The 142053-nt window shown below is 39.8% G+C and overlaps 10 protein-coding genes and 1 long non-coding RNA gene across 21 annotated transcripts; 7 read left to right on the forward strand and 4 right to left on the reverse strand.

Moving 5' to 3' along the window:
• Window positions 1-2443: 2443 nt before the first annotated feature.
• LOC120458220 (tubulin-specific chaperone E) lies at window positions 2444-4592 on the reverse strand. The gene is made up of 5 exons (XM_039645800.1): window positions 4248-4592; window positions 3711-4183; window positions 3232-3655; window positions 2890-3172; window positions 2444-2836 (listed from the first exon to the last, which is right to left on the reverse strand). The coding sequence occupies exons 1-5, from the start codon at window positions 4341-4343 to the stop codon at window positions 2541-2543; spliced, it is 1572 nt and encodes a 523-aa protein (XP_039501734.1). The 5' UTR covers window positions 4344-4592; the 3' UTR covers window positions 2444-2540.
• Window positions 4593-6240: 1648 nt separating this feature from the next.
• LOC120458732 (transmembrane protein 164) lies at window positions 6241-10379 on the forward strand. 3 transcript variants are annotated; one of them, XM_039646520.2, is made up of 5 exons: window positions 6241-6498; window positions 8548-8922; window positions 8983-9175; window positions 9231-9331; window positions 9676-10379. In XM_039646520.2, exons 2-5 carry the CDS (start codon window positions 8593-8595, stop codon window positions 10048-10050), a joined length of 999 nt encoding a protein of 332 aa, XP_039502454.1. In that variant the 5' UTR covers window positions 6241-6498; window positions 8548-8592; the 3' UTR covers window positions 10051-10379. The 3 variants fall into 3 exon arrangements, with proteins under 3 accessions (XP_039502454.1, XP_039502439.1, XP_039502444.1); XM_039646505.2 differs by having other exon boundaries at window positions 6242-6349; XM_039646510.2 differs by having other exon boundaries at window positions 6252-6349; window positions 8551-8922.
• A 280-nt stretch (window positions 10380-10659) lies between these two features.
• On the forward strand, window positions 10660-24095 carry LOC120458730 (sterol regulatory element-binding protein cleavage-activating protein). Its single transcript, XM_039646483.2, has 7 exons — window positions 10660-11782; window positions 17162-17539; window positions 17603-17786; window positions 20495-22763; window positions 22826-23022; window positions 23079-23433; window positions 23500-24095. Exons 1-7 carry the CDS (start codon window positions 11517-11519, stop codon window positions 23676-23678), a joined length of 3828 nt encoding a protein of 1275 aa, XP_039502417.1. The 5' UTR covers window positions 10660-11516; the 3' UTR covers window positions 23679-24095.
• Window positions 24096-29832: 5737 nt separating this feature from the next.
• On the forward strand, window positions 29833-32267 carry LOC120458363 (putative protein TPRXL). Of its 2 annotated transcripts, XM_039645976.1 has the most exons (3): window positions 29834-31056; window positions 31111-31522; window positions 31588-32267. In XM_039645976.1, exons 1-3 carry the CDS (start codon window positions 29955-29957, stop codon window positions 31652-31654), a joined length of 1581 nt encoding a protein of 526 aa, XP_039501910.1. In that variant the 5' UTR covers window positions 29834-29954; the 3' UTR covers window positions 31655-32267. The 2 variants fall into 2 exon arrangements, with proteins under 2 accessions (XP_039501911.1, XP_039501910.1); XM_039645977.1 differs by lacking the exon at window positions 31588-32267 and having other exon boundaries at window positions 29833-31056; window positions 31122-31252.
• A 3497-nt stretch (window positions 32268-35764) lies between these two features.
• LOC120456827 (peptide-N(4)-(N-acetyl-beta-glucosaminyl)asparagine amidase) lies at window positions 35765-38488 on the reverse strand. 2 transcript variants are annotated; one of them, XM_039643887.2, is made up of 6 exons: window positions 37782-38488; window positions 37628-37719; window positions 36737-37548; window positions 36597-36681; window positions 36446-36542; window positions 35765-36389 (listed from the first exon to the last, which is right to left on the reverse strand). In XM_039643887.2, the coding sequence occupies exons 1-6, from the start codon at window positions 38155-38157 to the stop codon at window positions 35980-35982; spliced, it is 1872 nt and encodes a 623-aa protein (XP_039499821.1). In that variant the 5' UTR covers window positions 38158-38488; the 3' UTR covers window positions 35765-35979. The 2 variants fall into 2 exon arrangements, with proteins under 2 accessions (XP_039499821.1, XP_039499812.1); XM_039643878.2 differs by having other exon boundaries at window positions 36737-37572; window positions 37782-38481.
• A 4231-nt stretch (window positions 38489-42719) lies between these two features.
• LOC120444059 (actin-42A) lies at window positions 42720-44509 on the forward strand. The gene is made up of 2 exons (XM_039623569.2): window positions 42720-42878; window positions 42998-44509. Exon 2 carries the CDS (start codon window positions 43020-43022, stop codon window positions 44148-44150), a length of 1131 nt encoding a protein of 376 aa, XP_039479503.1. The 5' UTR covers window positions 42720-42878; window positions 42998-43019; the 3' UTR covers window positions 44151-44509.
• Window positions 44510-46898: 2389 nt separating this feature from the next.
• Window positions 46899-80965, reverse strand: LOC120458600 (tyrosine-protein kinase Src42A). Of its 4 annotated transcripts, none has more exons than XM_039646303.1 (10): window positions 80136-80965; window positions 75137-75231; window positions 49893-50014; window positions 49721-49805; window positions 49582-49660; window positions 48472-48640; window positions 48250-48408; window positions 47919-48087; window positions 47691-47857; window positions 46899-47623 (listed from the first exon to the last, which is right to left on the reverse strand). In XM_039646303.1, the coding sequence occupies exons 1-10, from the start codon at window positions 80424-80426 to the stop codon at window positions 47415-47417; spliced, it is 1545 nt and encodes a 514-aa protein (XP_039502237.1). In that variant the 5' UTR covers window positions 80427-80965; the 3' UTR covers window positions 46899-47414. The 4 variants fall into 4 exon arrangements, with proteins under 4 accessions (XP_039502237.1, XP_039502236.1, XP_039502235.1 ...); XM_039646302.1 differs by having other exon boundaries at window positions 47919-48096; XM_039646301.1 differs by lacking the exons at window positions 75137-75231; window positions 80136-80965 and adding exons at window positions 57382-60993; window positions 66890-67271.
• Window positions 80966-81953: 988 nt separating this feature from the next.
• Window positions 81954-88065, forward strand: LOC120458601 (dosage compensation regulator). Of its 2 annotated transcripts, XM_039646305.1 has the most exons (5): window positions 81954-82113; window positions 82175-82691; window positions 83111-83429; window positions 84508-85198; window positions 85691-88065. In XM_039646305.1, the coding sequence occupies exons 1-5, from the start codon at window positions 82038-82040 to the stop codon at window positions 87937-87939; spliced, it is 3852 nt and encodes a 1283-aa protein (XP_039502239.1). In that variant the 5' UTR covers window positions 81954-82037; the 3' UTR covers window positions 87940-88065. The 2 variants fall into 2 exon arrangements, with proteins under 2 accessions (XP_039502239.1, XP_039502240.1); XM_039646306.2 differs by lacking the exons at window positions 81954-82113; window positions 82175-82691 and adding an exon at window positions 82799-83046.
• A 5591-nt stretch (window positions 88066-93656) lies between these two features.
• On the forward strand, window positions 93657-99851 carry LOC120452080. The gene is made up of 5 exons (XM_039636147.2): window positions 93657-94069; window positions 94125-94520; window positions 94805-97771; window positions 98983-99230; window positions 99291-99851. The coding sequence occupies exons 1-5, from the start codon at window positions 93743-93745 to the stop codon at window positions 99736-99738; spliced, it is 4386 nt and encodes a 1461-aa protein (XP_039492081.1). The 5' UTR covers window positions 93657-93742; the 3' UTR covers window positions 99739-99851.
• A 129-nt stretch (window positions 99852-99980) lies between these two features.
• On the reverse strand, window positions 99981-101219 carry LOC120455333. 2 transcript variants are annotated; one of them, XR_005616739.1, is made up of 3 exons: window positions 100518-100687; window positions 100257-100424; window positions 99981-100192 (listed from the first exon to the last, which is right to left on the reverse strand). It is a non-coding gene; the product is annotated as an uncharacterized LOC120455333 (long non-coding RNA). The 2 variants fall into 2 exon arrangements; XR_005616737.2 differs by having other exon boundaries at window positions 99981-100424; window positions 100518-101219.
• A 3910-nt stretch (window positions 101220-105129) lies between these two features.
• LOC120453841 (putative inorganic phosphate cotransporter) lies at window positions 105130-116280 on the forward strand. 2 transcript variants are annotated; one of them, XM_039638748.1, is made up of 5 exons: window positions 105130-105220; window positions 105278-105316; window positions 113692-113828; window positions 113887-114960; window positions 115937-116280. In XM_039638748.1, the coding sequence occupies exons 3-5, from the start codon at window positions 113715-113717 to the stop codon at window positions 116153-116155; spliced, it is 1407 nt and encodes a 468-aa protein (XP_039494682.1). In that variant the 5' UTR covers window positions 105130-105220; window positions 105278-105316; window positions 113692-113714; the 3' UTR covers window positions 116156-116280. The 2 variants fall into 2 exon arrangements, with proteins under 2 accessions (XP_039494682.1, XP_039494673.1); XM_039638739.2 differs by having other exon boundaries at window positions 105155-105316.
• The last annotated feature ends 25773 nt before the right edge of the window (window positions 116281-142053 follow it).

Below are 142053 nucleotides of genomic sequence, written 5' to 3' on the forward strand. Positions count from 1 at the left end.
TGCTTGATAATCGATTGGCTTTCAAAATTCGGGAGTGGCAATTTTAGCGGTTCGTGGGCATTAGAGTGGGTAAGACAACAATAGGGACCAAACTGGCGTTGCGTTAATGTCTCTGGAATCTGCATGCTTACTCTTAACTTTTTAGCTTTTATAGTTCCTTATATCGAGACATTCATACGGGCGGACAACAATACATATACTTTTCAGCGAATCTAGTTCAGCCTTTTAGTCTGAAGGTAACGGGTATAATTTATGTAGAGTTTATTCCGTGCCTAATGACAATGTTTATTAAGCTGAAGCTGTACACAAATAAGACCAGTGCTCTCAGTCCCTTCAGATCCGTTCTTGAATTCGAGACGAAAGGGATCTCAATTTCTTTTTTTTTTTTTTTGAATTAGGACGCCATACTCGTAGATTTGTTGAAAAATATGTAACAGGCAGAAGGAATGAAGGAAGGAAGCTTTTCCAACCATATAAAGAATATATATTCTTGTCCGTATGAATGGAACTATACACGCTACAAGGTTGAGATTAAGCATAAAGATTCTCGAGAATCTAGACACAATGCAATTTTTTTGACCCGTGTTATCACCCCAACTCAAACGCCCACAAATTTCCCAAAAACTGCCACGCCCACACTTTTAAAAAAATTTTCAATATTTTGCCAAGCCCACTCCAACGCCCACAAAGAAGCGCCGTACAGAGCACTACTCCTCGTCCGGGCAGATATTCAACGCAACCCACGCGCCGACAAACTCATTAATAATGTATAGTCTGCAAGTCCTAAACATGACTGATTTTTTCGTGGGGGCAATTCCCTCTGTTTTAGAGCAACTTTAGCTTTGTCGCCAGGCGACAGACGAATTATGCAAATTTTCACGATTTAATACATTGCGGCAAATATTTTAGAAACAGTTAATCGATTATAAACTTTTGCTCTTCACAAATCATTATAGATAATAGAATCTAGAGTAAAGTAATAAACACGCCTTAGTGTGTGTAATCTAAAACAACAGAGAATGAGCTGCCCTTACTCGTTAAGGCGATATACGATTTTTTAGCATTCATTTGATTAAAAAGAAAAAGCCAAACATTTTTAAAAATTGACGGCGTGATAGTTTTTGTCGATTTCTTGGTGTAAGAGTTGACTTTGCCAATACAAATAATAAAATGATATGGGCGTCACAGTTTTGGGCGTGGCAATCTTCGAATACAACCCTACGCTTCCCTAGAATCGGCTTGCACTATCTTAACCCTCTACCTTTCAGCGAATCTAGTATACCTTTAACTACAGGAGAAACGGAAATACCGGGATGCTGAGGCCGCTAAAGAAATATGTTTCACATTCTTAGCATGGCTTCCTATATCGTAAAAAACGTTTATAAGCCATTATATGTTCTTGACAAGAATTAGCGTCGGCAGATCCATCCAAACGTCTATGCTATCTTATAAATATTTTAAATACACATTTAGTTAACTAATAATTTAGCTAATATCGTTTTGTTCCGCAATATATGCAAAAAAAGTAATTTAATTCTGCGGTTTAGTAACGTGTTTTCTTTTTTGAAAAGCAAAACAAAATATCATTTATTAGTACCTTAACATAACATTTGCAATTTAAACAAGAGAGAACGCTATAGTCGAGTTCCCCGACTATCTGATACCCGTTACTCAAGTAGTGGAAGTGCGAAGGAGAGTCTTCAACACTGACAGTTTTTGGCGGTTTGTGGGCGTTAGAGTGGGCGTGACAAAAAGTTTTTTTGGGAAATTGATAGAATTTACAAGACTAATACAAAAATGAAAAAATATCAAAACATTTTTCAAAAGTGTGGGCGTGTCAGCTTTGGGCGGTTTGAGGGCGTTAGAGTGGGCGTGGCAACATGAATCGACAAACTTGCGCTGCTTCTATGTCTCTGTATGCTTAATCTCAACTTTCTAGCTTTTGTAGTTCCTGGCATAATGCTTTCAAATAGGGGAAAAAAAACAGAATTAAATGAAAAAATAAATAAAAAATGTTTCAAACGTGTGTTCGTGGTTTTGGGCGTCTTGTGGGCATGGGAAAAATTTTTTTGGCATATCGATATAAATTTACAAGACAAACAAACAAATGAAAAAGTATCAACGAAAAATTTTAAAAAAGTACGAGCGTGGCAGTTTTTGGTGGGTTGCGCTGCATCTATGTCTCTGGAAACTGTATGCCCTTTCTTAATGTTTCTTTTAATCATTCTTGCTTTATATTTCTGAGATCGAGGCGTTCATACGGATAGACGGACATGGCCTGATCAAACTCGTCTATTGAAACTGATTAAATAAATATACTTTAAAGGGTCGGAAACGCTTCCTTCTACATGTTACATATTACTTACATACATACTTTTCAACGAATCTAGTACACCTTTTTACTCTACTAATAACGGATATAATTAAACAGAGGGGGCAGAAGTAAAATCAAACAAGAATTTATGATTTTTAATTGTCTAAAACTGTAATACATCTAAAATACGGAGAATCATGTAAATTCCATGTTATTTTACTGGCCGCTATTGAACCAAAACTGTATCATGCTCCTGTACAGAATAGAAGTCCAGTGTCTTAGCATTGTTATCCAGTGGTACCACCAGATCCGGATGCAACGCATCAACATAGCATAGCTGCGGAACATCACCGCTCAACCGGAATCGCTTCATAACCAGTCCCTGCAGAGTCTGCACAGTAATCATTCGCGGGACTTTTTTTTCCCAAGTCTCACCCGTCAGCTGATACCTTATGGAAACCTTAATTAAGTTCGACTGCTTTGCTTGACTGCGTGGTACAAAGTCTGCCGGGGAACCATACTCTGTGAAAAGATTTAAAATAATTTTTGAAAACCCTATGCAGAAAGTTGCTTACTTTTAACCAGCAGTGAATATGTGCGATGTCTTCGGCAAAACTCTCGTATGGAATCCGGCCCTTCTTCCGTCGCCTGCATCCACTCTAGAGCGTACTTTTTCCAAATATCGTACTCGGCACCACGTCTCTGCTCCGCTGTCACCTCGGCTTTGTTAATGAACTGCAGGCTGGCTATGCTAGCTACAGCCTTGGAGAACATTTCATCAAAGTTTGACTTTAAGTGCGGAGTCTTACTCAGGCGTTTCAACTGCGGTAGCTTGTCCAGCTCGTTAAACGTATCAGCCTGCGCAGATTACATTACTAAAGTAAAATTTGTAGTACCGAAATATTACGATGCCCTACCTCATTCCAAATGGGATTGTGAAGAAGGTTTAGCTGCTCCAACGAGACAAACATATTAAGCTTTTCCTTTGAATCACAGTCGGGAAGTTTTATCTCCTCGATACCATTTTCCATGATATTCAATAAGCGCAATGTTGTGAGATTGCCTAACTTTGCCACTTGGTCAAAATCCATAATGTTCGTTCGGTGTAAGTCGAGTTCATGTAGCTGCTTAAATATTTTTTTTCGATCGACTTCTGCTAGCTGGCCGAACGAATTCTCCTGTAAGCCCAGTGACAAAATATTTGGCCAAAGAAGCGCTGTATGCATCACGTCCTTCCAGTCAGAAAAGCCACAGCAGCGAAGGTTTATGCGTTTGAGTTGCCGGAATGAGGGCTCAAGCTCCGTGATTTGGGATGACGCGGGCAGGACTAAACGGTTGGAGCTGAAATGATTGGCAAATTTAAGACGCACCCATCAGGGCATGGCCTTTCACTTACCTCAGGTTCAGGTTGGTTAGGCAGGGCAGTTGTTGAGCAATGCTGGCCACGATCTCCCAATTCCAGATTAAGGTATGGCTTACGTTCAACGTGGTAAGGTGTGTCAACTCCTTCAGGTATCCGGCAGCATTTACCGGCGTCTGGTCTACACTCACCTCCGCCAGCTGCTCGAACTTGCTCTGCTTACGAGCGATCTTGTCCATGCCCACGACTTCAAAAAGCGACGCCTGCAGACTTGCCTGAGCTTCCCGGATGAGAGACTCATTAACGTTGCTCGAGTGGTAGTTTAGGTACCGTTCCCGGGCCGCGTCCTCCAGGGTGGCACACGGCCCAACCTTTCCCGGTCGAATGAAGCTGCCTCCCGTGGGTGTCTGCGTCTGAAAGTAGCGCTTGCCGTCCATGATGCCGTTGTGCTTGCCCCGCAGTCCGTCGTCCCATTCGACGCCCAACCAGGTACCCATATGGCCGTTCACCTGAAATAGGAATCGCAACTTGGGATTAAGCATTATGAAAGCGGAAACACATCAAACGGCTCACCTCTCCTACATAACGCACTGTGCCGTAGTTGTCTCCTATTTTGATGCGTGTTCCTAGGGGATAAAAAAGCTGGACTTCATCGATAATTCCCACCATCGTTGTGGCTGTTGTTTATGTGGTTTCCTCGGCGCACACACAAGTATATATATATTTGTCGTCTGTTGATTCGCAGCTGTTCCCAGAATGTGTTCGGTTAGAGCTACACAAGATTTCTCCGGGGTTTAAATCAACATTTCAGCTTATATGAAGTGAAAATTAAGCTCTGCGTAGATCCTGCAGCCTAAATTCTGAGTCACAAACTATTATTTATATTTAGTGTTTAGTCAAATGTGGGTGTAAGCGGATGCCAACGAAATACCTATTAATTACGGGGGCTGGTCACACTTTGAAAGGCGTAAAATGTTAGATACGTAAGAATCCGTAACGTAACTACGATTGTTAATGATTGTCTTCATTATTTTGAGCCGTAATTCGATAATAACAAATTTTATGAAAAGACAGAATATAATAAAGTAATTGAAAAATCAGTTCCCCCTTCGAAGGTCGGGTGTTTAAATTCCCTGTATTTAAAAAACTTTGCAATTAAGTATTTTTTAACTAATAGTACACTAAATTGTGATCAACCATTTTCGAGGATATTGCATTTTTATACCCGTTACTCGTAGACTAGATTCGATGAAGTAAGTAACAGGAAGAAGAAAGCGTTTCCGACCATTTGAAGTACATATAATATATACAAATATGTATACATATACATACATATATGTATACATGTATTCATATATGTATACATGTATTCATATATTCTTGATCAGGATCAGGAAATGTTAATGTGTAAATTAATGCTTTTTAAGATACATTTTATTTAATCAACGTCGTTAATTTTTCGCAATTATACGTAAAATTGCTTTTGAAAAATTCCAAGTAATTCCTAATTAGAATCTAAATATGTAATTCTATTCGGTATACAACAGTTTTTGTACTCGTTATTCGTGGCCGGTTTGTGGGCGTCAGAGTGGACGTTCGAAAAAGTTTTTCTGCAAATCGAGAGAAATGTACATAACTAGAAAAAAAAAGAAAAAATATTAAAACATTTTTCAAAAGTGTGGGCGTGACAGTTTTGGGCGGTTTGTGGCGTTAGAGTGGGCGTGGGCGTAGATCAACAAACTAGCGCTGCGTCTATGTTTCTAGAATCTGTATGCCTAATCTCAACCTTCTAGCTTTTATAGTTCCTGAGATCTCGACGTCCATACGGACATACGGACGGACAGACGGACAGGGCCAGATCGACTCGGCTATTGATCATGATCAAGAATATTCCTTCTGCCTTTACATACTTTTCAACGAATCTAGTATACCCTTTTACTCTTCGAGTAATGGGTATAAAAGTTTAGTAAAATAAAGTTTGAAAGCTCAGGGCCATTTTTATTAAGCGTTTTAAATCACTGATATAGTCTGTTTATTATTGTCCAAATCAACTTTAATTGACTATGTTTTGTCTTCCCTCTGAATGTCTGCACGAATTATTACAATTATCATTGGACTATATTGAAAAAGGGTAAATTAAAATACTAACTAAAAAACAAAAGATTACGTTTTGAAACAACGCAAGACATAATCAGATAGCCGAGTGTTTCTGTCATAAATATGTATATATGTAAGCATTACAAGTATACTTTCTTGCCGGCACCGCATTATCATCTTTTCTGGGTCAGTCGCCCCCTTAACCGTCGCTCATTGGTAATCCAATTTGCGATTGACGACGTGCGGTCGCATTGGAAATCCACATCCGCATCAGATGTACAAATTTGCATATACATAAGAGGGCCTCGTGTATGGATATCATACATTGCCTCCCTCGACCCAATGCAGCCGTTAAAATAATTTTTGGCGCCCAATTTAGCAGAGAGCAAAAGACTTGAGCATGCTTGCGCGTGCGCTGAGAGGAAGAAAGTGAAAGCTCGACCAAGGACAATGTGAGGCAACCGCGCTAAGTCCCAGTCCATTGCAGACAGTCGTTCAGTAAAAACGTCGCGTTTTTCGCCACACTTTTTATTTTCGCCCAACGAATTGCATGCTTAATGCAGATATGCAGCCGCAATGTAATTAAAAATAAAGAAGGAACACGGAATGTGCGATATCCGCGGGTTTTACTTAATAGCGTAAAAAATCAATTGGTGATTATAGGGTTATCTCAACGAGCTTCGGTTCGGACCAGAACACGTGGTAGTTTCAGTCGGAAGACTTATAGGTAACGGATGGAAAAATCGAAAATCGTGTCAGCAAACGGGGTTATTTCTTTTGATTTATCCAAGAATGCCTGTCACCATATGGATTCGAATGAATATAATCTGGTTTTAATAATACCGGTACTTTAGTCGGTGTTTTCCCCCAAAAGCTTTCGTGTTCCGAACAATGAAAATCACAATGACTGCTGCTGAGGGTCCGACCTCTGCTAGGTTTCCGTTTATTGGCTTGTAGCTGAACCGTATTGGTTAAATTTGTGGCCTGATCTGGGATTATTCATAGCCACCTTGCGGAAACACGCCCAAAAGTGCACTTCGAATACGTCGCTGGGTTACATTGCAGTAGGCCCGCACATTGGCCTTCGGCTTTCCGCTTTTTATACCCGCTACTCGAAGAGTAAAAGGGTATACTAGATTCGTTGACAAGTATGTAACAGGCAGAAGGAAGCGTTTTCGACCATATAAAGTATATATATTCCTGATCAATATTAATAGACTAGTCGATCCGGCCATATCCGTCCGTATGGACGTCGAGATCTCAGGAACTATAAAAGCTAGAAAGTTCAGATTCACCATGTAGCCTCCAGTGACATAGGCGCAGTGCAATTTTGTCGATTCATGTTGTCACACCCACAAACTGCTATAAACTGCCACGCCGACACTTTTGGAACATATTTTGAAATTTTTTTCATTTTTTTATTAGTCTTGTTAATTTCTACCGATAGGTCAAAAATCTTTTTGGCACGCCGACTCTAACGCCCATAGGCCGCAAAAAACTGTCAATGTGGACATTTCTCCTTCGCTCTTCCACTATCAGATAGTCAGAAACTCGACTATAGCATGCTCTCTTGTTGATTTTGGCCTTGGCAAGTGGCCAATGGACAGCTGCGACAAATGTCAACGCTGACATGATTTAATTTTTTTTGAGATCTATGCCGGCATGCCGTGTAAATGTCGTTTGTTTTTAAATTTAGCTGCTGATATTACACACGCTGCAATGCGGCAATCTCCTGGTAACCATTGTTTTGAAAACAACATCCCTGTTATTGTATTTAGAGTAGAGTCTAGTTCGAAGAGCACTCGCCCACCAAGTAACTCCATTCTCGCAGACAAAAAGGGTGGAAAAGTATACCTGTTACAGGTAGAAAAAATCGATTCCGGCCCTATGTCCGTCCATATGAACGTCGAGATCTGTTGAAATATATCATCTAGAAACTTTCTAGTAAAAAGTTAAGATTAAAAAAGCAATTGTAGATACGCCATGTTTGTTTAGAAGATTGTCACTCCCCCTCTAAAGACCACAAGCCGCAAACACTGTGAAGCCCAAGCTTTATAAATGGCATTTTTCATTTTATAATTTTTGGTTGCCAATTTTCTTCGATATACCAAAGATAATTTGACAACGCCCAATATAACGTTGACACCCCTATACAAAAGTATCAACCCCTTATTTTTGAAAGATGTTTTGATTCTGCTATTTTTCTTACCAATTTATTTTAGTATGCAACAAAAATGTTGTATCTTCTGCTTGGCACTCCCACTAACTGAGTAACAAATATTTGAAAGTCGAGGATCTGAAATATAGCGTTCTCTGTTTGTGTAGATATAACCAAATCATAGTAGGGTCAATTTAATCAACCGTTTAAACTTTTAGTATATTCTTATTCCGGATCACTAACCGAGGCGATAGTCCGATATCGCCCGTCCGTATACACGCTGTCTTTAGAATGCAATTGTAATTTAAATTTTTTTTCGATTCTTATCGTTAAATTAAATAGACTCTTTATTTCAAAAGATATTTAAATGTTTTAAATGTACAGCGTCCCATATATTTACATATATAAGTTGGTAATGCAATACACCTACTGTGTGTAATTTAATTTATAAACAGATGCGCTTCATCTTCGAAAGAAGTGTAATTTATTTTTAAGAGATACACGCTATCTGATAAATATTTTAAATAAAACTTTAGAATAGGGGTCGCCCTAGATTAATACGTTACTTGATTCCAAACATTGCATGGCTCAAAATACTAACAACGGTTTTTTTTTCAGAAGTGGTTATTGTACTACCGTGGACGCCGCGCACACAGCCTTAAAATGGGATGGGACTGGGCAGTCGGAGGTATATCCGATGAGATTCCGAGGACGACGGGGCCAGAATGCATCAACTACATGACAGATCGACGTCGGTGGGTAGAGACGGTACTGCTGTCCGCCCTCTTTATATTTATAATGCACCGCTCTTGGCAACGCCTAGCGCCGATTAAACTTCCACTGCCCCACGAGATACAGAAGCCACTCAGTCCCACGCGACTGTTTCTTCTTATATCCTTGTCAATGATTTTTGGCATTGAGATGGGCTTCAAACTCTCCGGGCAGTCAATGATTTTCGCCTTGAATCCATGTCATGTACAGTCCTGTCTGCAGGTTAACAATTTGTGATGTGGTATGTCGTAGAACAAATAAAAATACCCAGGACACTTTCAGATCTATCTTCTGGCCGCCAAGCCGACGAAGACGACAACAGCGCTCTTTCGTATACAGATGAGCAATCTCAACGGTCCTTTTCTGGCCTTTCTTTTCCCAGAGGTGGAGGGCCGCACATATCCCTTCGAGCAGGCCACCTATTGGATCCAGCATGCACTGCTATATATAATACCTATTTACATTATTCGAAGCGGTAATTATAGGGCGCCATCTATTTGGTCAGAATATACCCTTGTTTTCTCTTTCAGGAGCGTACACTGTCGAGGACCTCAGTGAATTCCACTGGTCTCATATAGGTACCGCCTTCATGCTGTTTTATCACTTCGTCCTGCTCTCCCCGCTTTCAATTGTAAGTTTTTATTTTAACAAATTTGAATACATGTAGATACATGTACACTCAGGCAGCCTTAAAAAGAAAGAAATTATTAATACTATTGTATTGGACATAAAGTGAACGATTTTTAATTGTTTTCAAGGATACATATTTAATATGTATGTATTGTCAATTGTGAGTGGACTATATTTCGAATCCGAAAGTACCATTAAATTAAAGGCTACGTTCTATTACATCACTGTCTAAACATCACATTAAACTGAAGACTTATTGGGTCAGAGTTTTCGAGGCCTAAAATTGTCCAAAACCGTCCATATTCAAACTTTGGGTGTTTCCCTAATACCTCCCCTTCGTTGCAGTTCACTGGTATCAATCTGGACCACATGCTCTGTGCGGCGATGTCAGATCCGTTCCAGGGCCCGAATTACCGAATATTTGCTTGTTGCCACCAAGCACTGCTTTGCCCTCTGCTGAGTAAGGGCACGGTGGTGCTGTTCGGTCGACGGAGTTGGAGCAATAGCGGCCTTAACGTATCGGGAAGTATGCCGGAGACAAAGAGCGAGGTCGTCCAGTATCACAAAATAACTCCGGCTGACTATGCCATGCAGGAGGAGACGATCTTGCGGCACAGATTTAGCAACCAGGAGGCGGTGGACGATGGACATCTGCATGACACGGTTGAAATGGCGTCCCTTACATCGGAGTATACCATGCCTACAACCAAGATCGACTAGTACATACTACGTCTATTATGCCTGTCAATTTACGAGTCACTAAGGCTGCGATCAATGTGTTGCAGATAGCCGTTTATACTTAAATAGAAAGGATTTGTGTGAGATCTAAGAAAGCAGAATGTATTTAACAAAGATGTGTAGATAAAAACAAATAAGGCTAATTTTCATGCTCATTGAGGTTATACTTCGAAACAAAACAAATAATTCTTACTTTGAAGAAAAATCAAAAGTTACACCACTTCAAAGAATAATAATAGTGTACGTGTCTTAAATTGTAAGCCGATAGCGAGAAACAGATAAATTTAAAAATTAAATTGAGCGCCAAGGAACGGGAAACTCTAAAGGTATGTGTTCGGTCTGGCAGCACTGTCCAACTAAACTGGAACCCGTTTACCAGCAGCTGTTGCCGAATCTAAAATAAATAATAAATAGTCGAAACGGTTGAGGCCTGGTTTGGTTGTACTTTCATGGGAATTGGGGCAGTTTCCTGTCCCACGCCGAACAGGTGCTTTATTTTGTGCGATCTGCCCGCAGCGCTGACTCAGCTGTTCAATGTTTTGGTTCAGCCGCGAACTAGTTCGCCTTCACTGACTCACGGGGAGCTAGCATTTTGTTCTAACGTGAGTGGTGACGCGGGGCGCATCCAATTCTGCTGTTCGGTATAGAAAAACGTGCTTAACGAAAAGCCACATATTAAACTTATTGCCGGATTCCTCTGATTTATCATATCTTGTACCTGCGTTGCGGCTGAGCCATCGGCAACACCTCCTTCAACTTGTTTCTGGCCAGCGGTTAGGTACGGCACGTTCGAGCAGAAAAGTGAAATACACCTTAATTTGATAACAATAAGCTTAATCCGCGGCGCTGCTTTAATTTCAATTAAGTTCAAAAAACCCGGTGGGAGCGACGTTTACGTAGCAGATTCTTATAAGAAAAACCCGTATGTTTGTGCGCGAGTGTGTGTAAAAGAGCGCCGACGATGCGCAAAAACGTCAATTAATTACAGCAGCAACAACAATCGCACGGCGTAAATAACGTGGGGCCAAAAGGTGCGAATGAAGCGCAAGAAAAAGAAAAATCAATAGAAATAGAATGCAAATCGCCGGTGAGCATTATCGATATACGGCCCATGCCCAAGCCCAGATCCAAGTTAAGTCCAAAGACAGCAGGAGCCAGCGAATCGGCGCTATTAATAAAAAATAATAATAACACAATATCGGGGCGGACCCTGCTTCGCCTACGCAAATGATGCGTTGCAAACTTGAGGTTGCGTAATTGCCGCAGTCGAGTGTGCAAATCTGAATCCGCGCAAAAACCGCGAATACCGAACTCGTACTTTGCCGCTAAAGCGTTAGAACAAAGTTCTTGGTCAGATTCTCCTCTCTAGGGTGTCTGTGTGTAAGTCGTCGCCGTGCGCCTGTGTGTGCTCACCTCGCTATAAGTGTAAGTTCTGTGCCAACAACAACATGGCCGCCGCAACAGATGTTTCTGCCAGGGCGGCCGCTGCAGCGTCGTCAACATCGCCGCGAACATCAACATCCAACAACAGCGGCCTGGCCGGCAAGCCCTTTGGTCCCGCCTCTTCGTCCGCGGGAATAGCAGGCACTGCGGCAGCCTCCTCCACCGGACTACCCGCCTCCGTCTCGCACTTCTACTACAAGCACGGCCTCTTCTTGTCCAGCTACCCGACGTGTGCCTCCAGCATCGCATTAATGGCGATTCTGCTTTCGTGGTCAGTTCCAAATATGTGCAGAAACAGCACTTTATGTATACATATGCACATACATGGAAAATTGTTTGGAACGTTCATTAGAGTTAACATTGATTTAAATTTTACGATCTTTTCAACTTTCCTGAAAGTCTGTTTAATCAAATCGTGCCGCATGTCAAAACAGTAAACTAAATGCAATTAAAGATTTTAGTTTGATGCAGGTCAAGCAAAGGCACCGCGTAACTTAGTGAGATAAGAGTGACGATGGCACTTTCAACTCCAAAAATTGACTACATTTTGTGTCGATTTATAGTTACATTATAACAAATTACAAATAATTTCACTAACTTCGACTTCGGCCCAAAGCTAAGAACACCTTTTAAATTTCTTACTCTTAATAGCTGGGTAACGGTTATCAGATCGTCGAGGAAATCGACTATGGCGTACTTTTCTTTGACTGAGGGCGTAATCTAAAACTTTAAGAAAAAAGGAAATTAACAAAATAATTTTAAAGCAGGATTTTTTGTTAATGTTGATAAATATGCTTCATTAACTTGATGTATTTTTTTATTTATAAATAAATATTTAAATTAAAACAAAAAATTAACACAAAAATAGGCTTATTTCAACCCGAGACAACCGGGTTTGCAGTTTCAATGAACCGTTATTTTGACAAATAACGACGATCATTCACGCAGGAAAATTGGATGAATGTTTACTCTGAGTGATTCTACTGTCCAAACGATTATTGTACGAGAGAATAGGATCCACGATAAGAGAAGATTGGTTGATGTTATGTGGCCGAGGGAAAATAAGCCCTAAATGTGGGACTTTGAAAAGGACCATAAACCAAAAAACATCTAGACTGGTAAAGGCTTGGTTTACTGTGAACAGGTGAAAGTTATGAGCTGGCTAAGCCAATCTATCGATCTAAATCTGATCGGGTTGGTTCAGTTATAAAAACCCGATGATTTGTGTTAATTTATAAAGAAAAACCTATGTATCTCTAGTAGGTTAAAAATAATTATTGACCAAAATCCCTAGCTCAGTTAATATAGGCCGTCCGTATGAAGGCTGAGATTTGGGAAACAAAGATTAGGCGTGCAGATTGTAGACGCAGCGCAAGTTTGCTTCAGAAGATTTCCCTACCTACTCTAACGCCCACAAACCGCTAAAAAATGTTATGCTAGCACTTTTGAAGAATGTTTTAATTTTGTTCGGGTTAACAATTGTCTAGCTTATATTGATATTTTTGATAAAAAAACAAGAGAGAACGCTATAGTCGAGTTCCCCGACTATCTGATACCCGTTACTCAGCTAGTGGATGTGCGAAGAAGAAATTTCAACACTGACAGTTTTTGGCGGTTTGTGGGCGTTAGAGTGGGCGTGGCAAAAAGTTTTTTTTTGCAAATTGATAGAAATTTACAAGCCTAATACAAAAAGGAAAAAATATTAAAACATTTTTCAAAAGTGTGGGCGTGGCAGCTTTGGGCGGTTTGTGGGCGTTAGAGTGGGCGTGGCAAAAAGTTTTTTAGCAAATCGATAAAAATTTACAAGACTAATACAAATGAATCGACAAACTTGCGCTGCTTCTATGTCTCTGGAGTCTGTATGCTTAATCTCAACTTTCTAGCTTTTGTAGTTCCTGAGATCTCGACGTTCATACGGACGGACAGACGGACATGGCCAGATCGACTCGGCTATTGATCCTGATCAAAAATATATATACTTTATATGGTCGGAAACGCTTCCTTCTGCCTGTTACATACTTTTCAACAAATCTAGTATACCCTTTTACTCTACGAGTAACGGGTATAAATATGGCCTTTTCCGTTCTAACGACAACCAAATGCTGGCCCGTGCAGAGCGGGTATTGGTTTGAGTTATTAGTTTATTTTTAATCAGTATCAAAAGTTGGTATATAAATATATATCTAAAGCTGTCTGCATAAAATTTCCCAAATGCATTCTGAGCACCGACACTGTAAAGTTTACAGTGTAAACCAGGGATGCCTTAGTATATTATAGTAAAAAGGTATAATATATTCGTTGAAAAGTATGTTAAATGTAGAATAAAGCGTTTACGAGCATATATACTTTAATATATTCTTGATCAGGATCAATAGCCGAGTCGATCTGGCCATGTCCGTCTGTCCGTCCGTATGAGTAAGTATTAAAGCTAAAAAGTTGTAGATTCCAGACACATAGACGCAGCGCAAGTTTGTTCCCTGATGCTGTCACGCCCATTCTAACGATCCCAAGCCGCCCAAAATGGCCATGCTCACACTTTTAATAAATTATTTGATATTTTTTAAATTTTTATTCGTCTTGTTAATTTCTATTGATTTGCCAAATATTTTTTTGCCACGCCCACATTAACGCTATAGCGTTCTCTCTTGTTTTGTTTCTGTAATTGCTCTTGTTATAGAAAAATCTTTCCCTATATATGTACATACATACATACATATGTACATGTCCATGTTTTGAAGGTCTAAAAATGTACAATGATGGAAATTAGGTGTACTTTTCGTTGCTTTCACAATACTTGACATAGCAGAGGCAAATTAATTTTTTTGGGAAAAAGCCTCAGTGTTTTATTTGCTTCGTCATATTGTAACTGATACAAAAGAGGAAACAGTTGTTCTTGGGCGGATTTCTTTTTTTTAGAGGTTTGTGCCTCTTATGTCTAAGGTTGATAGACCTGCCAGAGCACTATTACTTTCTTCCTAAAAGTGTGTTTTTGTTTAAAACTTCTATCGATATGCCAAAACATTTTCTCCACGCCCACGGGTCCTCCTTATACACGTTACTCAGCTAGTGGAAGGTTGAAGGAGAGTCTTAAAAACTGACAGTTTTTCGCGGTTTGCGGGCGTTAGAGTGGGCGTGGCAAAATGTTTTTTGGCAAATCGATAGATATTTACAAGACTAATACAAAAATGAAAAATTTTCAGAACATTTTTCAAATGTGTGGGCGGTTTGTAGGCGTTAGAGTGGGCGTCGCAATACGCTGCGTCTATGTCTCTGGAGTCTGTATGCTTAATCTCTACTTTCTAGCTTTTGTAGTTTCTGAGATCTCGACGTTCATACGGACAGACAGACGGACGGACAGACGGACATGGCCAAATCGACTCGGCTATTGATCCTGATCAAGAATACAAATACTTTATATGGTCCGGAAACGCTTCCTTCTGCCTGTTACATACGTACTTTTCAACGAATCTAGTATACCCTTTTACTCTTGGAGTAACAGGTATAATTACCAAGACAATAAAAGTATCGTTCTCTCTTTTCTTGTACCTCGTTAAGAGGTGTTTTTGTTTGTTTTATTATACACTTCAGAACTTATTGCAATAGAGCTTAATTTATTTATAAATTTATAAATACACAAACCATTAGGCAGCTTTAAGCGGGATTAATAGAACCGGTGTTTGCCTTATCAAACGCGTTATATGTATGCTATGGTAACTGCACGCACGGTGATTTCCCGCCTATCGGCGCGCTTATCACTGGAGAACGACGTGCTCAGTGCCGTTTACCGGCTAGTCGTTGAGAGCAGTCTGTTGTCTTGGGCCAGGGAAACGGCCCGCTGACCTTGAATACTTTAAACGAGAATAGCTGATAGTACGAAGAATAAATAGTTAAATAAAATACTTTATTTTGGTTGGTCATGGATTGCTTTTAATACATATGGAACTGAGGCTTATCAATTAAATTTAAATTTTCGTTAGGTACGCTTTTTATAGATACTAGAAAAGGAACTGATTATCTTGTGAACATGCATTTTAGTTGAAAGTATTTATTTAAGAGAGCTGTAGGCCGTGGATGGTGACGCCCATTCTTGTTAGTTTGCTTATAGATTGTAATATTAAATAAATACTTACTTTACTTAAATAAATAAATATAAATATATGAAATAACATAATTTACATACTTTGATTATTTTTTACAGCGTAAAAATAATACAAATGAATACATTATTATACCCGTTATTCGTAGAGTAAAAGGGTATACTATGCGTTGAAAAGTTAGTATGTAAACAGGTAGAAGGAAGCGTTTCCGATCATATAAAGTATATATATTATTCATCAGGAGCAACAGCCTCACCCTAACGCTGAAAAACCACCCAGCCCACTATTTAACATGAGAGAATGCTATAGTCGAGTTCCCCGACTACCTGATACCCATTACTCAGCTAGTTGCAGTGTGATGGGAAAGTTTCAACACTTTTTTTTTTGCGATTCGTGTGCGTTAGAGTGGGCGTGGCAACATAGGTCAACAAACCTGGTCTGCGCTTATGTCTCCGGAGTCTGCATGCTGGATCTCAACTTTCTAGCTCTTATAGTTCCTGAGATCTCGACGTTCATACGGACAGACGGACATGGTCAGATCCTTTTGCCACCCCCACTCTAACGCTTATAAGCCGTCAAAAACTATCACGACCACACTTTTGAAAAGATGTTAAATTATTAATTCATTATACCCGTTACTCGTAGAGTAAAAGGGTATACTAGATTCGTTGAAAAGTATGTAACAGGCAGAAGGAAGCGTTTCCGACCATATAAAGTATATATATTCTTGATCAGGATCAATAGCCGAGTCGATTTGACCATGTCCGTCTGTCCGTCCGTCCGTCTGTCCGTCTGTCTGTCCGTATGAACGTCGAGATCTCAGGAACTACAAAAGCTAGAAAGTTGAGACTAAGCATACAGACTCCAGGGACATAGACGCAGCGCAAGTTTGTCGAATCATGCTGCCACGCCCACTCTAACGCCCACAAACCGCACAAAACTGCCACGCCCACACTTTTGAAAAATGTTTAAATATTTTTTCATTTCTGTATTGGTCTTGTAAATTTCTATCGATTTGTTAAAAAACTTTTTGCCACGCCCACTCTAACGCCCACAAACCGCCCAAAGCTGCCACGCCCACAGTTTTGAAAAATGTTTTGATATTTTTTCATTTTTGTATCAGTTTTGTAAATTTCTATCGACTTGCAAAAAAACTTTTTGCCACGCCCACAAACCGCCAAAAACTGTCAGTGTTGAAGACTCTCCTTCGCACTTTCACTAGCTGAGTAACGGGTATCAGATAGTCGAGGAACTCGACTATAGCGTTCTTTCTTGTTTTATTATTTTTTTTTTTCAGTTTCTACCGATATTCCATAAAACGTTTAAATTTCGTGTCCTCACTTTCACTTGCTGAGTAACGAGTATCTGATAGTCATGAAACTGGACTATAGCATTATCTCTTGTTATGTACATCAGAAAATTGAATTAAGGTAGACCCTTTATATCTTTCCATAAATCCGCTGGGAAAACACAAGCGCTAGTCCTAAGGAAGCCAATCAAACAAATTAGCTGTATACTCTTATCAATTTAGACTTCCATCTCTTTCCTCGCAGTTATCCGTTAATCAACATACCGTTGCCCGGGACCATACCCACCAAGATTGTATTACCCTACGAGGCTGGGTCCGGATCACAATCAGGGCACAATCTTAATACATCCTCGATTACACCGCAGAAACCGCACCCTTCCGTCGAACCCTGGTCTGCCGAACGCGCACAGGTACTCAATAGCAGCACCACGGACCGGAGCCCGCCTCCCCTTCTGCCCTGGGCGCAAAGCAGCCCCACCTTTTTCTACGTCCAGCAGATTACTCTGCGAGCTAGTGTTCTCCCGTGGACGGAAGGTATGCAGCTTATGGATGCGTTTCGGGCGCCGCTCTACGAAGTTTTTAAACTGCTTGAAATTGTGCGAAATCACCAGAGCAGTGAAAAGTGAGTATATTAAAGGGGTCCTCCACTCTCAAAAACGCAAATTGACTCAATATTCTGCCACAGCAAGCGTACCCTGGAGCACAACTGCCTACATGTAGAGAACGTAAAACGCGGATCACACGGGCAGCTGGACCAGATTTTTCCGGAGTATGGCTGCCTGCTGCTCTCGCCTGCCAACCTGTGGACTCAGAACTCTCAGAACTTTACTCGGGACACAAACATTCTGAACACAATATTTCAGTACCATGTAGGTATAGACCAATATATATATTATAAATATAACAATATTGGTAACTTAACTACAAGACTAAAAAAAATGTGAAAAAATATCAAAACATTTTTTAAAAGTGTGAGTGTGGCAGTTTTGGGCAATTAGAGGGCTTTAGGGTGGACGTGGCAACGTAAATCGACAAACTTGCGCTGCGTCTATGTTTTTGGATTCTGCATGCTTAGTATCAACTTTCTAGCTTTTATAGTTCCTGAGGTTCATACGGACAGACAGACGGACGGACAGGCGAACATGGCCAGATCGACTCGGCAAATAATCCTGATCAAGAATAAATATACTTTATATGGTCGGAAACGCTTCCTTCTGTCGGTTACATACTTTTCAACGAATCTAGTAAACCCTTTTACATTACGAGTAACGGGTATAAAAAAGGATATTTTGATTATACCTTAGAAGAATTTACAATTGTTAAAATTGTAGTATACATTTAAAGTTTAAACATCCATAGACTCATATAAAAGGGTTTCTCTCATAGACGCATAACTAAAGTGTTATCCAAACAGGAACGCTCGAACTTTAAAAGCTCATTGCGGCCTTGTTGTTTGAGTGACAGATGTCAAATACAGTGTATTATATGTTGAGCAGCACGTGCAAATCATAAAATTTTTTTATGAAAATGTGTCTTCAGTTCGAGCAACGTTCTGCGCACTTCGCCAGTATTACGGTCGCGATGATTGTCCTGCCGAGTCGACTGGCAGTCAACCGGGTCAGTAAATAACAAGCCGGTACCCGTGCATCAACGTAACGCGAAATCTGACTTGAAAACCCGCGGCAGTCGATTCCGCGTCGCGCACAGAAACCCAGCCTTTCGCAGACGACTTTTGTATCGGGACTTGGGCCTGCACCCGTTCACGATCCAGGTGACCCAGGAGGTTATGGTTAATGACCATAGACAGTGCCGTGTGTTCGTTGACTGGGCATTTCAGCAGTTGGAAGTTGCCGTATTTGCCGTATTTACACACGAGCTTTAGCAAGTGGCAAAGCATCCGCAGAAAGTGACTGTTTGGTGAGGATATTTGACCGGAGGCGTGATTGGTCCCGTACTTTTTCGCAAAACAATAATGGTTTGGCCGTCACCGTCAATGGTGAGCGATACCGGTTGATGATAACCAACTTCTTTTGGCCTGAATTCGAAAATATGGATCTGGACAACATGTGGTTTAAACAGGACGGCGCTACGTGCCCTTACAGCACACGCTACGATGGATGTTCGGCACGAGCAATTTCCGGACTGGCCACCGAGATCGTGCGATTTGATACCGCTGGAGGTGTTTTGTGGTGATTTCTTAAGTCACAGGTCTATGCCAACAAGACGCATACCACCGATGCCCTCAAAGTCAACATACGCCCCGCCATCGATCAAATACACGATTTATGCGCCAGAGTTATCGAAAATTTGACCTTTCGTGTGCGCGCCACCAACCGAAGCAGTGCCGGTCAATTAAATGATGTCATATTTCATATACCTTTCAAATAAAAAAAAATGTTTGCAAATATCTTTTTTACCTATTGAGTCGATCGGCCCATCTGTCTGTCCGTCAGTATAAAAGTCAAGATCTCAGGAACTATAAGATCTAGAAAGTTGACAACATGTAGACTCCAGAGACATAGACGCAGCTCAAGTTTATTGATCCATGTTGCCACGCTCGCTCTAACGCCCAAAAATCGCTTAAAGCTGCCACACACACACTTTTGAAAAATGTTTTGATATTTTTTTCCTTTTTTTTTGTTGGTCGTGTAAATTTATATCGATTTCCAAAAAACTTTTTGCCACGACCACCTTAACGCCCACAAATCGCTCAAAACTGCCACGTCCATACTTTTGAAAAATTAAAAATGTTTCGATATTTTTTCAAATTTTTGTTAGTTTCAACAGGTGAATTGATTTGAAAAGTATGATATTAAAGTTCAAGAAAATTTGGCTTCATTGAGTCAGGGAAACATCAAACAAAAAATATAGGTATATACAATTTGTTTATTAGCTTGAGAAGTACTGATATATTAAAAGATTGACAAATCACGTCATTGGTAGCAAATACTCAGCATTCCGCTAATAAATAGATTTTCATGAAAATCAGAAATCTGATCCCTATACCCCTTCAGAAGGTATATTGATTACAGTAAGCGGAGATATTTGTCTCCGTCCGTCCGTTCCTATTCAAACTGGGAGACTTCAAAGCTTAAAACAGGTCGGTTCAGAACATAATATTATAATAAAAATAATAATAAAAATAAAAAAGATGAAAATCGGAAAATAAGGAGATATTTAATGGATAAATCAAAGATTCGTTGCTGTTTACACATTGAAAGCAGTTTACACATTTACGAACGAATAATTACTGAAACTGTATACATATAAGCTTGCCGAAGCTAGCTTCCTATGTTTTTAGACAACATTTTGTCCCTACAATCCTAAAGTGCCCCAACTTTTAATATTTTCACTTTTACACACTTTTTCTCCTAAACCAAAATTTTTTTAAAGGGTTAACATAGTAGTAGTTTTTAAACACACTTCTGGTACGCTTCGTCACTACATGTACTGCCGTTCACAGTGACATTTGGTTAGATTGAAGGAAACACCATTAGGAAAAAAAAGTGCCAATTACCAAACATTCCTTCTAAATTGTCTATTCAATCCTAAATGCGCAAGTTTTGCCTAATTCCAGAACCTGCAGAAATCAAAAGTTTCCGCGGCGGAAATGCTGTTCGGTTTGCCTATGCAGGACACTGGATTTAAGCGTTACCCGCTGCGCGCTCGATCGCGTATCATACAGTATGCCTTGACATTGGTCCTTAAGCACAATGATATGGAGTACCTGAACACACTGAAGGCAAAGCTGCAGGGACAATACCCGCCACTCCCGTTGGATAGTGCGTCGGCGGAGGAGCCGACGACCATAACTTACATATTTTACCCGGGAGAGTACAGGATGTGGGAACTGGTGCCCTACACAGTGGCCTTTATGTTGGTGTTTGCGTACGTCTACTTCTCTGTTCGTAAAATCGATGTGTTTCGTTCCCGCTTTTTGCTGGCCCTATGTAGCGTAATCACCACAGTCGGAAGTTTGGCCATGTCCCTTGGCTTGTGTTTCTTCTTTGGCCTGACAATCTCGTTGCAGTCAAAGGACATATTTCCCTATCTTGTAATCCTTGTAGGATTGGAAAATAGTTTGGTGATCACGAAGAGCGTTGTCTCAATGGACGAGACATTCGACGTGAAGATCCGCGTGGCGCAGGCCCTTAGCAAGGAGGGTTGGCATATATCCAAGACTCTTCTGACGGAAATAACAATTTTGACAATTGGCCTTGCCACGTTCGTCCCCGTCATACAGGAGTTTTGTATCTTTGCCATAGTCGGCTTGCTTTCCGATTTTATGCTACAGATGCTGCTCTTTTCAACAATATTGGCCATGAACATTAAGCGGACCGAGTATACGGCGGAGGCCAAGCACCTTCCCAAGATGTTGCTGAGCTGCACCCAAGGGACTGGACGACAGGATTTTCGATTTTTTGGGGCCGCCCCAGCATTGCCCCCGTTTGTCCCTGGCACATTTCAACGTTCTCAGTCGCATCCAAAACTCTGTTTTGCTGATGCCGCATCTGTTACCGATCGAACAAGCTTGGTTAATGGACACTTATCGGCGGAGCAGCGAATACCTAAACGCATCAAGATAGTAAACTTCTGGGCGCGCACGCGCTTTTTTCAGCGTGCATTCATGATCTGGATGATTGTGTGGATCTGCTCTATTGTATATAATTCGGGATATTTGGAGCAGTTGTTTAGCATGGAGAACAACGGTACAATGACGGCAACTCTTGAACTTCAACGGCGCCTACAGGCAGGTCGGGGAGCAGTCAGCAGTTTCTTCGAGGGATGGCAAAAGGACGGGCAGCATGCCACAAGCGCGCCGAGCGACAGCGGCTTTTCTTCGTCCATAAAAGCTCCGCTAGCGATCGACATAAACGAGACGGCCGAGGATATGTTGCGACTGCGATATCCAAGCTTTGACTTAAACTATTTTCTTTCAAACTTTCACTGGTCCACGATTATGAAACAGTACAACATCTCACTAAGTGGGCACTACGTTACCCTGCTGCCGACCATTCGCCTTAGTCATGCCATCGCTCCAGAGCTAGCCACTCTATTGCGAAATCCGCAGGAGCAGCTGCAACAAAATTTTCAATGGAAGGCCCTAGCGGCTGCACTTGATCCGCTGGACTTTAATGACGACGACGTGCGCCGCGAGTCTCCGATGGTTATGGCAGAGGGGTTGCCTTTGGTACCCAAAAGCCCTATGGAAATATTTTTTGCCATCCTCTTGTGCTGCATTAGCATCTTCGTGCTTTGCTACACTATGGTGGTTTTTTATCGCTGCATCTGTACCAGGAACTACGCCGAGTGGCGCTCTAGTTGGCACGAATCCGAGGCGCCGTACAAGCAGACTGAACAAATCCTGGAGGGAGTTCCAACGCAAATCGCCGGACACAAGCATCGCATTGAGTGTCTGATATCTGACGGCGCCAGCATCATAAGCTGCTGCCTTAAAGGTCAAATCCGAGTGTGGGATGCACGCAGTGGCGAGCAGCTAACCAGCATCTCCCGATCGGATATTCAGATCTCTCAGCAGCGACCGGATGGGCAGACGCTGGTACGAAAGCTAACCGTGTCACCGGTGTGGTGTCTGGACTACTTCGACAATCTTATCGCAGTAGGCTGCGCCAACGGACGCGTAGAATTGTGGGAATCCCCTGCGGGATTGCTTAAATGTGCATACCAAGAAGACGCGAAGAGAAACCAGGGTATAACCCACATTCACCTCAACGGCGATCGGGTGATCGTGGCGCGTCTTAACGGCCGACTAGATGTCTACCGCTTGGAGACGTACTACAAGGGGAAGCAAATCGACTGGGGTTTTACCTCGGCTTACAGGCGCAGTATGTCTTCCCTTTTAATATCCTTTTAAAAGAGTCCCAAAAGTAAAGACATCATCTTTTAGCTCATGTGCGAACTGGATCCACTGGAAGCCTGGGATTAATAATGCAACGCTGTCAGCAAGAAGCATCTCAGAAGACCACCAAGGAGGAAATGAAAATCACATTGGAGGGTGTAAGACTAGCGCATCAGCAGCCAATCACCTGCATGCAGGTCGTTAACGACATGGTGTTCACTGGCAGCCAGGATCACACCCTCAAAGTGCGTATAAAACATTTTATTAAATCAACTTTCCTAACTATAAATGTTCTCCACAGGTGTATTGTCTTAACAAGTCCGATGTTGAGTATACGCTCCATGGTCACTGTGGGCCCGTAACCTGTCTTTTTGTGGATCGCTGGCAACCGGGCACGGGGGGGTCTGGGTCGCAGGACGGTCTGCTCTGCGTATGGGATCTGTTCACAGGCGCCTGCATGTATAATATCCAAGCTCACGACGGTGCCGTCAGCTGTCTGGCCTGTGCACCCAGTTACGTAATCTCGCTAGGAACGGACGAGAGGATCTGCGTGTGGGAACGCTTTCAGGGAAACCTGTTAACTACCATCAACATCTCAAACGCGTACTCGAGTCTACTAATGTTAACACCGTCACTATTGGTTACGAGCAAAATGGGTAAGGCCTACTCATTGATTGCCGATTCAAAGGGTGTAGTAAATAATACATTTAACTGCATTACAGGATCTCTTATTGTGTGGGATGTGCGCACTGGGCAGCCGGCTCGCGAGGTCAAACTGGACTTTGCAAACCTGCAGCTATGTCCCAAAATAATGATGCTTGCCTGCGACTCGGTAGTTTGCGACTACGGAAATGAGATCCGCGTTGTCCGTTTTCCCATTGTGGCTGACAAATGCCACTAAAGCGCAAAAGTTTAATTTTACATGGCTCGCTAGTACCTAGGAATAAGTTGACTTAAGGCTATCAGACGCCTCGAAGCCATTGACGCATTCACTATTTTATTTATATATATATTTGTTTAGGGTCTGCAGCAAATTAAAATTTTAACACAAGCTATACGTATCTCTTGGTTAGAATTTAGTAATAATATTTGGACACTAAGTGTAACAGCTTCAGAAACTAAACTAAAAGAATCAGAAATATACCCATATATTTTTGTGTAATTATATTAACTACATAGTGTCTTAAAGCGCCTCAGCCTAAAAACAAATGATTAGATATTAAATTAAATACATTATTCATTAGAATCACCTACGCTTAATTTTCAAAATGAAAAGAAAAACTTAAAAAAAAATAAATAATTGTGTTTCCAAATTTAATCATCTCCATGTCCTTTATATCGAATTTTGATTTCACTGCTGCGCAGCGGATAGGGTATATTCATTAAACAACCACTTTAAATATTTAAACAAACTTTTAAGGTAATGTGATCCCATATCCGGCAACATAATGTATATGTGACGTGGTCACTAAGCTAATTTTAAAAAGGCGTAAGACATCAAAAACGGTTATTTTAAGATTCTAAGGCGAGCCTTGGTTGATGTCAGTCTCGTAAGCAGTCTAACTTGCGACTAACATTATTCCTTTTTCTTTTCTTCCTTTAGCTGAGTAATTGGTATTTGATGCTATAGGGGTATAGGTTAGGTTAGAACCTAAAAGACAGTTAATTATAATTCAATGCTTATGGGAGTTGTTGCAAAATGGGCAAATGTTGAGGTGTCTACACTTTCTCCCCACCCGACCGAGGTACGCTGCGGTGTATCGTACGGCTCAAGAAAAGATAATGGAATAAAGTCTATTACAGTTATTATATATTTTAATATTATAGCAACTCATAGTAGATCTCAATGATTTAATATTAGAGGTACGTAATGTCTAGTGGATCTGCTTGGAACAGAACAGTTTAGCCGACTTACCAAATTGGGACTATTAACTTCACCACGAATAAATAAAAACTGTTCCAAGCTTCGTTCTACGGTTATCTAGGCATGGTAAATTAATTAACATTAAGATGTAATATAAGGTTTGCATTCCAAATTAGGCGCCTTACAGCAAACTTAAAGTAAGAAGTTTTTTGAACCGATTCAATGCAGTCCGAGTAAACTTCGTATTGTGGACTCCCAGCAGGTTATCCATACTCAAGAATCGGACGGATTCATTTTACTAGAATAATGTTTTGGTCATAAATGTATCATCAAATCCTTTTGACCAGCTTTTTATAAAACCAAGTACACCCCTGGCTTTATTGACAATAGTTTAGGGTCCAGAAGAACACCAAGATCATTAACCCGTGTTATTCTGTCCAAAAATCGCGCGTCTTGGGTTAACACGACAGAAGGTCATAACTTTACACCTCAAGTCATTTAAGTCTAGTACGTTATCACGGTACCATTTTTAAAAGCTATCTAGGTCGGATTGTAAGTCCAAATGACACTAAATTAACATCGTCTGCGTACATAAGTCTACGCAAATATTTTATTACTAAGGGAAGGTCGTTTATAAATACGGTAAAAAGGAGCGGACCAAGGTGACTTCCATGTGGGATGCCGGATGTGACTCGGAGAATACAAGAAAAAAAATTTCTATTTGCGTACTGCCGTTCAGATAACTTTAAATCCAAATCCTAATCAAAAGTGAATGATTATCAGAGCCAAATGCTTTACTAAAGACAGTGTAGATGACATCTGCTTGAAAATTATTTTTGAAGCCATGTATTACGAAGGAAGTTAGCTCAAAAAAAAAGTTGTAGTTGGTCTGCGTTTCATAAAACAGTTTTTGCATGGTGATATAATTGAACGAAAGAGTAAGGCTGTTCGGAATGAGGTAACGTAGAATATGTTCTTTAAAAAAACGGCAAATTGATCGGCTATTGCCTCCGATGTATTTCCAAAAAATAGCGATGAAGGAGCTCAATGAAGCTGGGTTCAGTAAAATCGAATTTTTAAAAACTGAAAACTGGCCCATGTTTGGCCACCAATTAGTTTTTTTTACCCACGTCCAGGTTTGAAGATTTGGAATTGTGAAAATATTCGACAATTTATTTTTTGTATTTTTTTTTTAATCGCAATGACATCGTTTGCCCACCCTTTAGATTAAAAAAATAAAGTTTTAGTTTGGAAAATATAACCCATTAAAAATTAAGGGTTTCCCATGGGTTTCTCAAAACTAAATATTTTCAATAAGAAACGTTTGCCCACCTTATAAAAATAGCATTTATCGCACACCCTTAAAAAAAAGGTTTTCGTTTGCCCACCTCTTAAAACGAAATATTTAAAAAAAAAACGTTTGCCCACCCTTTAAATATAGTTTTTATCGTTTGCCCACCCTTAAAAATAAATGTTTTCAATTAAAAACATTTACAAGTCGGCATAAATATTTTGACAAAATTGTCAGGTTTTTTTTAAACCTAGCTTGTGCTTGATACCGTTAACTAACGGTGCGAAGATGATGAGCAAAGCCACGAATAAATATTCAGCACACAGAATGCCAATTTTTAAGATATTAGAATTCACGCAGACAAATAATTTTTGTTCGGCACAAGTATTTTGACAAACTCATTTAGTAAATGAATAAATCAACAATTGTTTAAATTGAACTTTTTTGGATATTAAACGGTAATAAATAAAACAACAAATTAATTAATTAGACTATCAATGGTAGCACCATTTAACGGTGGAATTAAAGTTAAAAACATTGCAATTGAATTTATTGTGTCGCGACAAACTGTGTATTATCAAATTAAAAAGTTTAAGAAACATAATGACTTAAAAAACCTAAAAAGAACAGAGAGAACGCTATATTCGAGTTCCACGGCTATCTGATACCCGTTACTCAGCTAGTGGAAGTGCGAAGGAGAGTCTTCAACAGTGACAGATTTTGGAGGTTTGTGGGCGTTAGAGTGGGAGTGGCAAAAAGTTTTTTTGCAGATCGATAGAAATTTACAAAACTAATACAAAACTGAAAAAATATCAAAACATTTTTCAAAAGTTTGTGCGTGGCAGTTGTGGGCGTTAGAGTGGGGGTGGCAACATGAATCAACAAACTTGCGCTTATGTCTCTGGAGTCTGTATGCTTAATCTGAACTTTCAGCTTTTTTAGTTCCTGAGATCTCGACGTTCATACGGACGGACAGACGGACATGCCTGTTACATACTTTTCAACGAATCTAGTATACCCTTTTACTCTACGAGTAACGGGTATAAAAATCCTCTTGCGAAGCAAGTCCTTGCAACGCAGTGGAATCTGACCGCCAGCCTTCCGAAAAGTGAACGGAAGGCAATCAGTTAGCAGACAGTTCGTCGACGTTTAAAGGAACAGGATTTCAAGACATACATATATTGCTAGGGAGGTGCCCTATCTTTCAAAAGTTAACAAGCTTAAAAGGCTGCAATTTGCAAAGAAACATCTATAGACGGCGAAGTTGTGTTTTACGTACGGATGAAAGCTCTTTCTATTATAACTCGTCAAAACAAAAAATGTTTGTAAGAACATCTGGTCTCTTTTGAAATGCAAAAGAATAGTATCGTTACATAAAACTCGAGAGGAGACGATTTCGGAGCTCACTTTTCTTTGGAAAGAGATAACTCCAGGGATCCAGGGAGTAGAGTACTATACGAAGACTTACATTCAATGCTTCTAGCAAGCTTCTATATTGTTGGAAAAATAAATTATTGTTGTTTTGGGGAAAAAAAAGCACTCTATAATAATTATTTTCCTCGACAAGTTCTCGAAGTTCCGACGGCGAAATCTCGCAATATGCCGCCAAGAGAATATATCTAGGTATACCCCCGAACACACATTTACTCATGCTCATATCCAAAAACCTTTTATTGCCTTTATGGATCTTTCCTGTTATAAACAAACCGAACGAGTTGTTTAGTCCACAACACCTATGCGAGTATTGTTCGCTCTTACTCTCTCTTTTGTTCTGAAATATTTCTTTCATATGTAGATATCTGCATATGTATGCGAAAACAAACAAGTTATCATTTTAAATATTATTTATTCTGCATTTATGTCTTGTCAAGTATAAAACTAACTGCTATGTAAAAAGTATATCAATTATTAATAATTTTATATCATCGCTGGTTTTAACAAGTAACAATTCCAAGAATCAATCGAACACACACAATGACCATATCCAGTTTCCAAAACAAAGCAAAAACCGTTCTCTTACGTACATATGTACACACGTTCATACCTATGTATGAGTGAGTTACTCAGTCGGAAGTTCGAGAACGTGTCAAGAAAAAAAATAAGTATTATAGAACGCTTCTTTTTCACAGAGCAACGAAACAATTTCTTTTTTCCACAAAATATAAGCTTGTTAGAAGCATTGAAAGAAGTCTTCGTATAGGATCATTTTGATGTAGATCCATTTAGATCTACTCTTTTGGATATGTTAAGGAAAATTAAAAAAAAAACGAGGTTTGCCGATTGCTAATAATTTTTCAATTGTGCATATTAGTGGGGTACTGCAGAAATTCTAGTATCCTTTTAATTTTATTTTGATTTTACAATGACCTCTTATTATACCCGTTACTCGTAGAGTAAAAGGGTATACTAGATTCGTTGAAAAGTATGTAACAGGCAGAAGGAAGCGTTTCCGACCATATAAAGTATATATATTCTTGATCAGGATCAATAGTCGAGTCGATCTGGCCATGTCCGTCTGTCCGTCCGTCTGTCTGTCCGTCTGTCCGTCTGTCCGTCTGTCTGTCTGTCCGTCCGTATGAACGCTGAGATCTCAGGAACTACAAAAGCTAGAAAGTTTAGATTGGGCATACAGACTCCAGAGACATAGACGCAGCGCAAGTTTGTCGATTCATGTTGCCACGCCCACTCTAACGCCCACAAACCGCCCAATACTGCCACGCCCACACTTTTGAAAAATGTTTTGATATTTTTTCATTTTTGTATTGGTCTTGTAAATTTCTATAAATTTGCCAAAAACCGTTTTGCCACGCCCACTCTAACGCCCACAAACCGCCCAAAGCTGCCACGCCCACACTTTTGAAAAATGTTTAGATATTTTTCCATTTTTGTATTAGTCGTCTAAATTTCTATCGATTTGCCAAAAAACTTTTTGCCACGCCCACTCTAACGCCCACAAACCTGCACTTCTACTAGCTGAGTAACGGGTATCAGATAGTCGGGGAACTCGACTATAGCGTTCTCTCTTGTTTTAATTGTGAATATTAACCAAATTATATTATGTATAAATTTTTAATAATATAAATATTATATAATAATAACATAAAAAATGTAAACAAATCAAAACCATTAATGTAAATTGGGCATATGAAATATTTTATTTAAAAGTATTAACGTTAATGTTTTCTTACATGGCTTGATACGATAATTTCGATCGCCATTATAAGAAAAAGAAGTACTTACGAAAAGCTAATGACGAAAACCATAAAAGCAGATAGCGCGAAGCATTTTTGTTGGTTTATTACGTTTCCGTTTAGTTGCTCTTTCAATTTCGAATCATTAAGATCGTCAGTATTTTTAGAAATTTGCCAAGATAAATCAACAATACTACTGAAACAGAACAGTGACAGGGACAGGGTTATAATATTTCGATAATTCATTAAGTCGAACCATTATCCATAAACAATCCCTAGTAACTTTTAAAAAAGTATTGTAATATAAATATTTTGGAATTCTTTTTTGAAAAAACATCTAGAGGCTTTCATGGAATGCATCTAAAACCATTTCAGGGAATGCTTACAGAAGCTTTTCACGGAGTCATTACAGATGTGTTGCCCAGGAAGTATAAGAGAGGGTCTAACGCCCGGAAAATGGATAAGTAATTTTCCTACTTGTGGAACACCTTCCACTCGAAAAAGGTGTATGAAAGAACGTTTTCCGATATAATTCCACTTTCGGCTGGGCTGGTTATCAGTAGCGTCGGAGAGCAGATAACGCACACCACTGAGCGCAATTAGTACAGAGGCGTAATGGTGTGGTGTCGTATAAAATCAGAAATGAGCGGCGGTGGGCTTTCGATGAATAAGCCTTCTTATCTCGGGAGCGCTCTTTACTCGGATTTCTTTTCGACTCTTTCAGTATTGGGGGAACCGTCATCTGAAACACAAGTGCGTCACTGCAACTGCCGCCAAGGCGAGAAAGCCAGTTTAAGATAGAAAGCTCAACACACGCAAACCGGAGTGATAATGGGTTGGTGGAGCAAGAAAAGCGAGACAGATCGCAGCCAACCCAGCCAGGCACTAGTGGTGCAGGACCCGCGCACAAGCGTCAAAACCACGAGTGCAGCCACGGAGACAACCAACACTGCCGTGCAGAACTCGACCATAACGGACACCAACAAGCAGACGGTTACCTTTCTTACCACCCGTCAGACAGTGACGCACACGCAGCGGGCGCTGATCACGGAAACGACAACGCGACGTACGCCCAGTCAGGCCGAGTTAGAGGCTCTCTTCGCACAGATGAGAATGGGCGGCGAGGGACCCATTGGCTCCACCACCACGACAACCAGCTCCTCGCGCTCCCGACCGCCCAGTTTGAACGGCGTCTCCTTTCGCTCCACACAGCCCTTCAAGGCCACGGCAAGCAGTGCCAACAAACGATCAAGCACCTTAGTCAATACCGAGCAGACGACAGTGACCAAAAAAAAAGGACACACGGTCACCCAGCACCTGGAGACTCATCGAGTGGACCTAAAGGAAAGTCGCCCTAGGACCAACTGGCCGCCATTTGCGTCCGCTGCAAACAGCTCGGCCTCCACCTACGTCTCACCTTATGCTCAGAATCCAAGCCTGGCCATAACTTACACATCTCCATATGCCAAGACCTCAAAAACCACTAGCTCCAATCCCAGTTCCAGCTACGTTCCGAGTATTTCCAGTAGTGCCAATCCATCATCATCTGTCTCCTCCATTTCGAGCTTTTTCAAGCCCGCCCCTAAGGATGTTAAAACACCGCACACCTCTACTGCAACTCCCAAACCCTACATTAGTCTGGGATTATCAGGAGGCACCAAGCCAAAGGTCACTGCCGTCGCACAATCCCTAGATGCCCAGGGCACGAGTTCAACGAGCCTGGGTACCTCGAAGTCGAGCCTGACCAAGAGTAAATTAAAGCCCGCCCGGGTGTATATCTTCAACCACGAGCGGTTTGATAACAAGAACGAATTCAGAAAGGGCAGTGTCCAGGATGTGAAGGTCTTGCGCGCCACATTTGAGCAGCTGAAGTGCAAAGTGGAGGTCATTACAGACGCAACCCTGGCCACCATTAAAAAAACAGTGCGAATGTGTAAGTAGACAAGAGTAGTTTTTTTTGGGTTGATCATAGTCCTACATTTCGCAGTGGAAACCAAGGATTTTGAGGACAAAAGCGCTCTCGTCCTCGTAATGCTCAGTCATGGGACCCGCCACGACCGACTTGCAGCAAAGGATAACGACTACTCCTTAGACTATGACGTTGTTTTTCCCATACTGCGCAATCGTACGCTTAAAGACAAGCCCAAGCTACTTTTCGTTCAGGCTTGCAAGGGCGCTAACGAACTAGGGGGATTTATGACCGATGCCGCCCAGCCCAATGGGTCTCCAAATGAGATCCTCAAGTGCTATAGCACATACGAGGGATATGTATCTTACCGCACGGAGGACGGAACTCCTTTTATTCAGACACTGTGTGAGGCTCTCAATCGATCGGGGAAGACTTCAGACATCGACACCATAATGACGACTGTGCGACGAGTGGTTAAAATGCAAACCAAGTAAGGACTCATATATTAAACATATAAAAATCATTCAATTAAATTATTATTAATTATTATTTTAGAGACGGCCAAATTCCATCTGTTACTAGCACCCTTACCTCTAAGTACGTTTTTGGCGATTACATCTGATCATATATCACATTTACAAAAATTAAATTTTTGTATTCCAAACGAATGCAATATTTGTAAAAATTCGTTAACATTTTTAAATATATTTTAAATCTACATATGTACATATATGTAAGTTATCCAAGCCGCAAACATAGCACTCTATCACAGTTTATAAACAAATTTCAAATTTCAATCTCGGCGGCATTTCCTTTGTCTTTGTTTTTGTCATTGCCTAAACTTAGCTACCCGCTGAGATAAATAACCAAACTTTAAGAAACCCAGCTTCCGCTTGAAGACCAAACCATGGTTAACTTATTGCGCTTCAATCCAACTGCATCGGTCAGCATAATTGAATTTTACAATGCAGTGAAAAATTTTCGGCATCAAGCTTTTATTTTAAACATTATTGAAAGCTCAAGAAGTTTCCAAAGAAAAGCTGTTAACCGAGGTTGATTGGATCAGGATTGAGAATTATGAGAGGAGTCAGTCGGTTTCGTGAACGGATCGTGAACGGTCTCAGATAAAATCAAAAGTAGATATTAGTGTATTGTAATATTGTTTCAGTGAAAAAGTTTATCACCAATAAATTTACTAAAATATTCAAATAAAAAAAATTATTTTTAAAAATTTACCAACCACGATTTTAATTTGTAGATTAATTATAATAATAATCATTAAACATTAATAAATTATTTTGAGGAGTCTTGTATTGCAGAAATGATGTGCGTTTGCATGTTTGTTATCTAAATGACCAAAAATGAGAGCACTTAACAGTCAAGTGCATCGACTATTAGATAAAGGATTACATTTATGGCTTAAGAAGAAAAGTCTCTACCATATTTACAGAGTTAAGTCAAAGACATTATTCTAATGTCTTTGGTTAATTTAAGCGTTTTTTGTTTTTGTTTTTTTGGGCTAATAGTTCCCGCAATTTTCACAAGACAACATACAAGCCGACAACATAATGAGCTATTTTCGACCATATGTTCTGGTGATTTTTGGCCGGATAGCACGGTGGTTAAAGAGATCGATGCTAAGATTAAAACAAGAGAGAACGCTATAGTCGAGTTCCCCGACTATCTGATACCCGTTACTCAGCTAGTGGAAGTGCGAAGGAGAGTCTTCAACACTGACAGTTTTTGGCGGTTTGTAGGCGTTAGAGTGGTCGTGGCAATATGATGTATGCTTAATCTCAACTTTCTAGCTTTTGTAGTTCCTGAGATCTCGACGTTCATACGGACAGACGGACATGGCCAGATCGGCTATTGATCCTGATCAAGAATATATATACTTTATATGGTCGAAAACGCTTCCTTCTGCCTGTTACATACTTTTTAACGAATCTAGTATACCCTTATATACCCGCTACATAATGGCCGATGCCATAAATATTTTTTATACTGCAATTAAATAATTTTTTAACTCTTGTGTTCCGATGTAGTATCCGTCTATCTCTAACAAACCTTCTGGGTTTAAGAGTTGACACTTCTAAGAAATGACTTCCAGACTTTATACAAAATTTTAAAATACAGGTTCTCAGTCTATATTTTCTAAATATGTAAGTGCTCGGTTAAATTATAAGACTTATTTAAGCCGTTGTAAGTTCCAGTTCGCACAGGATCCAAAGCAGTTTTATAATTTCGTTAACACTTAGCGCCAAGTTGTTTCTAACCACATGTTCTACGTTACCTAATTCCGAACAGCCCTACTTTTACGCGGTATAAAAGTCGAATTGAATATTTTGTCCCACTCGAAATCTTCAGCGTGTTAAGCCTGTTTATTCACCAGGTCCCGACGGAATTCCTGGCTGTGTGCTTAGATTCTGTGCGGAAACCTTGTGCAAGCCTCTACTGTAACTGTTTAACTTATCTCTGGAATCCTCAGTTCCCTCATATATGGAAGGAGACCTTTGTGATCCCTCTCCATAAAAAAGATAGCAAATCAGATGCAAGCAATTACAGAGGAATCTCCAAATTGTCTGCTATTCCTAAGCTTTTTGAAAACGTTATCACTCCTCATTTGCAGCACCTTTGTAGGTCAATTATATCACCATGTCAGCATGGGTTCATGAAACGCAGATCAACAACTAATAACCTTCTGGAGCTAACCTCCTTCGTAGTACAGGGCTTTAAAAATAATCTTCAAACAGATGTCATTTATACAGATTTTAGTAAAGCATTCGACTCTGTTAATCATTCACTTTTAATAAAAAAAACTTGATTTATTAGGTTTCCCTGTTGATCTCCTAAACTGGATTCTAAGTTATTTGAATGGCAGGACGCAACGGGTCCTCTTTAAAAATTATCTTTCTTGTATTCTCCGAGTCACATCCGGTGTCCAACAAGGGAGCCACCTAGGTCCGCTCCTTTTTACCTTATTTATTAACGACCTTCCCTTAATAATAAAGCATTCGCGTGTACTTATGTACGCTGACGATGTAAAATTATGCCTGCAGTATACGGACATTTCTCGCCATTTGGATTTACAATCCGATCTAGATTGCTTTGAAACTTGATGCCGTGATAACGTGTTAAACTTAAATGGCTCCAAGTGAAAAGTTATGACCTTTTGTCGTGCCAACTCAATACACGCGACTTACACTCTAAGTGAGTGGTCTTTGGATAGAATAACACATGTTGATGATCTTATTGTTCTTCTGGACCCTAAACCTAAATTTTCAGACCATATTTCGTCTATTGTCAATAAGGCCAGGGGTGTGCTTGGTTTTATAAAACGGTGGTCAAAGGAATTTGATGATCCTTAGATAACCAAAACCTTATTTATATCTTAAGTCCGTCATCTGATTGGAGTCCACAATACGAAGTTTACTCGGACCGCATTGAATCGGTTCAAAAGAACTTCTTACTTCTTCCCTTACGGCGCCTTAATAGGGATGCAAACCTTATTCCAGCAGACTAATGTTAATTAACTTACCCTCCCTAGCTAACCGTAGAACGATGCTTTGAACAGTCTTTATTTTCAATCTTATTCGTGGTGAAGCTGATAGTTCCGACTTGGTTAGTCGCCTAAACTTCTCTGTTCCAAGCAGCTTCACTAAAAATTACGGACCCCTAATTTTAAATCCGCATCTGGCCAATCACCAGATCGGTCGAAAAACTTACAACGATTACTGAAACTAATACGAGAAATTTAGCTCTCGTAGAAGCCCTAAGTTCCCGAGAGGAATAAATTCAAAACTCAATTTTAAATCAATGTAGATCTAACTATGAGTTGCACGATCCCTACAGATTATCTAAAAACCGTATATTTTTCATAAAATCTAGTATACTCTTTTAATCTAGCAATTAAAATTTCCACATTTTACATATAGCACATTCTACATATACAATTTTTTTTTACCACTCTGCTTCAACGGACTAGTATTTTTAGTTAATTAACGGAAAAGCATATTTATCGGTCAATTTAAATACAACGCATTAATGGGCGGGCAATTAAGTAATCAAATGACTTATTGGTGGTGGAATGCATATGTCTATGATGATAATGATTAAAGAAACCATTTTTTTAATGCCAAATAGCTCTATCACTACGCGGTTCTCTAAAATTTTTTTAATTACAACGAGCAATATTCCAATTCTAAATACTAACAGATTTATGTTTCTCGTAGAGTAAAAGAATATAAAGGCTCTAAAGTATATAGATGTTTTATCAGGACCACTAGCGGACTCTTTTTAATTTCATCTTGCCTATTTCTATCTATGTAAATTTGGAAAGATTAGCTGATTAACATGTATCTGATAGTCAAGAAACTAGAATATAGACTTCAATTTTAAAAACTAAAATAAAATAAGATGTGATGCCTCAACTTATTTTTACCACTCTTGATGTAGCAAATGAAAAATTACAATATAAAATTAATTATTAGTAATTAAATATTTAAAGTATTTCTGTCAGCTTCACTGTTTGGAAGTCGAATGAAATTTCATATTGCATTGCTCAAAAGTTCTTTTTTTTTAATGTTTGAACCTTTCCGTCGTATTGTATTGTATTTTAGGAATGCTTATAGGAAGCTTTCATATGAATTCTGATGAAATAAGTTTATTTAACATTTAAAACAAAATAAAAAGTGATGTGTACCTATAAAAGAAATAAAGTTCGTAACTTAAATCTAAGAACTTTTTATATTTACTGTTTACATTTCTGGTTAGGAGGCTCATAATAGTTAGTCTTCAAATCTTTAGGTATAATTACATATAGCGACACTATGTGCCATAATCTTATTTAAAATATAAATGTTTGATGATTATATTCAACATTTTCACCCAGACAGGAAATCGTTTATGATTATTTATAATTACATTTTGATTTGGAATATATTTTCTTTAATGTAGTTCCACTTGCAGTTCGAAGGGATAGTCCCTTGAACTAAGACTCTGCCTGAAGAGTTGTGTGTGTTGCCATGCCACATCGCCCTTACCACCAGTAAGCTTCGCCACTATCCTGAAGCCAGTGGCATTTTCAACCGCCGCGCTTCCGTCGGTGGCATCGACAGTCACGCTGATTTTACCGTCGCCAAAAGTTTTTGTCTCAAGAAGTAAGGTATACGACTTAACCTTCAAATTAGTCTTGCTGAAATCAAACTTCCAGACAATTTCCGCACAATCGGTATCCTCCAGCCTAGCCAAATATGTCATTTTCCAATCGCGCTCCACTTTCCGAAATATGTTCTTCGAAGAAAATTGCGCTTTTTGCCAAGACTTATAGGTATCCAAAATAGTTATGACCCCTTCGCCTGTGGACATAAAAATTAATAACATTCTTAGTGATATGAATAAATTCATGACTTACCTTTGACATATCGTTCGTATGTATCGGTGGCACAGCTGTACCGCAAATTAAGTTGCTTTTTTTCAAGCTCGACTTCATTCAGATTGAAAACGAATATCTGTAAATACATAAAAGGTCACAAACAGCCGGCAGCGCATCCCAGGTCACTCACATTGGTGAAAGTGTGCTCTCCACGTGACTGTCGCCAAGAAAGACTTCCCGAACTCCGGCCCTTCAGCTCGTTTTCTGTCGGCTTACTGAACAGGAAATGGAATAAACTATGATTACGAATTGGTTTATGTAAATACTTACCGCTCTAGCGTTAAGCCAATAACCTCGTACATATTCCGCTGACTGAGGAAAAACTTTCGATCGGCGGTGCAATTTCGTCGCCGCTTCGATCTAATCGCCTCCAGTGTAAGCACCATTTCATTTTCCCCGCACAGCTTTCGTAAGTGCAGAATCTTTTGGTGGTCATTCGTGTAGCGCCAAGTCACATCTTGGATGTCGTCCCTCGAGTAGGCAAGAATGTAGTCTATGTGACGTTTCCAGCCATGCTGATACATCAAAGGAGAATCTACCACGTTCTCGGAGGGGTCAACATGCAGCCAGCGCATCTGGGCTTCGGAATACACCTCGGTCCAGACGTGATCAAAATGGGAGTGCACAATGCGGGCGTCGTAGTCGAGCGCGCGACAAAGGAATGTGAAGCAATTGGCATATTCTCCGCAACGGCCTTTTCGGGAAACGAGGAGCTGGGAGATGTCGTTATAGCGGTAGAACTTGCTCTCCTGGCCGCAGCAGACGGTGACCTCCACCCTTATATCACCTTCCCGTTGGGTACGGCGCAGCTTGCTCTCTTCATTTCCACACACGCGGCAAGGTATATTGTTTACCCACTGGAAGAACTGCGTGTTGAACCAGTTTACGAGCTCTACAAGCAGCAAGTCGCGAACACATGGCTCCTTCTCCTGGCGCTGACCCGACGCTATTTGATCTTGGATGTCTATCAGTTTCTCACTTGCCGTTTCGGTAAGCTCTTCCACCGGAATCAGAGTGCGGCCAGTAGCCAGCAACAGCTCGTCCTCGTACTGCATGACTGCATCGGAATATAGTTCTAGCGACTGCAGAAAGTTATTATTGGTGCGCTGAAAATAATTCTCCACATAAGAATACAGCAGAAGTCTATCTTGGCTTGCTTACCAACACACGGGGGAAAGCGATTCTATGGCGATACTCCACCGAAGGCTTAATGAACAAAGGCGAGGGCGTGTTGGTGCTTTGTTGCGACGGACCTGTTAAAATCCCAGACTTGATGATTAGGATGCCAGTCTCTTTACCCCAAAGACAATCTTACTTTTCGACACTGTGCCGTCAAGCCAGGCAGTGCGTCTTTCGCTCAGCGCATCTCGGTACTTCTGCACCTGCCGCAAGGACACCTCAGTGGGCAAGGTAAAGGCGTTGGATCCCGTAACTCGTTGAAAACCAATGGCTTCTAGTAGCCTCTCGCAGCCTGGCAAGGAGAGAAGCTTTTCCTTAATAGCTTTGTTTTCCAGCCGTATGGTGCGGAACTTCAAGTTCTCCGGCTGCGCCAAGATGTTCTCCAGCAGCACTAACAGAATGCGCACCGCCTCCAGGTAGGCTTCCTTTAACCCTTGCTCCTGCTGCTGCTGACCAGAGGAACGGGTCTTCGGTTCGATCTGGTGCACGCACTCTAAGTTGATGTCCACCATCTTGATGACTAGCTACCACACTATCAGATTGGATTCGGCGGTTAGTAGGTGGTCGTGGGATGACATTCAGGCAGACACAAAGAGTTATGGTGTTGGATAACGCAATTTATTTAGCGGAGTGCAAGCGATAGCAGAATCGGTTATTTAAGGGTTTTTCTCGAAAAAAAAGCAACCAGATTCCACTAGCACACATTTTCTTGTTTCTTGTGTTGCAAAGATTTGATTGTCTGTATTGGTCCCTGTATTATTTTATTTAAGCACCATTAAGTACCATTTTACAAAAAAAAAAGTTAAATAAGTTAAAAAATATAATGATATATTTGTTTATTAATTTTATGTGCTTGATACGAAATCTATTTTGTGCTAACATTGGGAAATACACACAACATTTAACTAATATTTTCTTTGAGTCAAAATAGCGCCGACGAGTTTATGGCAATTGATGAACCTGGAACGCGGAACATTGTTTATTTATTCGTTATTTGGGCGCGTAGTTTAAAAATTTTGAAATGCAAAAATGTTAGGACAAGAAAGATCCACGTATCTATGTTTGACCTACATTTATAGGGACATACATTATGTAATAAACTAATTGGAAGAGTAAAGTAAGTAAAATAAAAAGAGATTCACTCTGTGGGATATACCACCACTTGCTAATTGTATTACAAAATGCGCCCCTTACGTCTTAAATTAAGTTTACATTGTCGTATATCACAGAGCATTAACCTAGAATGCCGTGTTTAATTGGTTATTTAGGCCTAACTTAGCAAGCATCCTGGAGATAAAGATTATGCTCAGATTTCCGAAAATTAGTCCAATAATAGGAACGTTCCGATTGATTTAAAAAAAAAAGCCAACTCTTGTTTTTGCTCTACAGGGAAATCCATGTCTTGAACCACCGTATAACTATAACATTTCAACGAAAACTTGCCAAATGCAAAACACCGTTTATAGACCTATTTCTAAGTGGCATTTTTATCACCGTTACTCGTAGAGTAAAAGGGCATGCTAGATTCGTTGAAAAGTATGTAACAGGTAAAAGAAAGCGTTTCTGACCCTGTAAATATATATTTATGTTCTTGATCAGGATCAATAGCCGTGTCCATGTAACCATGCCTTTCCGTATAAACGATGATCTCGTGGCCATGCCGATCATAGACGTAGCTCAAGTTTCTGAGCATTATCACGCCTTCTCTGATAAGCGCAAGTCGCCAAAAACAGCCACGTCCACACTCTTTTCAAATTTGTTATTATTTTTATTTAATTATGTCTTACCAACTGCCCTTTGATAAGCCAAAAATTTTTTTTGGAATATTTCTTTTGCATTTTTATTATCTGAATAACGGCAATTTGATAGTCGAGGAATATGTTGGTAATGTTAAGTATGTTCGACTTATAAAGAGGGGACCAAGTAATGGATATTCTCTTATTGCCAACAAAAAAAAACAAGAGAGAACGCTATAGTCGAGTTCCCCGACTATCTGATACCCGTTACTCAGCTAGTAGAAGTGCGAAGGAGAGTCTTCAACACTGACAGTTTTTGGCGGTTTGTGGGCTTTAGAGTGGGCGTGGCAAAAAGTTTTTTGGTAAATCGATAGAAATTTACAAGACTAATACAAAAATGAAAAAATATCAAAACATTTTTCAAAAGTGTGGGCTTGGCAGTTTTGGGCGGTTTGTCTGCGTTAGAGTGGGCGTGGCAGCATGATTCGATAAACTTGCGCTGCGTCTATGTCCCTGAAGTCTGTATGCTTAATCTCAACTTTCTAGCTTTTGTAGTTCCTGAGATCTCGACGTTCATACGGACAGACAGACGGACGGACAGACGGACGGACAGACGGACATGGCCAGATCGCCTCGGCTATTGATCCTGATCAAGAATATATATACTTTATATGGTCGGAAACGCTTCCTTCTGCCTGTTACATACTTTTCAACGAATCTAGTATACCCTTTTACTCTACGAGTAACGGGTATAAAAAAGAGAAAGAGAACGCTATAGTGGAGTTCCACGACTTTCTGATACCTCGCTAGTGGAAGAGCGAAGGAGAAAACCGACAGTTTTTAGCGGTTTGTGGTCGTTAGAGTGGGCGTGGCAAAAAGTTTTCGGAAAATCGAGGGAAATTTACAGGGCTAACCAAAATGCAAAAAACATATCAAATCACTTTTTAAAAGTGTGGGCGTGGCAGCTTTGGGCGATAAATCGATAAAAATTTACAAGTCGAATCAAAAAATTAAAATATTTGAAAACACTTTTTTAATAGTGTCAGCTTGGCAGTTTTGGGCAGTTTGTGGGCGTTAGAGTGGGCGTGGCAACATGAGTCAACAAACTTGCGCTGCTTCTATGTCTCTAGAGCCTGCATGCCTAATCTCAACTTTCTAGCTTTTGTAGTTCCTGAGATCTCGGCGTTCATGCGGACAGACGACATGGCCAGATCGATCTTGATCCTGATCAAGAATATATATACTTTATATGGTCGGAAACAGGGACGGCGACACAATTTCATTTAGGGTGAGGAATGAATTTGCTTGGACATTAGGATAAATACATTGCATAGACGCGACAGGGTAGTGCTTTCTAAAAAATATTTAAAAATATAATTCCTCTTTCCAGAGTTACAGAGTGTCGTAGGAAGTTCCTTGCCAACAATTGCGGGATAATGTTAATTAAAGAGTAGATTTACTTTCATTAGTCTAGATATCTCTGTAAAAATAGTAAAGCACCTAACAAAAAAGTCCGAAATATCATATGTTATCAACTAGAATAGGTAGGTGTTCATTTTATATGTGTTATGGGTATTTTTATCAATTATAAGAATAAAATATCCAGTCTTTTTGGAAGTAGGCTCACCCGAAAAATTGAATATTTTTCGAACTTTGTGGTTTCGGCAAGTGAATCTTACCCATCTAGAAAAGTCTTGTTTCTCTCTTATTAAATATATGTCAAATACAATACTGTCAGCAATTAGAATACATAAGCAAATAACTGTTCAATCCCTTTTTGCGCAAGAAAATGAAATCATATTAAATATGATTTTTAGTTTAGCTCTATTCAATATCTCCTTTAGTTTTAATGACTATAATAATAAAATAAAAAGGAGAACAAACTTCATTTTAAAATTTTGGGCATGTCAGCAAACAAACTTGCCCGACGTAGGCATTGCTGCATGATTCATTTTAACTTTCTAACTTTTATGTGTAGTTCCTGGGATCTCGACGTTCATACCGTCAGAAGGACATTGCCAGATCGCCTCGATAGATATGACCAAGAATATATCGGAAGAATATTCTAAGCTCATACATCAGCTCCATACATCATATAAAACGATGATGTCAAAGATGCATTTATTTAGGAACGCCAATTATTGTTGTAATTACCTGTTCGTAAGCTATATATTTGGTAAACATGATATCTAAACCGTAAGAAAACACAAGTGTTATGCATATTTACCTATTTTTATACCCGTTACTCGTAGAGTAAAAGGGTATACTAGATTCGTTGAAAAGTATGTAACAGGCGGAAGGAATCCTTTCCAACCATATATAGTATATATATTCTGGAACAGGATCAATAGACGAGTCGATCCGGCCATGTCCGTCTGTCCGTCCGTATGAACTTCGAAAAATCTGAAACTATAAAAGCTAGAAAGTTGAGATGCAGCATGCAGACATAGACGTAGCACAAGTTTGTTGATCTATGTTGCCACGCCCACTCTAACGACCACAAACCGCCCAAAACTGTCACGCGCACAAGCTGAGTAACGGGTATCAGATAGTCGGGGAACTCGTCTATAGCGTTCTCTTTTGTTTTATTTGTAAAAATCCTACTTTAGTCATATCCTGTTAATTTAAAATCATTCTGCAGCTTATCTACTAGACGCTCGGCACCACCCGCCGAGCTTTAGTTGATTGTCTTAAATGGATTCAATATTTTAAGATATATGTATAAAGGTTCCCAACACATATCATATTGTCCGATGAAACTTTATTCGGAAATATGTACTAAATTACAAGATTTTTCTTGCGTCGAATGTTAATTTTATACAGCTTTTAATGACACGGATTTTCCTGTGGTGGAAGTATTGGAGTTGGCGACATTTATAAATTTTCTAAAACATTTTTCTAGGGTCCTTGCTGTTCCACACGGAAACCTTTTAATTGCAAACGGCTTTTTTATAGGTTGGGCCACTGATACGTAATTTTTTCAAAATCTGTTAATTATTTATTTACGACATTTTCCTGAATTGAATGGCTTTTAAGCATGTCTAGCGTGCAATTTGGAACACCTTCTGCAAGTAGTGTTATTCCCCAAAGATGAGCGAGACTCTTATTTAAGGACATTTGTTATATACTTTTAACACAATAGTATACAACTATAAACATAATTTAATTTAGATTGTTAGATCTTTTTTTCCTAATATATTTTCATTTTTAATTTAGAATAGGAATGAATAAATATTTAAAAAAAGGACCCGTGTTTCATATCCATCGTTTCTTACTATGTTTCTAGCACTGTTTCGATGCACCTTTATTTGTGAATACTTAAATGAAGGGCGAAATAGTTCATAATTTCGCTGTAGTTTACGGTCACACTACTTTTCAACCACTTTACTATACTTTGAAAAAGTAGGCGTCGGTCAATTCAATCTTAAAGCGTCTGTCATCGTGCTAAGTGTGCGCAGCGGATAACTAGAAAATACTCCTACATATTTCCATAAGAGGTAAGGCTCTTGCCGAACTCCTTGGTCGTTTGTGCGGTCACTAGTCCTTTGCTGGAAGGGGGCAATCCCAACTGTGTCTTTGTTTCTAGTGTACACATCGTAATTTCTTTTCTTTGCAGATCCAAATAAAATTTCTGCAAAATGTGTGACGAAGATGTTGCAGCTTTAGTGGTCGACAACGGATCCGGCATGTGCAAAGCCGGCTTTGCCGGTGATGACGCACCGCGTGCCGTCTTTCCTTCCATTGTTGGCCGTCCACGTCACCAAGGAGTAATGGTTGGAATGGGCCAGAAGGACTCTTATGTCGGCGATGAGGCGCAGAGCAAACGAGGTATCCTTACTCTGAAGTACCCCATCGAGCACGGTATCGTGACCAACTGGGACGACATGGAGAAGATCTGGCATCACACCTTCTACAACGAGCTCCGCGTCGCCCCAGAGGAGCACCCCGTCTTGCTTACCGAAGCTCCTTTGAACCCCAAGGCCAACAGAGAGAAAATGACCCAGATTATGTTTGAAACCTTTAACACCCCGGCCATGTATGTTGCCATCCAGGCGGTGTTATCTTTGTACGCCTCCGGCCGCACCACCGGTATCGTGCTAGACTCAGGCGATGGTGTCTCCCACACTGTGCCCATTTATGAGGGATACGCCCTGCCGCACGCCATCCTCCGTTTGGATCTAGCCGGTCGCGATTTAACCGACTACCTGATGAAGATTCTCACTGAGCGCGGGTACAGCTTCACTACCACCGCTGAGCGTGAAATTGTGCGCGACATCAAGGAGAAGCTATGCTACGTGGCTTTGGATTTCGAGCAGGAAATGGCCACAGCCGCTTCCAGCTCGTCTCTGGAGAAGTCGTACGAGTTGCCCGACGGACAGGTCATCACCATAGGAAATGAGCGATTCCGCTGCCCCGAGTCGCTATTCCAGCCCTCGTTCCTCGGCATGGAGGCCTGTGGCATTCACGAGACCACCTACAACTCCATCATGAAGTGTGACGTTGACATCCGCAAGGATCTGTACGCCAACACTGTGCTGTCCGGCGGCACAACCATGTACCCGGGAATTGCTGACCGCATGCAGAAGGAAATCACTGCATTGGCTCCGTCCACCATGAAGATTAAGATTGTCGCCCCGCCAGAACGCAAGTACTCTGTTTGGATCGGCGGCTCCATCCTCGCTTCGCTTTCCACTTTCCAGCAGATGTGGATCTCGAAACAGGAGTACGACGAGTCTGGCCCCTCCATTGTTCACCGCAAGTGCTTCTAAGCAGGAGTCGGGCTGGGCGTGGTCGTTCCTCATCGAACACACCCATTGCAGACAACGAGTCAGAAGTATTGGGCATGAGTACATTAATACCGGGAGCAGGCGCACAACACTTCCACTCCTTTCGGAAGAATGCATTCCATTTACTTTTATACACAATTGCACACGACGCATAAGCAAACCATATTGTGTTCTATTCAAAATCCAAGTTCATATGCACATGAGCATTTATAAAACCGATTCATGTTTGGCATTTCCATTTATTCCATGCATTCCTACATATGTATTAAAAGCAAACTTACCATACCACTAAAATACTTGCAACCGCTTCTTAATAATAAAGCGAAGAAAAGAACTGAAAATTCCTTTTGTCTTAATTCCTTTTTTCAAAGAAGCTAACATGAGAAAGGGGCGATACGAGGCCGTGATATTCCTATGTGCTCATTCCAGTGGCATGCAATGGCAGGGGCGTCAGATAAAGCGGTAACCAATAAGGCATGCATTGTTTTTATGTCAGATGGGAGCAAGCATCAGTTTGCAGGAAGTGCCTTGATAACAAGCCAGCCAATTGCTTGGCATGCTATTTCCGTCGAATTGGATTTACATATGAGCACAGGGTGTGATTCAGTTTGGACTCGCTCCGCTTATCACCCGACCCCACCCAGGCTTAGCGGTATTTTTACGTTGATTGATTGCGAGTGAAGCAAGTGAGACCCCAAAAACAGCTCCATTGCCTTATAAGGAAATAGTGGATGAATACCGCACTGGCCTGGCCCCTGCAAATCGAGACAAAAACAAAGCCACATTGTTGACTCACTCACGAATGTTCGTAGTAGTTGTCGTTGTCATCAATTGGCATTGCTGCCCGGTTTTGTTGATAGGTGGGGTCCGGCGCCCCATACGATCATCACTTGGGGGTTAAAACGCAGAGAAATACTTTTTTTGGATCCCAGAAAAATCTGTTGGTGATCTGGACAAACACGTTGACCAAATTTAATTAACAGTAGCCAGAAAGTAGATAAGTGAGTAGAGCGCCTGCTTTGACCGTCGATGTTCATACATGGAGGTCGTCATAGACCGTCACTACTGCAAATGCCTCACTTTATTGCAGTAAACATTATATTCTAAACATATATACCCTGGCATTCTTTCGTGGGTTCTACGTTGGAAACTTGCTTTAAATAATAGAATTATAGCAAGACTATCCAATCTAATTTCTTTACTTTAAAAATATTAGTATTTTACATAAGTTTGTATCGAAATATATGTATATAAATTGTATATAAATTCAGGGCACCCCAAACGCAGTGTTTTAATTAAATTGGAAAAATTGCATTACGGGCTCTTTAAAAACTTACTTGGATAATTATACCCGTTACTCGTAGAGTAAAAGGGTATACTAGATTTGTTGAAAAGTATGTAACTGGCAGAAGGAAGCGTTTCCGAACATATAAAGTATATATATCCTTGATCAGGATCAAAAGCCGAGTCGATATTGCCATGTCCATCTGTCCGTATGAATGTCGAGATCTCAGAAACTACAAAAGCTAGAAAGTGAGATTAAGCATACAGACTCCAGAGACATAGACGCAGCGCATGTTTGTTGATTCATGCTGCCACGCCCACTCTAACGCCCACAAACCGCCCAAAACTGCCACGCCCACACTTTTGAACAAGAGAGAACGCTATAGTCGAGTTCCCCGACTATCTGAAGAGAGAAGGAGAGTCTTAAACACAGTTTTTGGCGGTTTGTAGGCGTTATAGTGGGCGTGGCAGAAAGTTTTTTGGCAAATCGATAGAAATTTACAAAACTAATACAAAAATGAAAAAATATCAACACATTTTTCAAAAGTGTGGGCGTAGCAGCTTTGGGCGGTTTGTGGGCGTTAGAGTGGGCGTGGCAAAAAGTTATTTGGTAAATCCATGGAAAATTACAAGACTAATACAAAAATGAAAATGGGCGGTTTGTGGGCGTTAGAGTGGGCGTGGCAACATAAATCAACAAACTTGCGCTGCGTCTATGTGTCTGGAGTCTGTATGCTTCATCTCACTTCTAGCTTTTATAGTTCCTGAGATCTCGACGTTCGTACGGACAGAAGGACAGACGGACATGGCCATATCTACTCGGCTATTGATCCTGATCAAGAATATACATATATACTTTATATGGTCGGAAACGCTTCCTTCTGCCTGTTATATAATTTTCAACGAATCTAGTATACCCTTTTACTTTACGAGTAACGGGTATAACTACAGTCTAGTAATATTCTCTTAACTGATTGCGTGTGAAACAAGACTTTTGCCAAAATAATAGTCAATTCTATAAATGTTTGGATAAAAGAGTAAGAACAAAGTCCATTTCGATCTTAAAGAATTTTATATTTATAAATTATAAAGAAATTTATTTTCTTGGTTCTAAATGTACATGTTTTCGTATATGTTTGTTTAAGAATAAGCTGCATATTATTTTAAGGTTACAAATTACAATTAAATTCTAAATATGTAATTATATGGATATTATCTATTGCGCACTACAAAGTAACCCAGTAGCTAGCATATATTTAATGATTGGCGTTTGTGTTGCTTTTTCTATTTGTGAAAGCATATAATGTCGTTGATAATGTTAAGTGAGAATTGAAGTAAGACACGTACGTAATGAATTAACAAAAACTGAACATTTTTGAATATTTGGGTTCTGCAAATATCGTTCTTCGGCTGGCCTATCAACTAAAGAATCATAGAGAAGTGAAATATGTTTTAGCATATTTTTTAATAATGAGGACCTTGGCATATGAAGGTGTGACTATACGGTTGTATGTATATTTATAAGTGAACATATATATATATATTTATGTGTAAACGCGTAAATATATGCTATATGCGTTTTATAAATAATAATACATTTGATATATTAATCGAAATATACGACAAGGATGTCAAAGCGTATGAATCCGACCAAGTGCCAATGTGTTTGTCATAATAAACAAGAAAACGAATGTTCCAATGGAACATCATTTGAAATTGCATTCCACCTCAGCAACTATTTACCTTAAATGCTAGTAACATGAATCGTATCGGTACCTAGACAACCACAGTCAAAGGCCTCAAAGGGAAGCCCATGGACAAGTTGTGTAGCAGTAGAAAATCTATGCAAAACAAAAGTAACTTAGTAAGAATTGTCCGTTCTGGGATGCCTGGCGATTATTTGCAGCTGTCTTAATTTTTGTCACGGCTGCTGGCCACGTCCGTGACTTCGAAAAGCATTTATCAGTAGGCCTGCGCCTCTTTGTAGTCGCTCTGATCAGATGTATAGAAATCTTCCAGCTTCCATTGCAGCGTCTCGAAAGTGGGTCTGCGCATGGGGTCCTTGTGCCAGCACTCCAGCATAATCTCGTACAGACGCGGCTCGCAGTTGGGAGGTTGCGGCATTCGATAGCCATGCTCCACTTGCGTTAGGACCTCGGCGTTGGTCATGCCTATTTAAAACGATAAACCGAATTATTGAATTGATCGAGTTTGAAGCTAGTTAATGGCGTGACTCACCTGGATATGGTATTCGTCCATAAGTGACCAGTTCTGTGAGTAGAATGCCAAAGCTCCAAACATCTGATTTGATTGAGAATTTGCTGTAGTTAGCAGCCTCTGGAGCGGTCCATTTTATGGGAAATCTGGCGCCTACCCGCGCCTCGTACTCGTCCTCCTTGATGAGCCTGCACAGCGAAGAATTATGTTATTGGCGGTAGTTATGGCTTAATTAAGCTTTGTCTTTACCTAGCCAAACCAAAGTCAGCGATTTTAACGATGTTTCCATCGCCTACCAGTACATTGCGCGCCGCTAAATCTCTGTGGATATAATTCTGGGACTCCAAGTAAGCCATGCCAGCTGCTATTTGCGCTGCCATATCAATCAGAGTTTGCATTTTGAGGCTACGACCCTTGCCTGCAATGGCTAAAAGATATTAAAAAGAAAAATAAGCAATTGCCATGACATGATAAGCGAGCGGTTTGTTGGTTAACGTTGCGTGGCATGAAAAAAGGTTTGGTTCAGTTGGTTTTTATGCAAGCGTCTAATTTTTCGCTGGTTTCCTTTTTAGAGGCATACCTTGGAGATATTCCAACAGTGAACCGTGCTTCATTAACTCGGTGATAATATAGATGGGCTCCTCTACAGTGCAGACCGCGTACAACTGTATAAGCTTTGTGTGGCGCAATTTCTTCATGATCTGGGCTTCCGCTAAGAAATCCTTGGGGTCCATTGTGCCTGAAATCCGAAGCAAAAAATATTTGGACCGATGTTCAGGCTTTATCTTGACTGCAGACTTACCAGACTTAAGAGTTTTAATAGCCACAGGTGTTGTGTTGTTCCACAGTCCCTCCCAGACATCGCCAAACTGTCCGGAGCCCAGTTTGCGCACGAATTTCAAAGATGTTCTGTCGATCTCCCACTGATCGCGAGTGCGGTGCGAAAGTCCCTCCGTGACAGGCTTCTCGATCTGCGTGACGATGGTTACATGGTGAACGAAAAAAACGGTAAGTAATTGCTTTGCACAATTTTAGGCGTAGTACTGCACAGTTTTGGAGAAATGGTTGTGCCAATTGAGGAATGATCGTGTAGCGTACATTTAGGCCTTATTTAAAAAATAAAAGTATGGACTTTATTAGCTGGGACGGATGTGAATAGATTGCAAGGCCTTAATTCAGGTTTATGTGCGAAACAGTCAGAGTTCAAAAGATTAAATCAGATTTCATCAGTATTAATCTCATTTAGCTAGTCATTAAAAAACATTTAAGAAGGGCAAACAAACACATGCCTTTATTTCCCAAAATTGCGCCTTGATATATAATATATTGTCAATTTCAGTACTCGTGTGTGACAAATAATGTTGTGACAGGGATGGTGGTATTGACTAAAATTTGAAATCTGACTGAGTACACTTGTGGGTAACCTAAACTCGGCATTAAATCGATTGTACTGTGAAAGAACATAAAAGGTTAATTTATTTGTTGTGAGGGTATTGTTTGGCAGTGATAGAATAACTCTTGGTTTTAGTATTATTGTGTTGGTGGGTAAAAAACAATCGCACATCTTAACGTCTTAGATAGAAATCCTACCTCAAAGACACCCGAAAAAGAATTTGTCTTTTTGTTTTGATTATATTCAAGACGATTAGTTATCGTTTTGTATGGTTATTAGTTTATACACATAATTTATTGTTAATTAAAGAAAAATGAAAGAAATACAAGGAAAATTTAAAACAGTTTTTAGTATACACGTGTTGGGCATGTCGAAATGAATAAACCAAGGCATAACAATGTCAAATGCAAATGTTGTCATCTCCCGCATCCAAACATTTGGCGGCAAGTCGGATGTATAATGCGCGATTAAATCAAAGCAAACAATGGCTTCAAAACTAACATTTCCCTGTCGGCTTACCTGGACACACGGCTTGCAGAGGTTGACGCACAGGCCATCCGAGTCCTTCGAATAGTGTTCCACCAGCTCCTGAAGGGTTCTGTTTTCGGGTGGATATAGTGTTACTAAGGTTCTAGAACCGGAAGCCTAATAAACTCACCTGAATGTCGTGCGTCTGGCAATGAAAAAGCCGCCTTCGTCCAATTGTCTGATGCGATAATGCTTAACCGTATCTCCATCGCGCACTGCAAAAACAATCGTACAACGCAATATTAATTTTATGTAATTGTTACGCACATTAATGCTAATTGAATGCCTTTTTGGGCACGCACCTGATAGCGAGTAGTCATTGTGACGGCTTTCGGAATCTCGAATTAAAAATGCACCGTGCTCATTCTCTGGCAGTAGAAGTTTTTTCTCAGCCTCAATGCGTTTGATTTTGCGGAAGTACCAACTGCAAATAAAGCGAAAAACCGGGAGAAGGGAAATATTAGAATGCCAGCAAGTGTAACATAGGAAAAAAAACATTGATTTTTTTAATCATATATCAAATTATTTGGTTCAGGAAACCGCTCTATCAAAGCTGTTAAATTGTAGTCTCTCATTCAGTCTCTGTCGCCACAAGGGTTCGATTAGGAGGTCGCGTGGGAGGTAAATTACGAATATATGTATTATTTAATGTGTTGCTCATTTTTATACCAGTTACCCTTCGAGTAATTGAGCAGACTAGATCTCAGAGTTCGAACAATATCACAACTATGAAAAAGAACTATACAATTAGAAAATATTTTATTATTTATTATAAGAAACCATAAAAAGCATGAATGCACATTTAAATATAGCAAGAAGAATATAAATTAAGCCTTAGATTGGGCGTGGCAAAAAGATTTTTGGCAAATCGATAGAAACTTACAAAACTACTAAAAAAAATGCATATATCTCAAACTTTTTTAAAAAAGTGGTCGTGGCAGTTTTGGGTCTGTTGTGGGAGTTAGAATGGGCCGGGCAACATTTGCAAACAAACTTGAGTATATATATTGTTCAAGAATAAATATACTTTGTATTGTCGGAAACGCTTCCTTCTGTTTGATAGAAATGGAAAAAACAATAATGAAATGGAAAAATTTCAAAAAATATTTTTTTGAATGTGGGCGTCTATGTCTTTGGAATCTTTGGAATCATGTCTAGTCTCAGCTTTCTAGCTTTTATAGTTCCTGAGATCTCGTCGGTCATACGGACGGACATGGCCAGATCAGCTACTGATCCTGATCAAGATAGGCTTCATTTTATCTGTTACATAATTTTTATCGAATTTAGTATACACTTTTACTTTACGAGTATCGAGTATAAAAACTTGTTTGTGGTTTTGTGCATTGCTCTTTAACTATTCTTCTTTTTTCTCGTTACTGCGACTGGAGGTGGCCAATTAAAAGATGAGTGTGACAGGTATTTTGTGACGAACTGGAGATAACGGATGATGTCTAAAGAGTTGCTAAATCTGTGTAACCAATTTGAAGGGAAGGGAATTTGAAGGGAGATTGTGCAAACCGATTTAAGGGTATTCTTAACAAAACTTAATCGTCGAAGTCAAAGTCCTGGAATGAACGTACAATTTTAATTTTATGTTAGAATCTTAAGGAACGTAGTTGTCTCACAATATGACAACACACTGCCTCGATCGTGAAGGCCCATGAATTAAGGGTATGTTTGCATACGTTTTGACTGATAGATCGTGGTGAGACGCGAGTGGGATGACGAAGAGTCATCATCAAGTATCTATTAAGCCAATGAGTGTTTACTAGATGTCAATAAATGGTATGCGACAGTGCTTAACAGCAAAAAGCCGTTTGAGGGTTTTCATAGAGACTCATCTGGTATGGTTGACTGTGCTCGATGTGCTTTGACCATTTAAGTGCATGCAAGACTTTTATAAATGTGCAACACAATTTAATTACTGACAAGACAAGATGTCGATGGGAATGGGATCCTGCCAAAACGGTTAGGAGCAGCTAATGCCGCTGGCAAGCCGATCCAGGCGGATGCAGAGCACAGACATCACAAAATTCCCTTGATCGACTATTTGTCCTAACGAATACAGGTTGCCCTTTTAAGTATGCGAAAACCGATATGAGTATATACAATATGTATGAATGTGATTTGGTATTCACAGTAAATTTTTATTTGATCAGTGAACATGGACATTTGCATCGTATGTTCTAGAACACGGTTTCACTTATATGTATATATACAGGCTGCAAACGCCAAATGTATAGAAACCATAGCAAACACGCCTTAGCTTTGGCATGCGAAAACTAAATGTCCGAGCCAAGTGAATGCGCAGCTTTCATAAGAGCTATGGTCTGTGGCTCGTCTTACAGCAACTTGAAGCTATTTTTAAACACAGCTTCGCATTTTTATTCAAATTTTTGTCTAAAAATATGTGCATCAACTCACGAGGCGTGGGGCTTTTTACTACAATTTTTCTACGCCCCAATATGGCTTTAGGCATTTTGGCCATGGGCAATGGAACAGCAATGGTAAGATGCAGTACGATCTTTGTCATAACAAGTTTGGTTACTTTTAGACGGTAACAGTAATTCCACTTGGGCACATGCACTTTGCAGTTAAATTTAGATTAACTGGCGAATCGATCCACTATGTGCAAGTCCAGAGGCCTCTGGCCCACAGTGAGTTACAAGAATAAAGATTCCAAATTGTCGGATGTATATATAGTCAGTCACATGACGAACGTGGTGCTTACTTGATTTTGATTTTAAGCCCTCTGCTGGGCCTCTTGGACATATTATCTTGTGGCAGTACATTCAAAGCATGCGCGCCAATCCGGCTCTAACTTTGTCAGCTTAATTGGAATAAACAACGGTTTGGCCTGGTCAACCGTTTTTTTTCGCTTTTGGTTGCTCTCTTTACTCGTACATTATTCTTGCGGTGATATTCATTAAAACAGGTCACCCGTATACGAGACATGGAAGTCTTCGATTCGATTACTAACGTCATGAATATGAGTGGAAGGTGATGGGAAATACCTATGAGCTCCATCTTCATCGGGTAACAATGGCATTTGCTAATTTGCTCTCCCTTATAAGCTCTTGGGTATTTCTGGTTATTTCCTGCATAGCTTAAGCCCCGTCTTCAGCATTTTAGCATTTTGAGTGCACTGTCCACTTTTCTATAATTGGCTGCCGACCACAGAAACGCAATATTTGCTGAATGGTTCCCATATTATCTCTCCGTCTAGATAATGCATTTATTATCACCCTAGGTGAAAATCTGCTTTGGTTGTCATAACGAGGTATGCACAAATCGAAAGGGAGCGTAAAAACTAATCGGTTGACACCTTATTTGTAAAATTCCTATGCTTCGTACAAAAGCTATTCCGAAAACATGATTTTATGTAATTTTGGTTGGTTTGTATAATAACTTAAGTTAATAACTATCTTTTTTTGAACAATGCATTTTTTATAAGCATATCCAAGTTAAGCAATACTTATTAATACTACAATACACTTACAATACTATTGAAAAAAAAACACTTTTCAATAATGTTAAAAACAAAAGAGAATGTCGAGTAGAGTGCCCCGTCGTAAAAAAATTGCACTTCTTTTTTGTAAATGTGGGATAGATAGACAGAAGGACATGGCCAGACTAGGTTATTGATATTGATTAAGAATGTATATACGTCATAGGTTCGGAAAAGCTTCCTTCTTACTGCTACATACTTTTCAACGTATTGTATTGTATTGTTTTTATACCGAATAACGGGTGTAAATACAACGGCAGGGAAATCTGCAGAAAGCTTTATAACTCAATTTATATTTATAACCAACAAGCAATACATTTAAATGAAAGCGAGTTGAGGACGGAATACTCCTGATATTGTTAACAAACATATCCAAATTTGATGACTGCAATTGCCGTGTTCGACAGCGGCTAAAAAGCGGGTTAACAAACAATTTATTAGTAATAAATATTGCCGCCTCTTGAATCTAAATAATAAAAATAAAAACCAAATTGTTTAGTCTCTAAGCAGAAGATATAAACAGAGATTTTTTTTATTTTATCAGTGTGTTTGAGCACAAATATAAAAGGATTGCCTATCTATTGCTTAAAAAATAATTTATTTCCGGCATAGCAGCCTTGGATACGCACTAGGGAATTGACAGTTGTGGACCACAAATTGCTGGCATGTGTCTATTTTTAAAACCAAACCAAGCCAAGCCAATCCATGTTAAGCGATTGGTGCCACACATAATTGTTGGACGGCGCCAATTGCAGTGAATTTCCAATGCAATTTCATTGCTGACGATGGAGCCAATCGGGACATGATGGTTAAATAAGCTCAAGCTGCAATGCATAGATCGAATAATAACAATGTGCCTGGTCAAATGCAGTTTTTCTTCTTGGCTGTGAAATGCAAGCTGCTGGACTGGATTTCATTTAATTGAGCCAGACTTCGGTACGCAGCACTTGCTGCGCAAACTCCAAATCAATGCAGACAACTAGCATCTGGAAACGCAACCAGTTCGGTGCATCTAAAAATAAATATGGCAAGGCTTGTCTTGCCTGGTGGCGTTTGGTTGGGCCGGAGCAGTAGATTTGGTATTTATGGGTAAATAATTTGGTAATGGTAGGTTTGACTTTCGAGGGGGGTTCCACAGTCGATAAGTGTTTTTCCAGAAACGTCTACGACGGCCATTGCCAATCCTTTTAATAATGCGTTGGAAAAGTTGAAATGATTGATTTCCGGTCACGCTTCTGCTTTTTTTTTTTATTAATATACGAAAGATTTTAGCACGCGAGAGTAATCGGAGAACGGTTATCAAATTTTCGAGTTGTACTGCGGAAAATTGATTGAAATCAGTCGTTTTAAATATATTCCCATTGAATGTAACTTTTATAGTCTATGGTACAGTCGCACACGATTTGAATGTTCGTTCGAGATTTTTCACTAAGCATGTGACAAACCAGAACGTATGGGTACACGTTGCATTAAGTGAGTTCCGGTTGTCATTTTACAGGTAAGTATTTAAAGAACGGAAGTGAACATAAAGCTCCCAGACACACCTAGTCTATTTTCTGTTGTTCTGAACACAGTTTAGGCAAAACACGATACAATATCATGTAAGGGCTTTAGTTAGTTTGGGCATTTGTCACTCACTGCATCGAAAGTGCATTTTATCAAGCAACCACCGACAGCGGTGTACTTCTAATGGTTTTTTAATTTGTGGTATATAACTCTTACCTAATTGTCGTGTTGTGCTGTGGATAATCAAATGAGTGACAATGCTATTGAAACGACTCACATTAGTTGGGCTGATGGGAGTATAGCTTTATGATGTCGCACTGTTATCATTTATATGTAAACAATTTCACGGTTATATAATATAAAACAAGAGAGAACGTAGTCGAGACTGTAGCCATCGTATACCCATTTATTGCTCACAACTCTTAACGTCATTGACCATAGTGCGACAAAAAATCATAGTTAATTCATTACTTGTAAGTAACGGGGTGATTAAAACAATTTTCGATGTATGGTTAGGTGTTGCTTGAATAAATATAAACTGCCACGAGTGTCTACCATGTCACACGGTTCATAATTTGTGGGTGTGACAGTTTTGGACATTTTGTGGGAGTGAAAATGATTTTACATTCCTTAAAAGAAAACAAGAGAGAACGAGTTCCCCGACTATCTGATACCAGTTGCTCAGCTAGTGGAAATGCGAAGGAGAGTCTTCAACAGTTTTTGGCGGTTTGTGGGCGTTAGAGTGGGAGTGGCAAAAAGTTTTTTGGCAAATCGATAGAAATTTACAAGACTAATACAAAAATGAAAAAATATCAAAACATTTTTCAAAAGTGTGGGCGTGGCAGCTTTGGGCGGTTTGTGGGCGTTAGAGTGGGCGTGGCAAAAAGTTTTTTTGCAAATCGATAGAAATTTACAAGACCAATACAAAAATTAAATAGTATCAAAACATTTTTTAAAAGTGTGGGCGTGGCAGCTTTGTGCGGTTTGTGGGCGTTAGAGTGGGCGTGGCAACATGAATTGACAAACTTGCGCTGCTTCTATGTCTCTGGAGTCTGTCTGCTTATTCTTAACTTTCTAGCTTTTGTAGTTCCTGAGATCTCAGCGGCCAAATCGACTCGGCTATTAATCCTGATCAAGAATATATATACTTTATATGAACGGAAACCCTTCCTTCTGCCTGTTACATACTTTTCAACGAATCTAGTATACCATTTTACTCTACGAGTAACGGGTATAATTATTAATTCTACTCGGTTTAGCGAAATAATAAATGTTCGGATAGGCATTGTGTTTTGTACCATTTCAACAATATTTAGTTCCTGACATTAGCGGTTCGGAAGTTTTGGGTTTTCCAAAGTCGTAGACTTGAATGTTTTTATATCTACATGTTAAACATAGATAAAATACATTAAAGAAATCAGAATCCAAAAAAAAAGCCAAATTTGCATTTAATATATCGATAAAATGCTTTCAACTTCTAAACGCAATGCCGTCATACTCGGCAGGGAACTGGACTATAGCAGGGCTGCGATGATAGTTGAAGTAATTATAAATTCAATTTAGCATTTTAAGAAAATTAGAATTAAAGTAAGAAAACAAGTCTAGTTTTTGAAGCCCTTGAGCTTGTTCCTTTTTTTAGGAAGTAATTATAAATTCTATTCAGCATTTTAAGAAAATTAAAAATGAAGTAGTTTTTGTAGACCTAGAGCTTATTACTTTTTTTTAGGAATTTAGCTAATGTTTAGGAATTTTGCAGCTGCTATAAAAGTATAGTTTTGATTAGCAATCTGTCCCTAACTAGACTGCTCATAAGTTGTATAGCCCATATCAGACAACTGGTATTCGTTCTGGGGAAAATCAATTAACAACAAAGGTGAGTAATGCCAATTGGAAAAAAACGATTTGCCGTTGAAATCGTATGAACGCAAAAATAGCTGTTATTATAAAAAATCTAAACAAAGGCGATCCAAAATCACTGGTGAGCAGTTTACTTCACCCAAAACGGGAATTTTGGATGTATAGAACCCTAGGTTTTGGTGTGGATGAAGTTTTTATGGCTGAATGGCCAGATGTGTTTGTCCTTCGCTTACCTCCCCTAGCCATTCACGTATGTCTATTTGTCACTCTGTTTGAGTGTTGTAACCACATGTGTGATTGCATGTGAGTCGAGAAACGTTCGAGCACGTCCCAACGCCAGCGGTTTAACCTGCTATATTTGGCTATCCAATGAACACCCAAACTTTTGAGAGGGCATTTACCGTTTTTTTTTTTGGCTAAAGTAGTTCATAAAACGTCGAAAGTGGTGGCAGTTTTGGCTTTTATTATGCGACGAACAAACATGGTTCAACACATTTTTGAATGAATACCCTCAATGGACCAAGTGGACAGGTGGGCGGAGGAGCCGGGATCATACAATGAGGACGGTGCCGAACATTTGACTTGACTTTTGCTATTGCCCTGTGCAAGTGCTTCAGTTAGCACAATTTAGTTCGTGAAGCACGTGTACTGGACATTATTTCTGCTTGCATTGATATGCAAATACCAAACTTTGAACCAATTTGAAACGTTTTGGCCTTGAAGTGCCTTTGTTTCACGAATTTTTGTTGTGGTGGAAAATTTTGGAATAAGCAATGTGGGCGGAATGAAATGGGAATGTACGCAAAGAATATTTATATCAGTTCTAATCTGATGATCTAATCAAAACATGATTATTTCAATCGGGGGACAGGATCAGATTAATAAGGGATATGTGGCTGTAGCCGCATAGTTAAACTTACGATTTTTCATTTAAAAATTCACCGCGCGTAAATTCTGAAAGACGACGCGATTTGCCTTTGTTGGCCGTCGGCAATGATGTTTTTCTGTAGGACTTAGTTATAGCTGGGCTTTGATCGATTATACTTAAGTGTGCACACGTATGAGAGCAGGAGGCGGAACAGGCGGTGGGAAGCGAGCGGGATTTCTCAATGGCGGTCAGCGGAAGTTCTTCGGTTGCAGGGTGGCAGGTGCACTTTAGAGGAGTCTGGTTAGACCAGCGTCGAAGCGGCTGGCGGCTTGTAGTCGGCGACACCATTTGGGGACAATTGTCCAGAGAGTGCTTTTTGGCAAGTGGCGTTTGCTGGCGTTGCTGGAGGCAGCGGTGTTGCTTAAGGCTACGACGTGGACGCGGAGGGGATGGCGAGGACACGGGCGAAATGGCTACCGAAAGTGAGATGGCATCTAGGGAGCTAGACTTGGTCAACGCGTTGCGAGTGCACAGCTGTTCCTCGCTGGCACACTTCGGTTTTGGGTCCTGACTGTGCTCCTTCTCGAGTCCCCGCTGCTGAGCTATAATGCGTGTGTAGAGCTCCTCAGAGTCCAGAGGCAACAACAAGTTCGTGACTCCGATCCGTCGCTTGGCCTGACTGCGTTTTGGTTTGGTCTCCTCCTTTCCAATCGTTTCCTGCTGATCCTCGCCAGGGTTACGACCGTAGCTTAGTATGTTAGATAAACGGCGCATTTTGTTTGGCTTGTTAGATTTTGGTACCCCTTGCTCCTTGACATTCTTTTCCGACAGATCCGTGGGCTGTATCTGGACCGGATCTACCACCTGACTGACCAAGAAACGCGTTGGCTTGGACAGTGGTGTCTTGGTGTCCGATTTACTTTTGGCATATGTTTTCACGCCCTGCAGGATATCATAAATCGTTCCATATTTGTGAGGATTGATCGTGGATACACTGGCTGGAGTCAGGAAACCCAGGTTGCGCTTCTCACGTTCCCGCCTCTGAACGATGTCATAGATGATGTCGCCCGAGGATCGCCCTCCCTCAATAATTGAGTTGAGGCTTTTACGTTGCCACGGGTCGCTGCTTTGCGAGGTTTTGCGGTGTAGGATTTCATATATGGTGCCATATGTCATATACTGGTCGTATTTTTGGTAGATGTCATTTTTGTGCTGGATGATATCGTAGATAGTGCCGTAGACCAGTTTGTCGTAGATTTTAAAATTGCGAATATAATCAGAACTTGAGTTGTCGCTGGTGTTACTTCTGTGAAGCGGAAGCTTGCCACAGACCGCCAGTGGTTGCCCCTGTGAAGGCTTTATCGGATCCCGAGCGCAGGTCTCATTGTCAGTCTTTTGTTCTTTAGTCAAGTGAAGGTGCGGCAAAAAGAAGCTGGTAAAGCTTTTACGCTGCCGCCAGTTTTGACGTTTTATCAACGCTTTTGCGGTTGAGGGTGTGACCGCAGCTGAGACGAGTGGCTGAGTGTTCGGGCATTCCAGCGGCTCAATTTCGTTAACTAGTCGCTTAAATTCTTCGTATGAAGTGCGACGCTTGTGCGCCTTGGCTCGCTCCTTGGCCGCAAATTGATGATCGAGAATCTGCGATAGAAAATCGGAATTCTTTCGCATTGCCTGTGTCGTGGAGCTGCTTACTAAAGTTTTTGCTGTTGCGCTTTTTTCTGTTGTAAAATCGACTTCGGCAGCAGCGCTTTTTTCACCATCGCTGTTACCGTCGCCCGTATCCATTTCATTTGTGCTGGAGGCAAACTCGTTTGCGCAATCCGGTTTGCCCCTTACACCCCTGCATATATTTTCTTGTTCTGAAATGGAGGAAAGTGGGATCACACTGCTGCTGGCTGATGTTGCGTCATCCGCTGGTGCTACCAACGGCGGTGGCACGGTAACTAATTTGGATGCTTCCGCGGCGGGTTCAGTAAACATTGCTTTAAATTCCTCGTAAGATTTTCGGCGATTTCGTGACTGCGTCAGACATTCCTTGTAGTTCCGTCGGTCAATTTTCTCGCCGAGTACCGACGATGTTGCTGCTTCGTCTAAAGATGCTGCCGCTTCGTCTATAGGTGTTGTTGATTCGCCTATAAGTGTTGCTGCTGCCGCTGCAGCCAAGGCATCCAATTTGATCTGCATTTCTATGAAACCTGAGTCCATGGAACTGAGGGTGCTGGTAGAATCAAAGCTGGTTTTGCGGCTGGAATTGTTGCTTCCGGGTATGTATGGCTTTGCCGGAGTGGCCGACGGAGACTCCATTAGTGTGTTTTCTTCATTTGGGGCACACAGAAGGTCCACTGCCGTTCCGGCCTGGTGGCTTGCATCCGCCACCTCAGCACCCTCCTGCGCTTGGTCGTCGTCGAAGCTGATCAGATCGCGACCATCTATAGGATGTGAAGCCGGCTCCTCAAGCACGACGGCCAGCATACCTGTGGCTGGGACCTCCTCAGTCCTTTTACTGCTTTCTAATTCACGATTTTTACTAACAACCGCGTAGAGAGGCAGAAATGTTACAGCGGGTTTCGCGAGTGCTGGTTGTGTCAACGATGTAGATCTAGCCGTTGTCGGTAACAAACTAAACGCTTCACTGCGGACGATAGGTCTATTCGCTGGGGTTGGTTTGAAATACGGATTCGAGCTCGCACTTGGAATCGGCAGCGGAATTGATGACACCTCTCGGCCTCCGCTCACAAGGCAGTCTGAGGGCCCACCAGCTATTGCTCCTGTTGCTGTAGTTGCTGGCATGTAAGTGCTACGATTATGAAAGATTTTAACACTGTGCATGGGTAATTTGTGATGGCGTTGGGTGCGATTACGTGCGATACCCATAGAAACGGTGCCATGCTGCCTCTGTCTCTGCTGTCGGCGGGCGTACTTGCTGGCAATGCTGCTGACAGGATCGAGTTGCAGCTGCCATGTAGCTGGATCGTTAACAGTCTCGAAGTCGCGGTTTTTGCCACTGGCGTTGCGACTTCCACTACTGCAGGTCCTTAAATAGCGCTGCAGGCGACGTCCAGCGCAAGTGAGTCCGGTCCGCTGTTCGTTAATGCACTTGGCGCAGCACAAAAATTCGTACAAAATTTCTTCTGCCGCCCCACCCTCAGCCAGTTCTACACTGATTTTAACATCTGGGCTGGCTTCAGGGGTGGACGAGTATTTGGGATCGAGCAAGAACTCCAGTTGGGCGGCGGCGGCTGCAGCCGCTTGTACTGACGAGTCAAGGCCTTCGTGTTCAACTCCTGCTTGCCTCGATCCCTCTGCCTTGCTGACGGGCATCAGGATATAGGTGTTCTTGGAACTTTTAGTTTGAGCCAATGTACCAGGTTCACTAGGACTATTCAAGGTTTTTGATTCCTGCTCTACTATCGAGCTTTCAATGCTAAGGCCAGTATCCAGCAGCGTAAAAGTGCCGTCGGAGGGTAGGATAAGGCGCCCTTCAGCGGCGGCATTTACCAGCTCACGGAGGGCATTGACCTGTTTTTTGGTTACATTCCCTTGCAGCTGGATTCCGTGCAAGGCGAAGGCCGTGGGCTTATTGTTCACCGAGTTGGGATCAGTGCACCACACCACGGGCATGGCCGTCATGATGGTTCCTTGAGCAAATTAACGGGTATAGCGGCTGTGAGGAAAGAAATCGGTTGAGTACTTGAAACCTGAGAGATTTCGATTGCTTTCTTGGGATTTCTTTACTGTTTCTGTGCTTTGCTAATTAGAACATCTGCGATATTAGGAGTAAATAGCTTAGCTTTCGATATACAAAAAAGAATATTGGGTGACCAAAACATTTATGTAAATAAGAGCGATGACTTTAATGTTAGGAAAGTTATTTGGTGTGCTGAAGATAATCTTGAATTTTATTTTGAGAGGATGAACAACAGTGGTTGCCAATCACTTATAATTTATAAAATGTTTAAAAGAAAAATGCAAGATCTAACCGTGATAAACACACCCAAAATCGAACCAAAAAGTAGTATCAAATCAGATCCTATTTACTAAACGAAACAAAAAACAAGATAGAACGCTATAGTCGAGTTCCCCGACTATCTGTTACCCGTTACTCAGCTAGTGGAAGGGGAGAAGGAGAGTCTTAAACACAGTTTTTGGCGGTTTGTAAATGAAATGAAAATATATCAAAACATTTTTCAAAAGTGTGGGCGTAGCAGCTTTGGGCGGTTTGAGGGCGTTAGAGTGGGCGTGGCAAAAAGTTTTTTGGTAAATCGATAGAAAATTATGCTTAATCTCAACTCTCGGGCTTTTGTAGTTCCTGAGATCACAGCGTTCATACGGACGGACAGACAGACGGACATGGTCATATCGACTCGGCTATTGGTCCTGATCAAGAATATCGGAAACGCTTCCTTCTGCCTGTTACATACTTTTCAACGAATCTAGTATACCCTTTTACTCTACGAGTAACGGGTATAATTACTCAGTGGTCTATTGATGTTTATTCCACATCACCACAAGATAATTCTGACACTTAGTTATTTTTTAAAAAAACTCAGATATGACAAACAAAATGTTGCCGTCGCCAAAACAGGGAGGTAAAAATACTTATAAAATATAAAAGAATTTATTAATTAATTTAAAGGAGGGCCGAAAGTGTTGTTTGTAAATGATGCTACTTAATTTAAGCACTTCAATGGTCAAATTGCAGTAAAAAAGTAATTTCGAACATAGGAATTAAAACTGTGAAAAAGGTGGCAGTTCTAGATTTCCTCAATACCTCCAATTTTTGCCTTCTCCTGGCTTCAAAACAAGCAATTGCAAATATAATAGGCTTTTTTCACGTTGTTTGATTTTAAGAAAACCATAGCACCTAAAAACGAAATCGAAAGATTTGGCACAAATCGAATTCGAAAAAAAATTACGATTACGGGAGCATGCCTGAATATTGTCGGTCCTAACAACCCAGTTTGGGCATCCCATTGATTTACATAGAATATCCAATGGGGAAAAAACATTCCTTTTGATATACTATATAGCGTGCGATGGAACTGATCGTCAGCTCACGCGGTTACTCACTTGGAAACTCTTGCGAGATCAACAAAATAAAAAAGGTTGAGTAGTGTCTGAAGGTGTCTTTCAGCTGATTATTTAGTTTTATTTATTTATATGCGCAACAAAGATTGTATACATCCCCCATGGGATTGACTCACATTTTAAGGCAGCAGTTCAGAGTTACGCTCGAAAGGAAGGCAACAGATTGATGTCGAGCCGACAAAATAAAGTATTGAGACTGAGTGGTTAAGCCATCAATGCGAACCAATGTGCTTCATTAACTGGACATCGCGCAGAAAAATGATTTGCGATCTAGCCATTTGCAAAAGAGCTTGTTCTGAATTTTAGGTATATCATCGCCATACTGCAGCATGAGCAAAAGTCAATGTCAACAAAAAACAAACTAAGAAAAAAGCTAAAAGTGATTCAACAACAAGATATCAGCAAGTAGCTAAGTTTTTGGCAGTATTACATAGGTAAGACAACCTTTTCTTAGCTAAACTTGAAGCAGACATTAAACATCGGGCTTTTTCCTAAGTACCTGTATAAGGAAACTTTAGACAATTTAAAGGATATAGAAGTATACAATTAAATTCATTATTTATATCCTTGCCGATTTTAATATAAATATATATATTCAGTATATATATTCATAATCAACATAACTATACAAGGCTTTACTGTGCAAACTGTAAGTTCTTCAGTTTTTTTCTGATTAATTAAAATTACACTTTTAAAGAAATAAAATGTCCTTTGTCTTCAAATAAATTTCAAGGCCTCAGAAACTATAAGCGACGCAGATTTCTCAAATTTCTTGAATCCAAATACGTAAACTAAACAGTCAAGTGTGATATATATCTGATATCAACAATATCTAAATAATAATATAAAAACAACAGCTGATTTAACATTAAACAACAATAAACATAATAACATCGACGTCGTATTAAACCAGTTGAACCCGTCTTGATTTTCGAAAGGCTATTACAAGTTCTGCTGCATGTATAGTGCATATTATATATATATAGATATACTATACTATAAGTAGTCTGTTATATTTTTTTTTGTCATGAGTCGCACGCCAAGGACTAATATTGTCGTTATACCCGTTACTCGTATAGTAAAAGGGTATACTAGATTCTATGAAGGTATATATGGTAGATTCTATGATAGGTAGAAGGAAGGGTTTTCTGATTCTTGATCAGGATAAATATCCGAGTCGATCTTCTCATGTCTGTCCGTCTCGGCTGAAGTTAAGGCTGAAACTTCCTAAGACCAAGATGCAAGTGTGTTTGCCCATGTTGCCACTCCCACTTGTCTCTGTATTTTATCGCTGTAAATAAGTTGAAATTTCTGGTTTGCACTTAGCTGAGTAACGGGTATCTGATAGTCGGGGAACTCGACTATAGAAACGACTATAACTCTCTCTCTGTTTTTGTTTATTCCTGTACTCGAAAAGTAAACAGGGGAGGCTTAATTCGTTGAAAAGTATTCCCACAAATTTAATTAAATTTCTGTCAACATTTAGAGAATGTCGGTTAATGACGACGACTCTCTGTCGTCAATAAATGTAAGTAAAGCTAGGTGGCGCTCCCGGCAAATATGGGAATCGGTGGAACTCGGTTCTAACGCTATTATTTGCTTTTGTTATACTTTTGTTATAGCATTCACCTGTTTTTTGCAAAATTGCAGTCTGACTTACATACGTTAGACATATTTGGGCTCATGGAGTTTATGTAAAAAAAAGTTGTACAAAATTCTTTTGTCTACTGTACCTTTTATGTACATGCAGTAAAAAAAAATCTAAATTGTTCAACATATTTTAAAATGTATGCTTTTTCCTACTGGCCGAGATTTAAAAATAAGAGTATCCCTGAATAAAAGCTCAACTCACACCGAACTTGTTGACTGACCTATGGTAACCGATTCAAAAAAATGGCCATTACAAAACATCGCTCGGTGTGTTTTTGGTTACTTGTGTGGGAGTTTTTCGGATGGCAACGCGTGCCAAGAAAACTGAACAAGCCAAACATAATAACGAGTATAATGAGCTGTCAAGCGAGGGAAATGGAGTGCGATTGGCGAAGTCTTTGTTGTTAGAGTTACTGACAGGTAACTATTGCACTCAAAGGTACTACGACCCAAATTGAACCGGTTTAACGTCTTTTTATGTTTGCCTGCTTTTTTGGTATTTCCTTCTAGTGCGCCAATCCAAAACTAGTAAACCTCGAAAATCGAACACAAGCTCTTTCTGTTGCTATTCGATATGATGGTTTGCAGCCAAATCTGTCAGCGAGCATTTGTTGCTTAGCCAATGAAGACTTAATCATTGAAAAGAGCGTTAAGAATAAGAAAGTGGTACGATTCCGAGTACATTCTCTGAACATCCAAAAAATGCAATCCAAATATATTAGATTCGCTGCCCATTAATGTGCAAATGAAAATAAATCTATTTGGCCAGTAAAAACATAGCCATTGGCCGACAACCAATAAAACAAATGGTAAAAAAAGTTTGGCTATGACCGTGATTTAGGTCATTGAACAATGGTGATGAGTCTTAATTTCGTAACCTTCATTTCCTTCCACTCATGGAATTTGACATATATATCCGTGTCGTGCGTGTACTTCATTTAATAAAAAAAAACCTCAGGCTGATGCCTCTAAATAAATATTACATGGGTTTAAAGTAAACTATCTTCATTTCCCCAAGAAGCGACTCTAAAAAATATACTTTTTTTTCAGCCTCTAAAGGTAGTTCCCCCTTAAGTCTTAGCTTGAACGTAAACAATATGTGCGAAAAGGTGCAGATTGCCCAAGTCAATATAGCAATATTCCGAAATTGCACACTTTTGCTATAAAAACCTTATTCATTTTATACACTTGCTGTAATTAAAAATTTTAATTTACGTATTTAAAAAAAAAGTGGTGCAAACTGAAAACAATGTATCGATTGTGTGTCTATCAAATTTTTTTTGAAAAATAATGCCAAGAGCATAGTTTACTATTAATGGCATGATCTAAAGAGCGTACCAATTAACTGGAAAGAGGAATAGAGGCTTTAAAACTCAGGGAACGCAATCAGAGAATACAGCTTGCACTGCCATTGACAAAGAGCGGACCACGAAGTCAGCTAGCATAAACAATGAGCTTTTTTGCTTCTCTTAAGCTCATCTGGAGCCCCACGCTCAACACCATTGAAAGCAATTTTCATGTGTTTTTCAACTGATCATTTTGTATCTGTATCTTTATCTTTTTTCTGCTACCACTGCTGTTGTTAAGCGACTCCGACTGACAGGCATGACTCAGGGCACAAGAAATTTACGACCACGGCACAGTGAACCAAGAAAAGACTGAAAAGTGATATAAAAAAGAATGCCCTAAAATCCGATAATTCCAAGCCTGAGTCCCAACTTAGGGCGAAACTACATTTAGACACTTAAAAAAAAATATATTTTTAATCGATAGGTATATTATTGCCTCAGAATTTCATTTTAACGTTACAAAAACTAATTCTCGAAATTGTGGAAGGTATTCCTTACGAATGTAACCAGCGCCGAGCCAGTCTTTCCATGATCGCAAACTTTTAACGCCATTTTCTCGAAACCACGTTTTTTATCATCGTAAAGAGCATAATAAATTGTTCTATATACACTAAAGATTTTGACTGTAATTACTAAGAAATTTGTTGTGCAAATTCCTAACTTTGTTTTTCGGAGCCTGAAAGGGTTAATTTTCGAATTTCGAAAAGATTTTAGTTCATCGACGGATAAAAAATCCTCTGAAGTATGGTTTGATTTGTTAATTTCAGACTAGCGTCATTTACACAATCCACAATTTCAGCGACGATATGACTTACAAGATCCTTGAAAAATTGTTAAAATTGCAATTTTCACTTTTGTAAAAAAATTTTTATTTTTAATACCCTAAGCATCACTCTACATAAATACTACAAGCGACTGCAAAAAAATACCTTTTTTCCAGCTTCTAAAGGTAGGTTCCTCCTTAAAACTTAGCTTGATCGTAAAGAATATGTGCGAAATGGTGCAGTTTACCCAAGTCACGTAAGTCAAAATTGATATGATTTCTGACGCCTGGTATGGTGTCTTAAAAAAACACCGTTGACGTGCACCGCAGTGTATAAGAAAGTTCATGTGCACGGAATAGAGCGCTCCAGCACTTACAAAAATGTATCAGCCGTTTTGTAAGCCAGTTGTGCATTTTAGCACATAGCAAACGATAAAGTTCGAACAAACTAGATGACGACTTTGTGGGCTGTCTGGCATTGCATAACCCGACTCGCAGGAATTCTCTTACGAAATAAGATCGAATTTGTATTCCGCGCGGAAACCTCCGTTCTAGTTCTAGGGACATGCTTGGAGGCAAAAATATGTTGGAATGACTAGCAAAGCACACGCAAAACAGTAAAGAAAATAGAAAGTTCTGTTCCCATCTCTTTCCGATTTCGGATTCACCATGGGGATATTCTGTGTACTGCAGCTTTTCTTAGGTTGTACCTTTTCCAGTTTTGCTGCTACTGCTGATCTTGTTACCACTTATCCATTTTAAAGTGGGGCTTTACTTGAGGAACTTTTAAACAAAGAAAACACTAGCTGTTAGAAGTATGCCAACAACACAAACAGGTCGCGCATGCGCGGCACAGTGCATCGAGTGGGTCTGAGGTGCCTTGTGGATAACAGATTATATAGATTTCATCGGCCCGTAAACGAAACAAATTGTAAACGCGGTTTGCAAGCTTTGGCCAAATTCGGCTGAGGCATTTAACTCGGATTCGGATTTGATTTCCTATATGCTGCGTACGGGCGCTACTCCGATTTCCGTGCCGTTTTTGTGCGGCTTCCGTTTACACGTCCGTTTTGTGCACCGCTTCGCAGACAACTGATACGTTTATGAAATTTTTATAGAAAGGTTTAAACCGCTCGCCACCGACACACTCGCATCATTCGTCTTTGGCATCTATGTGTGTGCCATTTGAGCCAAGCTCACTGCTCCCGTGTTGGCCAACCGTTCCCGCTCTCTTGCTTTTCGGTCTACCTTTGTGTGCTTAGTCTCTTTTATTGGCCAAGAAGTCCAATTACTTGTTGAAGAGCAACCTCGCTCTTTGGATCCAAGTGCCTTTCTCTTAAGGTGCTCCGAGATAAACTGCACAGTTTAGTAATTACGTCCACAATTAGTCACAAAGTGCGTTGATTGCAAAGATCAAATCAAGTTGAAAACAATTAACTCGGCGCTGTTGCTGACAAAATGTCAGGTTGTATTAATTTGTTCACGTAACCAAAATAACTCAGCACTGTCACGTCACTGAAAATCAAATTATTCGTTTCAAAATGTCTCCGCTTTGGTTCTTGTGAACGCCATTGAACTCGTCATTGATAAGGTATGCTACGGAACACTGCTAAAATAGAAAATATTACCGTGGGAATACCAATGGCTGATGTCCAATCCAAAAGGAACCCACTGTGGTGATATTTTACGAAAGGTCGGAAGGAAATGTCTATAAACATACTCGTTAGTCACATAGATTACGCACTTAACTAATTGTGTATGTCCCTGAGGTGCCTTATGTAAATAAAAATTTTTATGCACATATAAACACATGTGTTTACGCCGACAGCTCAGATTCTGCGTTTTCCAGACCCCTAAACTCTAAAAAAAAATACTGAAATATTGTGTCTTACCTGGAAATAAAAAGTAAACAGAAAATATATTAACTATAAGGGATCACGTAATGAAATATATATTTGCAAAATAAATAATTATATAAGAGCCTTTTATAAAAACTTAAGTCAGCCCTAAAAATGCTGACTAGAGCTTCAAAATCTATTAAGTATAAGATTATATCTAAAATTAAGCTTTATTGTCTAGCTTCATTTTAAATTAACTCATACACACACACATACAGCACAAAGCTACTGAGCTTACAGGTCGTCTCCTTCTACTGTCCTAATCTGATTGAAAATTTGTATTTACCTCTACATAAATTACGAGTCAATTAATGCCCAGACAGACTAGTTGAATATTTGCTTCCTGTGCAATTTTGTGCTAATTCAAATTCTTATAACATCAACACGTTCACCGTTAGTATACGTAGTCTTTATCGGATATTTCAGCTAAAAGTTAACACTATTTGACTGAGTTCAATAAAAATGAATCATTCGACCTTCCTGGAGAGTGATGACCGAGTCGGTTGTCACTTATTTATATTTTTGTAGCTACTGACAATTAAAACAATTGCCTTCTATTGAGTATTATTGACATTTCATAAACTCAAATAATTTGTCTTCACACACACTTCACTTGAGTCAAAAGAACGCTCAACTAAATCGGAACTTCACAACTCATGAACACATTCGAAACAAGAGAGAAGTTCCATGACTATCTGATACCCGTTACTCAGCTAGTGGAAGTGTGAAAGAGAAATTTCAACTCTAACAGGTTTTGGCGGTTTGCGGGCGTAAGAGTGGGCATGGCAAAAAGTTTATTGGTAAATCGATAAACATTTAAAAAACTAATAACAAATAAATGAAAAAATATTAAAGCATTTTTCAAAAGTTTGGACGTGACAGCTTTGGGCGGTTTGTGGGCGTGGCAAAAATTTTTCTGCAAATCGATAGCATTTTACAAGAGTAATAAAGAAATGAAAAACTATCAAAACATTTTTGAGAAGTGTGGGTGTGGCAGTTTCGGTCGGTTTGTGGGCGTTAGAGTGGGCGTGGCAACATGAATCGACAAACTTACGCTGCGTCTATGTCCCTGGAGTCTGTATGCTTAATCTCAACTTTGTAGCTTTTGTAGTTCCTGAGATCTCAGCGTTCATGCGGACGGACAGACAGACAGACTGACGGACAGACGGACATGGCCAGATCGCCTCGGCTATTGATCCTGATCAAGAATATATATACTTTCTATGGTCGGAAACACTTCCATCTGCCTGTTACATACTTTTCACTGAACCTAGTATACCCTTTTACTCTACGAGTAATGGGTATAAAAATGACGACCCCTTGCATATGGTTCGCTAAAACAATTGCCTTCTCTTCAGTGGGTTCAACGACATTTTCTGATGCCATGTTCAATAACAATTGCAGCCATAGTGACAACGAGAGTAAAATAAAGGATGGCTTGAATTATTAATGAATTATAATAGCGAGGTTCAACATACTAAATTGGCTGTATATGTGCTGAAATTATAATCGAACAAATAAAGACCTATATTTTTACTTGTTATTTTTTTTAGGACAGATACACCTACTAAAATATTTAGTTAAATCTACATCAACAGTCATTTTATTGTTCATTTTAATTAATCAAAACTCAATATGCGTATACAGCATATTGCTCCTTTGACATTGGACTTGGTAAATAACGAAAAACTTTTAAAGCGATAATTTTCACTGAGACAGTTTAAAGATAACAACAAACAGGAGAGCAGCAGAGCGGACCTGGGCTAAGCTTCGTGCGGTCTTCCGTGTCGGAAGAAGAGGCCTATTAAAATGGAAATACAAATGCACGAGAATTCAAAGCCGCAGTGCAAACAAACGTCATATGGAAGAGACGGCTTTTAAATCAACAAGTGAGTCAAAATCAAAGTTGTTCTATTATAAATTTTAATATCGAGTTAAGCTTGAGTTTTAAAGGCTACGCCCGCCGAATACTTAAGGCTCGAAGCGAAAAAATATATTTGGTATTTTAGTGAGTTTGCTGATTTTTATGTTCTTCTCTTTGCGAGTGATTTACGTTCTGAGCTAGAAACAAATAAAAATTGGTTTTATGGATTTTGGTGTTTGTGGGTGGCTCTGATTTAGACGTTTTTATTATTAGCGATTTTTGAAAGCAACGTAATGGTCGATTTAAAATGTACGGTTTAAACATTTCGCACTTTGTCAAATAGCTCGGATTTTCCCATTGACGGAAGTAAAGTTAAGCAAGAAGAGCGCATAATCAAGAAGTTAATTCAGCGGGCGTCCAGGTATTTCCCCCTAAAAATTCACTTGAATTAAATCAAGAGTTGGCCTCGTCTCTACCGTATTCTGTGTAAACGCTTTAAAATCATCGGTGATCGTTGACGTCACTAAGTTTTGGCCACCATTAAGACACAATCCAATGCTCCTCACAGCTGACTCTTTGAACTTATCTCTCATTGACCCACATTCAGAGTTGCACAGAAATACTCTCGAGAAGATTGGTTAGCGCCTTCCGATGGAAAAACTTTAAGGGCTTTAACATTCGTGTGGCTGTCGGGGATATTTCTTTAATACAGAAAATTATAAATATTCATTTATGGATGGGAAATTTTCTTTTGGTTGCGTAATAACACGGAAACTAAGATTTATTACAACTTTTATAACTTATGATTTTATCGGATTTAAAAAAAAACAAAAGTAAAATAAATCGAGAAACAAACCTTTCTATGGCAAGCCAAATTTTAATTTCAATTATTGAGTTGCAAACTTGCCAAAATGGTATAGATTAAAGTTCCCCGACCACTCCAACGCGGCCGGAAAAAAAGCGACTCTTTTGAATTAACTTTTCATTACCATTTACAGCTGTATTCATTGAAATAGCAGTGCTTATGACCTGCGAGTTTAATCTATGATTACACATTTTTATGGAAAATATCATTAAGTATTAAATTTCAAACAATTCAAAAAATGTTTCATTTTTTTCTTTAATAGTTTTGTTGTTGTCGTCGAATATGAATAGTAACGTCGCTGATTTCCAAGTTTAGAAATATACAAAACTAATGCAAAAATGAAAAAATATCAAAGCATTTTTCAAAAGTTTGGGCGTGGCAGTTTTGGACGGTTTGTGGGCGTGGCAACATAATCGACAAACTTGCGCTGCGTCAATGTCTCTGCAGTCTGTATGCTTAATCTCAACTTTGTAGCTTTTGTAGTTCCTGAAATCTCGACGTTCATACGACAGACAGACGGACATGGCCAGATCGACTCGGCTATTGATCCTGATCACGAATATATATACTTTATGTGGTCGGAAACGCTTCCTTCTGCCTGTTACATACTTTTCAGCGAATCTAGTATACCCTTTTACTCTACGAGTGTTTGGATTCAACCCCTTTGAACTATTAGCTGTCGAATACGATATCCCATGCAACGATCCGTTGTCATCAAAGATTTGATTGTGTGGCGATGCGTAGGTGATATATCGCGTAGATATATCGCGATCCTTACGTTCAAACTGACAGAAGGACGGGCCAGACCAGATCGATTTGGCTAGTGTTTCTGATTAAGAATATATACACTATATATATGTGCATATGGAAGCACAAATGCCGTTTCGCACCGGATCTTTATCACTGATAAAAACATATATTTTACATGGTCGGAAACAAACAAAAAAATTGTAAGCTGTACGCCTCAAGAGACTAAAATTGCAGAATGGCCGACAAAAAAAGAAATCTAAACCAACGGGCAACAGCCAAATTGCTTCTCAGAAAAACGTAAATTGTTCAAGTGTGTAATCCTCCAGTCGAAGAAAGAAGAAAGCACAGTTAAATAAGCGTGAGTATTTACTGCAATGCAAATAAATTAAATTAAAGGAACCCGAATATGGCTTTCAGCTTGGGCTCAATTTGATCATCGGTAAATGCTGATTTATGAATGTTGTTAAGAGTCGAAAATATCGGATAAAACCTGGCCTCAATAAGGCCTCATGAAGGGGCCCTCGAATTTCACTCCTACCTAGCCTGCTCCAGATATAGTAACCTTGAAATGCATTTTGTACCTGAATGCATTTTATGTACTTAGCCATAAAAATCTATCTTCGACTTAAACACATAAAACAAAAAGCTATCTCCGGAGCTTCAGTGCTCCATCGTTACAGTTATACGCGAACGCACCGAAATGAATATAAATAGTGGCTTCAATGACATTTATTTTTATTTTCGTCCGATTTACCGGTTTTTGAACTTTTCCCTAAACTCAAGTAGCCCAACTCCGATACCAGCTTTGAACAACGATGTTTTAATTTATGCAGCTGGTTCCGTTTTCTTTCGAATTTTTCCATTGAGTTGAAAAGCATTTCTCTGGCATTTCGTCTTATTGTAGGTTTACTGATTGGAATGTGGTGTGCCATTGAAGTAAAAAAAAGCTTCCTAGACAATTAAGAGTCTTGTCTCGGAATCGGGTCAAGTTTAATGCTCTTGACCCTGATAGTGAGACAGTCGTATCAGGTCTAAGCCACTCACAAGACAGTTTAATTGTCAATTATCTAAAAGAAAACAATACAGTCGAGTTTCTCGACTATCAGATACCCGTTACTAAGTGGGAGCTCAACATTATTTTTGGCCTATCGATAAAAATTGTCAAAAAAAAATGTAACAGGGGGCGTTAGAGTATAGAATTATACAAGACTAATGACAAAATTTCAACAGATTGTGGGCGTAGCAGTTTTGGTCACTTTGTCGGCGTGGCAAAAAAATGTTTGAGATACCGATAGAAATTAGCAAGATGAAAGTAAATTCTTCACTTTTCTTCATTTCAGAAGAAACTTGTGCCGGTAAGGCAACTCTAGTACATATTACGGCATTGCATTCTTTCCGGGTAAAATCGGAACTCATAACATTAGAATAGGATATTTAATATGAAGAATAAAATAAAAGCAAGTGGGAGTTTTGCGATTTCGGGATAACGCCATATTGAAAGTAAAAACCAGACTAGCTCGAAACTGGAAAAAAATTAGAAACAAGCATCCAGCTTTTATTTTAATATTATCATTTATTATAAAGTATAAGAATAAATTTAAAATTATTATTTATTAGAAAAAAATCATTTGTGTAAGCCCTGGTTGGAACCTGAACCTAGCTCCAGAATGTCGACAAACCGGTTCGCTATCCGGACTATAATCGTTAAGGTTCGAACCCCGGACCGACCCAAATCCATAATAATATGTGTGCACATTCCTGGTTTATACACATACGAATTGGTTATTTTTATTAAACAAAATGTGTGACAAAGGCAACAGTAATTGTTTTTCGGTTGCCTTAAAAATGGTTGCCTAGAAAAATGAAGAACGAAAAATGGAGATTGGCTGTGCTCAGCGTACTCAGTGACTTTAATCATTCTCATGAAAAGACTCCTTCTTGATTTTGAGACGAAAACGATCTCAATGTCGATATTTTCAGTAAAAAGCAGATCGGTTTAAAGATTGTTGAAAAGGGGAGTGAGGGAAAAAATTAAGATATGCGAACAAAATCCTCGACCATAGTTATCGAGGTGCTATCGATTTAAGCTTCGTCCCCTTGTTGATTATAAATTCTCTTAAATTAATTAATGAATTCTTTTATATTTTATACAGTATGGCAACCTTCGCGATAACTTTTGGAGACGTACTTATCGACCCCTTGCCAAATCCAAAATTATTGTTGCCAATGGCAACATTTTATTTGTCAAATCTGAGGTGGGCTCAGAAATTAATTTTTTATAAGGCATGCTCCGGTAATCGTACGTTTTTTTCGATTTCGATTTGGGCCAAATCGTACGATTTTGTTTTTAGGTGCTCTGGTTTTCGCAAAATTTTTGCTATCGTTTTGCTATTGGAAGTTTCGTTTCCCATCGCTTCTTGCTGCTTAAACGCCTGTTATATTTTATTTGTCAAAATCAAACAACGCGAAAAATGCCTTTTATATTTGCAATTGCTTGCTTTGAAGCCAAGGAAAGGCAGAAATTGGAGGGCTTGAGAAAAGAGCTGCAACCTTTTTCACAGTTTTCCGATGTTCGCAATTACTTTTTATTGCACTTTGACCATTTAAGTAATTAAATTAAATAGCATTATTTACAAAGAATACGTGTGGCCCTCCTTTTAATTAATTAATAAATTCTTTTATATTTTATAAGTATTTGTACATGCCTGTTTCGTTCCGCGAACAGTATGGCAACCTTCGCGATAGCTTTTGGCGACGTAATTATCGACCCCTTAGCAAATCGTAAATTGTTGTTGCCGACGGCAACATTTTGTTTGTCAAATCTGAGGTGGGGTCAGAAATATATTTTTTATAAAAAAATAGCAGAATGATTTTGTGGTGATGAGGCATCACTAGACCAATGAGTAAACTTTTTTTTCCCTAAGTAAATAAGATCTTTTTTTGATATAAAAAAAGGCATTTACTTTTCATTTTGGCTAGACAAATGTGCACGAATTCGAAAACCGGAGCACCAATTTTTCGATTTCAAATCGAAATCGTAAAAATCTTACGAATTCGATTAACGGAGCATGCCTGATTATTTACTAAGGGGAAAAATAGTTTACTCAGTGCTCTATTGATGCCTCATCACCTCTAAATCATACTGCCACTTAGTTATTTTATAAAAAAAATGTATTAGTTATTAGTTATTTTATAAAAAATTTATTTCTGACCCCACCTCAGATTTGAACAACAAAATGTTGCCGTCGGCAACAACAATTTTATGGATTTCAAAAGAACGGTCTTCATAACCTTTTTTTGCAGCCTTTAAAGGTAGGATTAACGATTAAAACAATACAAAAAATATACTTTTTGAAGTGTCTAAAGGTAGTTGCCCGTTTAAGATCTGCATAGTTAGGGAGCTGCATGCGATACAAATTTGGAGCATCTAAAAGTATGCTATCCAAATTTGTATAAATTTGTATAAGTATTTGTATAAGTAAAGCTAATTTTACAGCTAATAATAAGGTAAAATGTATAAAACCAGACCATAATTAACACTCGAGTTCTTCATTCAGGCAAATTCATAAATTTTACTTACGGTTCTGCTTCGATAGATTTTAATTTAGCCACATAGTTGGATGGAATGTAGCCTTCTGAACGTGTCTTCTTGCTGCGCGCTAGCCACCAGTCACCCTATTGGTAAATTTAAAAGATACAATCAAAGACCGTATATAAAATATATGGAAAATCATTTACATATATGATAGGCAGATACAACGTTTTCTTACGAGGAAAAATATTTAATTTTGTTTTTTGAAACCTATGAATATAGTTATACCCGTTACTCGTAGAGTAAAAGGGTATACTAGATTCGTTGAAAAGTATGTAACAGGCAGAAGGAAGCGCTTCCGACCATATAAAGTATATATATTCTTGATCAGGATCAATAGCCGAGTCGATTTGGCCATGTCCGTCTGTCCGTCCGTCTGTCCGTCCGTATGAACGCTGAGATCTCAGGAACTACAAAAGCTAGAAAGTTGAGCATACAGACTCCAGAGACATAGAAGCAGCGCAAGTTTGTCGATTTATGTTGCCACGCCCACTCTAACGCCCACAAACCGCCCAAAGCGGCCACGACCACACTTTTGAAAAATGTTTTGATATTTTTTCATTTTTGTATTAGTCTTGTAAATTTCTATCGATTTGCAAAAAAACTTTTTGCCACGCCCACTCTAACGCCCACAAATCGCCAAAAACTGTTGAAGACTCTCCTTCGCACTTCCACTAGCTGAGTAACGGGTATCAGATAGTCGGGGAGCTCGACTATAGCGTTCTCTCTTGTTTTTTATTGATAAGTATCCGTCGACCTGAACTATAATTTTTTTTTTAAAAATCCCTATAACTGTTACATGTGGGAGCAAAAGGGTACACTAAATTCGTATGTTATAGGTATAGGAATGTATAGAGTAAATATATTAATATTCAGGATCAATAGCTGACATGATCTGGCCATGTTCGACTGTTTCTCTATCTGTCCGTATTAAGGTCAGATCTCGGGAACTATACAAGTTCTAAATAAATGAATAAATGCCTTTTATTCGTGCAACGGGGTAATGGATAATCAGACAAATACTTTTCCACCAAATGATAACCCAAAAATGCCAGTTAAGAAACCATAACATCCCGCCCATCAAGTTTTTACTATCGATTAAAAAATTTAAACACTTAAGCTTGTAACGATCAAGTCAAGTGACAGCTGAGAGACCAAAAAGCGTAGACATATACCGTATCTTCATTACACGCTACAGCACCGGAAATGCCAGCCACGCAACTGCTACTCAGCATATCCTGACTATGGGAAATGTGTCTACCATTGACCGGGGAAATCGGGGAATGCTTTATGATCTGCCACAATTGTATACTCCGTTATTTTAAAAGTCCGTTTGCCGTTAAAAATCTGAATATAATTTTACTCCGTAGAGGAGCGCAGGTTTTGGCCAACAGCCAATCACTCACGTCATGCTTTTAGTAGCGTCTGCTACCGAGAGGGCCACTGGTATGTTGACACAAAGCTTTGAAATACAAATACTCAAAACAGTCAGAATGGGTGGCTGCTGTGGGTGGTGACCGAACACTAATAATAGAATTCGACCAATAGTTGCTAGCATTAGCGTCAGTTTCAACATTTGGATTAAACAGGAGTTGCAGTTGAATTAAATGTACAGTACAATGTATATACAAATCATATTATAAAAAAAAATTCATGTTTTTAATTAATGTTAAAATTGTTCTCATATCAAAATTGTGATCTACAAGTAAAGGTTTTATTTATAGACCATCGCAATATATTTATAGTTTTAAAAAGTTATTGAAACAAAGAAAACACAGAAATTCATACAGTTATAATCGAAAAAGTTAAAAATCTTTTCAAGTTTTAAAGTTCTAAAAATGTTCAAAATATGTAAAATTTAATAATTATTGAGGGTGGACATGGTAAATAATAACAAAGAACGAGGAAAGACCTTAACCGGTTAGCCAGTGCACTATGGGGCCAACGACCACTATTTGTGTTAATAACTCGAGAACGAAGCAACATATTTAAGTTCCGTTTTTTGATTTATGTTCATGATAAAAATAGTAATATGTTTGAGGAAAAATATGCGTGGTCCTGCCTCCAAAAAAAAAAAAAAACAACACAAATTTTTTTTCAGTGTACAAAAAAAAATGTTTGATCTAATAAATTTAAAATATAATTTTAAATTAAGCCAATAAAGTAAAAAATGGGGGTTGCTTACTTACAAAAATATAGAAGTTTTACTTCTTGCTTCACACTTTTTTTTTTTTAAATAGCATAAATATGTTTGTCAAACTAATGTTTCCCAAAAAACATAAAATTCAAGGAACTAGTCATACACGAATTAAAGCTTTAAGACAATTAAAAATCACTTTTTTGCATTACTCGTCGTCTCTGTTATCCATTTCTCGAACAATTTGCTGTTTTTCACTTTGAGGTTATACCCTTAAAAGTCAAACGAAACAGCTGACTTAACAGCTGTTCACTTTTAAAATATTAAGTACGTTACATTATAAAATGATGTTTTTTGAATACATTTCAATTAAAAAAAAAATTTTTTTAACGACTTTTAAAATATGGGTTTTTTTCACATAAGGTGGTCGTTCGCGCCATGGTGCAGTGGAGTGCAAGGGAAATTTCTATTGAAATTATGGTAAATAATTAAAAACGAATATAATTATTTTTTAAATAGTCAGGCATGCTCCGGTAATCGAACTCGTAAGATTTTTACGATTTCGATTTGAAATCGAAAAATTGGTGCTCCAATTTTCGAATTTGTAAGAATTCAAAACATTTTTCAAAAGTGTGGGCGTGGCAGTTTTGGGCGGTTTGTGGGCGTTAGAGTGAATCGATAAACTTGCGCTGCGTCTATGTCCCTGGAGTCTGTATGCTTAATCTCAACTTTGTAGCTTTTGTAGTTCCTGAGATCTCAGCGTTCATACGGACGGACAGACAGACGGACGGACAGACGGATATGGCCAGATCGACTCGGCTATTGATCCTGATGAAGAATATACATGTATATATATATTATATGGTCGGAAACGCTTCCTTCTGCCTGTTACATACTTTTCAACGAATCTAGTATACCCTTTTACTCTACGAGTAACGGGTATAAAAAATTACAATTACCGGAGCATGCCTGATAATTTTGGCGATACCTTTTGATCGGTGTATCATTCTCATAGGAGAAATTTATTTTTATCTGGTAATCATCCCACTTTATCATGGTACTAACATAAATTTGTCTTTTTGCAATTAGAAAGTTAATTTAAAAGCAAAAACAACAGAGAACGATTTTGTCAAGTTTCCCGACTATCTGACACCCGTTACTCAGCTAGTGCAAGTGCGGGTAGAAATTTCAACACTGACAATATTTTTTTTGCAAACCGATAGAAATTTACAAGTCTAAAAAAAAAAATTAAAAAACATCAAAACGTTTTTCAAAAGTGTGGGCGTGGCAGTTTTGGACGGTTTGTGGGCGTGGCAAAAAAATTGGTTGCAAATCGATAGAAATTTACAAGACTAATAAAAACATATCAAAACATTTTTCAAAAGTGGGCACGTGGTAGTAGTTTTTGGCGGTTTGTGGTCGTTAGAGTGGGCGTGGCAACATGGGTCAACAAACTTGCGCTGCGACCATGTCTCTGGAGACTGCATGCTAGATCTCAACTTATAGCTTATATAGCTTTTAAAGTTCCTGAGATCACGATGTTCATACTCCACAAGTAACGGGCATAATAAAAGAAGTATTCAAATTAATGTATATCTAATGGTCGAGGAAACACATCCCTTAACTACAAATTATTATACGGATAACATATACCATCTTATACTCCGAGTAACAGGGTCTATTACAACAGTTGTGTTAAAGCTTTAAACGTTACCTTAGCTTTATTTGGTTTATTTGTCGTTAATGCTAAGAATTGTTTTATCAAATTTTTCCCTAGGATTTGCTTGATTGATCATTTCAAAGTGATTGGAAACAAAACGGTGTTTCTTCAATCATACAGCAAGAAGCAAAAAATGCCACAAACGCTGTTATCTAGGGATTTGAACTTATTATCAGACACTCTCTCCCGCATTCTTTTGCTTCAACCAGCATACACTATAACCTATCGGATTACTCACTCACATTCTGTTTAAACGTAAGCTTTTTGCGACATTGTGTTTGCAAATTAATTTATTTGTGTTTAGACGATATTTTAGTTTTATCTCAAGATACCCGTAGCGTTTCTATAAAATTTGTCGTCACACAAATTTAAATTGAGGGTATACAATAATCAAATTAAATATTACGTTTATACTATATAAGGTGTCACGGATGCTCTGCAAAGAAATCACCAAATTCATGCTTTTACTTGGGCAAGGCTAATTATGATGCCTGACGTTTAGAGAAAGGTCCTAATTTGATTTCTATTCCTGTTATATTAACTAAGAAGTGAATAATGGAAAAGTCGTTAAAAATAATTAGACACAAACACCGCGCAGGCAAAATTTAACCAATTATATCCTTGTCTGATTTGCTTTTTTTTACATTTTTCCATTTAAATTATACAGGCTGTCCATAGAGTTTCATCGTCAAATTTCGTGCGATAGAAAATTCGTGAATTGGTACTTTGCTTAAGAAGATCATTGCATAAACAGTAACAGTTTCAACTAAAAGTTTTTAAATAATATATTTCACGATCTTCATTATAGGATTGGTTTATACTATACATAAGTAGTAAATCTCATGGGAAAGACTGAAATAAGCAATTTTCTTTGCATGATTAAAGCAAACATTTTTGCTAAGCTGTCAAAACATTCTATATTATTTCATCATTAATTTTCAATACAAAATTCTATATGCGTGAAATAAGTTTCATCCTTTGGGTGCACGGAAATTCATCAAAATAGTTACTTTCACAATTTTAGATTTGTTGGTCCAAACGGGTAATATTGTTTGTTTTTAATTTCGAATAAAGAAACCCCAACATTTTGTTTTCGAATAAGACTTGCGTGTGAGCATAGAAACACTCACCTGCGTGTCATTTAGTATCTCCAAGTGCTCTCCCTTCCGGAAGCTCAAATCCTCATCGGTGCGGGCGTCGTAGTCGTAGAGTGCGACAAAAATCTTGGCGTTGGCGCCGGACGTATCGCTGTCCGGGATCTGGGGAACCGGACGGATCTGCTCTGGCGGCTGTCCGGCGTGTGAGGGCATGGGGATTTGGGGCACGCCCACGCCCACTCCGATGGTGGGCGGGTCATCCAGCTTTATGCGATCTGCGGGCTTGTCTGGTTCACCCTTTTGCGTTGTAAGGCAGTTACCCATTGTTGAATGAGTAGTTTTGTCACTAAATGCAATCAATGGAAGCCAAATTGCAGCGCTTGCTTTAACTGTTACTTTCACTGTTTGTTTATTGTTTGTGGCTGCGAGATCAGCGCTTGGGTGTTGGCACTGAACGCCGCTCTCACTCGATCCCCTCTTCGCTGACTCTCTTCACTGCTTATAATTTGTGCAAGTTGCTATCGCCTTTTCGCTCAACTCTGTTTTAGTGGGCACTAACAAAATTAAATGCCTGCCCACGACCAAACGTGTGCCTGTGTGTGTGTGCGTGCGTGAGTGTTTTCTCAGTTTTATCTACATTTGCTCATGTGGGTGTGTGTGTGATGCTGGGCTGCTGGCAGCCAACAAATCCAGCAGTATACCGTCGTTTTGGCCGCAAAATGAATTCAAATTAGGCGATTAAATGGGTGACTCGCTATTGCACTATTATTAAGTTAGGCTGGCATCCGCATTCACATTTTTAACTTAAATATTGTCCTCTTTTTCCCATCGCTTTGCAAAAGCTGTGTGACCAGTACGCGGACACAAAAAAATACCATAAGGCTAGGGCAAATATACTATAATACTGAATTTTAGCTATTAAGATATAAGAAATCGCGGTCAAAATTCTTCAAAAATACCATTTTATTTTAACAACATGGAAAGTTCTGTTTGAAAATAAGATATTAGTGATCACGTTGTTGGCCACGTTTCAAAACCATATTTGTGCAAAAAAAAAAATGGTTTGTATTAAATGGCTCTTTTTGTTGATTATTAAATTTTTGAGCAATACAATTGGAGGAATATTTTTTCACGGGTGATGAAGGGAAGGGCATAAAATGGTCATTAGATACATATACAAACTCCATAATATGCTAGCCCACATATTATATTTTCCTAAAGACTTTACAATCATTTACCAATAAAACTTTTCTGGGAAGTGGTCGTTCATTCAGGTGTGAAGTCTATGATGTCAAATTGGAATCCGGCATTTCTACCTCGCTTATAGTTTTAGCAATAAATCAATAAATCAATAAACTTGATACACTCATGTTTTAGAAAAGTTAAAATACAAATATTTATCATTCCGATATTTTCATATCTAATTTTATACATTATTAAAATACCACAATATAGAACGCTTTATATAAGTTCTCCAATTATCAGAAACGGAGAAAATCACATTTTCTTTTTGGCATATCGATAGAATTTGGAATAAAAAATAATATATTTACAAATAATTTTACAAGTGTAGAAAATTTACAGAAACGGACGGACGGACAGACGGATAGAGGGACGCACATTGCCAAATCGATTTGGCTATTGGTTCTAATCGAGAATATATATATGCACTTTATATGGTGGGAAAAGCTACCTTTAACCTTTTCAACGAATTTTGTATACCCATTAACTCTACGAGTAACGGGTATAATTACAGGTACTCTTATTGTTCCATTTTAACAGTTCCGTTTTCGTAGGCAACAGACCGTTCCTATTTTGATAGACGCATCAAAACTCATTAGTGTGTTGACAGACCCAACAAGAAAAATAATCGATATCAGAAAAGAACTTTAATTTGAGCACAGTTTTATAATATCAGTTTATCACAAGCTAAAAATGGATATAAAATCGTTTTTATACGAATTTTGTGCGAAGTCGCGTATAGAACCAAAGTTTGATATCCGCCAAACGGGTGAGTGATAATATTGCATTCATTCTTAACCGCGTTTGGCAACTAACAGTTTAATTTATAGGTCCCAAAAACCGTCAGCGATTTCTGTGCGAGGTGCGTGTAGAACCAAACATCTATATTGGTGTGGGTAATTCTACCAACAAGAAAGATGCTGAGAAAAACGCATGTCGTGATTTTGTCAACTACCTAGTGCGCGTGGGCAAACTGAACGACAAAGATGTTCCTGCGGATGCTGGTGCTTCCTCTGCCGGACCTATGACTGGTTTGAGGAGTGTTGGCATGGCAGGGGGTGGTGAACAGCAGAGGCGCGTGTTTGGTGGTCAGTCGGGCCCACAGGATCTGGGTGAGGCCTATCGGCCACTAAATCACCCGAGCGGGGGCGACGGTAACAGCTACTCCGTAATTGATCACATTCAGGAGCAGAGGGACATGAACGAAGCTGAGTCTGTCGATGTCAACGCCGCCATCCACGGTAACTGGACCATAGAAAACGCCAAAGATCGACTAAACATGTACAAGCAGGCGAACAACATTCGCGACGATTACAAATATACGCCTGTGGGCCCGGATCACGCTAGGTATGTGCTTCCTTTTCAACTTTCTTCAGTCTGCATTCCGGATTTGGCCGAATTTGTTATACGGCCAACTCTGAAATGCGGCCCATAATCTTTGGCGGGCTGTGAACAATTCGTGCAGAGCAGAGCCAGCAGAGCGACGTGGTACGTTACTCCGAAATACAAGAACCACGCCCAGCTACCTTGCATGGGGTCTGTAAGCAAAACGGACGCCTATACAACGCGGCTTAGGTGGCAATAATTCAAGAGCTGGCTTGCCAGCTTTGTCTAACACTTAGTACCACACCGTTCTGTTGGCTGGTTCTGCAGCACTCCACCTCAGACTCCCACAATGGGAGATCCCAAATATAGCCCCAGGGTAAGTTTCGGATTTAACCTACATGTAAGCCCAACATTTTTTTCAAAAAATTCTTTTTATTTAGGAGCTTTATGGCCGAGTTGTCCATTTATGTGCCGGCGCTCAAGCGCAAGGTGACGGCCCGCGAAACGGGCTCAAACAAGAAGTCTGCCAGCAAGTCGTGCGCCCTGTCCCTGGTGCGCCAACTTTTTCATTTAAAGGTGGTAGAGCCTTTCAGTGGAACCCTAAAAAAGAAAAAGGATGAGGAGCTGAAGCCATATCCGGTAAAGCTTTCGCCAAATCTGATTAGCAAAATTGATAAGGTTATTCAGGTCTTGGACCTTCCTGTAATAAACCCGCGCAATATCAAAATCGAACCGGACGGCGCTCCGATTCCTCTAATTGTAAGTGACACAAAACTATAAAAAAAACTGATCAGATTTCAAGATAAGTGTATTAGCTAATATTTGAATGTTCGTACCTGTTTCCATAATACCATTTAGAGTATGTATATTCCGTGATTTCTGGAATTACATTACTCATATGTGTACTTAGGAATAAAACAAAAGATAACGTTATGGTCGAGTTTCTCGACCCGTAAAATATTGTTTGTCAAATCAAAAAAAAAAATCAAGAGAGAACGCTATAGTCGAGTTCCCCGACTATCTGATACCCGTTACATAGCTAGTAGAAGTGCCAAGGGCACTAACACTAACAGTTTTTGGCGGTTTGTGGGCGTTAGAGTGGATGTGGATGTTTTTTTTTGCAAATCGATAGAAATATACAAGACTAACAAAACTGTGAAAAAATATAATATTTTTCAAAAGTGTGGGCAGGTTTTGGGTTTGTGGCGGTTTGGCGTGGCAACAAGGGACAACAAACTTGCGCTGCCTCTATGTCCCTGGAGTCTGCATGCCGAATCTCAACTTTTTAGATCTTATAGTTCCTGAGATCTCGACGCTCAAACGGCTATTGATCCTGATCAAAAATGTATTTACTTTATATGTTTATTCTGCCTGTTACATACTTTTCAAAGAATCTAGTATACCTTTTTATTCTACAGGTAACGGGCATACAAATTGGCAAGACTGCATTTCTAATCTGAACTTGTTAGCTTTTCTAGTTTCAAAAATCTCGACGTTCATACGGACGAACCAGACCGACTTGGTTATTGATCTCGATCAAGAATATTCGCTGTACTTCTTACATTAATTTGTAATTACCTTTATACTATAAGAGTTTAGGAAAGATTACCAATGGAATTACCTTTAAAGAGCTGTTTGTATTTATTGTTTTCAAATAACCCAGCAGGATCGTTGTTTACAGCAAATCAAATTTAATGGGTTTGTCCTGTAGTTGCACTATACAAATAGAATAAAGCTCTAATTGAAACCAATTAAAATTAAATTCAAACCGAGCATGGCCCTGAATATATAGATATTCATAAAGTTTTTTCGATTAATAGCAGATTATTTTCCCCAGGTTAACGTAAGCCGCATAGATTCCTTACAACAGGATGGGGAAAAGCGCCAGGAAAGCTCAGTGATTCCGTGGGCCCCTCCTCAGGCAAACTGGAATACGTGGCATGCCTGCAACATCGACGAAGGCGAACTGGCAACCGTCTCTATTGATGAGCTTTCGATGGACTACGAACGCTCGCTGCGTGAGCGCCGCCAAAACGACAACGAGTACCGAAAATTCCTCGAGTTTCGCGACAAGCTGCCCATTGCTGCGATGCGATCCGAGATTTTAACCGCAATTAATGACAACCCAGTGGTTATCATTCGGGGAAACACTGGGTGCGGAAAGACTACCCAGATAGCCCAATACATTCTTGATGACTACATCTGCTCCGGGCAGGGCGGGTACGCTAATATTTATGTGACCCAGCCTCGTCGCATTTCAGCCATTTCTGTGGCCGAGCGCGTAGCACGCGAGCGGTGCGAACAATTAGGCGACACTGTAGGCTACTCGGTGCGATTTGAGTCTGTGTTTCCACGTCCCTACGGCGCAATCCTCTTCTGCACCGTGGGCGTGTTGCTGCGCAAGCTAGAGGCTGGCTTACGAGGAGTGTCGCATATTATTGTGGACGAAATCCACGAGAGAGACGTTAACAGCGACTTTTTGCTGGTCATCCTTCGCGACATGGTTGACACATATCCGGACTTGCATGGTAAGCTCTTGGTGTAAAACTCTTAGATAGTTCTGATCACTGGTCAGCAGCAGAAATAGAACCTGATAATGTGTGCACTAATTCCCTGGTTTTATTTATCTTAATTATTAAGGAACATACTAGTATAGTTTTTATATCCGATTGTCCTAGTGTGTATATATTCCTGATCAGGATCACGAGCAGAGTCGATCTGTCCTGCTGTTTGTTTATTTAAAAGCTAATTCCGGGAAAAAAAAACTAGATTAGGCATGCCGATACCAGAGAAGTAGGCATAGTCCTGGCTTATTTAAGAAAATGATTATGCCCAAGCCCAAATGTACCATGCCCACATTTTGGGAAAATGTTTTAATTTTTTTTAGGTTTTATTATTTGCTTTGCCGTTTTCTTATATTTAATTTGGAGTTGATTTACCGAAATTACTAATGCCTTACAGAACTTTGATGTGACTTTATTGTAGCAATAATTAATATAAGTAATTTTTTTCTTTTGCAGTTATTCTTATGTCGGCCACTATTGATACAACGCTTTTTTCCAAGTATTTCGGCTGCTGTCCCGTATTGGAGGTACCCGGAAGAGCATTTCCAGTGCAGCAATTTTTCTTGGAGGACATTCTTCAGATGACAGACTTTGTGCCGTCGGTGGAGTCGCGACGAAAGCGCAAGGAGGTAGAGGAAGAGGAGCAATTTCAGCTTTCTGAGAACAAAGAAGAGGCGGATACCAACTTTAACAAGGTTTGCGAGGACAAGTATTCACAAAAGACTCGCAATGCTATGGCTATGCTATCCGAATCGGACGTTAGCTTCGAGCTGCTGGAAGCATTACTTATGCACATTAAGTCAAAAAATATTTCCGGTGCCATATTAGTATTTCTGCCCGGTTGGAACCTGATCTTTGCGCTTATGAAGTTTCTGCAAAATACAAACACTTTCAGTGATACATCCCAATATCGAATTTTGCCGTGCCACTCGCAGATTCCTCGAGACGACCAACGCAAGGTGTTCGAACCTGTTCCAGAAGGCATTACCAAGATTATACTTTCTACCAACATTGCGGAGACTTCTATAACGATTGACGACATTGTATTTGTAATTGATATATGCAAGGCGCGCATGAAGCTTTTCACTTCACATAACAACCTAACTAGCTACGCCACCGTATGGGCGAGCAAAACCAATTTGGAGCAGCGCAAAGGCCGAGCTGGACGTGTCCGACCGGGCTTCTGCTTCACACTCTGTTCGCGCGCTCGCTTCGAAGCGCTCGAGGACACTCTTACGCCGGAGATGTTTCGCACGCCGTTGCACGAGATGGCTTTGACCATTAAATTGCTTAGGCTGGGCGCCATTCATCACTTTTTGTCAAAGGCATTGGAGCCACCTCCGGTAGACGCGGTAATCGAAGCTGAGGTTTTGCTTCGAGAGATGCGCTGCCTTGACGCTAACGATGAGCTTACACCACTGGGCCGCCTGCTGGCACGCCTTCCAATCGAACCAAGACTTGGAAAGATGATGGTCCTTGGGGCAGTATTTGGCTGTGCCGATCTGATGGCCATTATGGCTTCGTATTCTAGCACCTTCTCAGAGGTGTTTAGTCTTGATATTGGCCAACGTCGCCTGGCAAATCATCAGAAAGCGTTGAGTGGTAGTAAATGTTCCGACCACGTGGCAATGATCGTAGCCTCACAAATGTGGCGGCGTGAGAAACAACGCGGTGAGCAGATGGAAGCTCGGTTCTGTGACTGGAAAGGATTACAAATGAGTACTATGAACGTAATCTGGGATGCCAAGCAGCAGTTACTTGATCTTCTTCAACAAGCCGGATTCCCAGAAGAGTGTATGATACCGCACGAGTTAGATGAAAAGAATAGTGGCGATGACCCCGTGCTGGACGTGTCCCTGGCCCTACTATGCTTGGGTCTCTACCCCAACATTTGCGTGCACAAAGAGAAGCGTAAAGTGCTGACTACAGAGTCTAAAGCAGCACTACTACACAAAACATCGGTGAACTGCAGCAACTTGGCAGTTACATTTCCATATCCGTTCTTCGTTTTCGGCGAGAAGATTCGCACGCGAGCTGTTTCCTGCAAGCAATTATCTATGGTCTCGCCTTTGCAGGTGCTACTATTTGGATCGCGAAAGATTGACTTGACCGCCAACAACATGGTGCGCGTTGACAACTGGGTTAATTTTGAAATGGAGCCGGAACTTGCGGCCAAAGTTGGGGCCCTTAAGCCGGCCCTGGAGGATCTTATTACGGTGGCGTGCGACAACCCTTCCGACATACTTCACCTGGAGGAACCCTATGCAGAGCTGGTCAAAGTTGTCAAAGACCTTTGCGTTAAGAGCGCCGGAGACTTCGGACTGCAGCGTGACACAGGAATTCTTCCGCACCAATCACGCCAGTTCAGTGTCGGCGGAGGACCTGCCAAACGAGGTCGCTTTGATAGCGCCGGAGGTGGTACGGGACGCTACAGTAACAGAGGCTCCCGCAGCTATGGCCACCACGGAAACAGCAGAAACTTTGGAGATGGAGGATATGGAAATAATGGAGGAGGATATGGAAATATTGGAGGAGGTTACGGAAACAATGGCGGAGGATATGGGAACAATAGAGGAGGATATGGAAACAATCGAGGAGAGTATGGAAACCACGGCGGTGAATTCGGAAACTCATTTGGAAGCAATAGCGGATCAGGCGGCGGCCTTGGAAATTGCGATCAAAGTGGCAGCTGGGGACACTTTTAACGAGTTAATTAAAAACTGTATTGGTCATTTCATACCCAAGACAAACAAGTTTATTGTTAACACGGTACTATTTGTCTTTGGATGAGCAAATGGAGTATACAAATAAAAGACACATTGAAAACTTGGGTTCTAGGCTTTAAATACGTTTTTCCGATCCAAATCGATATCCGAGTTAAAACAGACAGCTTTCCAGTCCTTTTTATCCCTATAGACGTTTTTCCAGCCCAAAAATAAGAAAATATTAATTAAATACTAATATTCTTATGTCTATGGTAATTTCTACAAACGATTTTAGCACCAAAATGGTTACGTTAAGTTTATTTCAATTTATAGACCATGCTGCGTTCTAGTTCTCATGTATAGCAGGGATGTCATTTTTATTATAATAATAGAAAGGGTATTTACAAAACTAAAATAACTACATAACTATAATTTTTTTGGGATTGTTTAAGATAATCGCAGGTGTGTGAGTTACTCGTATTGATTGTTTGTTACCATTGATTATTGATTGATTCTATTAGTAATCTAATTTTGTTTGGGTTTGGCTGTTATTATCTTGTTGGCTTGAGTCTTTTTCTGATAGGTATTCGGAACAGAAAATTAATTTGCCCTTTCTGTTTTTAATAAGTTCTATTGCTTCTGGGATGGCGATTGCTTCGGAGGTAATGACGGATGAGTATGGGGGCAATATGCCGTAATTCAAAATGCTTGTTTTAGTAGTGTTGGCGAATGTTATTGTGAAGTTAGTTTTTGAACCGTCAGTAAATATGAAAATATGTGATTTGAGATTATTTTTTGTGAGTTCGTACTGTTTTTGGTATGATTTTGGAGATGTTTCTTGTTTTTTATGGGTTCGGAGTGATGTGTCTATTAGATTGGTGAGGGCCCAGGATGGGTTGTATTTATGGAGCTTTTCTGGTTTGTAGAGTAGATTAGGTTTGGATTTAAGTCTGGTTTAGTATTGGTAGTGTTTTTTTTTTATATTATTTGGAGCTTGACAAACCTGTTAATTGGTGTTTTGAAAAAAAATTCGGTTTTGAGAGTTTTGCTGTTTGAAGATCTCGTTTCATTTCTAAGGAGGAATTATTTTCTTCGTACAGTTAGTGAGATTAAGCATACAGACTCCAGAGACATAGAAGCATGTTGCCACACGCACTGTCAGTATTGAAGACTCTGCTTCGCACTTCCACTAGCTGAGTAACGGGTATCAGATAGTCGGGGAACTCGACTATAGCGTTCTCTCTTGTTTTAGTTTAGATTGTATTTATTTATTTAAAGCTAACTTAAAGTATAAAACTCTAAGGTAACCGGGAAATATGAGCATTATCAGCTAAGGGTTTCCGGTCGCCAAGGGTGACAATGGTGGTTTATAGAGAGTGAGATGAACGTATAGTTGTAGAATTTTAGGTTGGAGTTTATCAAAAAGGTTATAATTTTGTTGATGTTATCGTTCGTTTGGTTAGTAATTTGCGTTAATTGGGTTGATTGGTTGAAACGGAACTGCCCTATGAAGGGGAAGGGAGGGACAGTTAACTAGGATGTGTTTAACGTCTAACTGATGATGGTTTCAAAGAGGGTATATCTTAGGGAGTGGTCAGTGGTCAGTCTTAAGGTTGGTGTGTCCAAGTCTAAGCCTGTTCATAATGATTTGTGTTTTCTTTTGTGTGTTGTGGTGTGGTAGGAGGAGTTCGGTGTGGTAGCTTGAAGGATAATCTTGTACCAGAGAGTTATGTTGTGATGCAGTTCTGTTTATTTGGAATTGACGTATTTTTTATGTGCCTAGAAATGTCTTCACAGTTGTAATTTGGGGAGGGGGTATATGTGGGCATTTTTAGCTGTTTTGTCGGCGTATTCGATGCCGAATATTCCAATGTAAGGACGGATCCGTATATGTTTGATTTTTAGGAAGTAACAAAGATTCTTATGGTTGATGGATAGTATGAGTTGTTGTTGGTATTGGTGAGGGATTTTAGGGCAGACAGGGAATCGGAGCAGATAGATAGGAGCATTGATAGTTTGTCTGCGGTTCTAAGTGCAATCTTTACTGCTTTTATTTGCATTTATGGCAATTATTTCGCTTGAAAGGACTAAGGGATGGAATGGGAGGAGGAAAAATTTGATTTTGCTGGTTTCGCTTGTTACACTATAGCTTACTATACCATTGGCCATAGAGCCATCTGTGTAAAGGAATTTGTGGTTGGGAATGGAATACTTTAGGAATTGAAAGAGAAGTTTGAACGTTGTGGCGGGTGTGCTGGATTTGTTGTATTTTGATAGGGATGTGTTGGTAGCTTTATGTAGCTTTATGTATTTTTTACATAGGATGGTTTTTATTGGTGATAAGGGTGAAAGGTGACATGTATTCGGTGTATAGTGCTGGGGTACTTAAATTTCTTATTGGATGTTTTGACGAAGTTTTTAAGGGGTGTGTCGTAGGAGTATAGCTGGCTAAAAAGTTTGCTTGTCAGGAACTCTCTCCTGTGTTCCAAAGTGTTTAATTTGTGTTTGCGATTTAATTATTAGGTTGCTGGTTGGTGTTGTCCTAAAAGCTCCTAGAGCTGCTCTTATTGCTGAGTTTTGCATAGTTTTTATGCGATTTGTTAAGAGTTTTGGGGCGGTACCGTAAAGTAGTCCATTTTTTGGATTAGGGAGAAAAAGTTGCTGTTGTATTTTTGTTGAGGAAAGGTTTTATGATGTTAAGGGGTTTACAGAGGCTGTCTTTAGATTGTCTATGTCTTCCCTTAAAACGTATTTAATGAGACCTAATTTCCATTCTTGGAGTTGGTCAATAAGGGAGTGGATACTGGATACCTATTTTGTCAAAGGCTTTTGAAAAACGCAATAATATTATAGTGAGGGGGCACTTTAGAGAGATGGATCTTGTTGATAGGTGTTGTAGGTGTTCCCCTTTTAAATCCAAACTGGTTGTTGTGAATGAGTATGCTCGTAGTATGTGGCTTCAAGTAGCGGTTTTTGTGGCCTTAATAGGGCAACCCTATTAGACGTTTAATATTTGCCGACATTCTCAAAGGGTCCGCTTAGGGTGTATTTGGGAGCTTCTGTTTACTTGGTTAGCTTCTTTAATTGCTCTTTGCCATTATTAGGCCAATTCCTTAGAATTGAACTCCCGAGAATGACACTTTCCGAGAATTGAACACTTTATCGGGGGCTGAGGTCTTTTTATTCCGGCTTAGAGCATTTTCTTGACTACTCCGGTCATCGGGCTCGTAGGCCAAGTGTTCCCACCTAGGAGTGATATTTCCATATTTCCTATTTTGGGAGTTGATACCCTGTTGGTGAACTGTGCCCATTACTGGAGTAGAATTTCCATGTGACCGATTGCGGCCGCTGGACTGGTTATCGGAGACTCGTTTATTGTCAAACTGAATTTTCTTTGTTGCATTCCACTTCCCCAGCTGGCTGGTTTTATATCTTCAAAGTCTTATGGTTTTACAAATCGACCCACTCCTGTAGCCACGAGTCCCATAATCGATTGTGGTCTGATTTTCAAGAATGCTTTTGCCCCTTTTTCAATACAATTCGCACTAGCATCGGTATCCAGTAGTGTCAGTATTTTTTCTCCATCAACCTTACTTTTGGCAAAGAAACGGTTGTCATATTGTACGCTTATTACCGTGTCCACGACTTTCTGTCTAAGGCGTCGGTGTTCGGTTCAGTTTTTATATAGTTTTTGTGTCCTACCCCCTCCGGCTGGTTTATAAAGTTTTCGGGAGTATTTTGATTAAGTGCCTCCTACAGTCGGGGGGGTGTCTCCCGCGCTAGCACTTATCGGGATACTCTCCCGGTGCATGCTTGGAATAACAATTTCTTTTTTGCCCCCTTCATTTATGTATTTGGGTTTCTATATTAAGGAATTTGTTTTAGATATTCTGCCTGGTATGCAGTTAAATATATGACATGACCTACAATTAATGTTGCTGACCACAATTTGTTATAATAGGATAAGTTTGTTAGGGTGCTATTATGCGATAAAGAAGTCTCTCTACAGCTCTTCCGGTACTTAAGCCCACAAAAAAAAAAACAAATGATTACCCAAAGATGTTGGTCGTTCCCCTTATATGGTTACATCCGGCCAACATGCCTCCGTCTTTCACAGCTTGGGGGGCTTTTATTAGGTTCCATACGGGAACTGGCCCACCTAAGACAGTGTATGTCAGAAAACCCCTTCCCGCCAGTCGTCGGAAAGTCAGGCTGTTTGACCGATACTTTTGGACTTTTTGACCGATACGTTCAGAATCCGCAGATTTCTCATTTCCCTGGACTCGAGCATCACAAACGACCTTGCAACTTGGCCTAGTAGACGCAGCGTCGGCCAAAGAAATTTAAATATATATAAATATATATAAATAAAGCAGGCACTAGCTTAGCTACCCTAATCTTCCATACATGAATCTAGTTCGTTGAACCCAATAACACTTAGTGCCCGTGTCCTAGATAAGGACTAGGGCCAAGGAACAGGCACCAGGTTGCCAGCGTAAGCTCGTCGTATTCGGATCGTGGAATCTGGTAAGCCCATTACGTCTCCAACAAGACAAGTGTAAGTACCTGTAAAAATAAATACATTCGTCCCGTTCGTCAGTAAGCAGTCCTTACAAGCTAAGCTGTCGCTTGGTCGATAAACGATCGGGCAATGTTTCGTCCACATTCTCGCCCCTTCACGCGCTTGCGTGCTAGATGGATCGTCGCGGGCCGCGATATGGTCGATGTCTTCCACGGCGTTGATTACATCGGCTGTATTGTTTGAGGCCTTGAATTCCTTGTCTCCTATCTCGTGACTTCTTGTATACTTCTTTGGATTATCGTACTTTCTTCACGATGCCACCTCTTGACTTCCTGTTTGTTGGTTTGAGGTCTTCTTTTGCCCGCCCCTTATCCTTCCAGTCCAGGACTCTGGACAGACTTCTCCCGAGAATTGAACACTTTATCGGGAGGCTGAGGTCTTTTTATACCGGCGTAGAGCGTTACGGTGAATTGAGGTCACAACTTTTGATTTTCGTCACTATTTTCCACATCTTATAAAGGCTTTGTTTTTGTTTAATTTAATTTATATATATTTTTATTATCGTTTTTGCAATTTAGTCCTGTTTAAACTTAATGACATGAATGCACTATATGAAAGGTTATGTTTTAAAATTAAGTATTTTAAACTAAATTTCGCTTTCGTTATTAAGATCTCATTTTTCACACTGTGTTGTCTGAATGTACGTCTTCTATAGAAAACACATAGAAATATATTTATATTTTAGTTAAATTTATATTGAATCGCACTCCACATTGGAATAAAAGGTTTTTAATGTCTTTAAATTTAATGAAAATTTAATGCATTATAAAATAAAAAATAAATCTTGTTATCGAACTAATTTTTAGACAGTGCACATTTAAATCTTTGTTCACAAAAATTTTAATAGTCGAAACAACTTAACGTGTGGTTATTCGTTTATATTTATACGTTTTGTACAAAAATGGCAATGATTATAAAATATATTAATTTTCGATTGATTTTGAAAAAAGATAAATTTAAAACAGCAAGAATGTAATAGTAATTGTAGTGAACTGGTCTTAATTTAATGATCATGTTGGTGCAACTAACCTGTTGAACAATTAAATTTTTGATTGCTGCTTCAGTGTGAACAGGTTTTTAATCAAAGTATCGATAAGACGAAGTTACACATATCGAAACAGTCAATATCTTTCATCTCTAGCATTTGTGTAGGCGCGTAGTTTTTGTTTTATTGAAACCAGGCAATAAAAGTTTTTAGGTCATTGGCTTAAGGATACAGATATGGACTTTGACAACGCGAAAGAGAACATTCAGCCGCTGGCCAGCGGTCGCAACGTAAGCCTTCTGCAGGCCTCTCTCAGCCAGGACTCAACCCACGGCCAGGAACTGCTGGCGCATCGCAAGCAAATGGAGGAAGAGGTGCACACCTACACTGGCGCTGATCCTCTCGGTGCCTGGTACAAGCTTATCTGCTGGATCGAGCAGAGCTATCCGGCGGGGGGTAGTTGCTCGGGTCTACAGACTGTTCTTCACCAGTGCCTCACCAAATTCGAAGATGACGAGCGCTACCGTCAGGATAAGCGGCTCATTAAGCTTTTCATTAAATTCGTGAGTGGCCGATCCTATTTTTAGCCCATCACACCGATTTTACATATCTTTTTAGATGGAGAAACAGAAGGACCAGATCGAGTTTTATCAACAGATGTACAACAACGGGATCGGAACAATGCTGGCAGACTTCTATATTGCCTGGGCCTACAGCTACGACTTGAGCGGCAACATGCGCAAGGCCGACGAGATCTTTCGTCTAGGTCTAGAGTGTCGCGCACAGCCTCTGGAGGAGCTAAAGGAGGCCCACCAGCATTTTGGCTATACGGTGGGCCAGCGCATGCTCTACAGCACTGGTGAAGAGGCCAACGCAGTCAACCAGGAACTAAACGAGCGAAGGTTAGCGTTGCAATCCCTTCATGGTCGCCGCCAACAGATCTCTAACAGTTTTACTGTGGGAAGCGTCCGTACCGGCGCGGCAGTTAAAAGCGGCCTGCCAGGCGTGGTTCAGGTGAGTAAATATTTTATTTTGTTATTTTACTACAAAATGAGCTAGCTAGCCTTGATAACGATACAAATTGGCAAGATTAATAATAATAAAATAATATACGAAAATTAGAACAAGCCAATGGCGCATTCAACGCAAAATTTTGAGGATTATTAGTGCACATAATTTAACGAATTTCGTATCTGTACCATCCTTTTGAAATGTGGATTAGTATAAATCCCGTAGAAGAAGCTTTTCCGCTTTTTTTTTTTTAAATATACATTTAAATATACATTGTCATCATTTAGGTCGAAACTTCAACCACCAACAGTAGGCGCAATGTTGGTCGGAACGTTGAGGTGTTTAATGACGAAAATTCTGAAGGGAATATCCCAGTCTCTAATTCTGAGACGGAAGTGAAGCCCAGTCTGCGCTCCATTATTGACTCGGCTCGCAGTCAGGAGAATATAAAAGAAGTGGTGGCCTGGAATAAGGCAAATGCAAAACGCCACAAGCATGGCAAAATTTTTGGCAGTAACGCAACTCCGGATCTGGGCTTTGATATACACTTGGACGAACAAGCAATGCCACCTATTACCAACTACGAGCACCGTCTAGATCAACCTTTTAAATTTCCGACAAACTTTGTGACCAAGAACAGGCCTCAGGAGCCGTGGGTGACGCCTGTTACTATTGAGGACGAGCCAAACGCAAATGGACTTCCTTGCTATAATAAGTGTCTCCTTTACCCTCGTCCCAATCTCGAGTTCTCGCCCGAAGAGTATCGTGCATACTCCTTTTTGAAACACCTCTACCCACAACATTCATTTGTCTATCGCAATGATGAGTGGTGGGGCACTGGACGGGTGATCAGGGGAATTCGCTGCTACCCGAATTTCGCCAGGTTTTCCAAGCCACAAGACCTCGATGAGCTAGACAAGTTTTGGAAACCTCCACCGGTACTTGGCCTTCAGGTCGTTTTAGACAAGATTTACAACGAAGTTGAGCAAAAAGAGTATCAGCTAGAGGAGTTGTTAGCTTCAAAATGGTTACTAAAACGAAATGTGACAGTTCATGGCGACTTTGACATGGAAGAAACAGTTTGCTTGCCGGGGAACAAGATGCCACGTCGCAAGAGTTTCTTTCCCTCTTCTTCCAGGAAATCTATCATGCCACGTAGAGTTTCGTCTGTACAGGAGGAGAATGAAAAGGAGGAGGATGAAGTCACATTAGTTGTAAAAGATATAGCTTCGCAGTTGTCACCTAAGATACCTAAATCGCCTCCTAATCTAAAGGCAGAGCAAAATCTTAAAATATTTGAGGAATCTGGAGATGCAGATGACCATTTTGCTGTACCGGCCGTTCCTGTTCCAAAAATAGAGATCTTTGAAGACTCGGAAGAGCCGCAGCCACCGCCAAAAACAAGGCATTTGAATTCTGGACCGGTTTATGACGTAGATGAGACGTGCTCCACCCAAATGTTCAACATGTTCATAAAGTCGCAGGCAGTAAGCACTCCGAAGGGCACACAGAAGCAGGCGCCGTCACGTCAATTTGGAACTGTTCTAAAAGAGCTACCGCTACCGGAGGACCCTGCTCATGCTGTTGATTCTCCAGTGGATACACGTTCTCCGACTTTGCGAAAGCAACTATCTACCATATTAGAAACCTCTGAGCACGGAACACAAAGCTTGGCGACTAGCGGAGCCACTACTAAATCGACTATAACCTCCTCGTTTTCGCCCGGATCAACCGCGGTTTCTAAACTTGGCAGCAAGGTTGAAGAGAACACTCCCAGTCAAATGCGTCTCCAGCATTTGATTAGTGTTGGTGTATCGGCAGTCGTTGTGGAGCCGGAAAAACAGGGCGGTGACAACTTATTGCACCGTGAGTTATGGGAACCCAATGCGCCTAGCGTGCCTACGCTTAAGTCCCTGCGCTTCCAAGAGGATAAGACAGAGACTATTCCCAGACCTCTTGCTTGCTTTCAGGAAGATAAAACTGAAACACTACCACAAATGCCCATCGCACAACCGGAGGAGTCTATGCATCATGGTTCGTTGCATGCTGAAAATTGTTTTTCCTCACCACAACTTCCCACTTTGGATGATGAAAGCGATTTGTGTGGATTGTTTGGAAAGACACCGCCGAAGATAAATATGTTTGGCTCTCCAAAGCGCAATTTCGATCCAACTTCACAGGTCTTTAAATCGACACAGGACGATATGAGCTCCTTTGTAGAGCTTGGCAACAAACTGGAATCTGCGCCCAGCGTCTGCAAGCTTCAGGATTCCTTTATGACCAACATTTCCTTTGTGCCCGATACGCAGCCTGAAACTTTAGCGCTCCAGAAGTTTGATATCTTTCTCGACGACACACAGCCAAAGGTCACTAAGTCAAAACCAGTAGCTTCGATTGGCTCCAACTTAACCTTAGACTCCACGCTGCCGGAAACGCAGCAGGTGGCAATTAGGGAGATAGGGAACCAACAGGAAAATATTGGGCAGTCCCATATGATTGCCTCGTTCATGAAAGATTGCACAGAAATAGGCAGCTGTCCTTCACAGTTACCGACTTCTTTTGTCAAAACAAATACCGCAAGCACATCGAACGAGCTCAAATTTTCTAATGATTCCATGTCAGGATCGTTTATGAAAGTTCCTGTACTTGAAAATTTTAGCGGTTCGAAACCAGCAGACGAATTTTTTGAGCTTAATGCAGCTACTGAAATGTTTGCAACTAATATTAGTATGATAAAAAATTCTACACTGCTGCTTCCTAAAGCAGAAGAAGCAGAGGCGTCGGAATTAAGCATTTACTATAAAAAAACACCATTGACGCCAAAGCAATCTCATCGTTCCTGGTCGCAATCTGATTTAGAAACTCCACCGAAGGAAAAGTTTGTTCACCCCACCTCAAATGGAGATCAAACTCTTTTGAACGAAACGGTAGCTGACGCTTATAAAAACCCTTTCAACGTGGAACTGATCAGCTCGCTGCTCGAATCAATTGATTTTTCCATGTACATCGAAAAGTTGCCCCATTGTCAACTGGTTGGCCACGTTAAGCGTCTACATCCTAACACCCACCTGGAAGTACACAACGAAAAGTTTGAGGTGTCGAAAATGATAGGAAAGGGGGCTTATGGCTCAGTTTATCTAGGAAAGCATCTAAAATCTGGCAAGAGGGTGGCGCTCAAGCAGGAACGCCCAACAAACTACTGGGAATTCTATATTTGTCTAGAGATTCACAGCCGGTTAACTAGTGAGCAAATGGTAAGTATTAAATAATAACAAATGCGTAGTATATATGTTCTAAAAGCGGGTAAAAATGTAACATTTTTACGATTTGGGTCGCTTGAGCTTAAGACACTTATTATACCCGTTACTCGTAGAGTAAAGGGGTATACTAGATTCGTTGAAAAGTATGTAACAGGCAGAAGGAAGCGTTTCCGACCATATAAAGTATATATATTCTTGATCAGGATCAATAGCCGAGTCGATCTGGCCATGTCCGTCTGTCCGTCCGTCTGTCTGCCCGTCCGTATTAACGCTGAGATCTCAGGAACTACAAAAGCTATATAGTTGAGATTCGGCATACAGACTCCAGAGACATAGACGCAGCGCAAGTTTGTCGATTCATGTTGCCACGCCCACTCTAACGCCCACAAACCGCCAAAAACTGTCAGAGTTGCACTTTCACTAGCTGAGTAACGGGTATCAGATAGTCGGGGAACTCGACTATAGCGTTCTCTCTTGTTTATTGTTTAGTTTTTATTGCTTTAATCGATTGCCTTAGAATATCGTTTCAAAGTTTTAAAAGCTTAGCAAAATTGTGGAAAGGATGCCTTCCATTCCATGACCGCAAACTTTAAACGTACATAATTTTCTCGAAACCATGTTTTTCACATTTGTGTAAGTGATAAGAAAAAAACTACTGAACGGTTTTTGATCATCTAGCATTCATTGTAAAGAGCATAAAAATTTGTTTAGGATTTTAAAAACAAAACATTTTTACTCGTTTTTTGACAGCATCTACTTACATCGACATTTTTTTATGAAATGTAAGAATTTTTATTTATTTACACAAATTATAATGACAGTGGCGATATGACTTACAAGACCCTTCAAAATTTGTTGAAATACAATTTTAACTTTTGGAAAAATTTGTTTATTACCTCACGCATCACTCCAAATAAATGTTATATGGATATTAAAAGAATTGTATTTATATCCTACGAAGCGACGGCAAAAAATACCTTTTTTGGGCCTCTAAAGATATTTCCTCCTTAATCAGGATAAATTCAAAAAAAGTAATTTACATTTGGTTCTTTGGTTCTTTAAGATATTGTGTATTATTTTAAATTTAAAAAAAACGCAAGTTATGTAAATAGATGGTAAGAACATTGGAATCGCAAAGAGCTAACTAATTAATTTTAATAACTATTCATATGACACTTATCCTGAATGTGCAAATTCTTTAACAGATTCCATCATATGCACATATTGACTATTCACTGGTAGGAAACAATTCCAGTGTATATATCTCGGAGTTTTCAGACTATGGTTCTCTGATCGGTGTATGCAACAAGGTTAAGAGTATCACCAACAGGAATTTAGATGAGTATGTAGTAATGCATCTAAGTTGTCAAATGCTCGATATTGTGGATCATCTGCACGCCCTGGGTATAATTCATGCCGACATCAAGCCGGATAACTTTCTACTTATGAAACCGTAATAACCAGAAAGCTTCTTCATCAACACCTCTAATATCACAGGTTTTTCCTGTTCCAGAATATGTGCGGATCCCAACAAAGTTAGCCTGCAGCTTATTGATTTCGGTGTGTCTATTGACATGAAGCTGTTTCCGGACAACCAGACATTTAATTATGTTCATCATGATGACCTGTTCAAGTGCATTGAGATGAGAACGCATCGCCCATGGACTTACCAACTAGATTTATTTGGTCTGGTAAGCGTTATGCATGTGCTGCTATTCGGTCGCTATATGGAAGTAGTGCAACGAGCTCCGAGCACCATTTGGATGCCGAAAACAAACGTGCCACGCTACTTTCAGCGGGTAATGTGGGAAAACATCTTCCGGACTCTGCTTAACATTAGAGATTGTCGCACTATGCCCAATCTGCAGCAACTGCGTACGCAGCTAAAATGTGCGCTGGCCGAAAAGGAAAAATATGTCAGCGAGGCCATCAACAAGTTTAACACGATATTAGAGAAATAGCTGCCTTCTTGTCGAAACATTATAGCATAAACATATTAAATTTACATCCCTAAAAACATTCTTGTTAAATAAATAATGTACTAATAAAGAGTTTTGAATAATAACATGAAAAATTCAAAACATTTTTCAAAATGTTTCGGCCGTTTTGAGGCTGAATACTTGGGTTGGGAACGCATCATTCTACCTTTTCAACGAATCTAAAATACCCTGTTACTAATCGAGTAACGGGTATAATGAAAACCGATTTTATATAGTTATTTATTTTAAAATTGTACATTGCTTCCTCCTCATACAGCTAGATGTGATTGCAACCGTACTCCTCCACCAGTGGATGTCATGAAATTGAATTTACAAATTGTACATGTCGCCGTACGTCTTTGGGAAATGATAGAATTCCTGTTGCCAGCAAAAGCGTATCATCCTTTGCATGCTAGATTGGGGCGGTCAACGGGTACTGCAGTGTAAAAGGATTTCTTAGGTGCTACTATTCGTTTGCAACTCGATAGGGTACATCGTACCATACAGAATCCCTGCTGCGGATGCTTTGTTGTTTTTCTTTAAAGAGGTGCGAAGTCAAAACATTACCGTTGGTGACTGCTGTGTCCCGCACTAGGATAAAATGTAATGATCTGTGCCACATTTCTATGAGTCCGTTTGATTGTGGATGGTACCGTAGTATGCATGTGCTACCAATAAAATAATAATGTTAATTGAAATCTGTAGATTCAAATCGGCGATCCAAGCCGAGAAACTTTGTGATGATCAGCCTTAACACTTACGATATTAGTTTAAAACGTCCACAAAATTACTAGATGGTTGATAGTATTGGGACGTGCATAATAGAGAATCCCATTATTACGTTAGAAAGCCCATTTTTGTTGTGTAGCTGAGAAAATTAAATTTCGAATGTTCAAGCTGTCATTTGCTTAGGTTGATCTAAGCGCCTTTTACTGAAAGACGTAGATGTTTTCCGTACTTGGCATTGCTAGATCGTCTACGTTTCAAGCGATTGAATGTTTTTGTCGCTTTTAATCCGAAAGGCATACACTGCAATCCAAAAGTTTAAAGTGTGGGCTGTTATGTGGTAGTACGCCACATGCAGTTTGGTGCAGTAATTTGGTTTAGCTTATGTTTATGTGTAGTGTGATGGTCGGCATATGCCTTTCTCTATTAGAACATTAATTTCTTTTTGGCAGCTGAAGTTTTTTAATGGATAAGCGCAGCTTGCATTAATCGATTTTTTTTTTACGTCGACAAATTCATTGATGTGTTCTCGGAACTAGAATAACTTTGCAACTTTGGAAACAGGAGGCCTGGTCATGCCTGTGCCATGCATTTGAGTGCTTAGAAACCAGCTATGGAGTCGGGTACTCAGTGGTTCTATAGATGAAAGCTGGAATTCCGATTAATGGTCTGCTCAGATAATAGCAGTGTGCATGTCGACGATGAAAAGCACAATTTTTTTCCTTCAGCATTGTGATATTATTTGTAAATTATAACAAAATAGTGATTGGTTGCTTCTATTTTGTTCTTCTTTTGAGATTTAAGTAAGCTTACGCAGTGTTTAAATTATTAGTAGACATATTTTTCTTAACGCCTAAGGCCACTGTTTAAATAATTTTATTATAAATTATAAATATCTATTATAAATTTACCCACTATTTCTGGGAAAAACTTATTTTCTGAAATTCGAAATATTAATATAAAATTAATTTATAATAAAATTAAATTATATGGCGCCTTAACAAAGAAAACAGCTGCTTAACATAATTGTTGGACGTGTAAAGAACATTTATCTGCGGCGTTAATATTAATAATATAATTAATATTAATTAACAATTGTCAATAGACTCCTAAATCCGTAAAAATGTAAGTGGTCCATAATGAAATCTACCTCATGGTTTAGCTTATTTGTGGAGTTCATAAGATAATTGTGATTAAAAATTTAATATCTCACGGTTTTGGAAGAATTAATAATTTTTAATGCCTGTTGCAATAATGGGTATATATGTATATTCTTGATCAGGATCAATAGCCGAGTCGATCAGTTAAAATAACTGTTGGACGTGTAAAGAACATTTATCTGCAGCGTTAATCTTTCCCTCCTTACAAAAATCGAAATATCTTAACAAGCATAGCGATAATTCACGTTCTGTAACAGAATTTTAATCAGTATGGCACGTATTAATTGTTTTTGATTGTCAAGAGACTCCTAAATCCGTAAAAATGTAAGTGGTCCATAATGAAATCTACCTCATGGTTTAGCTTATTTGTGGAGTTCATAAGTTAATTGTGATTAAAAATTCAATATCTCACAGGTTTGGAAGAAATTAAAATTTGTAATTGTAATGCCTGTTACAATAATGGGTATATATATTCTTGATCAGGATCAATAGCCGATCTGGCCATGTCCGTCTGTCTGTCCGTATGAACGTCGAGATCTCAGGAACTACAAAAGCTAGAAAGTTCAGATTAAGCATACAGACTCCAGAGACATAGACGCAGCGCAAGTTTGTCGATTCATGTTGCCCACTCTAACGCCCACAAACCGCCCAAAACTGCCACGCAAACACTTTTGAAAAATGTTTTGATATTTTTTCATTTTTGAATTTGTCTTGTAAATTTCTATCGATTTCCCAACAAACTTTTTGCTACGCCCACTCTAACGCCACTCAGCCTACGAGCCAGATTTTTTTGAGCCCCGCTTTTCTGCTTTTTATGATTGATTAGTGATAACTTTTTTTTCTTCAAAGCTGCCACGCCCACGCTTTTAAAAAATGTTTTGATATTTTTGAATTGGTCTTGTAAATTTCTATCGATTTGCCAAAAAACTTTTTGCCACGCCCACTCTAACGCCCAGAAACAAACCGTCAGTGTTGAAGTCTCTTCTTCGCACTTCCACTACATAGCTTAGTAACAGGTATCAGATAGTCGGGGAACTCGACTATAGCGTTCTCTCTTGTTTTAGTTGGACTTGCAAGGAACTTAACTGGCATGCATACTCACTCCTAAGGCAAATTATTAATTTGTAATATATATACATACATATGTACAGCTGCGAAAAAAAAAATAGCACCACTTGCCCAGTAAAACTTTGAATAAGTCTCCTATCTACAATTTTGGGTTTAAAAGGATCTGAAATACCTTTTTAGAAAGGTTAAACAATTCACTTTTTAGAAAATAAAAAAAAATCACAATTGTTCTATGAATTCTTAACTTATTTAAGGAACTTTATGAAAAATGACAAAAAAGGGCGAAAAAAATAATAGCACCACTTCATAAAAAATGCTTTAAACATAAAATATAAACTTAACAGTAACAAATTCATTAATAACAAGTGATTGTATATTAAAACTACGCCGATCCCATTAATTTAGTATTTGGTAGTGTATCCTTTATTAGCAATAACAGCTGCGCAACGCTTTGGCATGGAGTCAACCAGGTCCTGGCACCGTTTTGGGGTTATATTGCTCCAGGACTCGTTAATCACGGTCCATAGGCTTTCGTTATTAGTTGGCTTAAAAGCTGCAACTGCCTTTTTAATATCCGACCAAAGGTTTTCGATGGGATTGAGGTCTGGCGACTGCGCAGGCCACTCCAGAACATGAACTGATTTATTTTGGAACCATTCCTTGGCTTTCCTGCTGGTATGCTTGGGGTCATTGTCTTGTTGGAAGACCCATTTTAGCGGCATATCATATTCAGCAAAGGGTAGCATCACCGTCTCCAAAATATCCACATACAAATGCTGATCCATTATGGTTTTTATCCAATGTATTGGTCCAACTCCATAGTAAGAAAAACATGCCCATACCATTACACTGGATCCGCCGTGTTTAATTGCTTCTACTGTGTCGTTTGGCTTATATTCGGTGTTCCTAGGGCGCCTTACATTCGATCAAGATCCATTGCCACCAAAAAAAACCACCTTGCTCTCATCTGGCAATAAAAAGTTCGTCCATCTTTCGCATGGCCAATTTAAATGTTCCTTGACGAACTTAATGCGTTTGGGTATGTGTCTCCCATTTAAAAAAAGGACCTTTCCTTGGACTACAGCCTTTTAAACCATGTTCCCTTAGACATGTGTGAATTGTTTGCACTGTTGCGGATATGTTGAGATCCTTTTTCAGTTCGGTAGGAGCTTTAAATGGATCCTTCTTGCTCTCGGGCACTAGCCTTTTGAAGAGATGGGTGCCCAATGATTGTTTTTTCCCACGTTTTTCGGGATTCTCGTTGTAGGTGATTACATTTCCTATAATTTTGTTTGAGCATTGAAGGATTTGGCCAATATTTCTAAAAGATTTTCCTTCAGAAATGAGTTTTTTGATCAAGTCCAGTTTTTCTTCAGTACAGTGCTTTCCACGTCCCATTTTAATGATTTTTTTAAGGAAATTTTTTAAAAATCGTTTTCGAAATAATAGAACAAGTGTCAAGTTTCATAACCACATGCTTTTTACCAAAGCAACCCTTCGATTATTTTTGATTATTTGAAAAAACCGATAGTGGTGCTATTTTTGTTTTCGCCTCATTTTAGACCTTGCCGCCCAAAAAAAATTATAAAAAATGAAGGTATGAACAATTCAAATTTTTTTTTTCATTTTTGGATGGGAAAAATATCTAGCATTATGCGAAAAATCAGTATTTGGTTCTATCGGTACCTCAACCTTAATTTATTTGATCGATAAGAAAAAAAGGTATGGTGGTGCTATTATTTTTTTCGCAACTGTACATGTAATAATTGAATAAAATAATTTTCACATGACTGGAAATTTCTTTAATTGCTGGATTTAATTATACTTGATGTCTAGGCTAAGATTTCCATAGATTATATTAAACTTGAATTTATTAAATAGTTATTTCTGTAATATTCGAGTAGTCTATGGGGAATTTGACATTTTTTGATGAGCATCACTAGTATGACCACAGATTTATTACATTCATATGTATGTCAATATCTGGTAGGCTTCACTTGTCTAATAAATATGTTTTAAGCCGATTTATATTCCAGCTTTAATAAATAAGATATAATTTAACATGATAGGGTATCACTTGAATTTGAAAAGTTGCTCTTAAATCTACATGAACTATTTTTTTCTTGCTGAACACAGAATATCTCTACTGTAGCACATTTTTGGTTTGGGAACGGATTTTCAGTCTTGATTGTGAGTTTCTAGACAATTAGTCCCACCGCTTATATGACTGGCGAAAATGGAGCGCGTGTGAGTGTCTGTGTTTATATTACCAATGTTTGTTTATAGAAGTAGACGGTCGACAATATTAAGTTTGGAATGCGACAGGTAGCATCTAGCTATCGCTTTGAGTAATCGGTACTTTGATAAAACTTATTAACCAAAGACCCAATCTTGATGTCTAATTACAGTCATATACACTATATGGTGGGCATAGCTTTAAATGACACGCTCAGACGCATTTTAGCTATCGACACGGTGGGAAGTGAATTTTTTGCTGACGGCTTAACTTTGTAAGACTTAAAAGGAGGCGATTGTGTCTTTCGCTAAACATTTTTAACTTATTCAAGTATTAAAGTGCGTCATCAAAATAAGGGACGACCAAAAAGGTAAATAAATGAAGAAACAAATAGTTGTGACGATCCAAATTTATTCTAAATTTACGACAAACACAAGTCGTTGTCAAGTTATTAATATGTGGACGGAGACGTTTGCCCAATCGTGGGCAAATTCAAAATTCTGCATTTGGACTCCAGTAAGACAGATAAATAGATATACCTGTATCTACCTTACAATTTAATTAATTAATTTATTAATTTAATTAACTTACATAAAAAAACTTCATATCAAGCCAATATGTACATACAGTTGCGAAAAAAATAATAGCACCACCATACCTTTTTTTGTTATCGATCAAATAAATTAAGGTTAAGGTACCGATAGAACCAAATACTGATTTTTCGCATAATGCTAGATATTTTTCCCATTCAAAAATGAAAAAAAAAATTTGAATTGTTCATACCTTCATTTTTTATAATTTTTTTTGGGCGGCAAGGTCTAAAATGAGGCGAAAACAAAAATAGCACCACTATCGGTTTTTTCAAATAATCAATAATAATCGAAGGGTTGCTTTGGTAAAAAGCATGTGGTTATGAAACTTGACACTTGTTCTATTATTTCGAAAACGATTTTTAAAAAATTTCCTTAAAAAAATCATTAAAATGGGACGTGGAAAGCGCTGTACTGAAGAAAAACTTGACTTGATCAAAAAACTCATTTCTGAAGGAAAATCTTTTAGAAATATTGGCCAAATCCTTCAATGCTCAAACAAAATTATAGGAAATGTAATCACCTACAACGAGAATCCCGAAAAACGTGGGAAAAAACAACCATTGGGCACCCATCTCTTCTAAAGGCTAGTGCCCGAGAGCAAGAAGGATCCATTTAAAGCTCCTACCGAACTGAAAAAGGATCTCAACATATCCGCAACAGTGCAAATAGTTCACACATGTCTAAGGGAACATGGTTTAAAAGGTTGTAGTCCAAGGAAAGGTCCTTTTGTTAAATGGGAGACACATACCCAAGCGCATTAAGTTCGTCAAGGAACATTTAAATTGGCCATGCGAAAGATGGACGAACTTTTTATTGTCAGATGAGAGCAAGGTGGCTTTTTTTGGTGGGAATGGATCTTGATCGAATGTAAGACGCCCTAGGAACACCGAATATAAGCCAAACGACACAGTAGAAGCAATTAAACACGGCGGATCCAGTGTAATGGTATGGGCATGTTTTTCTTACTAGGGAGTTGGACCAATACATTGGATAAAAACCATAATGGATCAGCATGTGTATGTGGATATTTTGGAGACGGTGATGCTACCCTTTGCTGAATATGATATGCCGCTAAAATGGGTCTTCCAACAAGACAATGACCCCAAGCATACCAGTAGGAAAGCCAAGGAATGGTTCAAAAATAAATCAGTTCATGTTGTGGAGTGGCCTGCGCAGTCGCCAGACCTCAATCCCATCGAAAACCTTTGGTCGGATATTAAAAAGGCAGTTGCAGCTTTTAAGCCAACTAATAACGAAGGCCTATGGACCGTGATTAAGGAGTCCTGGAGCAATATAACCCCAAAACGGTGCCAGGACCTGGTTGACTCCATGCCAAAGCATTGCGCAGCTGTTATTGCTAATAAAGGATACACTACCAAATACTAAATTAATGGGATCGGCGTAGTTTCTATATACAATCACTTGTTATTAATGAATTTGTTACTGTTAAGTTTATATTTTATGTTTAAAGCATTTTTTATGAAGTGGTGCTATTATTTTTTTCGCCCTTTTTTGTCATTTTTCATAAAGTTCCTTAAATAAGTTAAGAATTCATAAAACAATTGTGATTTTTTTTTATTTTCTAAAAAGTGAATTGTTTAACCTTTCTAAAAAGGTATTTCAGATCCTTTTAAACCCAAAATTGTAGGTAGGAGACTTATTCAAAGTTTTACTGGGCAAGTGGTGCTATTTTTTTTTTCGCAGCTGTATGTGCTCTTAAAAAAACTTAGCATTCGAATAAGGCAGGGCAAATATGTGTTACGTTTTGTAGATAAGATTTCAATGCTTATCGAGATAATGTATTTCGTCTTATGCGTTAAATAGGTAATTAGTAACAATAGATAATAGGTAACAACAAGAAGGCACTTGAACAGAACTTGATCAGATAACCGTTTTTCTGTTACTTTAACTATCTATATATCTATATAACTATCCAAACGAGAAGACGCTTTAGTTCCTTAACTATCAGATACCCTTTTCTCTGTCAAGAGTAGTCTGGGACAGATGGAGATATACTCTCTGACGACATTGACCTTAGTAAGCTTTATATATTAATATATTCAAAACTGTTAGTAATGGGAGGATTCTTACAATTTTTATTGTTTCGTTGTTGAATGGATTTATATTTACTGACAAGAATATACATACAGTTGCGAAAAAAATAATAGCAGCACCATAACGTATTTTTTTCTCGATCAAATAAATTAACGTTGCGGTACCGATAGTACATAATACTGATTTTTCGCATAATGCTAGATATTTTTCCCATCCAAAAAAGAAAAAAAAATTTGAATTGCCCATACCTTTATTTTTTATAATTTTTTTTGGCGGCAAGGTCTAAAATGAGGCGAAAACAAAAATAGCAGCACCATTGGTTTTTTTCAAATATTCAATACTTGTCGGCGGTTTGTTTTGGTGAAAAGCACATGGTTATAAAACTTGACATTTGTATTCCTATTTCCAACATTATTTTTTAAACATAGCTTAAAAAAAATTATTAAAATGGGACGAGGAAAGCATTGCACATCAGATAAACGTGACATGGTCAAAAAATTAATTTCTGAAGGAAAATCACACAGAAATATTGGTATAATCCTTCAATGCTAAAACAAAATGATAGGAAATGCAATCACCTACAACGAGAATCCCGAAAAACGTGGGAGAAAACAATCATTGGGCACCCACCCTTTAAAAGGCTGGTGCCCGAGAGCAAGAAAGATCCATTTAAAGCTCATACCGAACTGAAAAAGGATCTTAACATATCCGCAACAGTGCAAACAGTTCACACAGGTCTAAGGGAACATGGTTTAAAAGGCTGTATTCCAAGGAAGGTCCCTCTTTTAAATGGTAGACACATACCCAAGCCCATTAAGTTCGTCAAGGAACATTTAAATTGGCCATGCGAAAGATGGACGAACTTTTTATGGTCAGATGAGAGCAAGGCGGTTTTTTTTGGTGGCAATGGATCTTGATCAAATGTAAGGCGCCCTAGGAACACTGAATATAAGCCAAACTACGCAGAAGAAGCAATTAAACACGAAGGATCCTGTATAATGGTATGGGCTTGTTTCTCGTATTATGTAGTTGGGGCAATACCATAATATACCATGGATAAAAACCATCATGGATCAACATGTGTTTGTGGATACTATTAAAAGACTATGACCCCAAGTACACCAGCAGGAAGCCAAGGATTCGTTCCAAAATAAATCTGTTTCTGTTTTGGATTGGCCTGCACAGTCCCCAGGCCGTAATCCCATCAAAAATTCTTCGTCAGATATGAGAAAAGCAGTTGTAGCTTGAAAGCCAACTAACAACGAATAACTTTGGGTATAATTAAGGAGTCCTGGAGCCAAATATTCTTAAAAAGGTGCCAGGACCTGGTTGATTCCATCCCAAAACGTTGCGATACTGTTACTGCTAATAAGGGATACCCAACCAAATATTAGTGGGATGGGTGTAGTTTTAGCACGCAAACATTTGTAATTAGTGATTATTTTACTATCAAGTTTAAAATTAAAAATTCAAGCATTTTTCATGAAGTGCTGCTATTTTATTTTTCGACTAATTTTGTCGTTCTTAACAAAGTTCCTCATTTAAGATAAGAATAAATAAATAAATTGTAGTTCTTTTTATTTCCTAAAAAGTGAATTGTTTAACCTTTCTAAAAAGGTATATCAGCTCATTTTAAACCCTAAATTGTAGGTAGGAGACTTGTTGAAAGTTTTACTGGGCAAGTGCTTTTATTTTATTTCATGTCTCTACAGAATATGGGAATTTGTTTGTGTTAGAATGAGCGTGCAAGAACGACGAAGCTATGATTTGTATACCTGTTACTCGTAGAGTAAAAGGGTATACAATATTAGTTGAAAAGTATGTAACAGGTAGAAGGAAGTGTTTCCGACCAAATAAAGTAACGGGTGTTTTTTTTAGAGGTATAGAACTTTAAGTTGGCATTACTGTTCAAGATGGCGACCGATTTAACAGCTGTCAAGTGATTTATTCTCAGTTTGGTTTGGCAATTCGTCATGCGTGCTTACAAAATCCAACTCGTGCAAGAATTGAAACCAAACGATCATCAAGCAAGGCGTAGATTCGTCGAATGGGCCCAAAACGAGATTGCTGTTGTTCCCGATTTTTCATAAGCCTCCAAGATCTTGTGATTTAACACCGCTAGACTACTTTTTGTGGGGCTATGTAAAGTCATTGGTCTATGCGGATAAGCCACAAACGCTAAACCATTTGGAAGACAACATTCGCCGTGTTATTGCCGATATACGGCCAAATGTTGGAAAAAGTCATTGCAAATTGGACGTCCAGATTGGACTACATCCGAGCCAGCCGTGGCGGTCATATGCCAGAAATCATATTTAAAATGTAATGCCACAAGATTATCTTTCATGTCAATAAAATTCATGTCAATCGAATAATCCATCGTTGTTTTATTGCAATTTAAAGTTCTATACCTCTAAAAAAAACACCCTATATATATATTCTTGACCAGGATCAATAACCGAGACGTTTTAGCCATATCCTTCTGTCTGTCCGTGTGAACGTCGAGATCTCAGGAACTACAAAAGCTAGAAAGTTGAGACTGAGCATGCAGACTCCAGGGACATGCCACACACACACTCTAACGCCCACAAACCGGTCAAAGCTGCCACGTCCACACTTTTGAAAAAGGATTATATATTTTTGTATTTATCATGTAATTTTCCATCGATTTGCTAAAAGAATTTTTGCAACGCCCCCCCTAACGTCTACAAATCGACCAAAACGGCCCCGCCCACACTTTTGAAAAATGATTTGATATTTTTTCCACATTTTTGTTAGTCTTTTGAATTTCTCTCGATTTGGCAAAAAATTTTATGCTATGCTCACTCTAACGCCGACAAACCGCCAAAAACGGTCAGTGTTGAAATTTCTCCTTCGCACTTCCACTAGCTAAGTCACGGGTATCAGATATTCGGGGAACTCGACTATATCGTTCTCTCTTGTTTTTAAATTGTTTTTAATAGTATTCCGATTATGATGAAATTTAAATCGACAGTAAATGCTACAGAAGCGGTCAAGTGGTCTCGCGTTTTAATATTTAGAAATATTTCAGTTCCTTAAAAAGAAACATAAGCTTTTTACTGGTTGCCATACGGCGCAAACCTTATATTATCGCCTAATTCCAGTAGAGTAATGGTAATTGTGTGACCCTTGCCAACTGTAGAACGAAGCTTGGAACAGTATTTATTTGTAGTCCTGTTCGTGGTGAAGTTGATATTGGTTATTCGTCTAAATTTTTCTGTTCCAAGTAGATTCACTAGATACTACGTCCCCGTAATTATACCCGTTACTAGGGTATACTAGATTCGTTGAAAAGTATGTAACAGGCAGTAGGAAGCATTTCCGACCATATAAAGTGTATATATTCGTGATCAAGATCAATAGCAGAGTCGATCTGGCCATGTCAGTCTGTCCGTCCGTCTGTCTGTCTGTCCATATGAACGTCGAGATCTCAGGAACTATGGAAGCTAGAAAGTTGAGATTCAGCATGCCGACTCCAGAGACATAGACGCAGCGCAAAGATGGACCATGTTTCCACGTTCACGCTTACGCCCACAAACTGCCCAAAACTGCTTCGCCCACACCCATAAAAACAGGTTTTAATATTTAATATTTTTTTTTTAATTTCTACTTCGCACTTCCTCTAGCTAAGTAACGGGTATCAGATAGTCGGGGAACTCGGCTAACTATGACTTGCATGACTCCTACAAATTCTCTCTCATATTCCAAATCTCTGCCACTCATTACGAACTTTTTAGCACAAAATGATATCTTACGATCGCGTTTATCTTCTCGCAAATCAAGACGTAAGATACACGGCAGCTGTCCACGGCCGGTGAGGCCAAAGATAATAGATTAATGTTTTGTTAATTCTTATTGCTTTTATTAGTCTTGTAAATCGATTTTCCAAAAACTTTTTGCCAACTTTAGAGTACAAACGCCTATAAGCCGATCAAAGCTGTCACATTTTTTATTTTTTTTGTTTTTTTATTATTTGTTTTTAAATTTCTATCGGCTTGCCAAGAACGTGGCACGAAATACAATTTTAACAAGAGAGAACGCTATAGTCGAGTTCCCCGACTATCTGATACCCGTTACTCAGCTAGTAGAAGTGCAGGTTTGTGGGCGTTAGAGTGGGCGTGGCAAAAAGTTTTTTGGCAAATCGATAGAAATTTAGACGACTAATACAAAAATGAAAAAATATCTAAACATTTTTCAAAAGTGTGGGCGTGGCAGCTTTGGGCGGTTTGTGGGCGTTAGAGTGGGCGTGGCAAAACGGTTTTTGGCAAATTGATAGAAATTTACAAGACCAATACAAAAATGAAAAAATATCAAAACATTTTTCAAAAGTGTGGGCGTGGCAGTATTGGGCGGTTTGTGGGCGTTAGAGTGGGCGTGGCAACATGAATCGACAAACTTGCGCTGCGTCTATGTCTCTGGAGTCTGTATGCCCAATCTAAACTTTCTAGCTTTTGTAGTTCCTGAGATCTCAGCGTTCATACGGACGGACAGACGGACAGACGGACAGACGGACAGACAGACGGACGGACAGACGGACATGGCCAGATCGACTCGACTATTGATCCTGATCAAGAATATATATACTTTATATGGTCGGAAACGCTTCCTTCTGCCTGTTACATACTTTTCAACGAATCTAGTATACCCTTTTACTCTACGAGTAACGGGTATAAAAAGTTCCTTAATATGCCAAAGAATTTTAAGAGTTCTATCAAGCGCGCCCACCAACTGAATAACAGATATTTGATAGTTGAGAAAATCGACTATAGCGTAACGGATGGGTTTGAACACCTGAATTTGTAATTTATGCTTCCTATGTTACTTGAAAGTAAAGTAGGTGTTGCCAGGCCTTGAGAAAAGCTTGTGTCTAAGCCAACAGCTAAGAAGCTAATCAGCTGGTTACAAATTACTAAGAACATACACCTCCCACCCTGAAACTATGTTTTTGAGTCAAGCAGAATTTCACGCTTACAAGTCGGACGGTCAAGTTTTCCTGATGAAGCACGCAGCTTTACCGCGCGTACTAGTCCGTCGTCGCGACGCGTCGCCTTAATTTATATCGATTACGCGTGCTTGATGATCGCCATGTCTCGATGGTCCTGCTTTCCGTGTTCCATTTAGGCAGCAGTTGGAGCGTTGTGAGTTACTCCTGATGCCACCTCTTATAGAAACCAGACGTTAACCAGACGGTTAAGTGGAACTTGGCCTAGACCGCCGTCTGTAACCGATGTTTGATGTGGTAAAGAGATGACGTCGGATCCAATTTATGCATGGAGTTAACGATGGCTCGCCAGAGATGAAGCTTTACATCTGATTCCTTTTTTCCACACAACGTGCGGTGCGTGTGGCGGTATACATATACGTGACTTCTCTCTTGCAGCGATGTGATAAGTTCATGCATTGGCTCAACAAGTTAAGACCATAGTCGCTGTTGATATGCCAAAATGCATCATGGATACGTTGATTGGTTGTTTTGAAGCGTTAACGAAATCATGAGTAAACTGATCCGAAGCTGCTCTGCCCCGCCATAACTCTTTGTTAAGAAGATTGGTGGTTGAGCCTCCTGATGCGCAGTTGGCGGGGTTGTTCTTTAATCCGCGGAGGTGCTGTGCACTGCTTGGGATGATATCCAGGATCTTCGAAGTTTGATGGCGATAACGGATTTATGTTTTGATGCTGTGTACGATAGCCACGAAGTTAAAGTCGAGTAAGACTTTGTTGTTTTTTGTCACCGATCTTTGTTGTTGGATGGGCGATGTAACTGGCCACTCTAACGCCCGCAAACTGCCCAAAACTGCCACGCCCACACTTTTGAAAAATGCTATGATATTTTTTCATTTTTGCATTAGTCTTGTAAATTTCTATCGATATGCCAAAAAAACTGTTTGCCACACCCACTCTAACGTCCACAAACCGGAAAAAACTGTCAGTGCTGAAGAGCCTCGTTTGCACTTTCACTAGCTGAGTAACGGGTATCTCTTTGTTTTAATTTGTCTTACTAAACAGGTAAAGAGTCTTAATGTTTGGCATTGTTTTAGCCAGAAAGGTAATAATTTGAACTTCGTTTTCACTCTAGGACCCGTTATTGGTATCCGTCACATGCAGGCCCTCCTCTTATTCCTGGCGATCGTCGTAAACTACACAGCCCGACTCAGCGTGAGCGTGGCAATTGTTGCTATGACAGATGCAGCCACCACCAACTTGGACTTTCCGGTGAGTACTATATGATAAAACCTCATTTTATCTGTAATCACCTAAATTCGGTCTGAAGGAGTACAAGTGGAGTGGTGTGCAGCAATCATACATCCTGTCGAGCTTCTACTGGGGATACATTGTCACTCAATTTCCAGCCGGTTTTCTCGTTCGCCGCTTCGGGGCTAAGGCGGTGTTGCTCGTCCCCACGCTGGCTACGGCCGTCCTGAGCGGTCTGACACCGTATTGCGTGACCTGGGGTGGCTGGCAAGCTTTTTGCACAATCCGAATTGTGGAGGGTCTTTTCCAAGGTCTGATCTTTCCGTGCATACATGAGCACCTAGCCAAGTGGTCTCCCCCAAATGATCGAAACCGACTGGGCGCTTTTGCGTACTCTGGAGCCGACTGCGGATCAGTACTGGCCATGGGAAGCAGCGGATTGATTGCAAATGGCTCAATGGGCTGGCCCGGAATCTTCTACGTGTCGGCGGGCACTTGCGGGCTGTGGTGCTTACTATGGGTAATACTCGGCGCTAACAACGCTCCCAGTTCCCGTCTGATCGGTTCCCGGGAACGGGAGCACATCGAGCGCTCTATGAAGCGGGCTGATGGATTTCACGCTCAGAAGATTCCAGTCCCGTGGCGAGCCATATGGTCATCCAGTCCCTTTTACGCACTATTAATAGTACGGAGCGCTCAGGGCTGGGCCAACTCCACCATGCAACTGCAGACACCCTCCTACATGCACGGCGTCTTAGAAATGGATATCAAAAGCAACGCTCTTTACTCGGCCCTCCCTTTTCTAGCTATGTGGGGTATGTCCTATGTATATCTGGTTTTCGCAGACGTGGCAATGTCGAGGCATTGGATGTCCCTAACCACGCTGCGCAAGTCAATTAACACCGTTTCCTACTGGGGACCTGCGGCGGCTCTTATTGGGATTGGCTTTCTGGATAAGAGCCAGACCACTCTCGCAATCGCACTGATGACAATCAACGCAGGCTTAAATGCCGGCTCTGGGATTGGCAGCATTCTGACCATTATCGACATGTCCCCAAACCATTCGGGAATGCTGATGGCCATTGTGAACGGCATTGGCAACATCTTTCCGCTTCTAACGCCGCTTTTAGTGGGAGTCATTGTCATCGATGCGGTGAGTAAGGACTCTATTTCCTTTTAAAGATTGAAAGCTATTAAATATTAAATATTTTAAATATTAAAACGTAATATTTTTCTTAAAATTTTATACTGTAACAGAAAAGCACTTCTGGGTGAGTTTAAATAGCCTTTTCCTTATGTCTGTAATTAATCTCAAGAAATTGTGATGCTTTTAAAGTACTGGGCAGTATAACTTATAAGGAAGAATGATGATAACTTCAAGTCGAACATTTGCTTCCTTGTTGGTACATTGTACAAATTAAACAAGGTTTTGATTAAGTTAAACAGGGATTACACTGTGTTCCAAAATTATTCCTTTATTTAATTACATTGACTTGGACAAAAATAATTATAGATCACCATGCTCATTTTACTAATCTGGTCTCAACAAAAATACCTGAAGCAATGATTCCAACAAAGTGAAAAAAAAACGGTCGGCTGTTTTGGTCCTTCTCCCGCATATATGTACGAAGCAAAGAATACTATATAAGTACATCCTTTGGAGTTGGAGTTTTAAATTGTCCCAAAAGGGGCAGTGGCAGTGACGTCGGCGACGCTGGCGTAGGCGGCTATCGGGCTATCAGCAGAACTGCTAAATTGGCATTCTCCTGGTGCCAAATTTATTGGAATTATTGTTCTTAGACGCTGCGCTTGAAACAAATGTAGTTGGGCGGATGTTCGGTTCGTCTATTGATCCTGATATAGTATATATGTATATACTCTTGTACCTTTTAAAAACTTTTAAACGAATATAGTATGTAGTTTTACTTTAAATTTGTGTTTTGCTTGGCTATGTTCGATTACTTTTGGTAATATGTCATGCCAGAAAAGACCCTTTAATGTAATTGGTTTACTGTGTGTATTTACGAATTTATTATTCTATTAAGTATAGAAAACGTTTTAAGAATGAGTTTAGTATTTTAAAGCAATAAGTTAAGTATGCAATTACTCATTTTTGTTTTTTTTCTTAGGACTCACGAAACCAGTGGCAGATTGTGTTTGCCATGACCGCTGTTGTTTTTTTCATTGGCAACCTGGTGTACTTAATTTGGGGCACCACTGATCAGCAGTCTTGGGATGCCGAAGACTATCTGCAGACGAAGGACCCGGAAAACGAACCGAATGCCCATCAAATGGATTTTAAGCCAAGGCCGGATTCGGAGGCTGAGGCAGATATAAAAGCAAAATAATTCGCGAATGTAATTTCTGGAACGCAAGGAAGTGCGAAATGTAAAGCCGATCTATCTGGCCAGCATTGTCTAAATGCATATCGGGCGTAGCGTATGCCATTTAATTAAAAATTCTTAAAACGTTTCGCTGCGCCTTTGTATTTTAATTTCTTGTTTGTACGCATTTCTTTCTCTAGCCCGCGAAATGTAATAGAAAATCCTTACTATGTCTTTGAATGAATTCATTTCCTATTTTTGCCCGCATTTGCATGCGAACAGCGCAGCGGGGCAGATGGAAGGAGTAGAGCCAGTAGAGGACTACACTAAAAGTCTCATTCCAATTAATCAATTGGCTTTAAAAGCTTAGTTTACAATTGTCACTGTTTTATAAATTTCTATTTTTGATAACATATTTTTATAATTGTATTGCAAACTACTTTTAACACATTGATCTTTTGCAAACGTTTCTCAAAAAAAAAAAAAAATAAGAATACGCATTTTTTGTAAGGTATTATATTTTTGAAAGCTTCCTGAATATGAGGCCTGCTGGTTCCGATGGATCTTAACCCTATGCCGGCTTTTCTTTTCAGTGCAGTTAAGGCAACAAGACATCAGCTCCGGTCTACCAACTGTCTGAACAACCCTCTCGCCCACCAAGACCATTCCCATCAGCGTGCTTATCCTTGTCCTCGTCCTGGGCAGTCAGTCAACACTGAACGGCGGATGGCAAACAACAAGAAAAAAACTTTGCACACAAATCAGAAAAATGGACACTTGGTAGAATTTATGCACGAACGCGTGCGCACAGTACGTCGCGAGGAACTGCTTGCCATTTGGCGGCAGAAGGCAACTGGTCGAATCAGGGGATGAGGAGGAGTCCTGCTGGAAGAGGCTTATGGCCAGCAAGTGGCTGCGGCACGTTTTTCAGGCCCGACAAAAACCAAAACCGAAACCAAAACCAAAACGAAAATGTTTTTTCAATTAAAATCGTTGCGGAACGAGCGAAAAATTCATTTGAATTGCCCCACCCATTGGACAAAATACCACATAGCCGCGTGCCCCAAGGAAATCTCATAAATGGTCCCTCGCTCAAACATACGGGTATATGAAAGTGCTATTTGCAGCACAAAAGCACCTCTAGAATCTATCATCAAATTTTTTAGGAATCTTATAAAACTCTAGAGTCGAGTTTCCTTATTATCAGATACTCGCTAATTAGCTAGTGGCAGCGAACAAGAAATTTAAATATTTTTTTAACATATTGATCCAAATTGAAAAAGAACAATAAAATGAAAAAAATAAACCTTTTTATATTTATGTTTATTATACTTATGTACATATATGAGCTGTTACATACTTTTCAACGAATCTAGTATACTCTTTTACTCTACGAGTAACCGGTATATTTACCAGTTGATACCCCTTATAATACCAAATGTCCATATACATGTCATATGTAAATTTAGAAAGTAGTTTTCGAATTATTTATACTTTATTATTTTCCGTTTGGATCTGTTCATGGTTCTCTTAAAACTAACTTAAGCTTACATTTAGAAGCCTAACCAAAGTATGAATCTGCTGACCGTGCGCCTCGTAACCTTCTTCGCCGGCTGCTATTTGTGCGGACCAAATTACACCGCCGATGGCTGTCGCAATTTAATTGCACGCGCATCCGACTGTCCCGATTCAGCTTAGCTTGTGTTAACTTCTCCCTCAGCTAAGTGAAAAGGGTTTCATATTGCTTGTATGTAGGATCTTGATGATCTTGCTTCGTTCCCGGAGTTTCGTGCGTTGTTGGATTTTCTGCACCAGTACCAGGTAAATCATGACGGCTGTCAATGTTACTCTTCTGCTCCATATGGGTCTGTAGGTCAACATGGATTGTAGTTGGCCAATGTGCTGCAAATTCGTCAGACTCATCTCAAGGAGGAGGGGCAAGCTCAGGTGTTCCCAATACTTCGTCACGTTGATTCGAGTGAGAGAAACCACCGGTTTTCTTTTATAGACACCATAGTTGTTGGTGTAGCGTGTTTCGTTAATGGTGATTTCGTCGTCAAAGTTCACCAGGTAGGTTCCGGAAATAGACGACGCTGAGCCCGAATAGCCTGAGATGTTTAAAGTAGCATCGTTGATGATAATCTCGCCGTCGTCTATTATAACTAGCCTATCCAGATGGCCAGGCGAGTGCTGCATTGCGCTAGGGTTCCAGTTATTAGTTGCTGCGCACAGCTTGGTGTTTTCCGGTTTTCAGAACGTGGTGCTAACTGCTGAATGACATGTGCAAACAGCAAAGATATCCGTACCGCAGTCAGCGACGATGTTTGTCTTCGAAGTCTAGAATTGTACGGATATATATATATATATTTTTTTACATACTAACTTAGTACTTACTTAATAAGGAAATACAAAATGTCATTACAGTAGAATCCGGTTATAGCGACTTTCAAGGGACTGACGATTTTACGTCGTTATACCCAGAAGACGCACTAACAGAAAGGTGGGAAAATAATATTTTTATACCCGTTACTCGTACAGTAAAAGGGTATACTAAATTCGTTGAAAAGTATGTAACAGGCAGAAGGACCATATAAAGTATACATATTCTTGATCAGGATCAATAGCCGAGGCGATCTGGCCATGTCCGTCTGTCCGTCCGTCTGTCTGTCCGTCCGTATAAACGCTGAGATCTCAGGAATTACAAAAGCTACAAAGTTGAGATAAAGCATACAGACTCCAGGGACATAGACGCAGCGAAAGTTTGTCGATTGATGTTGCCACGCCCACTCTAACGCCCACAAACCACCAAAAACTGTCAGTGCGGAAGACTCTCCTTACTTCCACTAGCTGAGTAACAGGTATCAGATAGTCGGGAAACTTGACCATAGCGTTCTCTCTTATTTTTGTTAGGCACGTCGCAATATCCGGTTGAATTATGAAAAATATCGTCGGTATAAGCGGTTTGTCGCTAAAAGCGGAGACGTACTACCGGAGGTCCTTTCATATAACTTTGTATGGGGACCAACCAAGTCGTCGAGTTTCTGTCGCAATAACCGGACTGACGCTTTAAGCAGATTCGTTATAACCGGTTCTATTGTATTTTTAAATGTTTTGATAGAAGCTACTTCTAATACATTTGTAAGTAATAGAAAATCATTCTATTTTTTGCTAGAATTGTTTCATACAGGTGATTCGAGTCAATTTCATCTGTTTTGATAACACTTTATTTTGGTTTGACAAAGTCTGATAGAACTTCGAGCAAGACTTCTTCTGCCTTCAATGACTGTCCGACTGGAGTGATCGTTTCTGAAAGACCGACCGACTTTCCACAATTGTTTTATAATATTTCTACTTTTACTCTGCAACTGCTTTTTCGATCATTCCTGCCAACTGCACTCCTGATCTTATCGATAGTTTTCTGATCTCAAATGGGGACATATTTGTATAGCAAGGGAATTAATAGCTCTTTGCACTTGCGAAGTGAACTTATTCCACTTTGAAGAATCTACAACCGACCATATAGAAATAATGGATAAGATAGATATATTTATTCTCTTTACCTGCCCATTTCCTCTGGCAACACCACTTGTTGTTAAGATATTCTCGATTCAACTTTTCTTGACGTAATGTTTTAATGCTCCTGAGGTAAGCACAACTCCTCTGGTTGTTATTATTCTGCTCGGATTACGTTTAACCATTCTTCTATTTTTTTTAAATCTTCGTCAGCTCCAATTGATTTTGTTGTAAAAATCCACACGAATTTTGAAAATCCATCAACAAGTCAGATGATGTACTTATATTGTTTCACAGACGAGCATGCAAAGTGTGTAAAGCATAAAAGTCCATCCTGTTCGCCCAGCTTCTTGTTAGCAATAATACACGGAATACACGTGCTCATAAGGTTTGCGACCTTGCTCTCTAGATGAGGAATCCCAAACTGCTGTTGTAAAAAATGTATGGTCTTTTGGTTAGCATAATATCCGACGCCATGATCTTCTCTTATAATATCACGTTGCATTATTTTAGTTACAACAAGCATATCATTTCCTTTGACAAGCTTGAACAATACTCCTCCCTTCCGTTTAAAGTCGTTGTAGGGTCGTTCTTCTAATATCGTGCGTATGGCCTGAATTTATTCATCTTTTTGTTGGGCAGCCTTTAACAGATAAGATATCTCATAGATATAATGAAAATCTCGTTGGCATAACGGCTAAGACAATAGACGTGACGCATTTTCTCACCAGCACGATGCTCTGTCTTGGTCGAATTCTGCCATGTACAAACTCCATTCTGCTACTTTGAGGAACGTCTCTCTTCTTGATGCTTTGTGTCCTTTACTTTCAAAATGTAAATATTTCTTCCTGATTCACTTGGTCTCACCTTTTTGCTCCAATAAAATATGAGGTGTAATTGATCTTTAACATTTTGCAGCAATGAGGCCCCAACCCGACCTCTGAAGAATCTGTGTGCATCTCCGTTGACGTACTTCTATAATAAATCCTTAAAACAGGGCCTTCACACAGTGCACTTTTTAGATTCTCAATAGCTGCATATTCTTTAGATTCCAATTTAAAAGTGGCATGCTTTTCTCGACATGCTTGTTCGTGCAATGATGGCATAGTCTTTCACATTCTTCCTGAAGAACCTCGTTAGACCCAAAAAGGATTAAACAGCTTTCACATTTCTAGGCCAAACCTTTCCATCTTGTACTGCATTTCCAGGAAGTGGATTTTGTTTACAAGAAATTTACATTTCTTGCACTTTATACGTAAGCAGAGCTTCCCAGATTTAAATAGCACCCACTTTAATTTCTCAATTCATTAGTCGTTCGTCTGTCCATGTATTATAATGTCATCCATGTAAACTTTTAGAATGTCTCGTGATACAAACTTCTGAAATATGTGATTTATGAATCTTATAAATGCCGCAGGAGAATTGCAGAATCCAAATGGCGTCTTAGCGAACCTATATAAGCCTTCTTTGGTTATGAACGCAGTATATTTTCGACTTGATTCTTCTATTAGAACTTGAAAATAACTGTTCAGGAGTATTCGCATTACTTTCAGTACAATCATAGTCGTGAATACTTATCTGGTAAATGTCAGCTATCCCAGGCCAAGCTGACAACGACAAAACCATAAACTCATTTGCATCCAGTGTAAGTTTAAACTTTGCTTGAAAATCGTATCCAAGGAGAGCATTACCTTCCTTTTTTTATCCGCTACCACGATGAAATTTTGGACTGTCTCCATATCGTCTATTTGAACAGCTCCAGTGAAAACTCGCAGCGGCACCGTGCCCGCCTTGCCCAGGCTACGCAACAAAGAACGACATGGACTTAGCACAACATCTTTTAGCCTCATGTACACAGAGAGCTTCACAACCGTAAAATCAGCACCCGTGTCAACTAGGCACGCAACTTAAATACCATTTAGTATAATATTATATTTTTCAGCCGTTTGGAATCCTTTACCATTTGCAAAAATTTCACTGACTGAGGGCAACTTGTTGATATATGACGCGCAGCACCACACTTTAAGCACTTCGTTTCAATATTACAATCATATTTCAAATGTTCGTGTGATCCGCAATTGAAGCAACGAGCCGTCTTTTTATTGTTGCTATTATACTGTTGCTGGCCGCTGCTGTAAAGCTGCTTTTTTGTCTTTCTTTCGTCTACTAATTCCAAATTTTCATACCGCTCTTTAAGTTCATCTTGTTTTACAGGTATGCACGATAATTTGAAATTCGGGTTTAATGCTCAGTCCATTCACAACATAACGTATTACAGACTTGGTTTCAACTTGGCCCAGCGCGTCATTTTTCTTTATCTGCAAGACGTATTTATGGAAACTCTCCGTTTTCAGTTTTTTTTTCCCTATATGCCAGTTTCTCGAGTTCACGCAGAAGTACTTCCCAATTTTCGTATGAACTGTTAACAGCGCCCACGAGCCTACCAGCTCCGATTCCCAGAACAAGTGTGCCATCTTTGTTATTTTATATCGCGGTTGTGCATATTTTTGCCTCTCGTTTAGCCCATACGCATCAGCCTTCAATTCGAAATTCTCAATTCAATTTTCGACCGGCACCGACTCTCCGTCAAAATCAGCTACAACTTTACCGAAGTAGTGCCACTTCATCAGCTTAGATTTTCAATATCCGAGTCTGTCCGTCTTGCTATTAAAGCTAGAAAGTTGGGACTAAGTATGCAGATTCCAGAGACATAGACACCGCTTTATTTTGTTGATGTTGCCACGCCCATTATAACGTCCACAAGTCGCCAAAACTGAAAAATCTTAACGGAAGACGTATTTTAGCCTATCCTTATCATTTTTAGTCATTCACACAGATTTTTGGTATAGCCTTATTAGTATGTATGTATATAAATTAGGAAATCTGTATTGTATTTAATTTTCTTTGCGATGGCTGACGTAGACTCTTGTTTATTTGCGTGGTGATGACCGACGCTGTTAAGGTCTTAAGAACAACTGACTGTAATCTCTTAAGCTAAGCTTCGTTCGACGACAAAGCTTCACTCTTATCCTAAAGTTCTAAGGGCACTTCCATTAATACTAGGTCATAACTCCTCCCTTTTTTAAAACTGAGAAATAGTTTGCTACAATGTTAATTCCACGTGATGATAACTTATACTGAATAAGAGAACATCGTCTTACCAAGTTAGGTATCTTTAATACAGTGAATCAAGTCTCGCTTACAAACTACAACATAGGGTAACGCAAAAAAACGCTCAATCACTTGTTATACATTTTAGTTGCTCTATAACTGCACATGAAATGTTCTTACAAAAACAGAGGGTGTCCACTGACTTCTTGGGTTTATGGTCAGTTAAGTACCTATTGCTAGGTTTTCAAATAGCAATAACGGGTATAAACAGAAAATAAATATTAAAATAGTAAATATTATTACATGGAAACTGCTTAGAAAAACTTAATATGCAGAAAAGCGGAAATAAGGCCCAAGGAGTTTGTCCGACGATTGGTGAATTAGATGGTGAAGGTGCTAACAACGATTTGGAGCTCAACAAGGTCGGAGAATCAGCTCCAGACGACGACATGAAAAACGCAAGTCAAGGGACGCCCACGACGGCGCCGGAGTTGCGCCGCCAAGTAGCTGCAAACATGAATGTTCATGACAATGTCAGGCCTTCAACATTTAACGAGCACCGCGATTGGGAGTTGGCAAGCGAGTCAATTTTTCCCCAGTCAATTAAAATTTTTTTTAATTGGAAAACAACCTTTTGAAATTAGAATGTGCTCGAAATCGAAATAATGCTGCCACATCGGATCGAAACAATGCTGCGCCATTAGATCGAAACTATGGTGCCACACAAGATCAGGATATCGCTGGCGGAGATGCCAGATCGAAGGAAGATGCTGCAAATGGTAGCAATGGCCAAAGAATTCGCCATTCCGATATTCGCCGGTGATTCTAACAACAAATTGAATTCTTTTATATTTTATAGGCATTTTTACCTGGCTGTTTCGTTCCACGAACAGTATGGCAGCCTTGGCGATAGCTTTTGGCGACGTACTTATCGATCCCTTACCAAATCGTAAATTGTTGTGGCCGACGACAACATTTTGTTTGTCAAATATGAGGTGGAGTCAGAAATAAATTTTGTTTTAAAATAACTAAGTGGCAGAATGATTTTGTTGTGATGTGGAATAATAGAATAGACCACTGATAAAACTATTTTTTCCCCTTAGTAAATAAGATCTTATTTGATAAAAAAAACGACATTTACTTTTCATTTCGGAGCTCCAATTTTTCCATTTCAAATCGAAATCGTAAAAATCTTGCAAAATCGAATACCGGAGCATGCCTGAATGTCTGCACATTGATCGCACAGCTCAACACGGTTACCAACAAGTTTTAGCCACACAAGTGGGCATAAGTATTTAGACAAGAAAAATATTCATTATATTTGTTTGTAACTTATTGTTTACTTACAGGAAAATTGTTTAATAATTTAAGTAAATAGGTAGACTATCGTAGTTAAATTAGGTAATATAAACTTAGGGATAACTTCATTGTTGATTTAAGAAAAATTACTTTTCTATAAATTATCGGTGGCATAAGTATTTAGACAAATTATTTAAATTTCATAAGCTGAAAAGAGAAAAATGTGAATTAAAAAATTATAACAAATTAATAAAAAATATATCCCCCTTTAACGTCTATCAATTTTTGGAGACGTTTTGGTACAGACTGTACCAAGCTGTGGATATAATCTATTGAAATATCCTTCCATAAGGCTTGAATCTCCAAAATCGTTTCTTCGCGACTTCTAGATAAGTTTGCACATCTTATTTTCTTTATATATGACCAGAGGTTTTCTATTATGTTGAGGTCTGGACTTTGAGGTGTTTACGCCAACATCTCTCAGAAACTGCGTAATCAGTTTGGCCTTATGACAGGGGGCATTATCCTGCTGGAGTATGAAGGACTCCCCGATCAATTTATCACCAGAGGGGGGAATGCATGATTATTTAGGACTTCCAAATATTTTGTTTGATTCATGGTTCCATCAACGGGAACTAAATCTCCCAATCCAGTGAAGGCTACGCATCCCCAAAACATAACAGACCCTCCAGAATCACTTATTCTCGGACATACGGGTGCCACTTTTTTCCGATATTGTTTCGGCCAAAAATATGTTGGTCAGCCTGCATCATTCTGGAACAATGTATTGTGGAGCGATGAAAGCTCTTTTGAGTTTCACTGCTCAAAAAAAAAAATGTATGTTTGATTACCGAAGCCTTACGCAAGCCTTATGGAAGGATATTTCAATAGATTATATCCACAGCTTGGTACAGTCTGTACCAAAACGTATCCAAAAAGTGATAGACGCTAAAGGGGGATATATTTTTTATTAATTTGTTATAATTTTTTAATTCACATTTTTCTCTTTTCAGCTTATGAAATTTAAATAATTTGTCTAAATACTTATGCCACCGATAATTTATAGAAAAGTAATTTTTCTTAAATCAACAATGAAGTTATCCCTATGTTTATATTACCTTATTTAACTACGATAGTCTACCTATTTACTAAAATTATTAAACAATTTTCCTGTAAGTAAACAATAAGTTACAAACAAATATAATGAATATTTTTCTTGTCTAAATACTTATGCCCACTTGTGTAAGTGACGATGTAATTTGCATGCTGCTGATGTCCAAATTAAATGACCATGCTCAAACTTGGTTGCACTCTTCTGTACGTTTGCTGACTTTGCCGGTTCAGGAACTTCTATCTAAACTTGGAGAAGCGTTCCATAGTAAGAAGAGCAAAATAATATCGCAAATTTCTAGAGCGCAAATGGAAACCGTCAGAAATTTTTTTTAAATACTTCAAAGAAAAACGGTGTTGGCTAAGCAGATTCGGATGGCCAATTGACAACCTCATTGAAGGAATTCCCGATTTACTTTTGCGACAACAGGCACACATGCAAAGTTTTAACTCGTCTGTGCAGCTGTTGCAGGCATTTCCCAAAGTCTCGCTTCGTAAACCGCTATTTTCTTCGACTGAACGTGTCAAAGTTTCGATCGAGAATGGACCTGGTTTGGTGCCTACAAAAATGTTCTTCATTGTAACGCTATTAACGCTGACTGCCACAAACTCAAGCGGCAGTACGGAGCATGCTATGCATGTGGCAGTACGGATCATCTGGTGTACAACTGCACTGAGAGGAAGTTCGTATCCAACAATGAATATTTAAGACCGTTTAAGATTTATTTCGGTTCAGAACCTTATCAATACTTGTTTTTAGAATGCCTAATCGATTCCGGGAGTCCAAATAGCTTCATAAAGATGTGATAAGTGGAAAACAAGGCGAAAAAGGCGTAACCCTGCGGTTATTGAATAGGGCAACACTTGTACGACACTTGAGGAAACACTGGCGAAGGAGGAAAAACAAAGTTTTTTAAAGCTGCTCGCTTTGCTAAAATAAATTAAATAAAAACAAGAGAGAACGCTATAGTCGAGTTCCCCGACTATCTGATACCTATTACTCAGCTAGTGAAAGTGCGAAGGAGGTCTTCAACACTGACAGTTTTTGGAGGTTTGTGGGCGTTAGGGTGGGCGTGGCAAAAAGTTTTTTGGCAAATCGATAGAAATTTAGAAGACCAATACAAAAATGAAAAAATATTAAAACATTTTTCAAAAGTTTGGGCGTGGCAGGTTTGTGGGCGTTAGAGTGGGCGTGGCAAAATGAATCGACAAACTTGCGGAGTCTGTATGCTTGGCATAGCGACATATGTCCTCGCGACATATCTCCTCCCAGTACATTTTCGTGTAGGAGCTATGTCGCTTTTATTTCGGAGGAGACATAGCTCCGCGCGGAGATGTGACGCTTTCAAAACGACATATCTCCTCCGAACTCAAAACGACATATCTCCTCCGAGCTCAAAAAAATTTCGGGAGGAGATATGACGCTTTCAAAACGACATATCTCCTCCGAACTCGAAATGACATATCTCTTAGCGGTGATATATATTATGTATATGATATTTTAGTATATATGGCATATATATGTATGTACATATGATCATTTGCAAAGAAAGACACGCGCCAAAAGTGCGCTTTTCTAAGTACGTACATGTATAAATGCGCATAAATACACGTTAAAATTTTGTTTTTTAATTTTACATTTAAGTATGTTATTATATATTATTATTTTATACAAATTCTTGTTTGGTCAGTATGTATATTCTTTAAATAGTTTTTAGGTTGCATTCTGTTGTGGGTTTAAAAATAAGATTATTCTTAATAAATACTTGAAGTTGTATACAAATATTTTTTTCTGTGTAAAGGTCAGTATGACTTGGCGCCACTGATCTTCTTTACTTTGCGACTACAGCCATTTGATTTCGGTTTGGCACAGTGTTCAGTCGCTTTTTAAGGAAAAAATAAGAAATGGATATTAAATTTGAATTTAAGGAGGGAAGATGAGCCGGGTGCTCCACATTATTGTATACGCCAGATGACAATCAGATCTATGTTAAAAATAGACAATTAAAAGAAGGTGACATCGCGTACGTGTGTCGTATCAAAGACTGCAAAGCTCGGGTTTATCTAAGTGCGGATAAGACTCGCGTTTATTCGAAGACAGAGCAAGTGCAGCATTTTCATGGTCCGCAGGGCCAGGAAATGCAGAAAATTGAAGTGCTGTCTGAAGTTAAAAACAAGAGAGAACGCTATAGTCGAGTTCCCCGACTATCTGATACCCGTTACTCAGCTAGTGTAAGTGCGAAGGACAGTTTTTGGCGGTTTGTGGGCGTTAGAGTCGGCGTGGCCAAAAGTTTTTTGGCAAATAGATAGAAATTTACAAGACTAATACAAAAATAAAAAAATATCAAAACATTTTTCAAAAGTGTGTGCGTGGCAGCTTTGGGCGGTTTGTGGGCGTTAGAGTGGGCGTGGCAAAAAGTTTTTTTGCAAATCGATAGAAATTTACAAGACCAATACAAAAATGAAAAAATATTAAAACATTTTTCAAAAATGTGGGCGTGGCAGTTTTGGGCGGTTTGTGAGCGTTATAGTGGGCGTGGCAACATGAATCGACAAACTTGCGCTGCTTCTATGTCCCTGGAGTTTGTATGCTTAGTCTCAACTTTCTAGCTTTTGTAGTTCTTGAGATCTCAGCGTTCATACGGACGGACAGACAGAAGGACAGACAGACGGACGGACATGGCCAGATCGACTCGGCTACTGATCCTGATCAAGAATATATATACTTTATATGGTCGGAAACGCTTCCTTCTGCCTGTTACATACTTTTCAACGAATCTAGTATACCCTTTTACTCTGCGAGTAACGGGTATAAAAAGTGTCAAAGTAGCTCCAATAATGACACCAAAAAAGTTTTTAATGATGTTTTGGCTGAGTAAGTAAATTCTTTGTGTTGTTCTAAGAACCGTTAGCGCTCTATGTACATGAGCTTTTAGCGCTTCCGTAAATACATACATACTAGAGGTGGGCGCGGCGTACAGGCCTCGGTCTTTTTCTTGGGACTAGGTTTCGTGCACGGGCCACCTCTAATACATACATATGTACATACACGCCAACTTTTGGATGTTATCCCAGCAGACAAAAATTCCGTTTATGATATTAAAAACGATAGTTTTGCGGACTTCAGGCGGACAAAACGTCCGATTTCAGATCCGCGAACGATACTTAAGTTAATCATCTGACAGGGGTTTTGTGGCAGCAAAAGCTATCATTTTCGGAACCCGAAAATGATTGAGTTTGCGGACCTTTTGCGGTATCAAAACCGGGCCGATTTCGATATCATTCGCGATACTTTTATAATATTATTTACGAAACGGATTTGTATCATTCGCGATACTTTTTTAATATTATTCACGGGACGTATTTGGTATCTTTTGAGATACTTTTATAATATTATAAAAGTGTTCGAATAAATTCGTTTCAGATAATAATAATAATTTCATTTCTTTTTTTACATATATATAAAAAACAATGATTTATTTTACTTTAAATTGTTATTATTTGTTTTTATTATAGTTACTAATAATAATAATAATAATAATAATATATAATTTATAATTTATATAAAAGTAAAATGATGGAGTAAAATGAATACATATTGAAGTAAATTAAAGTAATGAAATAAACTGAACTTCAAACATAATCATAAAATAAACTTCAAATTTAAACAATACGCGCGCGCGCGCCAAAGCCAAGCAGATGTGGGCACACTAAGGCGGCGAAAATAACGACAAATAAGCGGGCACACTAGGCCAGCCAGAGCCCTATATAAAGCGGGCCACCGCCACCAGTCTCCGCCGACGATCGGTAGCGCCCGTTTTCGAGTCAGGTTTCGATAATTAGGCGGAAACTCCGATTCTACGTCCGTTTTTAATATCTTTATTGGACATTTTTCGGATCCATCCGCATTATGTCCGCTCTTTGTTTGCTGGGTTATCATGTACAGCCTTAACGGTTCTTCGAACAAGAGGATATTTTTGTGATATATATTTTTTTATGTTGAGTGTGTAAATACTCTTGAAAAGTACACAATACAGAAATACACAAGTGCATTCATAATACAAATCCTTTTTTGTTCTCTAATTAGAAAAACGGAAGGACAAGCGGAGATCGAAGTCAATTACGACACTGTCAAAAGCACTCTGCAAAGAAAGAGGCAACCCTTTCTACCCAAATCTCCAACTTCCGCAGTGGACGTACTTGAAGCATTTAAAGATGAAAACATCATGAGTCGTTTTGGGATGACCAAGGGAAGTTCTCCGAATGTTTTTTTTAAAAAACTTTACACGTCTGGATCATTTGCATATTGCATATTTTCGTCGGACAAGGTCATTACTTTGATGCAAGCAAATATTGAGGAGCAGAGTCGGCATTTTTTAATTGATGCTACATTCAAAGTATGCCCGTTTGGAGATTTTAAGCAATGTCAAAAATAATTTGTTTTTATTATTATGTAGATCACCCCATTCTTATTTGTCTTAATGACGCGCAAAACGGAGCTCTGTTATCAGCATTTATTCACCTATGTAGATTCAAATATTTGTTGCTTAAAAGGGGCATCATTTATTTCCGACTACGAAACAGCGATGCGGAACGCCTTAAAAAACTTGCATCCTTCCATGAATTTTTATTCTTGCTGGTTCCATTTTACTCAAGCATGCAAGAGAAATGCAAGAAAAACATATGGTCTAGAAAAAATGCTTAAATGCAATAAACCGGCTTATCTTATATTTATGAAATTCTTGTACTTGCCGCTATTACCAGATACCAAAATTGTCGAAGCATTTAATCTTCTCGAAATACAAGCAGCTGCTCTAAGCAAGGAGAACTTTTCGCCCTTTTTAAAATATTATAAAAAACAGTGGCTTATAAAGGTATTTTAAAATACAATAAAATTATTGCTGTATTAATTTTTCGATATATTTTCATCATTTATTATTTGTTTATTTTTTTTGTAGGAAGGACCTAAAAAATGTCGGGAGTTCGCTCTGCTTTTTCAAAACGGTGGTATAGGCAATCAGACGCAACCAAAGCAGCTTCGAGTAAGTAAATATAGAAATAAATTAAATATTAAACAAAAATATTATAACATTAATTTTTTATTATGCAGGACCGTGCTCAACAAATTATGAACTGTATGGAGATGTTCGAGAAAGGCGAAATCGATATTCAGGTGTTCTTGGCACGGACTGTCGGTCTAAATGAAACATTTTCAAAACAAGATCTTTTTTCTGGAATGTGTTCCGACCTAAACTCTTCCACATCATCGTCATCAAGTTCATCAAATTTAAGCCAACTCTCGGATTCGTTATTTATACAACAAAATCCTTGTAATGTATGCTTAATGAATCCGAAATCTGTAATGCTTCGCCCCTGTAACCATGTCAACATATGTAGTACATGCTGGGACCAACTTGTCGATAACCACGAACAAAATGGAATTGAAACTAATCCCAAATGCCCGACCTGCCAACAGGAAGTCGAAGAGGCTATAAAAAATGTATATATATATAACTAAATAAATTTAAACAATATAATAGCAATTCGTTTTATTCATCCGCAATCTATCTGAAACTTTTCTGCTGTGTCGTTTTTAAGATGATGTATCTCCAAAAACGACACATCTCCGCCGATAATAAGCTGGATGAGTTGTGTCGTTTTCAAAACGACATATCTCCTCCCGAAGTTTTTTGAGATCGGAGGAGATATGTCGTTTTCAAAGCGACATATCTCATCCGAAATTAAAACGACATATGTACCTCCTAGCGGAGATATGTCGTTTTATGTCCTCCGAACTCAAAAAACTCCTATCTCCGCTAGGAGGTATGTCGATTTAATTTCGGATGAGATATGTCGCGAGGACATATGTCGTTACCCCGTATGCTTAATCTCAACTTTCTAGATTTTATAGTTCCTGAGATCTCGACGTTTATACGGACGGACAGACGGACGGACAGACGGACATGGCCAGATCGACTCGGCTTTTGATCCTGATCAAGAATATATATACCTTATATGAAGAAGAAACCGACCTCGGAAATGGAGAGAGATGTAACTCTTTCCGGTTCATGCAATAAGAACCGACTATCCAGCGGCGTCCAAAACTGGGTGCAGTGCGACGTATGCAAGGCATGGTACCACTTCGCCTGCGTTAGAGTCGATGCCTCTATTGCACATTCACAATGGACGTGCGACTTGTGCAAACTTGTCGACGATACCCCTTCCACCTCACAGCAAGCCGCTTTACAACGCAACGAACTGACATATACCTTGCCGCAAGATGGCGACATAATACAAATCGAATCCAATCCCAATAAGCCAGCTTAGACATCATATATTCCATGCTCAAAAAACTTGATATGCAATACTTGCACAGCAGCAGGGGACACAGGAAAGACACATCCTATCATTTGGACCAACTGCATCCCAACTAGCAGCAAGGCAAATATTACCAGCGGATCTGCCGACTTTCAATAGCAACCCAGCAGACTGGCCAATTTTCATAAGCATGTACGAGAACAGCTGCTCGGTAGCCGGATTTTCAGACGCTGAAAACATGCTTCGTCTCCAGAAGTGCCTCAAAGGGAAAGCCTACGAATTGGTTCGTGATAAGCTGCTACTGCCGGCACTCGTCCAGGAGGTTATCAAGACGCTAAAAACCTTCTTTGGGCGACCGGAAAAGATCCTCGATCGACAAAATCCGTAAAATAAGTATACACAAAGATAGATTGGAGTCCCTAATCGACTTTTCGATGGCGGTGCGCAACGCGTGCGCCACAATGGAGGCCTGTAACCTGTACGCACATCTTGACAACCCAATGCTTCTGCGCGAGCTTGTTGACAAGTTGCCCACTCATCATAAATTAAGCTGGGCCATGCATCCACGCAGTGCTTCTATCCCTGTTGTAAAATCATTTAGCGACTGGATATACAATTTAGCAGAAGCAGCCTCCACAGTCATACCTGCACAAAATTCATGGAGCGTGAATACCCACACGCACCTATCAACCGGAGGAATGTGTGAGTCCGAAGACGATCAGAAGGAAGACTCCAAACCGAACCCTTCATGCGTTATTTGCAACTCCACCGAACATTACGCCGCCCAATGCGAGAAATTTAAAAGTTTGCCAGTTCCGGAGCGACATCATATAATCAACGACGCCAAGGCCTGCTACAAATGCCTAAAGATGCACCGTCGCAAATGTTTCTCAAAACGGGAATGCGGCGTTGATAACTGTCATTCAAAACACCACCCTCTCCCTCACAGAGAAGCTCCTAAGCCCGAACTCGTTAGTACCCACCATCAAGAAACTGGCCTCGAAGAATCATACTTTCGAATCCTGCCGGTAACAGTATATGGGAACGGAGCAAAGGTCGACACGTATGCGTTTTTGGACGAGGGCTCATCTGTAACACTTATCGATGAAGGAATTCTGAAGCTCCTCAAGGTTCCTGTTTCCTCTGAACCACTTTGTCTGCAGTGGACGGGAGACACCACCCGTACGGAGAAAATGTTTCTCAAAGCCCAGGTAAAAATATCGGAGATGGGGAGTGGAAGAAAACTGTGGCTCAACAACGTGCACTCAATCAAACACCTTGCCCTACCTAAGCAAACCGTTGACGCACATAAACTTGGCAGCAAATATTTACAAGCACCTATATGGATTGCCCATAAAATCATATTGAAATGCTGCACCGATGCTTCTAATTGGCGCAAACAACTGGACCTTTGCTGTTCCCCGCAAAATTCGTGAAGGAAGACGCAATGAGCCTATCGCCCCAAAATGTATGTATGGAGTATTCAGGGCACAAGTAATGCCACCCAAAATTATTCCCTTCATCACTGCGTTTGCAACTGGGACGACATCGACAAGACGGTAAGAGAAAACTTCAACGCAGACCCTATCACACCGCGGGAGCTCTTCTCTAAAGACGACAAAAAGGCTACGGGAATTCGGGAGGAAACATGCAAGAAAGTAAATGGTCGCTATCAAGTTGGACTGCTCTGGCGAGACAAAAATGTAATTCTCCCAGACAGCTACTCAAACGCACTTATACGACTCGAATGTCTTCGACAAAAAATTAACAAGAATCCAAAGCTATTCGATAAAATTCAAGGACAAATTGACAACCTTGTCGACAAAAACTACGCATTCGAACTGGAAACCAAAGATATAGCAGAGGACATAAACCGTGTATGGTACCTCCCTATATTCATCGCTCTAAACCTAAACAAGCCAAAAAAAATAAGATTGGTTTGGGATGCAGCTGCAAAGAGTCACGGCAAATCCCTAAACGACTTTATGCTGAACGGACCCGATTACTTAAACCCGCTAACCGAGGTTCTTATGGCATTCAAAGTAGGTCGTATAGGCGTGTGCGCGGATATCGCTGAGATGTCTCATCAAATAACTTTCCAGCAAAGCGACATGCATGTTCAACGATTTCTGTGGCTTAACAAGGGCAACAAAACTCCCCGCACATTCGTCATGCGGGCAATGACATTTGGAATTTGCTGCGCGCCCTGTATTGGTCACTATGTGCGGAACAAAAACGCACAGGATTTTAAGGATCAATGTCCCCGAGCTTTCGAGTCAATTACAAAAGCTCATTATGTGGACGACCTTATAGACAGCTACAACGACGACTCTGAGGCGATCGCAGTAACATCAGAAGTCCGAGACATTCATGCTGAGGGAGGATTCACTATAAGAAATTTGATCGAAATTTGTTACCGCCGTAATTTAAATTCAACCGCCAACTAGGCGAAAAAGGCGTAACCCTGAAAACCTTTGGTAAAAGTGTTACCCATGATCTCCGGTTATTGGATAGGGCAACAATTGTACGACACTTGAGGAAACACTGGCAAAGGAGAAAAAACAAAGTTTTTTAAAGCTGCTCGCTTTGCTAAAAATAAAGTGTCTGCTACAAAAGGTTGTTATACCCGTTACTCGTAGAGTAAAAGGGTATACTAGATTCGTTGAAAAGTATGTTACAGGCAGAAGGAAGCGTTTCCGATCATATAAAGTATATATATTCTTGATCAGGATCAATAGCCGAGTCGATCTGGCCATGTCAGTCTGTCCGTCCGTCTGTCTGTCCGTCCGTATGAACGTCGAGATCTCAGGAACTACAAAAGCTAGAAAGTTGAGATTAAGCATACAGACTCCCAAGACATAGAAGCAGCGCAAGTTTGTCGATTCATGTTGCCACGCCCACTCTAACGCCCACAAACCGCCCAAAACTGCCACGCCCACACTTTTAAAAAATGTTTTAATATTTTTTAATTTTTGTATTGGTCTTCTAAATTTCTATCGATTTGCCAAAAAACCTTTTGCCACGCCCACTCTAACGCCCACAAACCGCCCAAAGCTGCCACGCCCACACTTTTGAAAAATGTTTTGATATTTCTTCATTTTTGTATTAGTCTTGTAAATTTCTATCGATTTGCAAAAAAACTTTTTGCCACGCCCACCCTAACGCCCATAAATTGCCAAAAACTGTCAGTGTTTAAGACTCTCCTTCGCACTTCCACCAGCTGAGTAACGGGTATCAGATAGTCGGGGAACTCGACTATAGCGTTCTCTCTTGTTTATTATTGCTCTGCCTAGGCCCAAATCAATTAGTGCCTCAACAAAGATATTAAGTAAGATGAAAAGATTCCTACAAATTACGTTGGCTTAAACAATACGCCTTTAGATATAATTGGAAATATATCATTGTTGGGTCATGCAGCCGCCAAAACTGTGCAGTAGACTAAATTTATAATCTTAATATTGTAAGCCGAAATAGTCATTAATAGCAGTTGCGATGCCCATAGTGCATCGAACTCTCTCTCTCTTTGTTATCTACTCTCTCTTTGTTATCTACCTACATTAAGCTCGGGCGTTCTTCGTTTTTCGGCAAAGACTCAACTTGTGAATTTGATATAGCTCTTGATCGTCCCTAGCTGCCAGTATAATAAACAAAACCAACAGTATCGGAAAATATTCGGCTATTTATTATTGGCAACAGCTATTGAAAAAGCTTAATAGCTAAACATTTGGTGACCCCGACGAGATCGTGTTAATTTGCATGCATTAATTAATGCACTTATCCCGTTTATAAATAAATATATCAATATATTAAAACGCAATCGGTTGGACAATTGAGTGGGGATTTATGTGATAGTGGCTGTGTTTAAGCGAGCTAGCATTATATACATATATCAAGTGCAGCCGCCCCGTTACGTGCATTGACTCCGCTTGCATTTTCGGCATTTGTGTTGTGCTCATCTTCCCGCTGAACCGAGTTTATGCCCGCTGAAAGTGACAAAAACAGGGTGACCTTTTTAAAGCGCAAAGCCAATGCGTTGTTCGCTGTCTAATGAGACGCTAAGCGGTTACGACGAACCAACTCTTACAGTGAGGCTGGAGCAGATTGATGAGCTGCAAAGTGGCTTCGATGTTCTGCATACAGAACTGGAGGAATGAGATTTCGACGAAATTGGCAGTATAATGAGTGAGAGTTTCGATGAATTCATCGTAGAATTTAAGGCTAGTGTGCGCGCGGAAATAGCCAAATGGTGGTGGAAGGTGTTGTGCCCACCAGTGCATCTGCGGTCATGTTTGAGGGATTCTGCCTAAAAACTATCCGATCATTGGAGATCTCAAACGGCAATTACGAAGCGGCTCTAGAGTTGCTTCAAAAAAGGTTTGATAATGGGCGTCTCGTGTTTCAGGCGCATATCACCGAGATTCTAAGGGTAGTACGGAATGGTTCAGTGGCTTACATTCGTGCGTTGAAGGGTTTGGGCACCACTGAGCAAATCGCTGGCTGCATCATAGTGCAAGTGCTTCTGCAAAAATTGGATGCGGCGAGCCAAGCTAAGTGGGAGGAGCGCTTGGAGGATCCGGTCCTTGTCAACCTTATTCCGTCGTGGGAATCGATGGCTGGATTCCTGGAGCAGCGATGCCGGACTTTGGAGGCCGTGGATTGCGCCATGGCGTTCAGGGCAGTAATCGTTCGACGTTAGTTGCTACCACCCAAAATTCTCTTGTTTGCATGCTGTGACATAGTGCAGAGCATGCCATATATTATTGCCCGCAATTTAGAGACTTAGCGCCAGTAGATCGTCTGCGCGAGGCAAAGAGGGTAGCACTTTGCCTAAACGGCAATGCAGCTCGAGCCGCTGCCGCACCTGTGGAATCAGGCATCATACGCTGCTCCATATAGATGGTCCGTCTTCAAGCTCCCACACTGAGCCTTCTGCCCCGCTTTAGACTTCTTCTACTCTAATTGCCCAGGATCTCGGTAGTGACCTTGTGCTGCTAGCCACTGCAACCGTTCTAGTGCAGAATCGGTCGGGACTGTTCGTTCCCTGCAGGGCTTTGTTGGATTCTGGCTCTCAACTGCACTTGGTCACCTCTCGGTTGGCAAATCAACTGCAACTGAAGAGGTCGAGGTCGTCTGGCTCCGTCACTGGAATCGGGGATTCCAATTTCGCGACTGATGGATTCTCGGTAGGAATTGCGACGCGGTCTGTCACTTTGAGTTTCTCAACGAGCATAACAGCAGTTATCGCTCCCAATATCACGGATCGCCAGCCAAGCTTTAATGTGGACATTGGGGACTGGAAGATTCCAGAAAACCTGCAGCTCGCCGACCCGGAATTTCATAAGGCTCAGCGTGTTGACCTGTTAATAGGAGCTAGCCTGTTTTATAAGCTGCTGTGCGTAGGTCAGATAAAGTTGTTGCCAGGACTGCCACTGCTTCAAAAAACTCGTCTGGGCTGGGTTGTGTCTGGAGGCTGCGCGCGCCCATGCGGTAGCGCCTTAATAGCTTCCCGCGTTCCTTCTGCAGCTAGCGAGGAAACAGCATTGATGTTCTACTTTATTCACTTCTGCAGCGCTTTTGGGAGGTAGAAAATTGTCCCGGCCCAATAGTTCATGCCACTAAGGAGGAGCTAGATTGCGAGGCCCACTTTGTTAAAAAATACACCCGACTACCAGCTGGCGATTACTCGGTAAGGTTGCCGCTAAAACTCCATTTGGACTCTTTAGGAGATTCCTATCCTCAGGCTTTGCGGAGATTCTTGTCGCTGGAAAGGAAGCTTACAAAGCACCCTGGCTTGAGGGTTAAATATGCGGCGTTCATGAAGGAATATGGGACATATGTCGCCTGTGCCTGCTTCCGAGGTCAGCTCGTGCCGATATTTTTTACCACATCACTGCGTCGTGAAGGAGGCTAGCTCTACCACCAAGCTTCGCGTTCTTTTTGACGGATCAGCTGCCACTTCCACCGGTTACTCGCTTAACGATGTGTTAATGGGGCCCGGTCATCCAGCCCAAGCTATTTCACATCCTAATTCGATTTCGCTCGCACCCAGTTGCCGTTACAGGAGACATATTTAAAATGTACCGATTTATAAGGGTCTCGCAGGAAGATAGCTATTTGCAGTGCATTGTCTGGAGGGACTCCCCGCTCGATGACCTTCAAGTATACAAACTCGACACAGTTACTTACGGCACCAAACCAGCCTTCTTCTTATCCGTAAGGGCTATGCACCAGTTATCAATCGATGAGCAGGCAGCGTTTCCCATTGGATCAGAAATCCTTCGGCGCGATTTTTACGTGGATGATCTTATCTCCGGCTCCGGCACGGTAAAGAATGCTATCAGCATAATGCAGCAGACGGCTGGCATTCTTGCGAAGGGCAAGCTCAAGCTAAGGAAATGGTGCTTTAACATTCCGCTTGTGCTGGAGGGTGTGCCCTCCGAGGACAAGGAGTCGTTTATGAAGTTTGAAGATGGTAGCGATTTCACCAAAACTTTAGGTCTCGCTTGGGATCTCGCCTCCGACCAGCTATTGTTTTCGTTCTCTGCCTTTCAGTCGCCATTGAGATCCTGCAGGCGCTCTGTTTTGTCTGCGATTGCTAAATTTTACGATCCTCTCGGTCTGGTCGGTCCTGTAGTAACAAGGTGTAAAATCTTTTTGCAGCATCTCTGCAAGGAAAAGCTGTCCTGGGATGAAAGCCTCCCGGAAACTCATAACACGAAATGGCTTGATATATGTCGCAGTTTTGAAACAATAAGTCATGTTAGTTTCCCTCGGTTCGTGTTTAGCGCAGAGTCTGGTCTTAAGGTGCACGGTTTTTGTGATGCAAGCATTGATGCTTATGGAGCCTGCGTTTATGTGGTTTCTAAAGGGAATCAAAGTTTTAACCATTTGCTTTGTTCGAAGTCGCGCATAGCTCCGTTGAAGACCATAACAGTACCAAAGCTGGAGCTTTGTGGTGCGGATCTTCTGGCCAAAATCATGAGGGAAATAGTTGGCTTAAAAGTATTGAAAGGACGCTAAAGGTCGTTGGTGCGACTCGACGGTGGCACTTTTCTGGATCCGAGATGAGCCCGCCAGGTTCAACATATTTGTGGCAAATAGGGCTGCTGCCATTCAGGAGCTGACAGATGCCACGGCTTGGCGTTATGTTCCAACAGCGTTAAATCCGGCTGACATCTTATCCAGAGGATCCCTCCCGTCTGAGCTTAGCGAGTCGTCACTCTGGGCTCATGGACCCGCCTATCTTACGGATCCTGAAAGAGATTGGCCAACAGCTGTTTCTCCTGACAAACCGGTGCTTGAGCTTCGTCGAAGTGTGTTTATCTTAAAGTCGACGTACGTGGATGTAATTGCTAGCTCCAAAGTAGCAAATTCTTACCCATCACTGCAACGAGTGTTTGCATACATTTACAAATTTTGTAGTGGAATTCGTCATTCTGGGCTCACCGTGGCACACATTCAAGAGGGTACTCAGATGATGCTGCGTTTGGTGCAGCGCGCGCATTAATGGGAGGACATGAAGTCCCTAAAAACGCTGGGAAGAGTTTCTTCGTCTAGTCCCATATCCTCGTTTCGCCGTTCCTGGATCAATTTGGACTTCTTAGAGTAGGCGGTCGCCTCCGGAATTCGTCATTGGACTTTTATGGCCGCCACCCGAAAATCCTACCAAGGTCCCATCCGGGACCCATGAAACCAATCTTCATGCCGGACCTCGAGCTCTTCTGGGTGCAATTCGATCCCAATATTGGCCTATTGGGAGGAGGAAGACGGTTACCAAGGCCGTGAACAGATGCATCAGATGTTTTCGGATTAAGTCGCGGCTGATAGAGCACATAATGCCGGACCTTCCCAAGGAGCGCTTGGAAGGATCTCACGCTTTTGAGGTTGCTGGGATAGACTTCTGTGGAACCTTCTTTCACAAGTCGGATACACGCAACAAGCCTGCGGTTAAATTCTACGTCTGCGTATTTATATGCTTTACAACCAAGGGAGTGCACCTGGAACTGATCAAGGATCTCTCGACAGTTTCGTTTCTGTGCGGACTCAAGAGGTTCATATGCACCCGGCGGAAGCCGAAGCAAATTTGGTCAGACAACGCCAACAATTTTGTCGGCGCCAAGAATGAACTTCTGGAACTTCGAAGGTTATTTCTCAGCAGCGAGCATCACGGCTCCGTTCAGAATTTTTGCCTTTCGGAGACGATAGACTGGCGGTTCATCCCTCCACGGTCGCCCCATTTCGGTGGACTTTGGGAAGAAGCGGTGAAAACGGCCAAGCATCATTTCTACCGCGCTGTGGGTACGGCGGTTCTGACCTTCGACGAGCTGAGGACGCTACTGTGCCACATCTCGGCAGTTATTAACTCCAGACCTTTAGTTCCCATTTCAGAGAACCCTGCCGATCTGGACGTCCTTACTCCTGCGCATTTTCTCAATGGTGGTCCGCCATCGTCGTTTGACGAGCCAGATATAACGGGCCTAAACTTTTATCGGCTTGACTCTTGGCAGCGGGTTCTCCTTTCTTCAGCAAGTATTTTGGTCGCGATGGAAGGAAGAATACTTGACGTTGCTCCAGCAGCTTCTTGTTAAGGACGAGAATCTACCCCCAATGAGATGGCCTTTGGCGAGAGTCATGCAGTTGATTCCTGGCAGAGACGGCGTCGCTCGACTTGCAGAATTGAGAACCGCGTCTGGAGTAATAAGGCGTGCAGTGAACAAGCTGTGTCTGCTTCCCCTTGAGGAATCTGTGGGAAACCAAGCTTCCAACGGGGGGAGGATGTTGGGTCATGCAGCCGCCAAAACTGTGCAGTAGACTAAATTTATAAACTTAATATTGTAAGCCGAAATAGTCATTAATAGCAGTTGCGATGCCCATAGTGCATCGCACTCTCTCTCTCTTTGTTATCTACTCTCTACCTACATTAAGCTCGGGCGTTTCGGCTGTCTGTCCCGCCAATTGTGACTTCTTCGTTTTTCGGCAAAGACTCAACTTGTGAATTTGATATAGCTCTTGATCGGACCTAGCTGCCAGTATAATAATTGAAGATGACAGAGTAATGAATAATAATTACCAATTTAATGATACTGTCACACTCCAATTAAACTCAACCTAGTTGGCTTCCTTATAGGTCCCATATGTACACATTCAGTGTTGGAAAATATAAAAAAGGGAATGCCATGGGAGAGTCGAGAGGAGAGAACCAACGATCAAAGCGGATGTGATTGCAAGGAGCGGCAAAAAAACGTTAACATCGACTAAAACTTATTCTTACCTTACTCCGTGTATCATCCTTTATTTTGGCGCTGGTGGGCGCTGTTTCTGCAAGATTATGATTACGTCTTAGAACATAGGGCCGGTAATCGCATGCAGCACGTGGATGCGCTTAGTAGAAAATTGTTACATACTAACGATCGATTGTAAGTCATTTGAGGAACATTTAATTATTTGTCAAAGCAGATTATCAAAACTATTAAAATTAAAGCTAGGCAGCTTTAAAGCAGCAGCTGAAATAAAGCACATAAAGATAGCTACCGGATCCCCACAGGCTGATGGTCAGGTCGAAAGGTTGTACAGAATCATAGGTCCTATTATAGCTAGACACTGTTTTAGAAACGGTCGAATAGCGCTTAATAATACAATGCAAAGATCAGTTAACCAATCAAGTTTGAAGTATCTCAAAAAGGCAGAGTTATAGATAGTTAAAAAAAAAGTTTGAAGAGATAAATAAAAAGAGTGAAGACATAAATTTAGAACAAAATTAGAGAAAAATCTAGTAAAAACATCAATAAATTGCAATTATACAATAAGTTACGAACAGACTCTAAAATAAAAGATCCTTATAAATACAAAAACGAAGATTAGGTGATGATCAAGAATTTTGACTCGCACGTAGGCGCATCTACAAAATTAATCTCTAAGTTCAAAGGAACATATAGAAAGTTTTGCGTAACGATAGATATGTCGTAGAGGATTTTGAAGGTTTCCAACAGTCTAGTCTTCCATACAAGGGAGTTTGGGCAGTAGCAAATCTGCGCCCATAGATAAACAGAAGTTAAATAAAGAGATCAGAAGCTCTCCGGTCAGGATGGCCGATTGTTGCAAGCAGCCACACTACCTTATAATGTACGTTCGCACATTTATTGTACATACATTGCTAGATATACACTATATTTTAAGCACAATGCACGCTTCCCGCCTACTCTCGCATTAAGATCGTGCTTATCGCCTCTACAAAATGGTCCTGTTATATTTTAATATTTTCTTGCGCTGCCCTGTGCGCTTTATTTTGTTCGATGGTTATTATTTCCCTTTGTTCATCTTTATTATAAATGTCGGTGACCAATTTTTTAGTATGTTGAAAAGGTATTGTTGGGAAGTCTTTGACAAGGCTGTTTTGTTTGTACGCCAATATGGGCAACTCACAATATATTGCGTCATGGTTTTTCTTCCTGGCTTATAAAAAAAAATTGGCGTTATGCTCGTCTATAAACGCCTTCCACCTTTTGATTTTGGCGTTCGGGTTTTTATCGGATACAGCAAACGTTAACGACTGGTGATCACTGTTTAGCTAT

The sequence above is a fragment of the Drosophila santomea genome, chromosome 2L, assembly GCF_016746245.2.
Source record: "Drosophila santomea strain STO CAGO 1482 chromosome 2L, Prin_Dsan_1.1, whole genome shotgun sequence".
Lineage (NCBI taxonomy): Eukaryota > Metazoa > Arthropoda > Insecta > Diptera > Drosophilidae > Drosophila > Drosophila santomea.

Coding starts and splice junctions, on each gene's coding strand:
- LOC120458601 (XM_039646305.1), top strand. CDS start 82,038: ATGGATATAAAATCGTTTTTATACGAATTTTGTGCGAAGTCGCGTATA. Junction 82,692..83,110: donor GTGGGCCCGGATCACGCTAG/GTATGTGCTTCC, acceptor CTTTTTATTTAG/GAGCTTTATGGCCGAGTTGT. Junction 85,199..85,690: donor CACATATCCGGACTTGCATG/GTAAGCTCTTGG, acceptor TTTCTTTTGCAG/TTATTCTTATGTCGGCCACT.
- LOC120453841 (XM_039638748.1), top strand. CDS start 113,715: ATGCAGGCCCTCCTCTTATTCCTGGCGATCGTCGTAAACTACACAGCC. Junction 113,829..113,886: donor CCACCAACTTGGACTTTCCG/GTGAGTACTATA, acceptor TTCGGTCTGAAG/GAGTACAAGTGGAGTGGTGT. Junction 114,961..115,936: donor GAGTCATTGTCATCGATGCG/GTGAGTAAGGAC, acceptor TTTTTTTCTTAG/GACTCACGAAACCAGTGGCA.
- LOC120452080 (XM_039636147.2), top strand. CDS start 93,743: ATGGACTTTGACAACGCGAAAGAGAACATTCAGCCGCTGGCCAGCGGT. Junction 94,070..94,124: donor TTAAGCTTTTCATTAAATTC/GTGAGTGGCCGA, acceptor ATATCTTTTTAG/ATGGAGAAACAGAAGGACCA. Junction 99,231..99,290: donor AACTTTCTACTTATGAAACC/GTAATAACCAGA, acceptor TTCCTGTTCCAG/AATATGTGCGGATCCCAACA.
- LOC120444059 (XM_039623569.2), top strand. CDS start 43,020: ATGTGTGACGAAGATGTTGCAGCTTTAGTGGTCGACAACGGATCCGGC.
- LOC120458220 (XM_039645800.1), bottom strand. CDS start 4,343: ATGGTGGGAATTATCGATGAAGTCCAGCTTTTTTATCCCCTAGGAACA. Junction 3,173..3,231: donor ACAATCCCATTTGGAATGAG/GTAGGGCATCGT, acceptor TAATCTGCGCAG/GCTGATACGTTTAACGAGCT. Junction 2,837..2,889: donor ATATTCACTGCTGGTTAAAA/GTAAGCAACTTT, acceptor ATCTTTTCACAG/AGTATGGTTCCCCGGCAGAC.
- LOC120458730 (XM_039646483.2), top strand. CDS start 11,517: ATGGCCGCCGCAACAGATGTTTCTGCCAGGGCGGCCGCTGCAGCGTCG. Junction 17,787..20,494: donor ACACAATATTTCAGTACCAT/GTAGGTATAGAC, acceptor GCCTAATTCCAG/AACCTGCAGAAATCAAAAGT. Junction 22,764..22,825: donor TACCTCGGCTTACAGGCGCA/GTATGTCTTCCC, acceptor ATCATCTTTTAG/CTCATGTGCGAACTGGATCC.
- LOC120456827 (XM_039643878.2), bottom strand. CDS start 38,157: ATGGTGGACATCAACTTAGAGTGCGTGCACCAGATCGAACCGAAGACC. Junction 37,573..37,627: donor TCGCTTTCCCCCGTGTGTTG/GTAAGCAAGCCA, acceptor AATTATTTTCAG/CGCACCAATAATAACTTTCT. Junction 36,543..36,596: donor GAGAGCACACTTTCACCAAT/GTGAGTGACCTG, acceptor ATGTATTTACAG/ATATTCGTTTTCAATCTGAA.
- LOC120458363 (XM_039645976.1), top strand. CDS start 29,955: ATGGGTTGGTGGAGCAAGAAAAGCGAGACAGATCGCAGCCAACCCAGC. Junction 31,057..31,110: donor TAAAAAAACAGTGCGAATGT/GTAAGTAGACAA, acceptor TACATTTCGCAG/TGGAAACCAAGGATTTTGAG. Junction 31,523..31,587: donor GTGGTTAAAATGCAAACCAA/GTAAGGACTCAT, acceptor TTATTATTTTAG/AGACGGCCAAATTCCATCTG.
- LOC120458600 (XM_039646300.1), bottom strand. CDS start 60,959: ATGACGGCCATGCCCGTGGTGTGGTGCACTGATCCCAACTCGGTGAAC. Junction 50,015..57,381: donor GAATTTTTAAATGAAAAATC/GTAAGTTTAACT, acceptor CTTTATTTGCAG/TTGGTACTTCCGCAAAATCA. Junction 49,661..49,720: donor GCCAGACGCACGACATTCAG/GTGAGTTTATTA, acceptor ACCCGAAAACAG/AACCCTTCAGGAGCTGGTGG.
- LOC120458732 (XM_039646505.2), top strand. CDS start 6,329: ATGCAGATATGCAGCCGCAAT. Junction 6,350..8,547: donor TGCAGATATGCAGCCGCAAT/GTAATTAAAAAT, acceptor TTTTTTTTTCAG/AAGTGGTTATTGTACTACCG. Junction 9,176..9,230: donor TATTTACATTATTCGAAGCG/GTAATTATAGGG, acceptor TTTCTCTTTCAG/GAGCGTACACTGTCGAGGAC.